The sequence below is a fragment of the Ylistrum balloti genome, unplaced genomic scaffold (genome assembly GCF_031769215.1).
Source record: "Ylistrum balloti isolate Yb309-2 unplaced genomic scaffold, AGI_CSIRO_Ybal_v1 Utg369772, whole genome shotgun sequence".
Classification (NCBI taxonomy): domain Eukaryota; kingdom Metazoa; phylum Mollusca; class Bivalvia; order Pectinida; family Pectinidae; genus Ylistrum; species Ylistrum balloti.
In genome coordinates, this window is record NW_026781965.1 from 3,229,788 (window position 1) to 3,346,035 (window position 116,248).

A 116,248-nucleotide genomic window follows, 5' to 3' on the forward strand; every position below is an offset into this window, starting at 1 on the left:
AAACTGATAACCTTAAATATGTTGTTCCTCAGAAATAAATATACCCAAAATAACATATTAAGTTGAATATTCAAGACGAAAAGGGTATTAAAAACAGGAGCTGAAATTAAAGATATCTTGATAAAAAGGTTGCGAATTATATCTTTGAGATGTGCTGATGATGGGTAGTCTACCCAGCCGAAACGACCTACAATAAAACCACGGAATCCAGATGGTGATGCTCCATTTTCTTTATCAATTGTATCTTTGAGATTGTTAATAGAAATTCTTATACCACAACCATTAAGAAAACGACATGTGATGCTTCAAGGGCTAATAGGATCTTTCCCTCGCTTGAGGGTAGGACAGAGAAATCTCTACCCGAGGAAAACTGTCTAACCGATACTTTGACGATGATTAGACTGCTCGGAATCTCCTGGTAGGGTAGAGATTTCTTTGTCCTACCCTCAAATCAGGGAATTATTGTTTTTCTACCCCTTGATCTTTTCCTACCCTGATCTCCAACATGCTAGAAATAAATGAATAATGAGACAAATATAGGCAGGGAAATATGGGGAAAAATTAGACAGTGTCATCTACATTATCAACTGTACAATGACAATTATAACTCAATGTCATTATGCATTTAATACTGATTAGAATAAACAAAGATGATCAGATTGTATCTTACAATAATATCAAACTTTTCTTCAACTGTCAATATCAATCAGTCATGTTTCTCATGTCTCAAATTTACAACTTGCGGTTTAACATGTGTTTATGTTCTGTGCCTGCAGGCAGTCTTACCCTGGCAGGAATGAGGTATCTTCCCCTTACCCTGGCAGGAATGAGGTATCTTCCCCTTACCCTGGCAGGAATGAGGTATCTTCCCCTTACCCTGGCAGGAAAGAGGTATCTTCCCCTTACCCTGGCAGGAATGAGGTATCTTCCCCTTACCCTGGCAGGAATGAGGTATCTTCCCCTTACCCTGGCAGGAAAGAGGTATCTTCCCCTTACCCTGGCAGGAAAGAGGTATCTTCCCCTTACCCTGGCAGGAATGAGGTATCTTCCCCTTACCCTAGCAGGAATGAGGTATCTTCCCCTTACCAGAAGTGTGGATATTTCTGTCCGATGGGGTAGAATACACCAATGTAAGATGAACTAAGGCGACAGTGTAGTCATCACAATGTTACACTTCTCACTGGATGTGATTTAATAACTTGTAGAGTGTTATTAACGACATATAACAAAGCAATATAGAAGATATCTCATTAGTAACAGCATAAATTCTAAAACAATTGTTTGATCTTTTTTAATCAAACTTTTCTCCAGAAATAGCTTTAACAAACTACATGTATTATTCTGAAAATCCAAGATGGCTAATCAAACCTTTTCTCCAGAAATAGCAATAAAAACTACATGTATTATTCTGAAAATCCAAGATGGCTGTCAATCGGATAATCAAACCTTTTCTCCAGAAATAGCATTGAAACACTACATGTATTATTCTGAAAATTCAAGATGGCTGTCAATCGATCAATCAAACCTTTTCTCCAGAAATAGCATTAACAAACTACATGTATTACTCTGAAAATCCAAGATGGCTGTCAATCGGCCAATTTAGCTTTTCGGATCAGTCCCAAAATGAGATAATGCACAACTAGGGACCAAGGTATCTCTATATATGAAATTTGAAAAGGATCCATCCTGTACTTCTCCAGAAATAGAGACAAGAAACTATTACTTTCTAAATCCAAGATGGCCACCTGTCAGCAATGTTCTTAGGATCAGTTCCAAGATAGGATAGTTCATGAGTATGGACCATGGGGAACCTAACTATGTAATATGTAAAAGTTCAATCAAATACTTCTTAACAACGAGCATTAACAATAATTGTTTAAAGGCAGACAGAAAACCATGGATGGAGGTGAATAAACTATCAATCTACAGGTGTGGTAGGGTTGAAACACAGGACACAAAAATGGACAATAAAACATGTTTCTATAAAAAGCAAGGAGGGGAAATACAAATAAGTATGAAGTGTAAGACTAAACATTGGTTATATACACCTACATTGCATACTGGAACTTTTACTGGAGATTTTCAACATATTATTGCTATATAGAAGGCACGTTAAGCTGATACAAAGAATAAAACAATGTCACCTGGACTTCATACCAATATACAAACTACCTGGAGAAGAAACACAAAATGACCCAATGAAACTTCACAGTGAACAAAAATACATAACCCATTTTCAATACACATTACAAAAACAAGTAAGTGATCACAATAAACCATTAAGTATGAACATGTTTGTACCTCAAAAGTAATGAACAAAGAAGATTGGGCCTATTCTTCAGTGGGTGCTACTCAATGCCAGCCTTGGTCTGATCAGTGGAACATATTAATCAGACTACAGTACACAGATTAATTGGTACAATATTTATCCTGAACTTGAATTAATGTGGGCTTCAGTGCTCCAGATAGCCTGCATGAATGCGTTTTCACGCACAATATTTCTAATTTCACGCTAGGAAAAAAATAAGATTTGCGTCATTACCCCGTGCGAAATCCGGACTCTGGGTCAATGTCCGGCTCCAATATTACGTAGTTAGAAAACTCAATAATCTAAGTCAAACAGACACTTATTAAGTAAACGAAACTCGTAACAAGCGCTTTCTTGATCGTGATTATAAACCAGTCGCATAGCAAATATGGCGCTGTCAAAAATGTTTACAAATTCAGTGTTACCCTAATATGGAAAAACCCATACACTTGTTGAAGGCAGGGGTGAAAAAACCCCTCAATTTATAAAGGTAGGAGTGAAAACCCCACATGTCCAAAAGTTATCTGGAGCACTGGGCTTGTACAACAGGAGCCATCACTCTAAACACTAATGCCATTTCTTATTGCTATTTTGGAAGAACTTGTTCAACTTGTATATTCTCTTTACATTTTGAACGTTATTGCTATTCAAAAGGCATGAAGACTATTAATCAGTGATAGACCCATGCTTATTGTAACAATGTCAGATCAGACTTCATTTACTGACTAACATTTACTAACAGTTAGTGTTATTGCCCAACACTAGAATATTTAACATGGATTCTTAAGTGTCAATGTAAATATCTGAATATTTCAAACCAGGAAACATACATTTCAAGTATTCAAATCATTTACACTCCCAAGTATCCTATGTCTAGCATCAACTAAGGTGATCAACTTCTGATCAATGATAAATGCCCCATCCCCTTGTAACATCTTTTTAGGAAGCTAACTTATATGCATTCCACATTGGATTACCAAAATTCTTGTTAATGTGCCATGTTATGTTATTAAGAACCAAGTAGCAATGCTGAATAAAACTTGCCAAGCAATACAAACTAACCACACAGTATCCTACAGTGTAGAAAAAAATCAAGAGACCCTAGAAGGATCTTGGCACTCCAATTGTTTTATCTTTATTTGTTCCTTGGATTTTTTCCCTTCTTTCCTCTTCAGATTACAACCAAAACTGAATGGGTATAACAAGAGACCAAGGAGTCCCTACATATAAAATTTGAGAGAGATCTACTAAGTTCAACAAATAGCGAAATCAAACTTTCTTTGTCAAAACCCAAGATGGCTATAAATGAAATTTAATAACGATCCATCTAGGACTTCTCACAAAAAGTGACAAGTTTTCACTGTTTAAATCAACAATGGCAGCAATCTTTTTTCTTTAGATCAGTCCTAAACTCAAACAGGCACAACAAGGAAGAAAGGGGAACCCCCAGATGAAATTTGAGAAAGGTCCATCCAGTAATATTCAATAAATAGCAATAACAAACTTTCAATATTGGAATACAAGATGGCTGCCAGTTGACTATTTTTCTTTTTCTTTTTTTTTAAGGAACAAGGGGAACTTATGAATGAAATTTGAAAAAGATCGATTCAACAAATGACGAAAAAAAAACTGTCTTTGTCAACACCTACGAAGGCTGCCTGTCAGCCATTTTCTCTTTATGATCAGTCTTAAAATCATTAGACATAAATAGGGACCAAGGAAAAGCTACGTATGAAATTTGAGAGAGCTCCATCCAGTTCTTCTCAAGAAATAGTAAGAACAAAAATTGTTTACTGACAAACTGCGAACCACCGACACAGGGTAATTGAAAAAAACTGACAAATCAATCATATTGTAAAATCAAGAAAATTTATATATCGATACCAACAACAACTTGGTAGTGACCTGCCTTACATGATATAAATGCTAATCTCGTTCAACAGGAAGTTTGTTATCAAATAGAAAATGAATCTAATGCTCTGGTGCTGAAAGTCAACTCAAAGGTTCTCCTTTGATGCAGCAATTTTGAGTAGTCTATGTAATGGTGACCTTGAGCTTGTATCTTGGCGAAGAAATGAGTTTGGACTGGCAAATGATGATGTCACCACTGTAAAGTTAAATGAAGAGAATGTTATCACGACACAGTAAGCAAGCATGACTAGCAGTTACAGCTGTCCAGAGATGAATCATACATGGAATATTAATATCTAAGGCTTATACAATATTACTGGTCTCTGATATTATGAATACAAAATTATCAATCTAGATGTTCATTTGAAATTATCAATCTAAAAAGTTTGGAAATGTGTCACCCATGACTTTTTTCTGAATACACGAATGGGTGGCAACATATCATAAGTATTAAAACCTGAAACCATTTTCAATGGCATGGAATTTTAAAAAATATCAATAATTGCTTCATAAAATGATACTTTTAACATCCCATGCATTTTAAATCAAATCATTATATAGAAGGATATCTTGGTATGACTTGTAAAATTGTAGGAACTCTGATGCAAGAGTGAAATTAAATCAATCTCTGAACAGCTGTGTTATGTTAAACAAGGTCAGAAAAGTGCCCAGCAGACAAAAAGTGCACAAAGCATGTGATGATGTGATTAATATGAATGGCTTATATATAGAAAAATGTGCACAAAGCATGCGATGATAAGATTAATATGTATGGCTTATATATGAAGTGCACAAGTGCTATGACATCATTCATTTTGCGGTTTTGAATATTTAATATTCATCTGAAGAAATTCATATTCATAAGTAATATGCATGAGAAATATTTCATCTTTGGCTGCTGCCTAATCTATTTCACATTAAAAACAAAACAAGAGTATAAGTGACACTGATGAATACTCCCAGAAAACAACTTTATCAAACACAAAGTTGTACTAAAGGGCAATAATTCTGTAAAGAGGTTAAAGGCCCACAAATTTGGTATACAGCACATTCTGTTAGTATGACCAACATATACACCACGATTCATGCTCCTAGTTTGAATGCATCATGACACAAAATTTTAACAATTAAGCAATAACTCAGTACGGAGGGGTCATGGGCCCTGACATTGCTACACTGCACCTTGCTTTGGTATGTCTGATGTATATATTACGTTTCAATATCCTAGTTTAAATGCAGGCAAGGTAATGCTCCAGACAAAAAAATTTAACAATGCAATTAAGAGGCTACAGGCCCTAACACTAGTACAGTGCACATTGTCTTCGTATGATCAATGTATACACCAAGTTTCATTATCCTACCGTAAATACAAACAAACGAATGCTCTGGACAAGCTATTTGTAACAATGACTGTCTCATTGTCTTAGTATGATCAATATACCCCATAAAGTTTCATTATTCTAGTTTAAATGCCAGCAATTTAAAGTTTTGCTCTAGCATTAAAATTTTCAACGAAGAGCAATAACTCTGTAATTAAGGGGTTGCAGGCCCTAATTTCACTGCATATCGTCTTTGTCTGAATCATGTATACACCAAGTTTCGTCATCCTAGTGTTTACACAAGAAATGTTATACTCCGGACATGAAATTTTAACAAAGGGCAGTAACCTGTAATTAAGGGTTAAGGGCCCAGAATTTGGTACAATGCACATCTCCTTAGTATGACCTATGTATACACCCAAGTTTCATGATCCTTGCTTAATTGTGGGAAAAGTTCTGCTCCGGATATGAAAGGAGGGGCAGACAAGGTGGCCACTTTATGCTTTGAAAATTTTTCGGGGAGCATAATAATGGAAAAAAAATACTAATTTAAATGAATGATTTCATAACAAAATAAGATTCAATACATCTACGTATTATTGTGTTAGCTACATGATTATATATTGATATGTCCAGAAAGTCGATAATAAAAAGAAGTCTCTCTCACATCACAAATATTACTTCTGTACACTTAGCCAAAAATATCAGCATCCACATCATCTTGTGCAACCCATACATACTGTCAAAACTAAAAATAGAACTACACTGTCTGTATTATCTAAATCATAAACAAAATAATAATCACAGATTTTACTGACATTCTAGATCACTGAGTGAGCTGTTTTTTTCAGTACTGGGTGGAGACTCGGACACTGACGGTTTCTGGTCTTGGATCTCCTTATCCTCTATTGCAGTTTGTGTCACCACACAACTGGTCTCATTGCTCTCGGCTTGTTTGTCTTCAACTTGCTCATTGTCTATTACACAAACTTCACTACCACTATCTGTGGTTGCCAGATCACTGGTGTTGTCCTCGACACCCTCTCCACTTGCTACACTAGACAGAGGACCACCGCCGAGTCCTGTATTACCACCCAGGCCAGACAAATCTGTCTGACAAGCTGGCATACTTATGCTTGCTAAATCCCTAGCCAGCTGGTCCACACCAGAAGTGTTCTCAGGTATCAGTTCTAAAACCTGTTCAGTGGAAATGTCTGAATTACTGATGGCTGTCATATTGTTGAAGTCAAATACCCCAATGTTGGACATGGTGTCCTCCACAAGCTGATGTTGTCCTGAACTGTTGAACTCAGCTTCAGAGCCACCTACCAGTACTGATGACTCTACAGTAGGCATATTGTCCATGCTCTCATTCAATATTTGTTCTTCGTTTTCACATACAGCCTCTGACCTACAAATAGCATTTCATCAATTTTATTTCATTCCACAAACAATGTATGCTCTTTCCAGAATTTTTTTTTTCTGAAAATCGTGTTTTCACACAATATTAATTTCCTCAACTTCACAACAATAGTTGTTTCACTTTGTGATTAATCTATAATAGCGCCTTATTATTAATGAAAGTGGAAATTTTACCTGGGAGCAACATCTGGTGTTTGTAGAATCACTTGGGTGAGGTATCGTGATTTGAGTATTTGTTTAACCGGAAGTCTCTTGTCACAGACTGGAAATAGTTGACTGTACAACAACTCCATCACAGTGGGGTCCTATAAAATTAAACCTCATCAATTATTCTTTCCTAACAATTAAGATCTATCCATCTTTTATAAACAAAAGGTCCTAGCAGTCTTGACGGTCACCAGAGAAAAGCAATATTGAATATAATGGTAAAAAGGTAATTAGCTTTCAAGTGGCATGAGAAAGAAATGGTGACATTAATGACAGTAAGTCAGTGTCGACACATGCATAACATCAAAACTGTCACCCTATACTAATAATTCTTACAAAGTTATTTCCAAAGGGAAATAAACAACTTTATGCTCAAAAATGGTAATTTTCTATGAAAAATATAGTTAAGTTAACCTCCTCCCCTGGGAGAAATGTAAGACACATTTTGGTAAAGCACGTTAAGATGCTTCCATCCATGAAAAGTATTTGATTCTACCACCTTTTGGCCATGCACCTCAGGCCCCTGTGGGGCAGGGACCAAATAATTCACTATTCTGGTTCATCTTGGGCCAGGAAAGGTTACTGCAATATTTGATTGAAATAGTTTCAGGGATTTTGAGAAGAAAATGTTGAAAAGTTTTACAGATGCAAAGGTGGTATTACTATTGGTCACCATGACACCTAAAATATGCATCAAAATCTGAAGTTTTCATATTCTTACATTTGTTCATAAAAAGTTTCAGATGCAAAACTGCATTATGTGTGTGTATTACATAAGAAGTCCCACACAGTGATTCTGATAGGTGTCGGTCATTGACCGATTCAATTAAAAAATGACCAAATTTTTTTCTATCTCATATGACAATTGACCAACCCCGTTTCATCTTAAAGTGTCCAACTCGTTTTGGGACAAAATTGAAAGTACATTGTTTTGGAATGATTTGTTTGGAATACTTCTAGACTTTTCTATAGAGTAATCACCAAAACCGATCTACAGCTTTAGTGCGCTTGTAATGTTGGCGACCCGAAACGTAAATTAAGCGTTTTCGTGCATTGGCTACAATTAACTGTAGCGAAAGCATGGCGGCTGAAAGAAAAAGAAATGATCAGTCGTTGTTGTCCAACTTTTTCTCGAATGGTGCGAACAATCATAACAGTGACAACAAAGAAAAATCAGCCACTATAAGTAGCAGAACCTTCCAAGAAAAATGGCGGAGATTATATCCTTGGCTTTTAGCACGAGTTGTGACTCAAATGTATCCACGAGACAACATGAATCAACCGTGGAACCTGATTTCAAAATATCACAGGGACGAATGTCCAAATCTGACGCTTTAACTTGACCAGCTCATACTTCCGATTGTGAACCAGGATTTAGCATTCAGAACATCAAAGCTACTGCTTCCCGAGACACAAGACATGCTCCTCAGGGTGTGCACTGAGGGGAAGGACAAGGATAGCTTTAATTTCAAGTCTGCGTTCGAAAATTTTAAGAAAGTAAAGAAAAGAGTGATCTTTTCAGACTCAAAATAAACATTCTGAAACTGAATACAACTGGTTTTGTTTAGTCCACTGTAGCAAGTAGAGACATATCGTCAATGCTCTAAAGAAAAAGTTATCATTAAAAGAATGAATTGAAACTCCTCTTGCATTTTTGAATTTGCCACAAACTAAGATTTTTCTTTAATGTGAACAGTGAAGTCGTTTTAATCTCCCTAATTTTACAGACAAAATTTGTTTGAAACCCATCCAGGCATTAATCAGGAGTAGATTTTTAAAGGAAAAGTCTGCAGGTGGACGACAATGGATGATACATGGTAGCAATTGATCATCTTTGCTGAACAACGGAGGATGGATGCTGTGCCTTGGCATAAGCTCACTTGGCCTTTTGGGCCAGGTGAACAAACAATGAAAGACTGCATAACATTTTAGACTTTATGACTATCTTATTCTCTGAGAAACAAGGGAAATCTAGAAACGATCCATCCTGGACTTTTCAAGAGACCGAGATAACAAAATTTCACTGTCAAAACCAAATTTGGATTACAGACAAGAGATGCAGGGCATTTGAAAAGCTCACCAAAAGTAGTTATTACTTACCAGCCTCATGCTCATGAGTTTGGGAGATCCATCATGCTGAAGTTCGACAGATCCCTGAGGATTGTGCAACTGGTAATAGAAAACATACGATAATCATTCACCGTTAATATGCAAACAAAATTTTCTTTACATTAACTAGAGTTCTATATAAGTGAACAGATATTTTTTCTCTTTAGGAATTGTGTTCACTGGACTAGCTTGTATTTGATGAGGACATGTCCTTAATGCTACAGGCTACTACCAGTGGAACCCACTTAATGTCACATTTGTCAATGTCACTTTCTGCGGGGTGTTCAATTCTGAAAATCTTCCATTAGCCAAAGGGCCAATGAACCACTTTTCCTCAATAGCCCTGATCAAAACTACTAGTCCCACTTTTGGAATTTTTCAATTAACGCTAAATGCTGTCCTTCATTTACTTTAATTTACCATTTCCTCAATAGAATTAATCCCATCTGTGTTATTCAATAAAGAATTAAAATGTATAAATGATATGGTTTGTCTAGTTTCTGTGCAATGAGTTGACAATTAACATGAAGGAAATCAATTGATATACATTGTTTATGTATACCACAGGTTTAGCAAGTCACACTGACTTCTACTTTTTAGATGTGTGTAATTTATTCTCCCATATCATTTCCAGTGGGAAATCGTTCAGGCAACAAAGAATACATTGGATCTGAACTATTGGTGCTAAAATATCAATGAAATTGTTACTCCTATATTTCTCATAGGGAAATGTGTAACATTGACGGTTTTTATTTATAGATTTGCAATATTTGAAATATAAAGCCAACAAAATTACTGCGAAATGTATATTTCAGAAGATGATGTTGCAAACATCTGTCAAATATACAAATCTTCATGTAACTAAAATATTTCCTTATATTATCTGGAAAGCCAACAGTGGCTTATTTTGACGAGAACACGTTTTGTGTGATGTAACACCTATCAGAGCAGCAGCACTAAGCATGAACGATCTTGTTTTAATTTCAACAGCATCAGGATTTGCTTAATTGATAATTAAGAACCCTATTAAACCATCATTGACATGTTCACTTACTGTCTCTTTATATTACAATTCTTATCTAAATCATTCCTGCAATTCTTAAGCTAGTTTACATGTCAGTAAATTCACATTTACATCTGGGTTGCTACTAGGCTTGAATTCTTAAATCCATCTATGACATAACCAAGTGTTTAATACACCTTGACGATGGTTTTCTTTATATTTGAAAATCTTGATGGACCGATGGAAACCACCTAGGGTTGTAAAATTTTACTACTCTGACCAATGTGTACAGATTTTTAATGCAGACTAAGAACAGAAAAAATTCACTAGCCCGTGGGCTAGTTAGTGTCTTGGAACAGCTAGCCCTGACCTGAAAATCACTAACCCCAGGTGTCTGGCTAGGGGAATTGAACACCCCTGTTTCCAGTTAATATCATGTTTTCTTGAAACACATATAGCGCTTCAAGCATGAATCCATAACACAAGTCCTCATTTAAAATATTTACCTGTGTTTTTTGTGATGTCATCAAAATAAAGGGATATTAAGCGTTGCCCACATGAAAATAAGTGACATTATCAGATGTTGGATTACATAGAATATATAAGGAAAAAACTGGTTCCATATCAAAGACTGTTTGTATACAATACTGTAAAGGTGATCAAATAATTAAAACATATTTCCATATTTAATGTCGTTGAGTTTCATTTCAATTAATTATGAAACATCGAAAACAAGGCAACCAAGTATCTGGAACACTGCAGATATTCACATAAACATAAGCAACGTTTCTTTTGTAGAATTATAGCAATGTAGTCCGTAAATTCATGTCAATTTTGAACAAGCACTGAAATAATAATTGAGATCTCCTAAACCTCCTGATAAAGCCAAGTACTCACAATTTGCAATGGCACTTACTGTTTTTGGAAACACTGAACATATGTCAAAGTAGGTTTACGGCATTATTGCCTGATCAGTCCAATACATATGGAGTTGTGAAGCAACAGAATTACACACCATTGATATCTTGGGTGTTGAAAAATGTTGCTTGATGTTTTCAACCAAAGTAGTGACATTGTTATTGTATAAACATGTCAAATTGTCCTCCGTTTTGTTTTTAGGGCAGGTTCATTGTCTGGGGTAAAACTATTAAGTTGTTTTACATAATGTCTTCTAGCAAATATGAACAAGATATGAAGGATCCATAACTCTACAAGGTACATCAAATCAGCCCCTGTTCTTATTTACGTAAGTCTGCATACCAAAATTTATCAAAATAGCTTCATATTGACTGAAGTTATCATGTTCATAAAGTCTGATGATAATACAATAAAAAGGGCCATAACTCTTTAAATTATTATTGAATAAGTCCCATAATCAAACTCCTGCAAGATCTTACAAATATAAGGCTGCATACCAAAGTTCATCAAAATCGCTTCCCAGCAAACAAGGATCTCGTATAGGTTACCATGACTAATGGTCAGGTGACCTAAAAAGCTTGACTTTGTGGACGAATTATGCCCAATAATCTACTAGTACCTATTTTTACATTTTCACAGACTTATGAATTTGTGGATCAAGTGTACTCACAAAATCTATGAAACTGAATCCGGCTTGAAAATTTATGGTTTTACAGGAAGCCTTAAGTTAGTGGTAAAAGATATGTCTTAAATCCATAATTTTTTATTGACCACTTTCAGAAAGTAAGAATTTGTAGTTTGGACATTCTTACTTTGGTCTCAACTCAATTATAGTCACAACAAGCTGAAGGGGAATGACTTAAAACTTACCCACAGCAGGAGGAGACCATGGTTGTACAGGTCACAGCTAGTGGACACTTGAGGGGTCAAACCTTGCTGGGCAAAAGTAACCATTTCTATTGGCATGAATGTCAACCCATTCTCTGTGACATATCTCTTCCTCACACGATCCAACTGAAACAAAAATCAATATGTAACGATGATAGAGAATATCCCTCACAGAACCCAACTGTTACAAAGGTCAATATGTAACTACAATGGAGATTATCCCTCACACAAGCCACCCCTCACCCCCTCCCCTTCCAAATCCTGATTTCTAGGGGGCATAATAACAGGAGGCATAGTGGCTTTGACTGTCATCTGAGATAAGCAATATTGAATATACAGGTAAAGGGTAAGTAGCTTTCAAGTGTCATGAAAAAGAAACATTGATGACAGTAAGCCATTGTCAATATATGCATACCATCAAAATTGTCATCCTATACTTATTTCCAACTGAAATTAAGCAAATTATACCAAAAAAAAGAGAATATTTTTCTTATATAAACTATAACAAACTTTACCCACTCACCCCTTCCCAAAGAAAAATGTGAGACCCTGGGGCCATGAAATTCACAATTTTGGTAAAGCATCTATGATGCTTCCATCTGTGAATAGCATTTGATTCTACCATATCTGGGTGTTGAGAAGAAGATTTTTGAAATTTGAAATTGTTCAGAAGACAATTTTTGAAAATTTCAGTCAATTTGACACTTTTGCATCCCCCTCCCCTCATTATTGGGTGGGGACTGTATAATTAATTATTTCAGTTGACCTTAGTCTAAGGATGCTAACCAACGCACAATGCAGACAAAGGTTATAGCAGTAGGTCACCCTAAGAATGGAAAATATCAGCTATTGTCACAAATCTCCTAAATCTTACCAAAGATCTTGAAAAGTCTGGAGGCAGTAAGATAGCAGAGCCGTCTGGTTTGACACCTATGTTAGATGGATTTATCTCCCCATGGACGAAGCCCTTGCTGTGTAAATGCATCAAGCCTTCGGTTACTCCTTCATACACTCTCTGCTTGGCCTTCAATAGAACACATTATAATGCACATTAATGAGAGTGAAGTCAAATGGAAGATAACTTTATTATATTTTTCACTTCAGATCAAATTAAACACAAAAAACTGGTTTTCCATCATGATAATTAACTTTAACAAGAGATAAGAAGAATTTCATAAAATTAGATAGTTTCTTAATGTTTGCAAGCAGTAAAATGCAACTTTGCATCAACTCACTATTATTATGGCTTCATCTCTGTATTAAATATTCATAGAATACATTCTCCCTCCCTTGCTTTATTTCACAGCATGACTAATGTCAATTCAGTAAACTCTTAAACTCAACAGAATCCCGAGACCTTTAAGCTCATGCATGCATGTATACTTAGAAAACAAAAGAACTCTGAGATATATCAGCAAACAGTGTTCAATTAAGGCCAGGCTATTGGACAAATGTCCCCTTGGTTATTAGGTGCAATTTAACATACTGCTGGGTCAATCTGGCACATAAGGATTGTGGTTAAACCTTAAATGCTTATATCAATAATGCAAAATCTGACCATCACTCTCACTGCTCTTCATATCAATTGACAATTCACATACTTCAGAACAGGTTTTTTTTTCTATACACAGATACCAACAGAGGACTGAACAACATTCCCACAATGCAATTTGGCTTGATTTGAGTTGTTTCATTTCAATGGGACTTACACATCACTGACATCATGAAAACATTTTGAAACAAATAAAAACACTGAACCTATTAACATTCTCAAAATGTTTTCTTAAATTCCTGGTTGATGAAAGTTAAGCTGACTGAAACATTCAATTGACCCATTTACTGACTGCTGCACAAATTATCTTATTATTTGTGTTTGATAAAAGAAGAAAAAAACAAAAATTGGCAATGCCTTTTCTTTCCAAGTGGCCCCAAATTTCTACACATTTGGACTGACAAGTTGAGAATCACCACTATCAGTAGCATACAATAAGATCCGTATGGGCAGGATTTACTGTATGCTTTAGTCAAAGTGTTGAAAGGAGTATATCTACATACAAGAGCTCATATTATTGCTTGACAAAAGCAAAAACTCTAAAAACTCCTCAGAGATCCCAGAGATCTTGGCACCCATCATTGTTTGGTCTTTGTTTCATCTTTAAAACTTTGATGTTTCTCTTCTTTCCTCTGTCCTTGCTATTAACTATGTGAAATTTGAAAATTCCTCTATGAAATAGCAAAATAGTCTTCAATTGCCAAATCCAAAATGGTCAGATGTAGGCAACTTTGATTTTCTTATCAGTTTGATCAGGGAAAAAGGGAACCTACATACAACATTTTAGAAACATCAATCCAATACCAATCAAGAAATAAGATAACAAATTTTCATCAGCAAAATCCAAGATGGCCACATGTTGGCCATTTTGTTCCTCTGAGTAGTTTCAAAATCAATAAGGGACACAAGTAGGGACCAAGGAGAACCAATACAGACCAGAAAATGTTAGGAGTCCAATATGATAATTCAGTTTAATTCCTGTAGGTATCTTTTGTCAATAAGGATCCTGGTTACATTAATATGAACTGTACTTTTTCTTACCTGGTCTGTCATTGTTTCTTTCTTCATCAGATCATGTAGAAGTTGTAAGTCATTCCATTCCATCTGGATGTATGCTGAACGTTCATTCTACAGAGAGAAAAGGTCAGCTAAAGCTTTTCTATAGCATCACAGAATTATATCAATTCTATGTCATAGATCTTAATAAATCATTTATGTTATTTTCAGCATTTCCCATCTACAGTATTAGATTAAAACAAGTGTTGGAAATGCTACTTCTACCTACCTTTGAAAAGAATATCCCATCTAACTTCATCAAGAAATCACAGTTGCTCGCCACATCAGCATAGGCTATAATGTGTTGTACAAACTCTTCCTTGTTTACATGATCATCATCATTGATGTGAAGCTCCTATAACATAAAACAAACCTTTCACATACAATTAAAACAAATTTAATGATCAGACTTTGTGACCAACATAATCTGTTGGTTATACGCCACTTAAACATCAAAATTTTAATTGATTTAAGCAATGTAGTACTTGTAAAATACACATCCTAAATTAACAATATTTGGAGAAAACTAGTTGTCTAATGTTATGCCAAGAAAGCATAGAAGAGATTCCAGAAGGATTCCAAACCCACCATAGTTTGACCTTATTTCTTTAAAAATTGGATCTTTTCCCTTCTTTTCCTTAAGAGTTAGCAATAATAACCTTAACTGCAAAATCCAAGATGAATGCTTTTTGGCATTCTATTCTAAATCAAAATAGCACAACATGTGGAAAATAATTTGAGAAAGATATTTCTAGAACTGCTCGAGAAATAGCAATAACAAACTTTTATTGCCAAAATCCAAGATGGATATCCGTCTGCCATCTAATCAATCCCAAAATTTAACAGGAAAACTGAAGATCAGTGTCAAAATCAAATAGGCACAATAAGAGATCAAGGGGAACCTACACAGGAAATTTGAGAAAGCTCCATGGAGTACTTCTCAAAGAGATAGTGGCAACAAGGATTGTTTAAGGGCGATTGACAGAACAGACAGCTGGTGATGGGTTAAAAATGTGTAACTAGAAAAATGTAGGTCATGTCCCACCTCTGAAACCTTTCATGTGTTAAAAATCAAAATGGATCATTCTCCTAACCATATGCAAACGTAAAGGTCATGGTGTAGTTATAGAATGACTGAGGCATCACAGTATTTAATCAGAATCATAACCTTATGGTTCATTAAAATCTATATTAACCTTGGCCAATGTTGATATCTGTAAAGTTTTACTTCTATTATAGATGTTTTACCTGAATGTAGACTGGTTTGTTCACAAATACACTAGAATACATGCCAGTCCTTGATGTCTGCTTCAAAGTGTAGTGTTCAATGTCACGACCAAGTTTTACAAGGCCGCCATATCCCTAAAAAATATGAAGAGAACACAAAAGTTTAGTATACCTATTATACTCTCTTGTATTCAATGTACACTAAATGCCATTATTGAAATGGAAAATGACTAAACTTTTATTCTGAATGTTTTCACCTGCTTTCACTAGTTTTTGGTTTGCCTAACTTTATCAACTAAATTTAGACTCATTCACACAAGGATGTTATAGACCAGTTTTTGGTCAAAACTGAAACAGAGTTGTAGACTTCTACATAATACCAGTCATTTTTCTTTTCATATATCCAAAATCCTGAAAATAGATGTCAGTATTTTGTATGAATAATTGACATTCAATTTAGCTGTTCGTGTCCAAAATTCAATGTCTCATTCCATTCAAATAATTTTCTTAATGTGATTTCGGGCAAAGTAATTATATAGGTTTATTATTTATATAAGTGAACCAATAAAACCAACCAATCATAATTACATCATAGTTTATTCATGCAAACACTTAACTCATTTTGCTCCCTCACACTCAATCATACAATTGCAGCTAAAACAAAACCTGGATGCAGTTACCAGAAATGTTTGTAGGATTTTCAAACAAGTATCACCATTTTTAAAATTTTACATCTCATAAAGCAGGGGTTTGGAAAATTATTTTAAACCACTAGGCACAGGACTGGTGGGATGAAAAGTTTACTTGTTCAGATTGGAAATTTACTTGGCCAAATTCAGCAAAGAAATTGCGACTTAATCAGCGAGGATGAAACGTGACTTTTTTTTTCTATTTTTATTTGAAGTTTTAGTGGAAAAACTATGCAGTGATGGCTGCTTTGCGTCAGACATTGTGCTCGACTTAGGCCTAGTCGTAGTGTTTGTTTACATCCGACTGACTAGGTGCTGACATCAGTATGACCGCAGGAAAATGACTAAGGTATTCCGAATGCCATATTTGACGTCATGGGAGTTCCGGTGTAATCGAAAGTTAGAGAGCAGACTGGAATATTTTGTTTTTAAAGTACCGTAAACACGTTTCTTGGTTTTAAATTTTCTTTACATTTTTATTGAAATTTAAGTTGTAACATTAATATCATTGGAAAGAAGTACTCGGCCTGATGAACGACTCATAAAGATAAATCTGGTTGTCCGAGACAATTTCGGACCCCTGTTAAGGTAATGTGGTTTCTAAAAATTTGAAGGAGTCCAACAGGAAAATCAAATATCTGAGTTCCAAATATCTGACAAACAGGAACATTGTCCATAAAGATGTATTGCTAGAATACTTCAGTCACCATTAAATCGTCTGATGTCTAGTTTCAACCTTTTTAATAAGTTTTTAAAAAAAAAATAAGTACCAGTATTATATTATGTTCATAATGATTAAAAGGAGCTAAGTCAAATTTCTACGAAAACATTTAAAGACTGTGTTTCACACATTTTATTGTTTATATTGGCAAAATCACTGCATTGATCACATAATCATGAGCATTAATATCAATTTCTCATCAATTCTCTCAATGAATCTAAATTGTGTAAGTCAATTTGTATCGGTCTTCAATTTCAGCTATTAAGCCAACTGCAGTAAGTTCAATACCTACCAATAGTACAAACTCAGATAAAGATATCTACAGAGGCCACAGCTGGCTTAAATCCAGTCCTGATTTACATAAAACATTTAACAGACGCGGGACTCTCGAAATTTAACCATCTTCTTTTTACTGATATATGACAGGGTACCTAACAATCTCAAAATAATCTCCAAGTCTTGGGCAACTTTATCTCTGTTCAATCCTGACAAACAATTAGGTTACCTATCTGACCAAAACATGTTTTTTATTTTCTAGTTTCCTCTTAACCAAGAACTGATACATCTCCAATACAGACAAGTACCACAAGTTATTTAATCAATTTGCTATCAAATGTATATGATTACTTTCAAGGAAGTGAATATTGAATAAGTTAAATTTTTTGTATACAAGTGTCAACAAGCTCTATATATATATAGTTATTCCTTGATCATGTATCCCTAAAACTGGTTATAGCAGACTATTTATAATCTCAAACACTGTGGAAGTAATAAAAAAGAATTATGTCTTTCGTAAGGCAAATTACATCACTTTACGTAAATAGCTAGGTGAAAGGATTGTTAAAAATTTCAACTGAATTTTGTTGATGGTGAGGCATTAAGTCAACAGGGCATTTCACCAGTGATTTAAGTGACAACATTTCAGCATCTAAGGCACATTACATTAAGCTGTCAAATATAATAGAAATTCAAGAGAAATCTTAAAGAGCGAAAATTATCTGAAAAAAGTTTCCAGTTTTGCCAATGATATGCCCTGTAAAATAACTGTTAAAAGTCAATAAACCAGCATGAAAATCAATATATAAAGCGAAACACAGTTGCAACATAACATCTCAAAACAATAAAAGGCATTTTAATAAAAGAGGCACAGAGGACCTGCATCGCTCACTCAATTATTTTTCAGCAATCTTGGCAAAACATTCTCATTCAGAGGAAGGTTTCAAATCTGCATTAGCAAAACTAATAGTGTCTTCTTTATCCATTAATACACCAGTTTGTATCTGGTCAAAATTCAAGCAAGATTTTGGCATTAAATAGCATTAAAAATAATTGAAAGATCGATGCTGCACCATGGAATAAACGGATTACTACTAAGGACTGCATGAGCATTAACTTTCATTAATTTTCATTAACACACACCAGTTGAATGTCAATGCCAATGTCTTGGTGTTGCAGGCTCAACTCTGGGAAGTGCTCATCTGCATTGACAGCTAAGCTGGCCTGACAATGTAAGAAACACAATATCACACTTATCAAACCAGAAAAAGAAAGTATGTATCTCTGATGAAGTCACTTTTTATGAACTAACTGGAAAGGCAAATAAATACCTGTACTTTAAGATGAAATTTCCAATAACTCAATTGCAAATTTGCAATGTAAATTTGTAACTTTATAAAAGGATTATTACTGAGGAAGTGACCAGAAGGAGATTCATTATGTTTTATATCCCCTAAAACATCACTTGCTTTTAGGGCTAATACTAATATGAAAAACATCAAACAGTCAAAATAATTCAGTTTTCATTCACAAACTCTAAACATCCAAAACCAATCCTCAAAAACATCAATACAAGAGGTCTTTCCAATGTGCGAAAAATTGACTGGACAAATGAAGTCTTTCCAAAGGGTCAAAGACTGACAAAACAAATATAACCTCAGCCAAATTTATGGCAGGGACATAAAAAAAAGGAACTAGCGTCATGATTAGTTACTGATAAGGATGATAAGGAAATTCTACTAGTACACTCCAAAGTTTGAGAATTACAAACCAATAGGTCATCCATAGAAAGCAGTTCTTTGTGTAGCTTAGATTTCAATTCAGACACTTCCAACTGTATCTCTGCCATCTCTTCTTCAGTGCCATCACCACTCTATAAAGTCAGGTGGGAAAGACATCAGGTATCAAGCATACAAGCTAAAATTTGAGTCTGTTACATTTAAACACATTTTACTTGACTTTTTTTATACCATACCACTGAAATTTCACAATATATCCTATAAATATCCCATAATGTTGAGATTTCTTATTAAAAATGGACCCAGTAGCTTTTTTCTCCAAATACATTTCACATCTGTAAACCTTCAAATAAACTGAAAGTCAATTTACATATAGGAAACAAGCAGAAACTTTTCTCTCAAATTTTTTTTATTAGAAAACATTAACATGTTTAATTCACCAAAAACAGAAATTATCCAAAGTTGTATCCTATCAAGCTGTATATTCAATGTTATAATTAGTTCTTATTGATCTTTCAGAAAACTTTACTAATTAACATAACTCCTTAACCTTGAAAAGTTGTTTCTGCAGGAAACTTGGTAGAAATCAATACGTAAATCAAAAGGTTTTACTGTTTCAGGTAACGTTCCAAAAAAAAAAGTTTCCAATCAAATATCATTTTACTATTAAATTCTTCATTAGTTGCAAGAAAGTATTTAAAAGATGGTCTGTGACCTTCAATAAAGACCAAGTTTTTTCCTTTTCATATAAAAGGAGTTCTCCATGCCAGCCCAAATGTATCACTTCAGGATGTTTGTTTCTGAACAGTTTAAAAATTGAAACCTTAAATATTATCCTGGTTATTTCTTCTGATCTTAAAAGTATCCTCCTCCACTAAAAAGACTTGCAACTCTTGTATTGAAGTCTCCATGTTCTTACCTCCTCTAGATCTTGTCGGTCAGCCTCCTTGTGTCGCAGTTTAGACTTGAGGCTGCGGATTGCCTTCCTTCTCTCTGTGATGCTTTCTAAGTTTGGCCTTGCTTCAAGCCATGGTTCAATGGAAGACTTCAAACTTGTGAAGTCAGAGGCAACTCCTTTCAAATTTTCTAGCGTCTTCATTTCCCCTCTTAATTCTTTTAATATAGCAGCTATTATCGTGGCAACCATGTTGGCATCTGAGCTGTGTTCCTACAAAGGCAAAACAAGACACCTGTAGTCAAATTGCCATCTTTGTATACTGTAGTGTCTAACATTTACAGCCCAAACACAACACTGGTGAAAGTCTGGTCTTTATGACCTTTTGTTAAAAATAAAAAGTTTGTTAAAAGCAACGACTTTCTGCAGTAACAACATTTTCAGATAGCCTATGATGGCCCTCTTTACTGTAGCACAGGTCTAAACTTAAGTTAGGACCACCTTCAGTCATATCTAACTTGTCCAGATATTACAATATATACCGAAATATTCTCAAAATTTTGCAATCCTTAAATACATCAACAGATGTCTAGAAATCTTGAACAAGAGGCCCAATGGGCCTAAAGCGCTCACCTGGTGTATATATATATATATATATATATACCAATCAAATATAATGTCTGTAGGGCTGAAGTTGTATAAAGGTTTTAACAAATTTGACCCCAGTGACCTTGAACATAATTCTAGGTCATTTATTTTCACTAACTTTGTTGGGCTCTATCTTAGGAACAAACCATCCAAATATCATGCCTCTAGGCCTATGAGTTCATGAGGAGGATTTGTTTAAAAGTTTAAACAAATTTGACTCCTGTGACCTTGAATATAAGTCAAAGTCATTTCCTTTCGCAAATTTTGTTGGTTTATTGGTCATTGAGAAGTTGTTTAAAAGAAAAAGTTAATGGCGGAAGATGGACAGACAGATGAACCCGGCATATGCTCACTTTGCCCTTCGAGCCAGGAGAGCTAACAATTAACATCTCATGAATGAACCTTACCATATCAGTGATAACAAGCTCCTGTTGTAAAGCCTGACTGTAGGACCTCAGAAGACTGTCCAAATCCACTACAGAGTTGGTATCCTCTGTCAGTATATCCAGTGACATCAGCTGTAGAAAATGATAATAACAGATAGAAGAATACACAGCAATGCCCAGTACAAGACTAGTTAATGGTATATGTCCAACCAGGAAAACATTTTGTGAAATATAATTGCTTTCAGTGTATGGCAAAATCCTTTCAGTTCCTATTAAAGTCTATTTAAGGTCATCTCTACAACATCCTTTGATAACAGCATACCTGTTACACTTCCATTACTAATGTCACCAGATCAGAGTTATACTCAATATACATATGGTACGATATCTGAACCTAAAACATCTGGTGATTTAAAGTTGGTCTCTTAATGTGACCTTATTGAATTAGCAAAAGTCTTACTGTTACAATAGATATATATTTATCAGTAGTCAAAAATTTTCAGGGTTTGAAACTAATACTTCAAAGAATGTCAAATTTCGAAAATATCAAAGAACCATCAACCCTAAAAAGTTGTCAGGCACTGTAGCGAGATACCAGAGGTATCAAGGCACCCACGATTCTTTTGATCTTTCTTCATAAGTTGACTCTACTCCACTTTTTTTCTCAGCTTTCCTGTATTTGTTCTTAATTACATGAAATTTCAAAATTTCTCTAAGAAATAGTCATAATAATTTCTGTCATATCTGCCATTTTGTTTTCCCTTATCAGTGCCAAAATCTAAAGGGCGCAGTTGCAGAGGAAGAGTGACCTACATATAAAATTTGAGAAAGATACATCCAATATTTCTCACAAAATAGCAATGACAAGAATTGTTAGACAACTCATGATGAATGGATGCAGGATGATTTCAACAGCCTACCATCTGTTAATAGTGGGTTAAGTGGGCTAAATACATGCCAAAAATACTTCTGTTGATAGGTTATTTCCAAAAAGTGCCCATGGTTATTTATGTACACTTTTATCGCAACAGGACTGAAATTACATATAGCAATCTTATTTCCTGATTCATACTAAAGATGTTACATTCTGCAGTCAACCCTCAATCATCTACTAGATATTCAACTAGTCTTCCAGATGATTCAATACAGAGAAAACACAGGAAACTGTTATAAACACCCCAATATTTCTTTGAGGGTAGAACTAGGACACTTACTCCTAATAAGCGATGCAAGAATGCTGTCATGTTATTCTGACAGGTGTCACAGTTCTCCCGCACTAAACGAAATTCCTCTTCCTTTCGACTCTTAAGAAAAGAACATGCAACAAACATTAAGGAAAAGATCACCAGATTTTGCAATATTCATTTATATTCAGCCAATGTACACAAGGAATTTGTTTCAATCAACAAAAGGATCCATCCAAAATATAACTAATGATTGACATCATTTACCTGTAGTGGATGTGACAACTGAATTATATCTGTTACAATCACTGATTATATGGAAATGGTTCAATCAGGAAGGTTAGATTAATTTTAGCAATTTTCCCTATGAAATGTTGATGCATTAATTACCGTAGCTGTGCCATATCCAACGAGTCACTAATGACAAAATGATGTGAAAAACATTGAAAGATGACACTGGAAATTGTAAATATTATCGTAAATCATGTCAGACAAACTATATTACCTTCGTGGATCTAAATATATACTACCATATCTAACACCTTCTAAAGCAACTTGAGAAGCTCTGTTTGCATTCTATACACCCACCTTCCAATCCTTGAAACCAAATGCAAGATCTTCCAGCAGAGGGCATCCATGCACATTGTAGCCTACAAACATTTTGTAGTCTTTTATCACTTTCTCCTCTGTATCCTGTGAAAAGTATAAATGTATCATTCTTTATAAAAAAAAAAAAATCATAAAATATATCATAAACCAGGAATTCATGGAATCAATTATGTTCTGTGGATAAGATAGTCCTATGCTTTTCATCACATTCAAAAGCAACTACCATAAAGACCTGACCTTCCCTAGAGAGAATCTGTAGGCTGCATCATGTACGCTTTGGAAATGGATATCTCTAGTGAGCATCAATCAAAATTTGAAATGAAATTAAAGTCACAAGCAGGGCTCTACTGATATTCCATTTTTTAAAATTTAATCATGTTGATATGTGACATGAATAAAGTCAAACCTTAAGAGCTTTGTATCTGGTATCAAGTGGCATCCTTGCCAGCTCATCAATACACTCCTGTAATTTGCCATGTAAGTCTCGTCTAGCATTGTCTCTCTCCAAGATCAGGTTTGTTAATTCCTCCTATATAGAAAGATTGCATGTTTGCAGAAATAAAGTCTAAAACTGAACCTTCGATTAGCTTTCCTACTCCTCTAGACACCACTAACAGTGACTCATAATTACAATATCCTAAAGAATTTCATTTGTTTGTAAGAGAATCCTTGAAGAAGAAAACAAAATTCATTCCATTAGATAGATGATATATCTATATTGAATAAGATGCTGTAAAATTGGCAAAATATATTCATTAAGAAAGGAAAGATTTCACAATATCTTTCATATGTATTCTTATTCTCTAAAACAGTAGAATAACCAGTTTTATATTATTTCTGTTTCTTTATGTTAAATGTACTAACGTGATTGCTGGAGCAGATGATTTCCTTCTGGGCAGCCTTATAGGTAGACATAGTGGACATGACAGCCTGGAGGGAGTGGACCGATGAATTTTGAACTTTCTCACTTGAAAGTGCTAGTGCCATGGCCTCTTCAAGGCCACTGGAGCGTCCTGTTGGAAACTGCACACTGAAAAAGAAGAAACATGAAACTCAAGGAGGAAAATTGTAAGAGCTCTGAACAATTAGAAGACTGGGCAGATATTAACATGTCCAGTGACAATTGTATCATCTTGAAATAAGCCTGACAGGGCAACACATTATTTCTCACTCAAAATTAAAGTTGAAAGTTTATTACAGATCATTGAAATACCTACCGTCGGTAAATCTTCGGAATGGTAATGAACATGAGAGGGCTGATTATGAGGCATGGGCAAACCAGATAAATACATTAAAGTCAGGAATTTTGTGACACATTTTAGATTCCTATAGCTGTATTTACAGCAACAGGAAAAAAAAATTGAAAAAAAATTTCTGTGTCTAATGATCAAATGTTTAAAAAGAAGCCCACTATATAAAGTGTCTTGTACAACAGGATGTAATATAGGGAATTCATTATAAACAAGGCAAAATAAGACTCCAATTCTCAAAACTTGAAATCGTTGGAACATTGGTGACAATACCAACAATAGACCCCACTTCCTTTTTGTTTAATCTAATTGTTTACCACCTTTTGTTGTTATATTCAGGAAGACAGTTGTAATATTATCTACATATTACACGTCAATGCCTTAAACCCTAGACAAAAAGTAGTATATACAATACTTGTCGATGAAAACAACTTCCAAATAAGACATCTGCAAGAAAGTTGCATGCTTAGAACCGCTTTCCTGATTTTTTTTTTTTTTTTTTCGGATGGGGAAAGGGGGAGGCTCAGTATAGGTTCTTTGATAACATGCATAATCATTTCTTCAATACTCTCAACATGGAAATGGGAATAATATTTCACAACCAAATATTTTATCTGGACTGAAATGGTCACCTTCTGACCAATAACAACAGACTGTGACAAACTTTTTAGCTCTAAAAACCTTATCCTTGCTTCTACCCTTTTTTGCACTTGGCTTTGGATCACAAGCATTCTTATGTTTAAAGGCAGCCATTCATTTTGTTTTAATAATTCAGGGGTGAAATGTAGAACATTGAACAGACACAAAATAATATAATGATTATTGATATTTTTTCCTAAATACATGGAATTCAAAAAGATATGTAAAAGAATTGAATTGAAATTCGTATCTAAAATCAGAATTTCAATACAAGATAGAATTTCATCATTACATTAGGTCAACATATTACTTACCGGAGTCTTTTCACTTTATCAGCTAGATCAACTACACTCTGCAGCTACAAAAAATCAATTGAAGAATTGTTACAAATAGAACTGATTCTTAAAGAATTACAACACAAAAAAGTAAAACAACTTGTCATGACATCTATGTTTATTAACAAGAGATCCCAGAGGGATCTTGCTGCCCACCATTTGAGGATCTATTTTCAGTTCTTGAAGATTTGTTTATTTAGGTGTTGTAAATGTTTATGAACTGGTCTTTATTGAATACACTCAATGATGGCACAAGATATTTTTATTAAGCACTTATTACCAAATATCATTTGAAAAAGATCCCAAAGTATTATTAGATAGCAGTCAGTTACAGGTGGATAATGGACAATATGTTTGCCTGTGGGCCACCTTGATTTCAAATCAGTCCAAAAAAGGTACAATGCACAACTAGGGACCAAGGGAAACCAATATCTATGAAATATCAGAAGGATCCATCCAGTACTTCCTCAGATATAGCAGTAACAAGATTTTACTCTCAAAATCCAAGATGGCTGCCTGTCAGCCATCTTGATTTCGGATCAGTCCAAAAAGGTACAATGCACAACTTGGAACCAAAGGGAACCTGTATATGAAATTTGAGAAAGATCCATCCAGTTTTTTCCAAGAAATAGCAGTAACAAACTTTTACATCCAAAATCCAAGATGGCCACCTGTCGGCCATCTTGAATTTGAATCAGTCCAAAAAAGGTACAATGCACAACTAGGGACCAAGGTGAAACTGCATATGAAATTTGAGAAAGATCCATCCAGTACTTTCTCAGAAATAGTGGTAACAAACTTTTACATCCAAAATCCAAGATGGCCACCTGTCGGCCATCTTGAATTCGAATCAATCCAAAAAAAGGTACAATGCACAACTAGGGACTAAGGGGAACCTGCATATGAAATTTGAGAAAGATCCATCCGGGACTTTTCCAGAAATAGCTGTAACAAGAATTGTTTACGGACGGACGGACGCAAGCTACAGATACAAATATGAAAATGGTATAAATCTTACAAAAAAAAACTGAAAAATCGCCCCTTCATGCACATCTACCCATTGTAGTAGTGACATTGAACAAGTTTCATGAAAATCTGATGATTAGTTTAGGAGGAGTTGCATTCTCCAGAAATGGACATATGGACGGACGTACAGACTGACAGACCGAGAAGATGACACCAATATACGACCGGCTCTGGCGGCGTATAAAAACCAAAAAGAAATATGTATGAATTATAATTATCATTCTTGATCTGGATTAGACACTTTCATACATCAGTGTCTGTATTTTGCTTGCTGTTTACTTTGTGAACTATTCATTTTTGTTTTTTGTGTTTTGATTTTTGTTCCAGTCACACCTTTCATATACAGTAGTCTCCTGGTATATTGGCCCTCCTTCCTTCATTTTATCACCTACCACACATATCTTCATGATTTCACTCAGAATGTTTTTCCCTACTCTTTAGCTCTCTGTTAACACCTCAATTCTAAGTTTGTATATCCCCATCTGCCTACCATTTTCAAATACAAAAGTGTTGAATCCCTAAATAATATTGTCAAATTTTATGTTTCTTTTGTGTAAGAGTTATGCTTTTGTGCACAAGATGGAAAAAGAAAAACAATCATTTATACTTTTATGAAATCAGACACATTAATATTGAGTTCTGTTCAGGCATGGATATTCACCTCCTACAATATACAACCTGAAGTGAAGTTCCAGTATGATCAGGTTACAAGAGCTGTACAGACGAGAATACAACAATTACAGCCCTAAGTACAATATCAACAAGTTGACTGATACATCTTGTATACAGTATTCAATGAATAACAAATGTCAGAAACGTTGCACTTACTTGCACCTTGTTTGCTGTCAATTGTTGGAGCTGAAGATCTCTTTTTGCTACTTCTCCACGCAATTTATCAACCTCTCTTTTTTTCTTGTTTAGATCATTTTTCAATAGCTCCTCATTTCCATCATTGCTGTGAAGTACAAATAAAAAGCATATTACTCAACATGAATTGATAAGTAGGTAAGTCTTGGAACTGTAACAAGTGATGGGTGAATAGATTTATTTATAATTGTACACTATAAACAAGACAATTTGTCTAATTTCATATACAACAGACAACCTCACTAAGGTGAAACCATACCCAATGAATGAAGATCAAGTGATCAGTAGGGAAGAGCCCAGACAAACTTTTATTTTCAATGTAGGTCAAATGTAAAAATGTAGGTCAGTGACCTTCTTTTGATACAAAACACAACACTTTTCAAGGGGGACCTATACCCTAAATATAGCGTTCCAGTAACACATAGTGAAGGAAATAGAGCCTAGAAAAGACAAGGGAAAAATGGACCGACAACGCAAATCTATAGAACTATCAATGAACATGTTTCTAAATGACAAAGTGAACCAGTTATCTACATGTATATTTTGTGAGGCTGAAAAAAAGGATTTGTGAGTATTTACTTCCATGATTTGAACCATGTTTACCATTTTGTTGGTATGAACTTTTATACCTATATCATGGAGATTGAAATGAAACGTTCCTGTTAAGCAATATACAAGAAAGCCAATAAACTTTAAGGATTTGGTTACAGATCAAGGTAGATAACTTCAATACATAATGGTTCTTTCCATTTCTACCTGCATAGTGACAGGTACTTTAAAGTGTAACAACAGCATGGCGCAAATGCTTAAAAAAATGCTAATTATTGCTTAACTCCCGTCTACCAAATATATAGAGAAAACTTCATAGATATTGGGCAAGCAATCTTTAGCACTGCAAAATTTTAAATGGATATAGATGATAAATGCAAAACCAAAAAAAAACTGATTATTCTTATTGCTTGTGCATGTTTCCATTTCCCCAAAAAAATATAAGGAGTGTTGATCAACAGCAAGAGATTTTCCCTACATAATAATTAGATAACATCTGTATGTGCATATTTCTATGAAAAACAACTGGCATTGTTCATCAGGTGATACACTTGATACATACATGCAATAATAATAATAAACAAGAGATCTCAGAGGGATCTTGGCACCACCAATGTTTGATCTTTATATGCTCTTTGAAAGTTGGATCTTTTCCCTTCTTTTCTCTTCTCTTCCCCGATTTTGCTCTTAATGCTGAGAAATTTGAACATCGTCGACAATTTTATTTTCTTTGATCAGTCCCAAAATCAGACAGGCATAACTAGGGACCAAGAAGAACCTATACATGAAATTTGATAAAGATAAATGCAGTATTTCTCAAGAAAATGTGCTAACAAACTTTCAAAGTCAAAATTCAAGATGACCCTTGTTGGCCTTTTTCTTCCTCGATCAGTACCATAATCAACCAGGCACAACTAGGGATCAAGGGAAACAAACATATGAAATTTGTGAAAGATCTATGTTGTGGTTCTCAAGGAATAGTGATAACAAACTTGCAAAGTCAAAATCAAAGATGGCTTCCAATCCGCCATTTTTTTTTTTTTTTATCAGACGATAAATCGAATAGGCATAACTACAGACTAAGGGGGAACAAAGTTATGAAATTTACGAGAGTTCCATCCTGTATTTCTCAAGAAATAGCATTAACAACAATTGTTTACGGACGAATGGACCAATGACCATGGATGTAGGGTGATTTTGAAAGCCAATCATCTGATGATGGTTGGCTAAACAATTTTTTTTTAACTCTGATGTCACTTTAAATTCCTTCATTTTCTTTCACAAGCAGTTTATTTTCATTAATTTCGCCATTATAACAAATTCAAACAGATATAGTTATCATCATCATCAATTATTGTATTTAATAACTGTAAATACATAATTCCTTTTGCCAATGTTAAATGCTTCCAACTTGCTGTGATGGGGTAATCATGAAAATTAGTAATTGTGGAAACATACACCAACACATGTTACCTAAATTACCTTTGAGCCATTCTTCTACTCTGAGGGAAGCAGCCACCTACACTACCTCCTGCTGCATCTCCAGATCCAGCATAGCCTCCACCTAAGGCAAATGGTCCAGCATCACCACTACCAAATCTGTTATACCTTAGAGATGATGTACCTGCTAGAGGGTCTCCACTTCCAAATAGCTGGTTACCTCCTGAAATTTAGTATCTTATTATCATTTTCACACATAATTCGATATAAACAAGAGACTAATGGGTCTAAACAGCAACATGATATATCTCAAATTAACTTAATTGCAATGAGCCATAACTCTATATTAACATCATTGTTGCACTCATCCAAGATCACGTTGTTAAAAATGTATACAAAGTTTCATCAAAATCAGTTTATATTTACTCAAATTATTGTGTTCACAAGATCCAACAAGAGATCCCAGAGGGATCTTGGCGCCCACCATTTGAGGATCTGTTTTCAGTTCTTGAAGATTTGTTTATTTTTGTTTGTTTGTTACAGGTGTTGTAAATATTCATGAACTGGTCTTCATTGAATGTACTCAATGATGGCACAAGATATTTTTATTAAGCACTTATTAGCAAATATCATTTGAAAAAGATCCCAAAGTATTATTAGATAGCAGTCAGTTACAGGTGGATAATGGACAATATGCTTGTGCTGTATTACTGTCGACATCCAAGATGGCTGCCTGTGGGCCACCTTGATTTCAAATCAGTCCAAAAAAGGTACAATGCACAACTAGGGACCAAGGGAAACCAATATCTATGAAATATCAGAAGGATCCATCCAGTACTTCCTCAGATATAGCAGTAACAAGATTTTACTCTCAAAATCTTGATTTCGGATCAGTCCAAAAAGGTATAATGCACAACTTGGAACCAAAGGGAACCTGCATATGAAATTTGAGAAAGATCCATTCAGTACTTTCCAAGAAATAGCAGTAACAAACTTTTACATTCAAAATCCAAGATGGCCACCTGTCTGCCATCTTGAATTCGAATCAGTCCAAAAAAGGTACAATGCACAACTAGGGACCAAGGGGAAAATGCATATGAAATTTGAGAAAGATCCATCCAGTACTTTCCAAGAAATAGCAGTAACAAACTTTTACATCCAAAATCCAAGATGGCCACCTGTCGACCATCTTGAATTCGAATCAGTCCAAAAAAGGTACAATACACAACTAGGGACCAAGGGGAAAATGCATATGAAATTTGAGAAAGATCCATCCAGTACTTTCCAAGAAATAGCAGTAACAAACTTTCACATCCAAAATCCGAGATGGCCACCTGTCTGCCATCTTGAATTTGAATCAGTCCAAAAAAGGTACAATGCACAATAAGGGACCAAGGGGAAACTGCATATGAAATTTGAGGAAGATCCATCCAGTACTTTCTCAGAAATAGCGGTAACAAACTTTTACATCCAAAATCCAAGATGGCCACCTGTCGGCCATCTTGAATTCGAATCAGTCCCAAAAAGGTACAATGCACAACTAGGGACCAAGAGGAAAATGCATATGGAATTTGAGAAAGATCCATTCAGTACTTTCCAAGAAATAGCAGTAACAAACTTTCACATCCAAAATCCAAGATGGCCACCTGTCGGCCATCTTAAATTCGAATCAGTCCAAAAAAGGTACAATGCACAACTAGGGACTAAGGGGAAACTGCATATGAAATTTGAGAAAGATCCATCCAGTACTTTCCAAGAAATAGCACTAACAAACTTTTACTTCCAAAATCCAAGATGGCTGCCTGTCGGCCATCTTGAATTCGAATCAGTCCAAATAAGGTACAATGCACAATAAGGGACCAAGGGGAAACTGCATATGAAATTTGAGGAAGATCCATCCAGTACTTTCTCAGAAATAGCGGTAACAAACTTTTTCTTCCAAAATCCAAGATGGCCACCTGTCGGCCATCTTGAATTCGAATCAGTCCAAAAAAGGTTCAATGCACAACTAGGGACCAAGGGGAAACTGCATATGAAATTTGAGAAAGATCCATTAATTGCTTTTCCAGAAACAGCGGTAACAAGAATTGTTTACGGACGGACGGACCACGGAGGCAGGGCGATTTGAATAACCCACCATCTATTAGATGGTGGGCTAAAAATTATAAAACTGCAAACAGCATTTATTTGCAAATTATTATCGAATTGGTAACATTGCAGACATTCAGTAAAATCAATCACCATAACCTATAGTCAGATGACCCTAAAAACAATGAAGATAAGAAGAAATGAATCAATCATCTTTACTGATCTCTAATACTTTAATAAATACCATCATATATAACTTGAAGTTACCTGAAATAATTACATTAGTCCACTAAACAAATGTCCCATATGCAAATCTTTAAAAAGTTTGAACAATGCATGATATAAACCTAATTGTTCTGAAGACTCTGTCATCATTCGAGTATTGGTTGGGGGTCGTTTAGTAGCATAACCTTCTTCTATCATCATGTCATTGATGCTCTGGCCATCCACATAAATCAAAGCATAATGTCCATTCCCATCTCCTAGCTTCCTTGTGCGTACAGCTTCTATCACCTTTCCTTCAGTTAACCTCCTTAGAAGCGAGATTCCCTGCAAGGCAAGTGGTAGGTATATCAGTGCTAAGTATTAATTATTTAAAGGGTCTTCATTGCCTGATCAAATGTATGCTTATGTAAACACTGTCAACCACAGTAAAATTCATTTTCATTACAGCCATAAAAATTATTTCAGGAAATGGAAGTTTTGAATAATATCCATAGAACAGTGCCAATATAATACTTACATTCACATCATTGAACTTGTTGGCTCTGGTATTGTGCAGCATGAACTTGGTTGCCAAAGGCTTGTTGGCAGCTAAAGTCTGGGGGATTTCTACTAAACTGTTGACAGAGATTTCCTCGCTGTTCCCGTAATCAATATACTGAACTCTTACCTGAAAATATCAAAATGACACCTTCAACACCACAGTACAATCACTGATTGGTATACCATATTACTATTCGAAAAAATGTTTCAACAAAAGAACCCAGGGGATCATGTTGCCCATCATCTCTCATCTTTACTTGTTTTTCGAAATCTAGATCTTTCCCTTCTCTTCTTTTTATTCTGCCATTTTTGCTCTTAATTATATGAATTTCTGAAAAAAATAAGATAATGCAGTAACAATCATTTACTGCCAGATCAATGATGACTGCCTGTCGGCCATTTTTTTCCTGATCAGTACCAAAATAATAAATGCACAACTAGGGACCAAAGGGAACCTACAAATTGAATTTGAGAAAGATCCATATAGGATATCTGAAAAAAGAGCGATAACAAGAATAACAAAGATGGACAGATGGATTACAAATCACAAACATATGGCAATTTGAATACCCAAACATCTGACGGCGGTAGGCTTACCACATTTCAATTGAACATTTTAAGGATACTGTTCTATCTATAAGCATTTACAGCCCTGAAGACAGCCGCCTACAGACCAAATAACATTATCAGGGATTGTGAAAATCGGAAAGTCCTTAAACTTGACTACTTCACTAAATTTGAAATGGCCATTATATCATCAACACTTATTATCAAGCTCATTAATTTGAACAAATTTGAATCCTTTACCCCAGTAAGATACATGTCCAATATTACATGTTGGTCTGTACCAAGTATTGAAGATATACACATTATTATGGTAAATACACTACCTTTTCAGTTCCTGCAAATTGCTTGACTGCACATCTGTACCACATATTATCTTCTGAAAATTGAGCAGCATACACCTAAAAAATACATCACCATTTTTAATACTGCATTTTAGCCTTCAGCTAGCGCATGTACACAGAAACTAAGGGTACCAAGCTTACTGAGCTTTATCTCTGGTCCCTTTGGTGATTTATGATAAAAGCAGTAGCAATGTGTACATGTAATGTCAAGATATACCTCTAGATGGCATAAAAGTGGAGTTTTCCCATTTGTTTTCAAGTAAAAGCAAGTAAATTTGATTGCTAATGATCCTTCATGTATTAAAGGGGTATTCCGCTCAAGTTGAAAAATTTCTAGCTGTTCTGTACCCGTTAAGAACTCATTCTAATGACTTTTAAAACTATTGTTAGCATTAAAAAATCTCTCCTGTGGTCAGTTTAGACAGGCAAAACTGGAGGTAAATGTATGAATATGTATGCTGTTCACTTAAGTTTCCGCTAGGGTTACAATTTTCTGTTGATTTTGTTATGACACAATCAGAGCTGCATGAACGTCTGTAAATCGATCCAGCTAGATCTATAAATAACTTCTGGAAATTAGATATACCGTATTCGATCCAATAAGCGCCCAGGGCACTTAAAAAATTGCAATTAATGGGGGCGATTATTAGAGACCATCTTATATGTAAAAGAAACACATTTAATTCTAAAAAATCTACTGTAGAGTTCATGTATTTATAAAACCACTAGTTATTTTACATTCAATAAAACCATCTTAGACCATCTTAAATATAAATTTTTTTTTACGTTTTTCTGGAGTACATCTCCTTATAAACCGACTTAAAATAATTCCTGATCGTGACTAAAAGGTAAGTAAATCTAGACTTTTAGGTATCTGACGGGGGGAGGGGGCATTTATAGGGACATGGACGCTTATTGGGTCGAATACGTTACATTTGTTTAAATGGTAAATAGGAAGTAAATTTTTTTGTAGTTTTCTTCAAAAGTATCCCATCAAATCCTAACTTGTGCAGAATATCCCTTTAAATGATGACTGTCTGGAGGCTGTTTCACTTTTCGAATAATTTCAAATCAAGTTAAAAACATTGTCATTTTGGCAAAACAAAAGAAAACAGAAAATATCAGAATATTGTTATAACATCAATATTAGACCTTTAATGATTGCTTATTGATTCAAAAACTTGTCCCAAACACAGCATTAGTTCAGTTATCCATTACCTGTGAGCTAATAAAGGGTTGGTTATCATCTTTAAAGATAATACTAAATTGAGAAGATTTGTCTAAATGAAACTTTGGTTAAGAAAGATCAATGTAAAGAAATATATGGTTTAACAATGCCATTATAACATATGAAGCATATGTATGTTGGAAATCAATAACTTAAAAAGAAATATCAATGAATGACCTTGGCCTGTTGTGGTGGATCGTTGACCTTGGAAGCAGCTGGACACAATGAAGCCAACTGGTCAGTAATCTTCATCAGTTTACTTGTATTTTCTTCATTGACAACTTGGACCCAGACAGTTACACAACTCTCCACAAATGTAACCATTACAGATTCCTTCTGTAAAGTATAAATGAAAAAACAACTGACTCTCTCCTAAAGATACAGTATTTATAATCAACTCCAACACATTTAAAACTCTTCTATCATAATTTAATGCATCTTTAACAGTATGACACCTGAAATTATTTTTTTAAGAGAGAGAGAAATTCATTACTGATGATTATTTTGTTTATCAGAAGTTAATGTGCTCCTTCACCATACCACTTACAAGTTGATAGCAAGGCTTTTACTGTCATGAAAAATAATCAGAGCTCGCTTGTTGAAAAAATCTGTAACTATGGCGATTACATGTGTTATAAGGGCAAAGCAAGAAATATACCTCATTAATGTTGCTGCCAGTACTCCCAGCATTGGATATGTTGTCGGAATCAGCCCCTTCTGGAACTGTAGAATTAAATGTATCAAATGAAAGATTAAAGCAAATCAACACTCATCTTTCTGATCTTAAAATACTGAACAGCTGTTATATCACAAATGACAATTCAATTTTCCATTACTGATTTATGTATAGTTTTCATTTCACATGAGATTTCGTGAAGTAAGCCTGAGAAGTCTTAATTTTAGCGAGCCTTGGCAAGCAAAGTCATAACTTAAAGATTAGTTTCATAAAACTTCGTATCAAATGAAAACAAATGAGAGATACTTTTTATCACACGACTCTAAAAAGTTACAGATTTACAGGTTTTAAAATAAATGTAGAAGACAAAATAAAATGAAGGGAGCCATTTTCAATTCAGGACACAACATCAATGTCCATATCATGACATTCCATTAATTTCTGACTGGCGCAGCTGATAAAAAATGTTCCTTAGTATATTACAGTGATGTATCCGCAAAATTATTATATGGGCAAATTCACTATGCTTGTTATATGTGTTAAGGGACACAAGGGCTGCATACAGAACTCTTAGAATTACAAGAATTACCAATATCAGGTTGTGAAGTCTTGGCAATACGACTTCCTGGAGGGCGCTGTTGAAGACTACTGGGTTCCTTTCCCTGTCCCATCTGTTTACTGAAAAACAAATGTTCAAACACATTTATAGCACCTTGAATGATGGGAAAAAGGCTTTAAACTTAAATTTTGAGGTTATTAACTTGTTGCAAACATTTTTTATTTTTTTCTAGACTAGTCTAGTAAAATTTTCAACTGGATTACAAACAACATGCTTTCCAACATTTCTACTATCTACAACACAGTAACATTAATTGGAATACTTCAGGCATCACAAGCATCTGGTACATGGTAAAACTAAACTGTTAGATAATATCTTTGGTGTAGGAATCCAATCTGAAAGAATGGTCCCACTCCCAACATCTATCACTAGTAAACAGGACAGAAAAATACAAAAAGTCAGAAGTCTCAAAATGTTGGACAAATGGTTATATCGGTCATATCAGGTTTTGGAAGTTTTAAAAGTTTGAATTATCAAGCCAATCTGTACCTGTATCATTTATATTTCCAAAGGATAAAACTATCTTCAAGATATTTTTATTGTAGCCATTTTACTTGCCCTTGTGAAGTTCACAAAAGTCATCATATAATGTAATAAGATGCATTCTTTAAAGTTAAAAAATGTCTTTGAGAAGACACAATTGTATGCATTCATCTGTCAAATTTCCGGTAGCATGAATTTGACACAAACATGTTGTTGACTCCCTTCCAATCGTCAAAATATTAAAGTTATAACACAGACTCCTTCAAGCTAATATCTACTATTCCAGGTCAAGCTTTTTTTCTCTTTCTGTAGCATGATAAAATATAACTTTGTTCTGTTCTCCTAAAAAAGAATTACTTACCAGAATTTCAATAATAAAAACCAACCAAACTAATAGCTGGTCTGTTTTTTAGTGTATTTAGTAGATTTTTTATGCTACACTGGTGTGGAAGTTATTTTATACTTCATTCATTAGTACAAGATAAATATATATATATATTTGTACCTTATATCATACAATTATTCTTTTTGATATTTCACATAAATTCATATATCTATCCTAATACACAGTATCAGAATTCAGGAGTTTTGTTTTCTTTGCCAATTTGGCAGATAGCTTATTTTTCTATTGAGTCAATTCATTTCCTCTCATCAAGTTGATTTGTCACCATAATCTTCATTATACATATGTCTCTTCTTTGGTTACAAAAGTGCTTCCCCCATCCTTCTAGAAATAAAATAACAAACTTTTGTTTTAAACATCTAACTAAGACGAGAAGGCCTAGTCCTCAGAAATCAGCTTGTCTCATTAAATGTGCAAGTACTTTTCAAGAAAAAGAAACGTATGCAATTATTGATTCTGATCCAATCATTTGTGAAAAAAGTTGGCTTAAAAAGATAGAGGCAGTCAATGTTTTACTATTAAAAGCACATTATCTTACATACATAATACTTGGCTAGGCTAAATGCTTTCTAACCCCAATAACACCAGGCCATAAGTACTAAATAAGGTGATGCAAATACCTATCGCAATGTACATTCCTACTTGCCATAAATTTGTGCTTGTGTCAATTAATTTTAACCTCGTTAAGTTTGTCATCACAATCCTAGTTAAACATATGTCCACTTTTGGTTATAGATATGACACAATGACTGTCATTTGGTGAATCTGAAATCCCTATGTGGATTCTGTAAAAGGTTTCAAGAACATAGGAATCTTCTTTAAAAGCTTCTTTTGTACCAATATTATAATGGTGAATTTAAAGTAAGATACCACTGCCTGAAGTATATGTAAATGTTATAAATATGAATTCTTTAAAGCCATATTTGTAATTTCCATCAATATATGTCTAACATGCAGGAAAGTGACGACAATGAAAATTGACCATCGAAGGCCATATAGTAGGTACACTACTCATATTATTTTTCAGGGTAGATATTTCACTACTGATCCTTTACCCTTTTCTTTGTTCCTGACGTCGAACTGACACCTTCTTCCCTTGCACTTCTTGTCCATTTAGCTCTGAACAAGCTTTGTCAGCATCAGGTTCACACAGATATTTCACAAAGCTAGAATAGAGAAAAAATAACAAAACTTGTTACATTCCATATTAACCTGATCTAAATATGTTTCCAGATAAAACTAATGAGCAAATGATGACAAGGGAAATAGCATTAATACAGCAAAAATTATACCATGAACAGAGCCTTTCTAGGAGTGTTTCTCTGAAGGATATTCTTTAAAGGACTATCCATCCTAAGAAATGCAGTATACATGAATAAATTTCAGAAAATAATGACTGAACTTTGTACAAAATTTTGCAGTGAACAGCCTGGATGTTTCAGCAAGAATCTATCATCAAGATTTCAATATATATCTACATACAGTAAAATTCATGACTTGATTTGGAATAGCAACATGAAACTCAGTGGATCTACTTTGTTGCAGCTCTGTTGAGATTTTCAAAATTACAGCAAAATATTCTTGCTTATATTACAATATATGGATTATGATACAAAATTGAAGTAGTCTGCAAGACATGCTATAATACACATTTGACCTCATCATAACATTAATGATGTCATGGTATTGCTTGCTGATTTTCTATAAACAGAACAGTGATCTCTAACACCCTGAAATGCAATCTCACATGAAGCAATGAAATAGTCTATTACATCAAGTTTGATACAAAAAAATCCCCAAGAAATAAAACAGCTGTAGTGACAACATTGTTACAAGGTAGAACATAATAGCAATGGATAAAAAGCATATGCCCCCCCCCCCTCATTTAGAAATTTTTGTTTTCATCATGTAACTATGGCAAGAAGACTTGTCTTCAGAAATCAACTTGCCTTAAAAAATGCAATTCTTTACCAAGACGTGAGGTTCTGGAAAATAATTATTCTGATCATATATGTGAAGAAAGTTGGGTCATTTAGAGTCTATCAAGTTTTCTATTTATCTAAAAAAGAACATTATCTTACATATGCAATTTTAGGCTGTGGTACATTCTTCCCTATTCCAATAACACAAGGCCAGAAGTAGGTGATGCAAATACTTGTTGTAATGTACAACCCTACTTGTCATCATTCTGTACTCTGCCTCTTGTTGTCCTGAAATCATTGGCTTTACTTACGCATATCTGATTAGTGGGTTGTTACTTGGTTCTTTGACAATGATTCCTTGAATTTCTCCATACTTTGAAAATATTTTGCCGACATTGCGCTGAAAATCAATCATGACAATATATCAAATTATGAATCATACAGTTTCAGATGCCTTGCAGTATGTATATTTTGTCCTGAAAAATTACTTTGCACTCATACCTAAATACCTTAATTCATTTCCTCCTAATTGAAAGAACCTCAATGTCAATGGCACATGCAACACCACATGATCAACTCATGTGAATATGTGTAACACATTTTAGAATTATACTGCTTAGAACTTTGAAAATTCAGAGATAATCATAAACCAAATAACAGCCACAATAACATATATATAAGCAGTACAATTCACTGAAACAAAATTGATTTTTAAATATAGAACAGAAATGTAGTTCTCGGTGAAGGAAAATTGACAGATTGACATATCGTATTTAAAACTAATTATCAAGATTTTAATATATAATAGCATACCAGTCTAAATAGTGTCCAGATTACTTATGACAATACTAACCACAGTTTTTTTTTCAGAGTATTTCAATGCAATTATAAGTGTTAAATGACTAATGTTCTGTCAAAATAAAGGTTACTTTAACTTATCAAATTAACAGAAAAGATGGAATCAATATTTCCATGTGTAATAGAATGAATTGCTTTATATTCTCCATGATGATATTTCAATCACAAACTGTTACCTTTCAGCTGATAATAAACCAATGGCAAGAAACACAAATATATGAAATTAATAAAAAAAAATCTCTGATATTTGTCAAAGTACATTTGTGAAGGAATTCTGACATTTGTTAAAATCAAGCATTACTTAGTAATCAATAACTTAAAGCATATGAAGGAAGTTTTTTTTTTATTTTAAACCTTTAAGAATAGTCTAAACACTGAATAACCAATGCCCTACTACCGGGGCAGGTAAGACTTCGTGTCCGGCAGGTTAGTTACAATTGGCATGGTATCAGTTACAGGTGGTTGTTAAATTGTATGTGATTTGAAATTTAATTATATGATCATTAAGATCAAAATAACTGATCTTATTAATCAGGTTTAAGTGTTTGCATCAACCTCACATTTCAATGTGTAAATCAATCTCTATGAAATCATGAGTTAATAAAAATCTGAGTTTAGATGATGTTTATACTCCGTAATGAGAGGGTGTGTTGGAGTTTGACAGCATCCTCCCATTACCAAGGATGCTCCCAACATAACTCGTACGAAAGTCTGAAGTCAACAGAGCCAGTACTACCATTACGAACAAAAATATTTCCCGAGTAGATGAAATTCATCACTACTTACATGCATTAAACACTACAGCCATTCAAAGTACTAATGCAACTCGAACTGCTTGTATTCCCAAAATTTTCCGGGAAAATGTGTCAAAAATAAAAGTATTGTTTCTTGTTTCAATTTTCGATGGAAATATTTTTTCATAGAATTGATAAAAATGATTAATGGGTAAGTTTCATTAAGTATTTCACACTAATAAAGCTTACTTCATTTGCATCGGTGGGTAGGTTTCCTACAAACACATCGAAAGTGGTCGCCCGTTTCGCCATGTTTGTTTTCTGACCCACGTGGTTTAAAAATACCGCGAAGGAGCGCCCCCTGTCAAATAATTTTGAAAAATTCTTAGAAGAACCGCAACTCGTGCAGGTGGGAGGCAGGTTGTGATTTTTTATCGTTGTCTATAAAATTGTTACACGACCATTTACTTAGAAGCAATTAAAAAACTCATATATACCAACAAAGTGAGTAATTCTTAATATCATACTACCTTTTCATTTCATTTCACTGCCAACTTTTATACAGCAGTTTCCGACCACTTTTTTCGAGAAGGATTGTTTGATCACGTGGTTTGATACAAGGCATTCACAACCTCTGTCGGCCTTTATTATTACTTAAATAACACCAATATTGGATATTTACGAAAGGATCGTGAAAAACAGAAGATAGCTGTGCATTCATCCTACCATTAAAACCCTAGTACAATCGAGTGTAAAAGAAAACCAAACAAATTAATGTGAATACTACACCAAGTTGTCAAATTTTTATTTACTTCTGTCGAACCAATAGGAACGCGAAACTGCTGTAGCATTATATCACGTGTAGTGACGTCACTTCTGAAGAAAGATATCGAAGTCAGATTTCAATAGGTAGGTAGGATATCCCCCCCCCCAGTAAACCAGTATATAAAGTAAGAAAATAAATTGTTGATTTTGGACTCGCATTCATTGGCTCAAAATTGGCTCACAACGCCGGTTAGATACACAATGCACTAGGCTCAAAACCGACTCCGTGGAACAGAACTTGTAAAAAGATTCGTATCGTCATAGAATTTAAACAAAAACACAAAGCAAAACAAAAACGACTCACTACAGAAATTATTTTCACCTCATTTCATTGAAACTAAAGCTCTATTGAACATCCAGCTAAAAAACATGAATTCATTCAACGAATTATTGATATCACCAATTTGATCAATACTGAATTCTGGACATAATTCAGGACATTTCGTAATATCAATTATTCCAATAATTGATATCAATAATTCATTTAATAATATCAATAGATAAATTAATGATGACAATAATTTGAATTATTGATATAATTATATGTAAAATAGATATAATTATTCGAATTTTTGATATCGTCAAATCCTCCTAAATATTGATATTATCAATTCCATTTAGTGACGTCCATAATTTGAATTATTGATCTCGAATTACTGATATCATTCATTCATTTAGTGAAATCACTAGTTCGAATCATTGATATCATTAAATGAATAACTGATATCACCTATTGGGATTAATGATGTTAGTTATTATGGACATTTATTGATATCACCAATTCGAATAATTGATATCAATAATTCATTTAATGATATCAATAAATTATTTAGTTCATTTTGAAGACAAATACTACACGACACCACATACAAGTATGTGTTATTTTTATATTCGAAATGACAATTGACATTTTTTATGTCATTTTAATAGCAGCACACAGGAAACAAATAAGTTGGTGATTTTACGAGGGTACAAACTGAGACGTGTAAGATGTTGATTTTACGAGGGTACAATCTGAGACGTGTAAGATGGTGATTTTACGAGGGTACAGTCTGAGACGTGTAAGATGGTGATTTTACGAGGGTACAGTCTGAGACGTGTAAGATGGTGATTTTACGAGGGTACAATCTGAGACGTGTAAGATGGTGATTTTACGAGGGTACAATCTGAAACGTGTAAGATGGTGATTTTACGACGGTACAATATGAGACGTATAAGTTGTAATTTGTGATCTATTTTCTGAAAACAGTGTTATTGATCATGGGGTATATTTATGAGTTTATGAATTTTACAAAGATAGCCGGAGAGATTTGTATGTAATCAAACTGGTTTATTGGTATAACCTGACGTCAATTGTTGGACTAAATTCATTTTTATAATTATCAACAAATCGCATGATATTTGAATATTCAAATTTAATCAAATTTTAATGAATTATTTCTACTTTAGTCGTAATTAAATCAGCTTTTCAATATATTTATACCAATTGAATATATAAAAGTGGTTTTATTTAATAACGAATTACTTTGGAAGAACGTAAACATTTGACGCGTACGTGACTCCTACACGTAGCGTTAGCGTGATTGGCCGTTCAAGCTAATAATAGACCATACAACAGCGATGGGCGGGTTACCCGTCAATCAATACCGTGACCCACTTTATGTTGACTAAGCACTAGCTCGCATGTAGTCCGTCGCTATATTTAGTCGCAGCAAGCCAGAGCTATGGTCCGGTAAAACCTTGGGATTTTAAGCGTTTAAGACGTCTAACTTCCGATATTACATCGGTAAGTATTTATGCATGTAAGTTTTTAGCTGCTTATGGACAAGTCTTCAGCTATTATTCTAGCATTTGTGGGATATGATGCAAATAAAACTAAACTTCAACAACCATAATGGCGGCAACTTCCCATGTTCTCCATCGCGCATTCACGACGAGGCATGTAGGCGTGGCTTGATTTTCGCCATGATTTCTAACGATATCAATGCGCTTTGCCGGTGTGCAGACGATGCCGATGTATAATTCGACGTCTTGTAACTCCGTTGACAGTTCGGAAAAGTGTCCATGTTATTGCAGTATTGGAATTAGAGAGGAATTTGACACAGATTCAGTAGTTTGTGCTCTATACCAAAAATGATTGACTTCTTTCCACGAATTCCTTTGGTTAACTTTGTCGTAAAAAGGCAGTGGTACGCACACCTTTTGAAATACCCCAATATCTTCATATGGCGTTGCCAGCCTGCATTTTTTTCGAGTATCTTTTCCAAACGTTGGACCTATCTCCTCAAACTAGGAAGGCTTTACTGTTTTTATAGCAAGGGTTAGTTGACTGTATTTGATAGAGTTATTGCCCCTTTTGGATGCTTTATGGTAGATGGTCGGTTCGGTCATAGTGAGAAATCTAGTTGTACTTTCATTGTGTCGTTTTTATAATAATTATTACGTTTCTTTCGTTTTATATAAGCGCTTCATTTTACAGTGGCATGTTACGGAAATATTTTTCTTCGCCGGTGTTATTTTTAGCTTGTCTACAATCCACCATCACTCGAATGAAAGCTAAATTAATTATTATATTACTGCTCTCTGACATGTTTGATCAAGACAAGTTCGTTGGTTACGCTTTTAAATTTATCTGTTACTTAGGTTGGTTGTATGTTAAAATTTAGTACATGTACGTTTTGACGAGTTTTCAAGCGATATACTTGTTATACAGCTCCTTTGATATATTTATTTGTCTGCTTTTGCCATTGTTTGATTTCCTGTAATTGTCCATGCTTTTTTTGAGCGTTGTCTTATATAACCTAAAAGAATCGTACGTGTGTCGAAATGTTGTATCACTTATATCTACATGGTGTGTATCTATGAGGTACTCTGGTCGATCTCGACTTTATATAATAGTAAACTACGACAGTTCGATAACTTGCTGTTTATAAAATATTCAGACGTCAAAAAATAAATGACGTCATATCATTGTCTAAATTGGCAGGGAACATTGTCCGTGAGGACTGGAAATTATACTGTTTTAATGCGAGTTTTCGCTTGTTTAATAACTATATATTATCTGAAAAATACAATCCTCATCATTTTGAATTATTAAACGTTCAGTTATTTGATATAACACTTGCTTCAACTTCGTTTTCATTATGACAAGTCCACTCGTATTACAAGATCGTATATATGATCGTAAGTCTTTGATTTGATGGGATGGTGTGATTATATAGGTTTTGGCAAGTGTTGGAACGGAAAATACATCCAACACCGATTTTATGTAGTGTAAAATTGAAAAGCATATATATTTATCAATCATTATAATTCAAAATTTTGTATTAACCGACCGCAAGGAAACCATAGCGGAAACGTGAATTTTCGCGTTCAAGTGTTTCATCCTTTTTTTTTCGATGTGTGATGATCTGATTGAAATGATGACTGTGCCAAACTGGAACATTAAAGCGTGCCAAACTGGAAAATTAAAGCGTACACGTGTGTGTGAAAAAATATCGTTTTTTAGAAAACGAAGATTTTGTAGTTGTATCATATGCTACAAATCGGTAAAAGAGGGCAAAATATACACAAAGAAATATTTACACGGATGCTTTTGAGAAAGTACAATGAGAAGTATAAGCATGAGATAGATCTCGGTTGCGTTCTCAAATGAGAACAAGACGAACAACAATGCAACAAACGGGCATCGAATGAGATCAAAAAGCAATATTTCCCCAACCTGATCACATAGTTTATGTTTATCGAAGAGCTTATAAAACAGGCTACAAAGATATTGCAAAGTCTCTCATTTCCAATATTTGATAAATTGATGATATGTTGTCTTGAAAGTCATTTTCGTCATATACCTCCCCCCACCACAGCAAGCGCCTCGCGCGAGTGGTTGATATAGGTGAACAACTTGTTTGCAATTGCTATGAAGTGTATAGTTTTTATGGTATATGCAACCCACAAAATTTGAACTCTGCATCAGCCGCTGAACTTGATAGTTTTCATACAACGAAACTAAAAGAGACAGATTTCCACCGAGCTGTATGATAAGTGTGACGATTTCAATTTACCTATTGTAAACCTTCCAGTTTTAGATAATAACATTCCAGCTACCCAAACCAATGGTGTTGACATGTCGCAGTTGATTTGATTTAGAAATTGTTTACTGTTTATGAATGGTCAGCTTTTCTACGTTTCTATATTCATGTTGAATATGTGAATAACTGATGACTTACATCTACATACACTGATGATAATTATGACATTTTCTAATCTAAGTATTGCATACTTAACTATATGTACTATTTTGTTTATTTTCAGAACTGTTAGGCATCATGGCTTTAAGTTCAAACACGGACAGGGACAAATCTTTTATAGCTGCTAAGCTGTGGGCTGCTGCGAGAAACACGATGGATATGCTGACAAAAGATGCATGTGACGCGCCATGTGACACATCATTTAATCCAATTGAGCACATGCTTAACCAGTCATCTTGTGATGAAAAGGATGATATTAATACGGAAGAGGAAATCATGGACATGGGATTAAAGATTGATTCCGTATTCACATTGCCATTGGATACGTATTTAGAAGAAAAATCAGAAGAGCATATTTCTCGACCAATAGAGCAGATCATTCAAAAAGATAGACTTACTAAAGCTCTTGAAGCCCAGTGCAAGCCGTTTTCTGTTGTGTTACAAAACATCGATCATGACCTTGCTGGAAGACACCGCGTTTTTTACCGTCAATGGAAGCGGCGTTTCGATAAGTGTGGAAAATCTTGTAGATACAAATACATTGATGGTGTACTGAGACCCCGACCAAAAGTCCCCAAAAAGACACGGAAACCATATATGTACAAAAAAGACACGAGAAACACAAGCAACATGTCTCGGTCTTGCTTGGAAAATGTGTCGCGACAAATGGATGTTGACGAAGACGCTTCGTTAAAAGCAAATGTAGATAACAAGCAATCCTCGAACAAAAAATCGGTACAGCTTCGGGATTTAATGCATAAAAAATCACTCTCTGATCAGGTCACTCGTTTGGCGGAAGACCATGTGCTACAAACAAAAGCGACCACGGAAAAAATCACACTCAGTAAACAGTGTGCTTCCGAAACACTCCGAAAAGTGAAAGTGAAAATAGAACCAGGGATTGAAGAAGAAAAGATGACACCTGAAGATGAATCATCAACGTATGAAAATGTTAAAGTGAAAACCGAGCCTTCGAATGAAAATAGCATTGATGCAGATATCGATGTGAAGCCTGGATTGGTGTCACTTTTGAAGAAGAGAAAAGACTTCCACGTTTTGGAAGAAATGGTTAAGTATTCTACGCTGAAAGGAATTCTTGGCACAGATATGATGTCTGAAGGAAATACATCTGTGACACAGAAGAAAACGGTTGAATTCAAAGACAAACCCGTCACAACTCAATCAGCTATAGAGGTTTTAAAGTCAAAATCCAAGTTCTCTGTGCCAGGTGAATTACCCAACGTTCCACATAGGATATCCACGCCCTTTCCTCCGTATAAGTGTAAGAAACCGAATATGAATGTTGACGATAATAGCAAATGTTTAAATGCTTCTTCAAATGCGCAGGGAAACCAGGATCTCAAAACACTAACCAACACAGTGCCTTTAATGCAAAATTCTTCAGTTTTCTTAACAACTGGTAACCATGTATCATCACCCCAGGTACCACTCCAATTACTTCTGGCAGGTATAAACTCAACAGGTACTCAGAACACACCCCAAATGATTCTTACAAGTTCAAACTCGCCACAGTTAGTTTTGACTGGTTTGAACGCACAGCCAAGGACTCAAAACCAAACCCAGATCGTTTTGACAGGGACAAATGCAACAAACATCCAGAATCCTGGCCAACTGATTCTAACAAATTCGAATCAGTTTACCAATACAAATCAGCCACAGATTATTCTGACAACTACAAACAGACCACCTACTACGCAATGCCCTCAAATTTTAATCACAAATAATGATTCAAGCGGAACACCACAGTTACTTTTGGCAAACACAAATTCAAAACTTTCAGTCTCGCAAAACGCCCCAAATCTTCCAATATTTTCCAACAGCTCACAGTCAGTTGCCAGTAATGGCCAGCAACAAATTGTTTATGCTAATGTCTTCAATCCAAACCAGGCGAATGTTTTACAAACGGGACAGCTTGTAATAAATCAACCTATTCAACAACTTCAACAACAACCAAATTTGTTGAATATACCAGCTACGCCACATGCTCAGTCGCAGATTATAAACGGAACAATTGTTTCACCTGTGCAAAGGCCAGGTGTTGGGGCACCGACATTCCCTGGAGCTCAACAACCTATTCCTGTGATACAAACCTCCAGCATCTTGCCCAACAAAACACCATTTCCGCCAGGTACAATAGTTTTTAAACGAAATTCTCTCCCAGAAGCTCGCTCGCAACCAGGACAGCAGGCTATGATTAAACTAATGGCAGAAAAACAAGCTAAAAAGACCGCCGCTGACAATGAAAGAATCGTAGAAAATAAAATCACTCAATCCAATTTATCAATGGAAGGAAAAACAGTTACAATTGGAAATCAGAAATACTTGCTCGTCCCAGCGGAACCAACTAGTTCTGCCCAAGCTGTGGCTAATGCAGTTGATAAAAATACCGAAAGTCGCGATCAAGAAAATGATGGATTTTCTAAGCCATCTGTTGCGAAAAAAATGAAATTATTACTTGAAAGAAATGAAGCCATTAAAAGTCAAAGTGACGCATCGACTAACCAGCATAATAAAGCGATATCCAATGAAAGAATCCTGCATGATCCAGTACCTTCGAATGTTCGGCAGGATAAGCTTCCGACAGTAAAATCGGCTTCTTGCATGAAAGGGACTGCACAAAATACTTCAAATGATCCAGAAAAGAGTGTAACATTTGTAAGCAATAATACGATGGATGGTGATGATATCATTTGCATCGACGATACCGAAATTTCTGGAAGCGCCGAGAATAAATGTTTTGCAAGTTTACGGAAACGGGATCGAAGAAAATCGAAACCGAAACCTCGTTTAGATTATGACGAGGTTTTAAATGTACAACAGAAGTCTCAGCACATTCATTCAAGCAGCGATGACCATGATACCGACAGTGAAGTTGATATCGAAACTCTCGATATTGTTGGGAAAGGTATGCTGATTCCGAAAACACCAACTATGCCATCAGGAGTGCGAGAATGGCCGAAAGGCGCTACTATTAGCGAGAAGAGTATTACACTTCCGGCAAATATGTTGGAAAACATGGAAGAGTCGTCTTTTTCTGGATGAATTTAACGAGAAAGGATTTGACATTGGAGCAGGAGTTTGCTCGTGTTAAAACTAAATTAGATTTCTTATGTTGCAAGTATTCGAGAAGTTTGCTCACTATTCTAGATAGTTTTCGATAAAATGACTTGCCATGAGTAACGGATTAAAAGAATTGTAGTATGTCAGTTATTTTGGGTCGTCGACATTAGCTATTGTCGTTCAGTTTTATTTTAAGCAAGATACTAGTGAAATCCCAGTGTGATGCAGCGTCCGTCCGCCAACATTTAGAAACGGCGAATTCGGTACCTTGGTCAGTATGACCTTTTATAATCTCCAATCGATAACGATCAGGGGTCGTGCTTTCTTTTTGTCCCTCTGATAGAATCCGATAAATGTACTTTTGAGGATAAAGTATAACTGGAACAATGGTGGGTACCAAGGTATCTCTGGTTACTCATCTGACTGTGATGAAACGTTAGTATTGGTGTCTGTAGATCGGAGGTTCCCGATTTGCCCACTTTTTATAAGAACAAGAAGACTTTATGAAGAATGGAACACCAATTCCATACTAATTATATATTTCACCCAAGTTCATTTACCTGTGTTTTTACCTGTTTGATCTGTTCCCTTAAATGCTATACTCGATATTATAGACAGGGAGATGGAGGTATAATTCTGTATTATACGTTACTGCTATAAATCATTTTTTATTATAACATTTAAGTTTTTGAAATACTATGGTATAGAGGCATACAAAATATTGTCTGATTTAAAATACATACAATGAAATTACATTTCATAATACACGTACACAAGAATGGCAGTTCTTAAAACACGACCAATAAATTGGTTGTGTTGGTAAGAACTGACAGGGAATTAAAATAACAATTCCTGGTACAGATTACGTGTAATATTACATTTGTTGGCATGAAAAACGTGCATTAAATTACATTTCTTAATACGTATGGTATTATATTTATTTGTTGCGGGGACGTATAATGCAGAGTAATATTATGTGTCCTTGGTTTTTCGATACACATTACATTTAATAATACAACGTAGGAGGAGCGAAGAAAATGTGATAATGCGTTTACGTACTCCATGATGTCGATCATCTTAGTGTGAAGGCTCTCCTTTAGATAGGTCAGTCGGTTGCTGATGTTAAGTATCGTTTTTCAATTGGTCTTGTTATTTTTGCATCGTGTTGTATCCTGTTGATTTCGTTGGCGGCCTAAATATCCTAGATCATCCTGATGATGGTCAAACACATGTAAACTCATCTGAAATAGACTATAATCCTTCGCCTGCCAATGTTATTTTTAAAAAGTGGGCAAATCGGGATACAGACTTGTTGGTATGCAGAATCTGCGTAGGTAGATATTTCTGTGATTAGTTATGTCAAATAATTAGTAACATTTGATAGTTAATATCATAATTGGTAAAACACAGAATATACTTTATTCCAGATAGCATAGACGAGATGTTACATAGTTTCCTCACATGAATTACCTTGATCTACCTTGTGAGGGCGACAGATTTTGAAACATCAAAATTCTCCGAAGAGGAAGAAAGTCTAGTGTGTTATGTAGATAAATAATGCAAAATTTTAGCCCACCATCATCAGATGGTGGGGTATTCAAATCGCCCTGCGTCCGTGGTCCGTCTGGCCGTCCGTCTATCTGTCCGTCCGTCCGTAAACAATTCTTGTTACCGCTATTTCTGGGAAAGAACTGGATGGATCTTTCTCAAATTTCATATGCAGTTTCCCCTTGGTCCCTAGTTGTGCATTGTACCTTTTTTGGACTGATTTGAATTCAAAATGGCCGACAGACAGCCATCTTGGATTTTGGAAGTAAAAGTTTGTTACCGCTATTTCTTGGAAAGTACTGGATGGATCTTTCTTAAATTTCATATGCAAGTTCCCCTTGGTCCCTAATTGTGCATTGTACCTTTTTAGGACTGATTCAAATTCAAGATGGCTGACAGGCGGCCATCTTGGAGTTTGAAAGTAAAAGATTGTTACCGCTATTTCTTGGAAAGTACTGGGTGGATCTTTCTCAAATTTCATATGCAGGTTCCCCTTAGTCCCTAGTTTTGCATTGTACCTTTTTGGACTGATCTAAAATCAAGATGGCTAACAGGCAGCCATCTTGGATTTTGAGAGTAAAATCTTGTTACCGCTATTTCTGAGGAAGTACTGGATGGATACTTCTGATATTTCATAGGTATTGGTTTCCCTTGGTCCCTAGTTGTGCATTGTACTTTTTTGGGACTGATTTGAAATCAAGTTGGCCCACAGGCAGCCATCTTGGATGTCGACAGTAATAAGCACAAGCATATTGTCCACTATCAACCTGTAACTGACTGCTATCTAATAATACTTTGGGATCTTTTTCAAATGATATTTGCTAATAGGTGCTTAATAAAAATATCTTGTGCCATCATTGAGAGCATTCAATGAAGACCAGTTCATGAACATTTACAAAACCTGTGACACAAAAAAAAAAATAAACATCTTCAAGAACTGAAAACAGATCCTCAAATGGTGGGCGCCAAGACCCCCCTGGGATCTCTTGTTTAAATGGTAAGATGAAGAGAGAGCCAACGCCAGTAAAGTTGAAGTAGACTTTTATTATTTTATCAAATGTCACAATGATCAAAATGCCAACTATTAACCGAAGTCGAACAATTATTTTGCTTGCAATTTAAAATCCTATTTTTCTCAATGCTTTACTGCATATGGGTGTTTTATTTAATTTATTCAATATATCCTGTAAATATGCATGGATATCGTGTCCATTCTGAGATATGTCACCATGAATTCCTTTTTTTTTTTATTTTGTTCTGATATATCATGTGAACGATACAGGCCAATTGGTTTGTGTTAATATCCGAAATCAACGATTTTGACCGTTTTATATTGTATTTCACGTGAATAATATTAGATGTTTTAATATTAACAACATGTCCATCCAACTGATTACGACGATATTTTCATTATCCAACTTACCTATCTATATTAACCAGTACATAAAAATACAGTGTTTTTTTCAAACTCCCGTTTAGCAAAGCCTTCTTTATATTAGCAAAGTTATCCGAATGACTGATCTGTATGGTTTGGAAATTATCACATACACAAAATCATGCACATTTCATAAAAGTTTTATCATTTCTTTTTTGTTTTAAACATTAATAACGGATGTAATTTACTTAACCCTACCTTTGACAATAAACGAAATATCACTGTTTAACAATCCAGCAGTTATTTCAATATTTCAAAAGATGTACCCTGTTTATACATTAACGAGTGGTATATTATCTTTACAGAAGTGAAATCAAATGCAATATAATTTATAGCCTCTTTGAAAAAAACTTAGAAGTAATTTTGTCTTTGATAAATATTGTTACAGAAAAACTACTGATGGCATGATGGGATACTTATGATTACAAATCACCACATGTTCGGGTTCATTTCAATTATTAAACAAACACCATGAAGATGATAATATAAATGACGTCATTATTATTATTATTACGTTAGACGATGCATGTATCTTTTCTCTTTTAAAAGCATCCTTCTTAAACATTATCACAAAGTCGTTCCTTGATGATAGGATAATTAAGATTTTGTTTGGTTGGTCCCACAGGTAACCAAGACCGATCACAGTAAAGTTATACTTAACATTCGTTAACCGTGTATTTCTTATTATTTTCCTGTAACAAGTCTTTGATATACGATTTTCCGCCTTTAACAACTTCTATTAGAATGCCGTCTTCACTCGGAACTCCTCGCCATGTGTATTCGTTAGAGACACTGGGGAGGGGAAATCCAGCTTTTGATTTTGATTTTGGCCAAATTTGGATTGAAGTATTATTGGACGAGAAAAAAATTTATTTGCTTTGCTAGTATGACACTCCTTTCCCTGACCAGCGTGATAGGGCACGCAATTAGGGAACATAATATGAAACCTTTAAATCTTTCTTAGTATGAAGTGGGTTTTTTTTTATATAATTTGGTAAGAAACGTCCTTTGTGAAAGCGTAATCAATTTTGTATTGATGGTGGGTATAGTCCATCAGGGCTAGAGGGAAGAGGCCCGATATAGAGATTCAGCAATTTTTTTATACTCGTCTGCGTATGAGTGCCATGATTACGTGTAACTATGATTAGTGGTATTCCTGAATAAAGCAAGACTCAAAATAATCCCCACCTAAACCTCTTGGAGTTTGAGGGGCGGATCCAAATAGGGAATATGAATTTAGATACTTATGTTATTATGAAAGTAATTTGATTAGATTGGGTCAGAGGCATCAAAGAAGAAGAGGAACTGATTTTGTTTATAATGGCGGGGAGAGCAGATCCTTTGTTTTCTAAACTTTGTCTTAAAAATTGATTGAAAGAAACGATAGGTTTAACCCCAAGAAGGCAGTTGGTCGGGGCTTACTAGATGAAATTAAACAAATTCTGTGAAATCTTGCAAGTATTACATTATTTGGTCCATGATTGGTCTGAAGCATCGATGTGTTAAGAAAACTCATTTTGGTATAAACAGTAGGTCTAATACAGCCGCATCGAGCAAAGTAGGGAATCTGGAGACAAATCTTTATTTTTTTTTCATCAAGAACTTATGTTATGTAAATTAGAATTTCTGAGTCATTCAAGAGATGGCAAACAATTTTCCAGTGTTGTAGGTGTCAAAGCTTCAGACAAAACCTTGTGATGGACTTAAGTAAATTAAGTAAATTGTCAACACTGGACAATACAGCCACTGGCGAGAACAATTATATATGGTTGATTTAAGGTGACATTCTAGGTGTCAAACTTGTCGTTAATTTACTAGTTTAAGATTGAAGTTCCAACAATTTCGTTCCTATTTCGTTTATGTCAAAACATCAGTATCATTTACTTAAACATTCCGACAGATGTCATGTTTTGGTGTTGGTATGAACCTTCCCTTGGTGCACGTAACAGCGTTAATTGTGTAAAGCTTAATGTGATTTTTAAAAATTAAAATTACTTTGCTTAAATGAAGGTCAATCACTTACCCCAAAACACGGCATCTGTAAACGATGTCAGTTAATCATAGCTCTACATATTCCACAGCAGTGCTTCTCCAACACAAACAATGTACTAAATAAAAGTTACTATACAATTGTACACACATTCCGTACAAGTACTTCTACACAAACAATGTACTAAATAAAAGTTACTCTACAATTGTACACACATTCCGTACAAGTACTTCTACACAAACAATGTACTAAATAAAAGTTACTCTACAATTGTACACACATTCCGTACAAGTACTTCTACACAAACAATGTACTAAATAAAAGTTACTCTACAATTGTACACACATTCCGTACAAGTACTTCTACACAAACAATGTACTAAATAAAAGTTACTCTACAATTGTACACACATTCCGTACAAGTACTTCTACACAAACAATGTACTAAATAAAAGTTACTCTACAATTGTACACACATTCCGTACAAGTACTTCTACACAAACAATGTACTAAATAAAAGTTACTATACAATTGTACACACATTCCGTACAAGTACTTCTACACAAACAATGTACTAAATAAAAGTTACTCTACAATTGTACACACATTCCGTACAAGTACTTCTACACATACAATGTACTAAATAAAAGTTACTATACAATTGTACACACATTCCGTACAAGTACTTCTACACAAACAATGTACTAAATAAAAGTTACTACACAATTGTACACACATTCCGTACAAGTACTTCTACACAAACAATGTACTAAATAAAAGTTACTACACAATTGTACACACATTCCGTACAAGTACTTCTACACAAACAATGTACTAAATAAAAGTTACTACACAATTGTACACACATTCCGTACAAGTACTTCTACACAAACAATGTACTAAATAAAAGTTACTACACAATTGTACACACATTCCGTACAAGTACTTCTACACAAACAATGTACTAAATAAAAGTTACTACACAATTGTACACACATTCCGTACAAGTACTTCTACACAAACAATGTACTAAATAAAAGTTACTACACAATTGTACACACATTCCGTACAAGTACTTCTACACAAACAAGTACTTAATAAAAGTTACTATACAATTGTACACACATTCCGTACAAGTACTTCTACACAAACAATGTACTAAATAAAAGTTACTATACAATTGTACACACATTCCGTACAAGTACTTCTACACAAACAATGTACTAAATAAAAGTTACTACACAATTGTACACACATTCCGTACAAGTACTTCTACACAAACAATGTACTAAATAAAAGTTACTCTACAATTGTACACACATGCCGTACACGTACTTCTACACAAACAATGTATTAAATAAAAGTTACTCTACAATTGTACACACATGCCGTACACGTACTTCTACACAAACAATGTATTAAATAAAAAGTACTATACAATTGTACACACATTCCGTACAAGTACTTCTACACAAACAATGTATTAAATAAAAAGTACTATACAATTGTATACACATTCCGTACAAGTACTTCTACACAAACAATGTACTAAATAAAAGTTACTCTACAATTGTACACACATTCCGTACAAGTACTTCTACACAAACAATGTATTAAATAAAAGTTACTCTACAATTGTACACACATTCCGTACAAGTACTTCTACACAAACAATGTATTAAATAAAAAGTACTATACAATTGTACACACATTCCGTACAAGTACTTCTACACAAACAATGTATTAAATAAAAAGTTACTATACAATTGTACACATATTTCACACCAATGCTGCTACAAAATATAAGTAAGTTGCTGTAAAATGCACACGTATTTTCAAGACAGAAAACAATGTATTTGCTAACTCTCCAAACGTCAAACAAGTGAGGTCTGTAATATCTGGTAACTTGTACCATTTTCAGTCATCTATCAGTGTTTGCAGACAAAGAGTAACAGTATTGTTCTTTAAAATATGTTGATGAAAAACGTTTTAAGAAACGGCATTAAAATTATCCGTAACAATCCACATCTCCGATATATACACTCGCCATATTTCTGCAGTCTAAAGAGTTTTGCTGAGCACAAACGTCAGTGTCATATTCCGAAGTCGGGCGTATAGAGCAATATACAAATGTTTGCCATCTTTGATCACAGATCTTAAATATCTGACATAACCCATTGAAGACACTAGGGGTTGAAAGGTTTCTTGTCATAGCTTCATTTAAATAAAGATATACACGATAATCTAGTTCCATTTTGTTAAAGGCAGATGACGTTTTACTAGTGTTTCTTAAGTAGACAAGATCATACCCCCAGTAGCAGTCTTTGTCCGGTAAAATGAAATCGGCAATAAATTTAATGAGTTTGAACATGCTGTCAAATATGTCTCCTTTCATCTGACGTAGGATTCTACAAGGAGCCACTGTTTTGTTCACATTGGCAAGAATATCTCTCTCGTCATCTTCCAGCTCTGGGGACTGACACAGCGGACCGGAAGTGTCCATGTCCACTTCGCCACTTCTAATTCGATCCATAGAAATTCCCCAGTAACAGTATCCTACGCTGGTGAAGTTAACAGCTAAATATCGCAGTAAATTGAAAGTAGACTTAAATTCTGTGGGCAAACTGGTACTGTTGTAGATCATATGAATTGTAGTAATAATTTGTGTTGGGGTCATTTTCTTTGCAATGCCTTTATTTATTTCTTCCAAAGCATTCTGGTAAAGATTCCTGCTATTTATTGTTTCATTCGTGTTCATTTTGATGTCATTTATAGTGTTATTCAAGTGAACATTCATATGATATGTAAACCTATGGTTAATGTTTTTGATGTTGTTTAGCTTCTTCAAGTATACACGAAAAGATTTAAATTGATTTGGAAAGTAGTTATCAAGAAGTGACTGCAGTGGTTTTACTATTTCATCTCTGTATTTCGATTTGAAGTTTTCAATTTGTCTTATATCCCGCTCCATGATATCTATGGTCTTTGTTACATCAGATTTTTGCTGCTTTAGTTTATCTAGAGTCTCCTTTTCCTGTTGTACCTGATCATATATATCATACGCAGATAATGCTATACCTAGTCCGAAAGTTACAGTACTGAACACAAGCATAGCAGGTTTAGTAACCACTTTATAAAATAACAAAAACTCCATTCCGGATCCGAAAAGATTAATAATGTAGCGTATCGAGTTACTATTATGCCAATCTCTGTAACTCGTAAGCTCAGGCGAAACGTTGTAACCCATTTCAGATAATGAAGTGTTCTTTAAAGGATCCATCATGGGTTTAATCCACTTCGCTAAATCTATATAATGTTCTTTTGTTTCTTCCAGTTGTGAAGACATCTGTTCGAAGTCATTAAGCTGCTTTCTTAGTTCAGACCGAAGCGTGTTTGCTCTTGGTTTTAAACTTGTTTCGAATTCCTTCCTAAAAAGATTACATGGAAGAGGACATTGAATATCACATTATATTACCCTACATATCTCAAAACAGACACAATGACATTTCGTGGAGCAAAACAGATACAACGTTATGTAGACGGCTAAAACAGATACAACGTTATGAAGACGGCTAAAACAGATACAACGTTGTGTAGACGGCTAAAACAGATACAACGTTGTGTAGACGGCTAAAACATATACAACGTTGTGTAGACGGCTAAAACAGATACAACGTTGTGTAGACGGCTAAAACATATACAACGTTGTGTAGACGGCTAAAACAGATACAACGTTGTGTAGACGGCTAAAACAGATACAACGTTGTGTAGACGGCTAAAACAGATACAACGTTGTGTAGACGGCTAAAACAGATACAACGTTGTGTAGACGGCTAAAACAGATACAACGTTGTGTAGACGGCTAAAACAGATACAACGTTGTGTAGACGGCTAAAACAGATACAACGTTGTGTAGACGGCTAAAACAGATACAACGTTATGTAGACGGCTAAAACAGATACAATGTTATATGGTGGATCAATACATACATTTGATGTAGCGGATCAAACCAGATGCAGTGTTATGTGGTGGGGCAACACAGATACAATGTTATGTGGTGGGGCAACACAGATACACAGATACAAAGTTATGTGGTGGGGCAACACAGATACACAGATACAATGTTATGTGGTGGGGCTACACAGATACAAAGTTATGTGGCGGGGCAACACAGATACACAGATACAATGTTATGTGGTGGGGCAACACAGATACACAGATACAAAGTTATGTGGTGGGGCAACACAGATATACAGATACAATGTTATGTGGTGGGGCAACATAGATACACAGATACAATGTTATGTGTTGGGGTAAAACGGATACACAGATACAAAGTTATGTGGTGGGGCAACACAAATACACGGATACAATGTTGTGTGTTGGGGCAAAACGGTTACACAGATACAATGTTGTGTGTTGGGGCAAAACGGATACACAGATACAATGTTGTGTGTTGGGGCAAAACGGTTACACAGATACAAAGTTGTGTGTTGGGGCAAAACGGATACACAGATACAATGTTGTGTGTTGGGGCAAAACGGTTACACAGATACAATGTTGTGTGTTGGGGCAAAACGGTTACACAGATACAAAGTTGTGTGTTGGGGCAAAACGGATACACAGATACAATGTTGTGTGTTGGGGCAAAACGGATACACAGATACAAAGTTGTGTGTTGGGGCAAAACGGTTACACAGATACAATGTTATGTGGTGGGGCAAAACAGATGTATTATTATATCAAAAGTAAACGAGATAAATTGTCAACATGTATGATATCACACTTTATACTAGATTTAAAACAAAATATTTAAAAATCATTACAGCGAATGGGTCAAACTTACTTTATTTTGCAGACTTCAGGAAAAAACAAGCAACCTCTCTGCATAGCAACTCCGCGGAAAACAGTGGTTGTGATTGTGGCAACAAGCGATGTTATACCAAGAATAATGAGACTGCAACACATTCACATTAAACGTCCATAGCTGGGGTTGCCCATTTATATGTTTAGCTTAACTACACGATTATATTCCTGAAAATTTACATGTATGCAGGATCTAAAATGATCCGATAATTTAAAAAAAATATATAGATTTCATTGAAAATTCAGCTCAATAGATCTGTAATTTGAAGATACATTGGATACAGAAAGATAAATCCAACTGGTATATGATCTTATGTACGAAACAAGAACAACAAGTATACTTACAAAACAGAGCGCTTGTTTCTTGATGTGTTTCTACCTAAAGAAGAAAACAAACAGAGCTCCGATGAATCCTATCTCATCTTTCATCATTCGTCGTGACATCCTAGCTTAGGTGACAACAATTAGTTAAACGACACTGTCAGTTCTGTTCCTACCATTTTTATCTTTTTTTCTCCAGACATTTGTCATATATGATATAAACTTCATTTATTTTACAACAATTGCGAAACAAGTTATTTCAACGTATACTAATTATTCTTGTTGGCCCGGATGTAAGTGCGCGCAGGGAGGAAACGGGGTTAACCGGGGAAAAACCCAAGTGGTCATGCAGTCTTTCACCTTCCATTCCAGGAATCGAACCCCGGGCGGCTAGGTGAAAGGCGAGTGATTTACGACTGCGCCACCCTTCAGGGTTAGAAATGTTAGCAGACAATTTTGTCATGAAATTATTTAATCCTAACCGAGGAGTATTTATTGTACCAAACACATTCGCTTGTCCGAAGGGTTCTGGCTATCCCCGAGGTTATTTTTGTTTTAGATACAATTGTCAGATACCCATAAAGGTCTCAAGAGGCTTCACGGAAACGGACAATGTTTTGTAATCTATGTCATTCAGGGGTCTCGGTATAAACCTTCATCATTCACAAGTTAGTATTCTCTGGTGATTTTATTGTTTATGTGTGTAACCTGTTTAAGAAAGTATACCCGCAGGAATGTTCCCAGACCTTATAAAAACACTAACGTTCCATTTTCAGTGACTTTTACACAGAAATCAGTAGTTGAGAGAAGTTGATATTTAAAAGTGATGATATATTTTATTACAAACATGAAATAGAGTCGAAGAAATTTCCGGTCGCTTGTAGGGTAAACTTATGAAAAAAAAAATAACATCACCTCCGTATTCCTGGTGGAGGTAGATCTTGGAACAGTTGAAAAGTTAAACGTGTAAGTTATAAGGTGTGATTTCACCAAAGTTGTGCAAAATGTGTTACCTGTTTCACATCGCAAGTAAATATCTGGCTTCCATTCCCACTGGAGGCTGGACTTTATACTGGAATTCTTGAGGATATAAATTCCACTGGTACTCTGCTGTGGATCATGGGTATCACTCTGAAGGTGTATGGATACTTGTAGTATGCTTTCACCACTTCTTCCTGACGGCGAGTAATGGTTAGGTTACACTAACGTTATGTCTACCTAGTAAACTTTTTAAGTACTAGTACGTTACACGACGAGACTTTTCGCTATTCACTATTCGCTTTCCAAATATGGAAAGAAACATCATTTACGTTGCTTAAGCATGATGTATTTCAATATCAGAACTTTTAAATTTTCAAATATTTCAAATATACAGCGACTTATAAACAAAGTTAATGAATTTAAACACATTTCATAGGCTGATCAAACCACCCATACTACAACACACATATAATAGGTTTACACATCACCACCCATACTACAACACACATATAATAGGTTTACACATCACCACCCATACTACAACACACATATAATAGGTTTACACATCACCACCCATACTACAACACACATATAATAGGTTTACCCATCACCACCCATACTACAACACACATATAATAGGTTTACACATCACCAACAATACTACAACACACATATAATAGGTTTACACATCACCACCCATACTACAACACACATATAATAGGTTAACCCATCTCTACCCATACTACAACACATATAATAGGTCTACAAATCACCACCCATACTACAACACGCGTATAACAGGTTTACCCGTCACCACCCATACTACAACACACAAATAATAGGTGTACCCGTCACCACCCATACTACAACCCACATATAATAGGTTTACCCGTCACCACCCATACTACAACACACAAATAATAGGTTGCTACACAACACTTTTTTTCTAGCATACTACACAGCCCTTCTTTCTAATATACTACTCAACCTTCCTGTCTAATATACTACTCAACCACCCTGTCTAATATACTACTCAACCACCCTGTCTAATATACTACTCAACCATCTTGTCTAGTATACTACTCAACCCTCCTGTCTAATATACTACTCAACCACCCTGTATAATATACTACTCAACCACCCTGTCTAATATACTACTCAACCACCCTGTCTAATATACTACTCAACCATCTTGTCTAGTATACTACTCAACCCTCCTGTCTAATATACTACTCAACCACCCTAATATACTACTCAACAATCTTGTCTAGTATACTACTCAACCCTCCTGTCTAATATACTACTCAACCACCCTGTATAATATACTACTCAACCACCCTGTCTAATATACTACTCAACCTTCCTGTCTAATATACTACTCAACTTTCCTGTCTAATATACTACTCAACCACCCTGTCTAATATACTACTCAACCTTCCTGTCTAATATACTACTCAACTTTCCTGTCTAATATACTACTCAACCACCCTGTATAATATACTACTCAACCACCCTGTCTAATATACTACTCAACCATCCTGTCTAATATACTACTCAACCTTCCTGTATAATATACTACTCAACCACCCTGTCTAATATACTACTCAACCACCCTGTCTAATATACTACTCAACCTTCCTGTATAATATACTACTCAACCACCCTGTCTGATATACTACTTAACCACCCTGTCTAATATACTACTCAACCACCCTGTCTAATATACTACTCAACCCTCCTGTATAATATACTACTACCTACTCAACCACCCTGTCTGATATACTACTTAACCACCCTGTCTAATATACTACTCAACCATCTTGTCTAATATACTACTTAACCACCCTGTCTAATGTACTACTCAACCACCCTGTCTAATATACTACTCAACCCTCCTGTATAATATACTACTCAACCACCCTGTCTGATATACTACTCAACCACCCTGTCTAATATACTACTCAACCATCTTGTCTAATATACTACTTAACCACCCTGTCTAATGTACTACTCAACCACCCTGTCTAATATACTACTCAACCACCCTGTATAATATACTACTCAACCACCCTGTCTAATATACTACTCAACCACCCTGTATAATATACTACTCAACCACCCTGTCTAATATACTACTCAACCTTCCTGTCTGATATACTACTCAACCCTCCTGTGAAATATACTACTCAACCACACTGTCTAATATACTACTTAACCCTCCTGTATAATATACTACTCAACCCTCCTGTATAATATACTACTTAACCACCCTGTCTAATATACTACTCAACCCTCCTGTATAATATACTGCTCAAAACTCCAGTATAATATACTACTTAACCCTCCTGTATAATATACTTCTTAACCACCCTGTATAATATACTACTTAACCACCCTGTCTAATATACTACTCAACCACCCTGTATAATATACTACTCAACCACCCTGTCTAATATACTACTCAACTTCCTGTATAATATACTACTCAACCACCCTGTCTGATATACTACTCAACCACCCTGTATAATATACTACTTAACCACCCTGTCTAATATACTACTCAACCCTCCTGTATAATATACTACTCAACCACCCTGTATAATATACGACTTAACCACCCTGTCTAATGTACTACTCAACCACCCTGTCTGATATACTACTTAACCATCCTGTCTAATATACTACTCAACCACCCTGTCTAATATACTACTCAACCTTCCTGTATAATATACTACTCAACCACCCTGTCTGATATACTACTTAACCACCCTGTCTAATATACTACTCAACCACCCTGTCTAATATACTACTCAACCCTCCTGTATAATATACTACTCAACCACCCTGTCTGATATACTACTTAACCACCCTGTCTAATATACTACTCAACCATCTTGTCTAATATACTACTTAACCACCCTGTCTAATGTACTACTCAACCACCCTGTCTAATATACTACTCAACCACCCTGTATAATATACTACTCAACCACCCTGTCTAATATACTACTCAACCTTCCTGTCTGATATACTACTCAACCCTCCTGTCTGATATACTACTCAACCACCCTGTCTGATATACTACTCAACCTTCCTGTCTAATATACAACTCAACCTTCCCGTATAATATACTACTCAACCACCCTGTCTAATATACTACTTAACCACCCTGTATAATATACTACTCAACCACCCTGTCTAATATACTACTCAACCATCTTGTCTAGTATACTACTCAACCCTCCTGTTTAATATACTACTCAACCACCCTGTATAATATACTACTCAACAATCGTGTCTAGTATAATACTCAACCCTCCTGTATAATATACTACTCAACCACCCTGTCTAATATACTACTCAACCACCCTGTCTAATATACTACTCAACCATCTTGTCTAGTATACTACTCAACCCTCCTGTCTAATATACTACTCAACCACCCTGTCTAATATACTACTCAACCATCTTGTCTAGTATACTACTCAACCCTCCTGTCTAATATACTACTCAACCACCCCTCCTGTCTAATATACTACTCAACCCTCCTGTCTAATATAACCACTTCCTGTCTAATATACTACTCAACCTTCCTGTCTAATATACTACTTAACCCTCCTGTATAATATACTACTCAACCCTCCTGTATAATATACTACTCAACCACCCTGTCTAATATACTACTCAACCACCCTGTCTGATATACTACTCAACCACCCTGTCTGATATACTACTCAACCCTCCTGCCTAATATACTACTCAACCCTCCTGTATAATATACTACTTAACCACCCTGTCTAATATACTACTCAACCCTCCTGTATAATATACTACTCAACCACCCTGTCTAATATACTACTCAACCCTCCTGTCAAATATACTACTCAACCCTCCTGTATAATATACTACTCAACCACCCTGTCTAATATACTACTCAACCCTCCTGTGAAATATACTACTCAACCACCCTGTCTAATATACTACTCAACCACCCTGTCTAATATAATACTCAACCACCCTGTCTAATATACTACTCACCACCCTGTATAATATACTACTCAACCACCCTGTATAATATACTACTCAACCACCCTGTCTAATATAATACTCAACCACCCTGTCTAATATACTACTCAACCCTCCTGTGAAATATACTACTCAACCACCCTGTATAATATACTACTCAACCACCCTGTCTAATATACTACTCAACCTTCCTGTATAATATACTACTCAACCACCCTGTCTAATATACTACTCAACCCTCCTGTATAATATACTACTCAACCACCCTGTATAATATACTACTCAACCACCCTGTCTAATATACTACTCAACCACCCTGTCTAATATACTACTTAACCCTCCTGTATAATATACTACTCAACCCTCCTGTATAATATACTACTTAACCACCCTGTCTAATATACTACTCAACCCTCCTGTATAATATACTGCTCAAAACTCCAGTATAATATACTACTTAACCCTCCTGTATAATATACTACTTAACCACCCTGTATAATATACTACTTAACCATTCTGTCTAATATACTACTCAACCCTCCTGTATAATATACTACTCAACCACCCTGTCTAATATACTACTCAACTTCCTGTATAATATACTACTCAACCACCCTGTCTGATATACTACTCAACCACCCTGTATAATATACTACTTAACCACCCTGTCTAATATACTACTCAACCCTCCTGTATAATATACTACTCAACCACCCTGTATAATATACTACTTAACCATTCTGTCTAATATACTACTCAACCCTCCTGTCAAATATACTACTCAACCCTCCGCTTTAATATACTACTCAACCTTCCTGTCTAATATACTACTCAACCCTCCTGTATAATATACTACTCAACCCTCCTGTATAATATACTACTCATCCCTCCTATATAATACACTACACGCCCTTCCTTTCTAGTATACCACATACTTTTCCTTTCTGGTATACTACACACCCTTCCCGTCTAGTATACTACACACTTTTCCTTTCTAGTATACTACACACCCTTCCCGTCTAGTATACTACACAATCCTCCTCCCTCAGAAACATTATTACATGCCCTTGTGTACAATCTTATACTTACCCATTACCCACGACCTCAGCTCATTCACATAGAAAAGTTCCATGGAAAGTGATCCATTCTGGTGATAAGCCTGGTAAAGTGCAGTCTTACCGACTCCTCTCGTGCGCACAAACTCGTCAATTACTTCATGCATATTGGTTCGATTACTACTCAGCAAAAACAGGGTGTCACATGTGCCTACATAAATTAGAATCATCTATATGTAATTTTAACAATAATTATTTTCATTAACAAGAATGAAAGTTAACTGTAAACATATATCTTATCCATAACAAATCTCTGATGGACCTTACTGTACATAAGAACTAAATATGTAGATGGATACCAACCGTGGTGAGTGTGAACCCCACGAGGATGGTGTGTTTTCTTTTCTCGTCCCAGGTGACTAGGAATTCCGCTGGACCATGACCGATATATTTTTCGTTCTCGCTGCAAATGACTGTGGACACGGCTTAAGTGCAATTGGTGTCGTATATGTCTTTCTCTCTCAATAAATGCTGAAAGACATAATTTTGTATATAATTGTGATTCTAGATTTGCATCACAAGTCTTGTTTTCTGCAAGTGAAGCATCGCCAAATTTCAAATGAACTAATTGAGTGTCAGTATTGACACAAAGGTATCGTAACTATACTACTATATAGTAGTATAATTACTGTTGTCGAGGTATTTAGATTACCCTATCTAATAAGAATAAATAGGCCTAATGTTATTATACATATAACGTACATGTTTGAAGTATTTTATCTTCAGTTTGATTACCAGCAGTTAACGCAATGTGTATACCCTACGCACCTGTGACGTCACCGTAGAAGAGAGCCACACAGACGATGAGCCACCAATATGTGGCTATTCTCTGTCTTGCTATGGTGGTTGTCTCCATTACAAGTGTGTATGTATAATAAAATGCCGTTTGTTCTTGTCTTATTTATTCAACACGTCTGTCTGGTATTTATAAGGTTTTTTTTCTGTGTATTTCAAACCGTTTCGATATCACACACATCTGATGTAATTAGTTATTTTTAAAGAAACTGTCTACTCTGGATTTTAAATAGAAAATATTTCATTTCCTCAAGGAAGTGATTAGATATTATTTTTTTAATCAACAACTTGAAGAATCATATACACTGATTAACTTTGTAAAATAGTGAAGATGTATCATTTCCAAGAAGAATTAGGAAATATCTACCAATATAGACTCCAATATGACGCATACGATGACAATCATTTTATAACAGTAAGCAGGAATGTTACCGCTTTAGTGCATTGCTCAATATATGACTAAATAAAACCTCTCGCGAAATGACAATCTGGTGACCACTTCATTATGCTTTCAGTTACAAACTTGTACCTGCATTAATTATGTCATTCTATGACATCAGTAAATAACTTCCCTACACACACGTGGTTCAATGACAAAAACAAAAACAAAAACAAAAAGCTGCGTATTTGTACAGGAACACATAATGACTGTATAATTCAATAAATTGTATAAGTACATAATGAACACTGATACATTTGTTGATAATGACACAGACTTGAATATAGATTCTATATCTATATGACCGCCTCAACTGTACCGACATATCCAGTCATACCAGGAAGATCTTGTACGAATAGAAAATGACTAATATAAATATATTACCTATAGGATGTGAAGAACATTTACCATAAAAACACAAGGAACGTCCCTGGAAACACATATTAAATGAATTACAACGATACCTCGAATAGAATTTCAATCCTATTTATAATAATAATCAATATCCCAGTCTAATCCTAACGGTTCTGATTATCTGTCCGTGGTTTTATTTTTTACTTGGTCGCGGCCAGAAGAGTCAGAATTATTTGGAGTAATATATTGTGATAGATTCATACATTAAATGTGCACTTACTGTTGCATGTAACAGTCTGTTTAGTTTATATACCAGGAATTTATAACAAACTACATCCTAATGGCTGATATTCTAGAGATCGTATCGATATTGGTGTCAATGCTCTTACAAAAACACAGTGATACATGTGTTACTGTATCTAAATTATCTAAAGTATCTAGATTAATACAAGGCAGATTGTATAAAGCTGTATCATTCAATTATACTTTCATTATCTTTATCTATTATGATAAACACTGTAGATTCTATAGTGTTACATAGAGTACATAGAGTACCTTAAAGAACGATAACTCTGTTAGAGCGGCGTGTGCTGTCTACTTTCACTTTGAAAAAAGGGTGTTAATATAAAACTATATTAGCGGAACGTCAAAATTATATCTACTATGAAATATTTTCTTTTTAGATTTCTTTTTTTGTTGAGAATTTAAAACAAGCGTTTAAAGAAACACCTTTTTGTCGACGTATAGCTAAGTTTTCAATATCGATACGTTCCATGAAAAACAAAGATGGCGGGCCCCTTGGGTGACGAAACCCTCAGTCGACATTTACTTCGTGCTTTCGCTTCATCTCGATCCTTTCTTAAATCCAATCTTTCTGGAAATTGTTTATCAGCCACAAATGTTGCCATGGAAGAAAATGGAGAACTATTGTCCAAGGTTGGAAAGCAAGAGCTGACAGCCAAACTATTGTCAACGCTCATAGGATTGGCCGCATCATTTGGGATAACATATTTTGCTCTAAAATGGTTGTCAAACGTAATGGATCCAACGCACAAAGAAAGAAAATCCGCAACAGCAAGGGTAAATAGTGATCTTTTACATAACATTGATTATTTTGTGGAAGTAAAATTACACACGAATCCCAGCACAGGAGGACGTCTGACATCTGGTATAGTACGGCTGCATTAGGTCTACCTAATCAGTTTGGGCACAACCCCTCATATGATAATAGTCCTGTATTTGAGGGATATTTGCCGCTTTGGTTAATCAGTTAGTTGACCAAATGCAGGGTCATTCTGAAATAGAATCACATCATGTTTGTTTAAAAAGTTGCAACAAAAAAGGTGTCATCCCAGGGTGTGACCCAATAACCAATGTGACATTGTATAAAATGAGATAAGTTTATTCATTTCTTCCTTTCTTCATAAACTTTCTCCTGGGCTCATTAGTTTGGAACCACTTAAGAACATTTTCAAGCTAGCTACACTATGTCAACAAATTGCCACCAAACAAATACGTAAATTAATTCAATTTGTTTCTATTATAAGGTTTATTTTACAAACCAGTATTTTTCTATAAGATATCCACAGATCACCTGAAATGATTGACCTGTGTATCGGACATGTGACTGCGCTGGTATTTCTGATGACATCACAAAACATCAGAGATGCTTAAGATGGCTTACAGTGACCCAGAAGTACACATGTAATACATAAAATCATCATTTGAATGGAAATGACATTCGGATGACAGAAAGTAATCAAAATAAGCTAATGGTGCAAAAATGGTCGATATCTGTGTTGATGTGTGCATATTTAATAAGTTAGATTCAAGTTTTTATTTTTTGGTTGTTTTTTCTCAAACAAACCATATTTCTTGGCAAATTTTTTCTTTACAGCACAAACTATCTAAATAAAGTTAATTTTTCATCGGGCAGTCTACAATTCACTTGTTGATTAAAATCAGAACTCCATTATCAAAAGTGATAATTTAAAAAACACCACTTTTCCGATATTATAAGATGTGCATGTTTGGACTTTTGTAGCCTAAAATATGAAAAACGGCATGGCCTATTATTCATGGTCGAATTTTATTCAACAAACACTGGCATCTGAGGATGGATTGCATGGTTATTTCATCATATCTCCAAATATGTTTGACATGTGAAAATGTGTATAAAGGAAAAATACACAGATTTGCCATAAAATATAAACACACAATATTTTATGGTGAATGATTAAAATCACTATTTTTTATTCTTTCTGGAAGCGTGACATGTTACAGCAACCAAAATTATCTTGGTACAAGCTCATGCAGGTCAATAGTACATGTTCCTTGAAAAAATGGCCTTTCTGAAATACCTAATGATCCAAAACGGATGTCCACACAATTATGTAATTGTATAGGAAATGTTTATTTCTGTTATCTTACTCTGTGTTAAAATGACAATTTATGTCACTAACTTTGTTCTCCATTGACTACAGTGTATAGCATGAATTTTTCTGTGTTCTATTTTTAGTCACATTATAAGCCATCGATAATCAATGGAGGTGATGAAGTTTGTGATTTTTACAAAAAGGAGACAACTTAATTCACAACTTTTTGTGTAAAAATGTACAAGGTTGCATTGGTTATTGAGCCATGGCAAAAATATGATGCTCTTGTTGGTTGCAAATTGTTAAAAGAACTTTATGTGTTTCTATCTTATATGACGCTGCATTTGGGTAACTTATTATATATAATTGATTACTCAAAGCGCCAACAATCCCTAAAATGTAGGACAATTTCTCTATCATTTTGAAGTTAATATTTTTCCTTGACCATATTCATGTTTTTTTTTTAACAGTAATTCGCTTCTTTGTGTTGTTTACACAATTTTTACTATGTTTACTTATGTTGTATCTTCCTACAAGATCTATTGTTCTGCCAGTGATGTAGGTAACATATTATCTACGTCCCTGGTTCTGCTATAGGCAGCTCAGAAAAGATCTTACTCTATACTAAAGTCATTGGATGATTTTGCCATAGTTTGTCCAGTGTGTTTTCCAGTTGATGGATGTTTGTAGTTGTCGTTGGTCTGAAGTAAGCCAGTCCTTATCATTTTGCCTCTTGTGGTACTTCTCACACAAGATCTTGAACACCTCTGTCATGTCCCCTCTTATACGTCTGAACTTCAAAGATTATAGATTCAACATTTGTAATCTTTCTTTATTGTCAACATTTTCCATGTCTGTTAACGTTCTGGTTTCCGAAACCCTGAATAGTAAACTAAACATTTTGTGATCCATGTATAGAAAGGATCTCCTCATAATTCCACCTATTGGTTTACCTGTCATTGTATCAGGTATATGGTTTTGGAACGTTAAGTTTTTGTCTATTGTTACTCCAATGTCATCTCTTTCTTCATTTTCCAGTGTTGTTACCCCTCCATCATATAAGAACGTCTTATAATCATACATGACTTAAGGAAATAGTTTGGTGTTTAATGTTATTTTTCACCATTTATATTTAAAATCTTGTCATAGCTGCTAGCCACTCTTAAATTAGAAACAGGTGTATAATACTTACTAATATGAAATGGTGTTTCGTTGGACTTATTTACATATTTAAATCCTGCTATATGTATTATGTTTTAGCTTGAATATCATTGATAATATTGTATGATTTGTTGCAGGCTCAGAAAATGCTTCAACTTTTAGGTGTGAAGGATGTGAAGGTGAGTGAATTGTTTTGTTCTACAGTTACTGTTATTTCCTATATTTATTCTGAAAGCTATACAATTAATTCTTTTGACAATTCATTAGTTGGTGGACTGTTCAAATTGCGTGCTCTTCATCCATCTGTCCATCCATTCTTATTACCACTATGTCTAAAGAAGTTGATGTATTGTTCTCATATTTCATATGTAGGTTCCCCTTAGTCTTTAAAAGTGGGAAAACAGATAGTTACTTCATAATGAAAATTAACATTGACCAGGAAGTCAAACCAATCATTCCATTTATAATTATGTATCATGAATGTAACCCCCCCATCATCAAACACCAAGGTGACAGAGCACACTGACTAATCCTTCTCTGGAGTGAAACCAGTTAAATAAATAACCATCAGCAGAGTATGTCAGGTTGTGTTGTGATTGTTTCTCTATGTTCATATGTCTAAGTTATATGAAGTCAACCTGCATACTTTAGAGTATCCAAACTTAAATGACAAGTCTGATCATCAAGCAACATTCAGAGTGTCATTCATCAACCATATTTAGAGGGTTGTTTGAATATAGAAGCTTTCATATGAATTTCTTTTTTTTTTGAGGTTTATGAAATAAATTTTCATCAGAAAAGTTATGTCAGTAGATTTTATCTAGAATCTCATATGAAAAGCAAGCAAGTGTTAGATTCTGTTCCTCACATTATTAAGGTTAATTTTTCCCTTCTTCTTAAGCCATTGTTCTTACAACAGTTATGTAAACATATATTGAGACAATTGTAATCAACAATAGGATGAAATTATGGGATAGTTTACTGATTGAATATAAAATAATACTGGTTTATCTTGTCACACATTCTAAATGATTTTTTGCTATGATATGGTTTGGTATTTGTTTACCATCATCTCAGCTGTCTGATCATGAGCTATGTATTGCTGCTAACTTGGTGGATCCTCTGAGTGTGTCTGTGGACTGGAAAGACATTGGGGGTCTTGAGGAGGTGGTAGAACAAATTAAAGAGACAGTTATATTTCCCTTCAGGAGAAGGGATCTCTTCATGAACTCTTCACTTCTTCAATCTCCAAAAGGTAACCTGTAACGTGTCTTGTTCCCAATATGTACTATATTTTCTTTTTGTTTTTTTTGCTTGTGTTTAATGTTGAAGTTGATGTGTATATCTTGTAGGTTAAGGTAATCTTTGGAAGGAGAAAAATGCTCTGATATGTAATATGTATATTATTGTCTGTATTGTACAATAGTAAACGTCTACATATTGTTGTTGGTTATACACCATCATTAAATACAAGGTATATATTCCAGGTGTGCTCTTCTATGGTCCTCCTGGTTGTGGTAAAACCATGCTAGCCAAAGCTACAGCAAAATCTGCAGGTATGTCATGTAGGAGACAGTTCATGATTTCAGCAAAATCTGCAGGTATGTCATGTAGGAGACAATTCATGATTTCAGCAAAGTCTACAGGTATGTCATGTAGGAGACGATTTGTGATTTCAGTAGATTCTGCAGGTATGTCATGTAGGAGACGATTTGTGATTTCAGTAGATTCTGCAGGTATGTCATGTAGGAGACAGTTCATGATTTCAGCAAAATCTGCAGGTATGTCATGTAGGAGACAATTCATGATTTCAGCAAAGTCTACAGGTATGTCATGTAGGAGACGATTTGTGATTTCAGTAGATTCTGCAGGTATGTCATGTAGGAGACGATTTGTGATTTCAGCAGATTCTGCAGGTATGTCATGTAGGAGACAATTAATGATTTCTGCAAAGTTTGCAGGTATGTCATGTAGGAGACGATTTGTGATTTCAGTAGATTCTGCAGGTATGTCATGTAGGAGACAATTTGTGATTTCAGTAGATTCTGCAGGTATGACATGTAGGAGACAATTTGTGATTTCAGTAGATTCTGCAGGTATGTCATGTGGGAGACAATTTGTGATTTCAGTAGATTCTGCAGGTATGTCATGTAGGAGACAATTTGTGATTTCAGTAGATTCTGCAGGCATGTCATGTGGGAGACAATTTGTGATTTCAGTAGATTCTGCAGGTATGTCATGTAGGAGACGATTTGTGATTTCAGTAGATTCTGCAGGTATGTCATTGCAGAAAACACCTTATGATTGGATATTGATAATGATTGGTCAAACTCAAGGGGTCATGAAGAATTATTTAAAAACTTATCAAAGTTAAGCTTAAATAATGAATGGTTAATGCTAGCTTATTACCTAATAACACATAAAACATAATTTAATTTGAGTTATTTTTGTTGCAGGTGCTCGATTTATTAACTTACAAATATCTTCACTGGTTGACAAATGGTATGGAGAATCACAAAAGCGTGCTGAAGCTGTATTCTCATTGGTAAGGTTGTTCTACTGTTAACAACAGTGACTGAAAATTTATATCATACAATTATATATTGTGGTAATTGTGCGAAAAGTCAGGTAAATGATTTCAGATATACATGTATTTAGAATTGATGGTGTATTTTGTTACTTAATCATTCATTCAGTTGATACATGTAGTGTAGATTAACTCACCCACTCTTTGTCTATCATGACAAACACAATTTTATTTAAAGAGAAATCTTGTGTCATTATCTGAGCATCACGTACAGATATACACACTCGATGCCAGTCAAAGGACCATAATTCTTTTATCTGGAATACATCATAGCAATCCATTTGTTCGTCAATAGGTACATCTTTCCCTTAGAATAATGTCTGCGGCATCTCGTTTGACGGGCTGAAGTCTTATGAAAAATAACAGATATGTTGATTCTGATTACCTGCTGGGTAGTGTGACAGAAAGTCCTAGAACAGCAAACAGTTCTTGTCCAAACCATTTATTTCTCAAAGAGGAGGCATATTGATAGTGAATAACTGACTCACTTTTCACCAAAATGGCAAGGGGTTAGTTTCATGGTCAGGTGTTAAAAGGGGACGGTTTCATTATCTAGTGTTTATCTTTTCTCAGTTGACATTGAAATATTTAGCTAATCTTTCAGACATATTTCAGTTCTTCAATTTTTGTGAAATGAGATTTTTAATTTTCTTTTTCAAATTTTTTTTTTCACAGGCCATTAAACTACAACCAAGCATCATATTTATTGATGAAATAGGTAAGCAGCAGGAGTGAAATAGAACAAGAAGAATGAAATGTGTGCGTATTTCTCTGTCATTATTTGAGAATTTTTGTCACATGTGACATATGTTTATTTGTGCAATGTTAAGGTTAAGTTTTATCAATAGAAATAAAATTGACTTTGAAATACATTAATTTCACTAAATACATTGTTTTTGGTCAGGTCATATTGACATATAGCCATTATGTTTTGTCCGTCAGTGTGCTGTCATGCATGACCTCCGTCTTCAAAAACTTCTTCTTAAATTCCATTGGTGCCATTGAGCTGAAAATTCATGGAAAGGATACAAACAAATTATTGTAATTTTACAGGTCAAAGTTTAATTTAGGTCTTCCATTTGTAGCATGATTTTGCAATCATGGTTTCCCCGAACAACACCTAATTTAAACATCTTCTCAAGTTCCAGCAACAGAATTTTGCTGAAACTTGCCTGAAATGATCCTTAGGTAGTCCTGACAATGTGTCACTATTTTGCGTATCAAGCCAAAATCCAGTATGATTGCCACGACCGCCATCATGAAAAACACATTTTAAACTTATAAAGTTTCACTGGTTCAATGGAACTGAAATTTTGTGGGATGGTGGAGAAACTGAAATGAGGAGAAGTTTCAACCTTCACTGCTAAAACAATCCAAACTATTTTTAAATTATTTAATAATTGTTCCTTAATATCCTTATATCATATATAGGCATTTATACTCTGACGACTGTCAAGACCCATGGGTCTTTAACATTGTTAAAGTTTTGTTTTTCATACGATAATTTTGCATACCACCAGTTGAAATGTATGATAGTCACAAATATGTTGTCCCACTTTTCCAGATTCTTTTCTCCGTGCACGTCAGTCACATGATCATGAAGCCACAGCCATGATGAAAACTCAGTTTATGAGTTTGTGGGATGGAATCATCACAGACCCCAACTCTCAGATTATGGTGATCGGTGCCACTAACAGGCCACAGGATGTTGATGCCGCCATACTCCGAAGGATGCCGTGTATGATTCAGATCAACAAACCAGTATGTTTATCTGATTTAGCAGCATTTATTTGTTGTAGGATGTTGAATGCAGGTTCAACTTTAACTTACTCCTCAGTATTTATAAGCAACTTGTTTAGTTCCAAAAATAATACATAAGTGAAATATCATAATAAAGATGACATATATATTGGTAGGCATCTGCTGAACATATAGGTATACTTTAATTTATGTTACACATCTATATATAAAATAAAGATATATGTGTCAGACATAGGAGTTATATATAGAGTTACTATAGATTTTCATTCACACAAAAATGTGATTTGAATCAATGAATCATTGACTTCATATTCTGATTCCTACATGAAATATCTTTAAAAAGGCCAAAGGTCATGGGTCACTGTTGCTCATGTTATAAAGCTATTTACAGACAGTAACTTGAGTTCCTTTGTGCAGTTGAAATTCAATTATGGCCTGAGTTGCCTTTAATATGGGAAAAGTTGCTTGTAGTTGTTTACGAAAATGTACAGAAATTTAAAAAGGTATAAAAAAATAGATAAAAAAAACTTTCCATACCATTACACATGTTTTGTTGTGTTAATATTACCATACCATTACACATGTTTTGTTGTGTCAATATTACCATACCATTACACATGTTTTGTTGTGTCAATATTACCATACCATTACACATGTTTTGTTGTGTCAATATTACCATACCATTACACATGTTTTGTTGTGTTAATATTATCATACCATTACACATGGATTTGTTGTGTCAATATTATCATACCATTACACATGTTTTATTGTGTCAATATTACCATACCATTACACATGTTTTGTTGTGTCAATATTACCATACCATTACACATGATTTGTTGTGTCAATATTACCATACCATTACACATGTTTTGTTATGTCAATATTATCATACCATTACACATGGATATGTTGTGTCAATATTACCATACCATTACACATGGATTTGTTGTGTCAATATTATCATACCATTACACATGTTTTGTTGTGTCAATATTACCATACCATTACACATGGATATGTTGTGTTAATATTATCATACCATTACACATGTTTTGTTGTGTCAATATTACCATACCATTACACATGTTTTGTTGTGTCAATATTACCATACCATTACACATGGATATGTTGTGTTAATATTATCATACCATTACACATGTTTTGTTGTGTCAATATTACCATACCATTACACATGTTTTGTTGTGTCAATATCACCATACCATTACACATGTTTTGTTGTGTTAATATTATCATACCAATACACATGTTTTGTTGTGTCAATATTACCATACCATTACACATGTTTTGTTGTGTCAATATCACCATACCATTACACATGTTTTGTTGTGTTAATATTATCATACCAATACACATGTTTTGTTGTGTCAATATTACCATACCATTACACATGTTTTATTGTGTCAATATCACCATACCATTACACATGTTTTGTTGTGTTAATATTATCATACCATTACACATGTTTTGTTGTGTTAATATTATCATACCATTACACATGTTTTATTGTGTCAATATTACCAGACCATTACACGTGGATATGTTGTGTTAATATTATCATACCATTACACATGTTTTGTTGTGTCAATATTACCATACCATAACATGTGGATATGTTTGTTAATATTTTCATACCATTACACATGTTTTGTTGTGTTAATATGCTTTAGATTAATGTTAGAATAAAACATATCTGGCCATGCAGGTTACATGTCTTTGTCAGGTGTACTGGTTCTATAATGGAATATTATGCTAACTCTACTCATAGCTATAGCATAAGATCATTGAATAATTTCAAATGAATGAGTTGATGAAGTTTTGTTTCATGCTTTCAACTCCTTAATTCTGAGGAATTACAATGAAATATCAATTTTGATAAGATTAATTTTGAAATGATTTCATTCCTGATAGCCCTTGCATATTGCAATACAAACACAAAAGGTCCATCACTTCTTGTGATTTTGAAGTTTATATCAATGAAACTTGTCCATATTTTAGCCACTGAAAATTGAGCTAGGTCACATTTCTACTTCACATATCACTAGTCAACATATTCTGTGATGAAATTGACTTGTATTTACATCATGATATTCATCAGTCAATGTTTTTACTTTCACTATCTAGGAAAAAATTCAAAGAAGTAATATTTTGAAGATTATCCTGGAAAAAGAACAAGTAAGTTTTATATTGATGCATCAAAAATGATGTTATAAATGAAAAGTACTTTGAATACACTGGAACAAGCCAACTGCTAGCTAGTCTCATCACCAGATGGAGCTTCCTTCCTCCGACGTTTTGGCACTTTCCACAATGTGTGCGAGCTGGATAGATCTAACCCGATCAGGGATTTGTTGGCTCTGGCCACTGCATGTTGTTATTGCAGCCTAGTGCTCAAGTTGTTTTTGAATCCCATTCACTAAACCTGCTGCATTGCTATGGGCAGTGATACCTACATTTCTTCCATCACCTTGTGCCTAACACTTTGTCTGGTGACTACTCCACCATTATTCCATCTTTCAACATATCCACTTTGAAGCAACCTCTGTCTGTCTGCTTACAGACCCTACCAGTTTCTTCTCTCTGCTCCTCTGGCCCCTGGCAGTCTTAAGGCTCTTCAAAATGACTGGCCTGGAACCTCTGCTGGTAACTTTGACCAGCAGAAAGTTCTCCATCTCTGCTGTTAACTTTGACCAGCAGAAAGTTCTCCATCTCTGCTGGTAACTTTGACCAGCAGAAAGTTCTCCATCTCTGCTGGTAACTTTGACCAGCAGAAAGTTCTCCATCTCTGCTCCTCTGGCCCCTGGCAGTCTTAAGGCTCTTCAAAATGACTGGCCTGGAACCTCTGCTGGTAACTTTGACCAGCAGAAAGTTCTCCATCTCTGCTGTTAACTTTGACCAGCAGAAAGTTCTCCATCTCTGCTGGTAACTTTGACCAGCAGAAAGTACTCCATCTCTGCTCCTCTGGCCCCTGGCAGTCTTAAGGCTCTTCAAAATGACTGGCCAGGAACCTCTGCTGGTAACTTTGACCAGCAGAAAGTTCTCCATCTCTGCTGGTAACTTTGACCAGCAGAAAGTTCTCCATCTCTGCTGGTAACTTTGACCAGCAGAAAGTTCTCCATCTCTGCTTTTGTTAACAGCCAACTCCTGGTACTTCTTCCATCCTGTCTTCCCACAGTATAGTTACCCTCTCCCTGTCCTGTCAGAACCCCTGCCAGTTCACTCTGTCTATCTCAACACTCAGCACTACTCCCTCTGATAATAGGAGCCCGTGATTATTGTGGTTGTCTCCCTGAATCTCCTCCGTCTCACCAGATTGCTCTGTGCGTTGTACCTTGTTGAAAATTGGAGCACAACCCATGTTCCTGTGGTCAATATTGTCCTTTCTCATACTTTAAGGTCTTTCCACAACTGTATTTTCCCCTTGATTTTCGTTACATGTTCTTGTATATATACATAGCATGGGTATATACAAAGTTGTCCTTATCACTATTTCATTTGATCTCTCAAAGATAAAACTGTTGTCTTATCTTCATTCTATCATGAAATACTGTCAATAAGAGACAATGTCAGTGTCAGACTGAGAATCATCTGTGTCTCCCAGTTATATCAGCGGTGGGCAATTTATGATTGTGTGTGGATATTTAAAGTGACTGACAAGTTATCTTTTTAAGATATAGAATTGTACTTAGTAGTTAAAATAAATTTAACAAGTATATACATTTATGATTTGATTTGCACTGTGGCAAAAACTTGTTGAAAAAATACTATTTGATTTAGCAAGTTAAGAGCGCATCTGGTTTCCTGTTTTTCTGATTTTCAGTTTAAGGATGGAAACTTTGTCACTTTTCATCAGCGAGAAATGCATCGTGTCTTACATGGAATGTGACAAAGGGTCGGTATTTGGCATAAAACTTGCATTACAACTGCATTCTTTGGATTAACTTGTTAGAGTTGTTGGATTATTTGAATTTAATTACATTTGAATGTTTATGAAATAAGAGTTTCTTTAAAGTGATGTATAAATCACTTCACTGAAGGAAGGAAACAGGCAGTTAAAACTGGTTTATTTCAATTCATATCCAGATGTCAGTCTTGTTGGTTGTACTCACTTGTATCAGTGAGTTTTATATGATGTGTCAACTACTGCAATTAGGGTTTTCTTTAATTATCTGGTTCAATTTTGAAGATATTAGAGAAAGTACACAAATCCTTAAAACAAGCACTACAAAAGATGAAAACGAATTAGAAATAGAACACTTTGTTTACACTATAGAATCACTACAAAATTTTTCTGATCATCTTTGAAGGCTGATGGGTCAAAGGTCACACGTAATGGCTTTACATATACCATTTTGTGATAGTAGGTAATATGCTAATGTGAGCCCACAGTTCACTTCATTATTATTTATCACATAGTAAAACATTGGTAATGAAGCATTCTTGAAACACATGTAATTAGACTAGGTTTCTGAAGTTCTGAAATCATCGGAATATTTCACATCTATGAATAATATGATTTTCAGAAAACAGCTGGTTTCCAAATGTTCCAAATAATGATATAGTTTGAATGAAATCATTGTTAAGGGGTTAATTTGATATCACAATAGTAGTTAATTCATTAGTTTATTTTCTAATTACTTTAAAATGAACATGTATTTGAATTTATATTCATGGAGTCATTCTATTCCAGGTCAAAGGTCATTTGAGATATTGCTTTGATATTGTAGGTGGAGGATCTAGACTTTAAGAAACTCGGAGAAATCACTGAAAATTTTTGTGGAAGTGATCTAAAGGAGGCCTGTAGACTTGGTGCTCTCAACAGAGTTCATGAGGTCTTGCAGACAGCCAAGGACAACATGGATGAAAATTTCTAGTGAGTGAAAGATTACATGGAATATCTTGTGTTTTATGTCATTTCAAGAGAGATTAGATTCTTTAACACAAGTGTTTTTCTAGGATCAGGAATAAGATATTTAACTAATGTAGTACTGTTTTTATGCTAGTGGCTTACCATGAAATGTAAGTTTTAAAAGTTTGGAAATGTAATGCTTTTTAGAGATAAGACCTATTGTAGTTTTTCTTCATTTTGAATGTAGCTTTCATTTCATTACTTTTATTTCAGTGACGCTCAGTTGCCACAATTGAGAAAAATAAGCATGGCTGACCTTGAGTATGCTGTGGCCAAAGTGAAAGAGTCCAAACATCTAACCTCTTGGCCAGTGTTACCTCCCCTTGATTGATGACAGTATACCCATAGACATTATGATTTGTATCAAAATTCTGCAAGTGATGATTACTGGAAAATACAATCGGATTCTGTTAATTGTAATGAGAACATCATCCTACTTTGGATTCACTGTGTTGCTGTGATGGTGTTTGTTTTTAATAATTTTTGACACTGGAGTATTTTTGCAGCAACAAATTGTCTCTATGAAATGAGGCCAATAATTGTTCTCAGAACCAATGCTAATTATTGTGTTTTGTATATTACTAAATAGTTTATTGCAAATCTATCAAATCTATCATAATATTTGGGTAATTATGCTATGTTAGCCTCTTCCTACCATGTTTTATCCACACAAGTCTGTAGTATCCTGCATTCCCAGTGGGAATCCACACAAGTCTGTAGTATCCTGCATTCCCAGTGGGGATCCACACAAGTCTGTAGTATCCTGCATTCCCAGTGGGAATCCACACAAGTCTGTAGAAGTTGGTATCCACATCATTGTATGGGACATTGTTTTCTGACTAGATGGTGGCACTTTTTATCTGTCCCAATCAGTGGTACGTAAGTCCTTTCTTGTTTATGGTACATTGTTTCCACCAAGACTGTGCTATCATGTATCAAGGATGATTGTAGTAATTTTATCCACCACAATCTGTGGTACATTGTATCCACATCTGTCTTTTGTACATTGTATCAACAGGAGTCTACAATACATTTTATCTATCCCAGTCTTTGGTATATTGTATCCATATCAGTCTGTGGTATATTGTATGAACATCAGTCTGTGGTACATTGTATGAACATCAGTCTGTGGTATATTGTATGCACATCAGTCTGTGGTATATTGTATGAACATCAGTCTGTGGTACATTGTATGAACATCAATCTGTGGTACATTGTATGAACATCAATCTGTGGTACATTGTATGAACATCAATCTGTGGTATATTGTATGAACATCAGTCTGTGGTACATTGTATGAACATCAGTCTGTGGTACATTGTATGAACATCAGTCTGTGGTACATTGTATGAACATCAGTCTGTGGTATATTGCATGAACATCAGTCTGTGGTACATTGTATGAACATCAATCTGTGGTATATTGTATGAACATCAGTCTGTGGTACATTGTATGAACATCAGTCTGGTATATTGTATGAACATCAATCTGTGGTACATTGTATGAACATCAGTCTGTGGTACATTGTATGAACATCAGTCTGTGGTATATTGTATGAACATCAGTCTGGTATATTGTATGAACATCAATCTGTGGTACATTGTATGAACATCAGTCTGTGGTACATTGTATGAACATCAGTCTGTGGTATATTGTATGAACATCAGTCTGTGGTACATTGTATGAACATCAGTCTGTGGTATATTGTATGCACATCAGTCTGTGGTATATTGTATGAACATCAGTCTGTGGTATATTGTACCCTCATCAGTCAGTGGTTTATTGTATGCACATCAGTCTGTGGTATATTGTACCCTCATCAGTCAGTGGTTTATTGTACCCTCGTCAGTCTATGGTACATTGTACCCTCATCAGTCAGTGGTATATTGTACCCTCATCAGTCAGTGGTACATCCTACCCATATGTCTACTGAAGTGTTTGATACCATTGATCTATAAAGAGTGAAGATCTTCAATACATCATATACCGGTAAGCTTTCATCAGTGTAATTCAGTTTGTTATGGATGAAAAGAGGAAATTGAGAAATGAACAAAAGTATTAATAGAACTAATATCCTTTGTTTTGATGTTTATAATCTTTGATGCATGGGTGAAGATTTCTTGGGCTGATGTCATCATGTTTTGATGACCCCCCCCTCCCCCCGCCCACCCTCCACAAAAAACAAAAAAAAAAAATATTGAAGATGTGCCAATACTCAATACTGAATGAACATGTTTGTGAAGGTATTGTTACAGAGACAGATATTATGGGTCATCATTATGAGATAATGTCAAACAGGACCTGTATTTTAAGATTGTGTGATGTTTTGTTTACATTTGCTATCATTTTTGTTGTACATATGTATTTGTTTTTTTTCTTCCTTGAATAAATCAGGAGATCAGACAACCTAGAGTAAGGATGTAAATCAGAGTACCCAAGAATTTGAACAGAACTATTTACCGTCAGTTCCACGTTTACAGCTAGGACTGCTGATGGAGAAAGTGTTTAAATGTGGGGAATGATATTATCACAAATTTTAATACAGTATATGAACTGCTGATTAAGAAAATGTGCAGATGGGGGGGGGGGGGGTAATCTCACACAAGTTAAATAAAGTATGACGGCAGCAAACCCAGGAAGTGTGTAAGTACAGAACGAAGACTGGTGTTTGAGGAAATATGTAGTCTGTTGACCTCACACGAGTCAACTACAGTATGAGTAAAGAAATTAAGGAAGTGTATGGGGTATGGTGTTATCACACAAATCAAACTCTGTATGAGAAAATCATGTAGTTGTGAGAAGTGATGTTATCACATGTGTCATATACAGTTTAATGTGTATTGCTGATTAAGGAAATGTAGTTGTTGGGATAGTTGTTATCACACAAGTGAAATACAGTGTGGACAGCTTATTGAGGAATGATGGAGTTGTGGGGAAGAGATTAATGATACAAGTGAAATACAGTGTGGACAGCTTATTGAGGAATGATGGAGTTCTGGGGAAAAGATTAATGATACAAGTGAAATACAGTGTGGACAGCTTATTGAGGAATGATGGAGTTGTCGGGTAGAGTTTTATCACTCATACTAGTCAAACAGTCTGCAGTCAAATGATTGAGAAAGTGTGTATTGTTGAAAATGTGGAAAGCATATGAAGAAAAACCTTTCCTTTGTACTTAAATGTTTTAAGTTATTGACCTATTGTTTGTTTGTTAAATTTATTTGCCCCAACAATACCCAGGGTCATTTTTAGGTGGGACTTCCTTGTAGAAGGTTGTGACTTCCTCACTTAATATGCTCTCCAAAGCATCGGGAAAGTATATGGGGTGAAGGATCTTGTCCAAGGAAACAACCACAACACAGGATGATCTGTGATCTGTCTACTTCGTGTACAGATCAAACATTACACCTCGAACCTGGTACCATTTTAATGGCCCAATTTTGATTACCTGAAGCTGTAAAACTGAATGTTTTCTTAATCTTTGTTGTTGTTTGAATTGGTTAGCCTGTAGAATATGTTACAGCGTCAGAGATTATGGAGGTAGATTTTGTTGTATAACATTGTATATTGTTTTGTTGTTTTGTGTAGAATCAACGCCATCTAAAAGTAAATAATAAAGACAACATCCATAGTAACATGTTAAAGTTCTCTGATTTTTTTTACTAAGTAATGTATATTTAATAAGGTTCAATGATTTCTTGCCAATAAATACTTCACAAGTATTGTTTCGAAACACAAATAGCCATGATGAAATGATAACGCTTATCTGATCGGTGATGGCTGATTGTACAAGGTCTTCCTTCATCTACTGATAAAACACTATAAATATGAATATCACATATTGAAATAGGTATATGCATATATGTTTCTTCATTTTTATTAATTGATATGTAAACAAATAAGCAGATATATTACAAAGAAAACAACCATAGGTTTCCAAGATCTTAAATGGTATTTTGCCGTCTATTTTACAAGGCCTTATTGAGAGGAAAGAAGTTTTTTTTATAATTTAGACAAAACAGTCTTGTTAGAGTCCCTAAGGTGAATACCTCCACTTATGGGAAGAAATATTTTCGTTTTGTGGCATCCCAGGTATGGAACAGCCTGTCCAACGAGCTTATGTTAGCTCAGAATGACGAGTCTGTCCGGCGACTGCTCCGTACCTGGGATACCCAGGTCTGTTCCGGTGTTATCTGCGCGCACCAAATCTGTGTGAGTTATTCCCCTTCGGAAGTCTACGCCTACATACCTGTATTCAACTACTTATGATGTTTATTTTGAATCATCTTCTTGTTTTCAGTTTTTAAATTTCTCCTTACCTCATGGTCTAATTTTGACGCACGCTATATTATGTCATTTTTTATAATTTTGTTATATTAACATATATGTTTGTTACTAAAAACTCCTGTAACTGTAGAAGTACACAGAAAACACTGAGCGTAATCAAATAAAGTGACACATATCACTGTTAACCATATCAATATATGACGGTAAATACAGTAATGTGTAGGTCAATTAACGTTTTGATGAATTTCGAAAAAAACTTTACGAAAGTCTCGTTTTCAGTACGAACTGTCTCTCCATATATAGCTATTTCAATTGAATCCCATTTTTCGGGGTGATTGCCACTGTTTGTAAACAGGATGTGGGCTGTCTGATCACCTTATGATGTTAACGTCGGACTGTCCCTGATAATTACGTACACGGTGCTAAAGCCATACAGCCTTTGTTTCATTAATTAATTCATTACCGAGAGCAGTATATGTGGTTTCGGTGTAACATTGCCGTTGTGCAAGTATGCAGTATGTTACAGTATTGCGGTATGTCTCCGTGTTAGTCTGCACTGTTGCATTACGAAACCGAATGTATATTGACGTAAACAGTAGGATGGTATTATTACCAAATATGCCGTTGTACGTCATATGTGGTATTGAATACAGAGATTACACAAGAAAAGTAGGTAATTGATAAGACACCTGCCACTGATCACACAAACCTTTCTCGATATGGCTCGGATTTTAATCTTCGTCTCCCTTATCCTAGGTATGTAAATTACACCTTCTGTTTTTATGTCTCCGCCATTTTAATGAAAAATGTAGGCATATACATTTACCCATGTCTGTCTCGTATCGTCCTGAATTAATTTCAAATATTGAGAACCTCTTTTCAAAGTTAACAGTCAAAGTTAAAAGGTCATCACATTTGGCAACTTATACAAATTCAACACGCTATTATACAATTTTAACAAACTATGATTCCCTTAGCCACTGTGTCACTTCAAGAAAAACTCAACATTTGTATAAATAAATTGACATGTATTTATTGACAAGTGATAGGTACACGAGGATGAAATTTACATGTATTTATTGACAAGTGATAGGTACACGAGGATGAATGTACATGTATTTATTGACATGTGATAGGTACACGAGGATGAAATGTACATGTATTTATTGACAAGTGATAGGTACACGAGGATGAATGTATATGTATTTATTGACAAGTGATAGGTACACGAGGATGAATGTACATGTATTTATTGACAACAAGTGATAGGTACACGGGGATGAAATGTACATGTATTTATTGACAACAAGTGATAGGCACACGAGGATGAATGTACATGTATTTATTGACAAGTGATAGGTACACGAGGATGAATGTACATGTATTTATTGACAAGTGATAGGTACACGAGGATGAAATTTACATGTAGTTATTGACAACAAGTGATAGGTACACGAGGATGAAATGTACATGTATTTATTGACAAGTGATAGGTACACGAGGATGAATGTACATGTATTTATTGACAAGTGATAGGTACACGACAATTAATGTACATGTATTTATTGACAACAAGTGATAGGTACACGAGGATGAATGTACATGTATTTATTGACAACAAGTGATAGGTACACGAGGATGAATTTACACGTATTTATTGACAACAAGTGATAGGTACACGGGGATGAAATGTACATGTGTTTATTGACAACAAGTGATAGGCACACGAGGATGAATGTACATGTATTTATTGACAAGTGATAGATACACGAGGATGAATGTACATGTATTTATTTACAAGTGATAGGTACACGAGGATGAAATTCACATGTAGTTTTTGACAACAAGTGATAGGTACACGAGGATGAAATGTACATGTATTTATTGACAACAAGTGATAGGTACACGAGGATGAAATGTACATGTATTTATTGACAACAAGTGATAGGTACACGAGGATGAATGTACATGTATTTATTGACAAGTGATAGGTACACGAGGATGAAATGTACATGTATTTATTGACAACAAGTGATAGGTACACGAGGATGAATGTACATGTATTTATTGACAAGTGATAGGTACACGAGGATGAAATGTACATGTATTTATTGACAACAAGTGATAGGTACAATTCGTACTTTTCCAAAAAACCAAACCCTCATTCTCACAAGCAACTGCTCCCTGAATAACAACATCATCCTACAAACCTAATTTCCCTCGCTGCGAAATTCCTTATTTCCTTGATAAACCTGTTAGGGCGCCGAAGACTCTCGGTCAGTTCGGTTGGGCACACCATCACATTGGTTAACATGTCAGAAGTTCATTGGTTAACTTGACATGATTCTCCGGTGCCTTGAATAACATTTTATCCAGTGACTTGGATAACTCGTCTACCTTCCAAATCACATTGGTCAATTTCTATGGAATCTTTATGCGTCCTTCAACCCCTTGGTCAATTTGTCAACTACACGTGTGAGCCATCCACGTTGTCATTGCCGCCTTATTGAGTTACAAATACCACGTGTCTTTTGAGTCAACCGATAAAGCTGACATTATGTATTTACTCATTTGAAGTGGTACAGAGTACGAGCCAGTACGCCTTCAGTGTGTTTGAGGAAGCTCCAGTAGGAACATATATTGGCAACGTAAGTGGAATCGCTAAGAGCCAGTTTCATAAGAACTTGAATGGAGAGTTATGGGTAATGTCAGAGTTAGGAGTGGTGACATGGGTGATGAGTTGTGGGTAATGTCAGAGTTAGGAGTGGTGACATGGGTGATGAGTTGTGGGTAATGTCAGAGTTAGGAGTGGTGACATGGGTGATGAGTTGTGGGTAATGTCAGAGTTAGGGGTGGTGACATGGGTGATGAGTTGTGGGTAATGTCAGAGTTAGGAGTGGTGTGGGTAATGTCAGAGTTAGGAGTGGTGACATGGGTGATGAGTTGTGGGTAATGTCAGAGTTAGGAGTGGTGACATGGGTGATGTCAGAGTTAGGAGTGGTGACATGGGTGATGAGTTGTGGGTAATGTCAGAGTTAGGAGTGGTGACATGGGTGATGAGTTGTGGGTAATGTCAGAGTTAGGAGTGGTGACATGGGTGATGAGTTGTGGGTAATGTCAGAGTTAGGAGTGGTGACATGGGTGATGAGTTGTGGGTAATGTCAGAGTTAGGGGTGGTGACATGGGTGATGAGTTGTGGGTAATGTCAGAGTTAGGAGTGGTGACATGGGTGATGAGTTGTGGGTAATGACAGGAAAGGTATGGGAAGTAATGAGTGGGTAGTGACAGGTGGGAATGGGTAGTGACGTGTGAGATGTGGGGAGTGCCAGGATAGCATTGGGTAGTGACAAGTGGGGTGTGGGAAGTGACGGGTGATGTATGGGTAGGGACACGTGGGGTGTTGGTAGTGACAGAAAAGATATAGATAGTGACGGGTGATGTATGGGTAGTGACAGGTGGGGTGTGGGTAGAGACAGGTGGGATGTGGGTAGTGACAGGATAGTTATAGGTAGTGACAGGTGGGATGTGGGTAGTGACAGGATAGTTATAGGTAGTGACAGGTGGGGTGTGGGTAGAGACAAATGGGATGTGGGTAGTGACAGGATAGTTATAGGTAGTGACAGGTGGGGTGTGGGTAGTGACAGGTGGGATGTGGGTAGTGACAGGATGATTATAGGTAGTGACAGGTGGGATGTGGGTAGTGACAGGATGGTTATAGGTAGTGACAGGTGGGATGTGGGTAGTGACAGGATAATTATAGGTAGTGACAGGTGGGATGTGGGTAGTGACAGGTGGGATGTGGGTAGTGACAGGATAGTTATAGGTAGTGACAGTTGGGGTGTGGGTAGTGACAGGTGGGATGTGGGTAGTGGCAGGATAGTTATAGGTAATGACAGGTGGGATGTGGGTAGTGACAGGATAGTTATAGGTAGTGACATGTGGGGTGTGGGTAGAGACAGGTGGGATGTCGGTAGTGACAGGATGGTTATAGGTAGTGACAGGTGGGATGTGGGTAGTGACAGGATGGTTATAGGTAGTGACAGGTGGGATGTGGGTAGTGACAGGATGGTTATAGGTAGTGACAGGTGGAATGTGGGTAGTGACAGGATAGTTATAGGTAGTGACAGGTGGGATGTGGGTAGTGACAGGTGGGGTGTGGGTAGAGACAGGTGGGATGTGGGTAGTGACAGGATAGTTATAGGTAGTGACAGGTGGGTAGTGAGTAGTGACAGGTGGGGTGTGAGTAGTGACAAGTGGGGTGTGAGTAGTGACAGGTGGGGCGCTAGCATAAGATAGGTACATTTAAGTTTTTCTGTATTCTTACAGGTAACACTCTCGGGAGCCCTGGCTAATTGTACTAATAGTATATATGGATCCCAAGATTTTAGTATAGACAGCAGTGGATGTATCTATACTTCAGCCATGCTGGATAGAGAAGCGCGGTCTCAGTATACATTACGAGTAGCTTGTAACGACAGCGCTATCCCTGTTGCAGACATTAGAGTTGCAGTTATCGACATCAATGACAATGATCCAGTATTTAGTCAGTCTGTGTATACAATATATATGCGCGACGATATTGTACCGGGAACAGAAATTGGACACGTTTCCGCCACGGATGGAGATTTTGGGCTAAATGGTGATATTACATACAGATTGCAGTCAGGAAGACATTTTGTCATAAACAAAAGAACCGGATATATCTCTCTTCTTGAACGTCCTAAAGAATCTCTGTATGTCCTACATGTCGTGGCACAAGGTAACATTTAACTTCTTGCCTTGAAAGAAAGATCAACGTTCTCAGACATTGATGGAAAAGACTTTAAAACAAAGTGACGCCCATGTTTCAATTGCCAGAAGAACAATATGTAAAAAAGAGATGATCGATTTGAGGCATAGTAACTCTTATATCTCGAGAAACGGTATGATTCGAAATAGGACGATTTTTACCAAGCTCAGCTTCTTATTTTCACATTGCTTTAACACTGCATTATCTGTACATTGTCAGACCTTACCTTTCTGTCCGTATTCCGTGTTTACACTGTACTATCTGTACATTGTAAGGACGTTACCTTTCTGTCCTTATTCCGTGTTAACACTGTACTATCTGTACATTGTCAGACCTTACCTTTATGTCCGTATTCCGTGTTAACACTACTATCTGTACATTGTCAGACCTTACCTTTCTGTCCGTATTCCGTGTATAACTATTATCTGTACATTGTAAGGACGTTACCTTTCTGTCCGTATTCCGTGTTAACACTGCATTATCTGTACATTGTAAGGACGTTACCTTTCTGTCCGTATTCCGTGTTAACATTGTACTATCTGTACATTGTAAGGACGTTACCTTTCTGTCCGTATTCCGTGTTAACACTGTATTATCTGTACATTGTAAGGACGTTACCTTTCTGTCCGTATTCCATGTTAACATTGTACTATCTGTACATTGTAAGGACGTTACCTTTCTGTCCGTATTCCGTGTTAACATTGTACTATATGTACATTGTAAGGACGTTACCTTTCTGTCCGTATTCCGTGTTAACATTGTACTATCTGTACATTGTAAGGACGTTACCTTTCTGTCCGTATTCCGTGTTAACATTGTACTATCTGTACATTGTCAGACCTTCCCTTTCTGTCCGTATTCCGTGTTAACACTGTACTGTCTGTATATTGTCAGACCTTACCTTTCTGTCCGTATTCCGTGTTAACACTGTACTGTCTGTATATTGTCAGACCTTACCTTTCTGTCCGTATTCCGTGTTAACATTGTACTATCTGTACATTGTCAGACCTTACCTTTCTGTCCGTATTCCGTGTTAACACTACTATCTGTACATTGTCAGACCTTACCTTTCTGTTGACATTCCGTGTTTACACTGTACTATCTGTACATTGTCAGACCTAACCTTTCTGTCCGTGTTCCGTGTTAACATTGTACTATATGTACATTGTCAGACCTTACCTTTCTGTCCGTATTCCGTGTTAACATTGTACTATATGTACATTGAAAGGACCTTATCTTTCTGTCCGTATTCCGTGTTAACATTGTACTATCTGTACATTGTCAGACCTTACCTTTCTGTCCGTATTCCGTGTTAACACTGTACTATCTGTACATTGTAAGGACGTTACCTTTCTGTCCGTATTCCATGTTAACATTGTACTATCTGTACATTGTAAGGACGTTACCTTTCTGTCCGTATTCCATGTTAACATTGTACTAACTGTACATTGTCAGACCTTCCCTTTCTGTCCGTATTCCGTGTTAACATTGTACTATATGTACATTGTAAGGACCTTACCTTTCTGTCCGTATTCCGTGTTAACACTGTACTGTCTGTATATTGTCAGACCTTACCTTTCTGTCCGTATTCCGTGTTAACACTGTACTATCTGTACATTGTCAGACCTTACCTTTCTGTTCGTATTCCGTGTTAACACTGTACTGTCTGTATATTGTCAGATGCTGGTCAGCCTTACCGGAGTACATTCTGTAACGTGTACATCATCGTACCCCGATCCTACAAATTCAAAATACTGGAATCAGCTCCAGTACACTCCAGCTTAGGGTCTGTAAGTAGGAACCACATCAACTCAATACGCAACAACTAGAGATGGTTTGTTAACTCAACAACATGTCAGAATGATGTAAGCTCAACAACAGGTCAGAATGATGTAAGCTCAACAACAGGTCAGATAGTATGATGTAAGCTCAACAACAGGTCTGATAGTATGATGTAAGCTCAACAACAGGTCTGATAGTATGATGTAATCTCAACAACAGGTCAGATAGTATGATGTAAGCTCAACAACAGGTCAGAATGATGTAAGCTCAACAACAGGTTTGATAGTATGATGTAAGCTCAACAACAGGTCAGATAGAATGATGTAAGCTCAACAACAGGTCTGATAGAATGATGTAAGCTCAACAACAGGTCAGATAGTATGATGTAAGCTCAACAACAGGTCAGATAGTATGATGTCAACTCAACAACAGGTCAGATATGATGTAAGCTCAACAACAGGTCTGATAGTATGATGTAAGCTCAACAACAGGTCTGATAGTATGATGTAAGCTCAACAACAGGTCAGATAGTATGATGTAAGCTCAACAACAGGTCAGAATGATGTAAGCTCAACAACAGGTTTGATAGTATGATGTAAGCTCAACAACAGGTCAGATAGTATGATGTCAGCTCAACAACAGGTCAGATATGATGTAAGCTCAACAACAGGTCAGATAGTATGATGTAAGCTCAACAACAGGTCAGATATGATGTAAGCTGAACAACAGGTCAGATAGTATGATGTCAGCTCAACAACAGGTCAGATAGTATGATGTCAGCTCAACAACAGGTCAGATATGATGTAAGCTCAACAACAGGTCTGATAGTATGATGTAAGCTCAACAACAGGTCTGATAGTATGATGTAAGCTCAACAACAGGTCAGATAGTATGATGTAAGCTCAACAGGTCAGAATGATGTAAGCTCAACAACAGGTCTGATAGAATGATGTAAGCTCAACAACAGGTCAGATAGAATGATGTAAGCTCAACAACAGGTTAGATAGTATGATGTCAGCTCAACAACAGGTCAGATATGATGTAAGCTCAACAACAGGTCAGATAGTATGATGTCAGCTCAACAACAGGTCAGATATGATGTAAGCTGAACAACAGGTCAGATAGTATGATGTCAGCTCAACAACAGGTCAGATATGATGTAAGCTGAACAACAGGTCAGATAGTATGATGTCAGCTCAACAACAGGTCAGATATGATGTAAGCTCAACAACAGGTCTGATAGTATGATGTAAGCTCAACAACAGGTCAGATAGTATGATGTAAGCTCAACAACAGGTCAGATAGTATGATGTAAGCTCAACAACAGGTCAGAATGATGTAAGCTCAACAACAGGTCTGATAGTATGATGTAAGCTCAACAACAGGTCAGATAAAATGATGTAAGCTCAACAACAGGTCAGATATGATGTCAGCTCAACAACAGGTCTGATAGTATGATATAAGCTCAACAACAGGTCTGATAGTATGATGTAAGCTCAACAACAGGTCAGATAGTATGATGTAAGCTCAACAACAGGTCAGATAGTATGATGTCAGCTCAACAACAGGTCAGATATGATGTAAGCTCAACAGCAGGTCAGATATGATGTAAGCTCAACAACAGGTCTGATAGTATGATGTAAGCTCAACAACAGGTCAGATAGTATGATGTCAGCTCAATAACAGGTCAGATAGTATGATGTCAGCTCAATAATAGGTCAGATATGATGTAAGCTCAACAACAGGTAAGATAGTATGATGTAAGCTCAACAACAAGTCTGATAGTATGATGTCAGCTCAACAACAGGTCTGAAAGTATGATGTAAGCTCAACAGGTCAGAATGATGTAAGCTCAACAACAGGTCTGATAGTATGTTGTAAGCTCAACAACAGGTCAGATATGATGTTCTACATAAGGTAAGTAGGTATGATGTTCTACATAAGGTATGTAGGTATGATGTTCTACATAAGGTCAGTTCTTATGTTCAACAAATCTTCAACATCAAATAAGTATGAAGTTCAACATGGGGTCAGTTGGTATCAAGATCAACATGGGGTCAGTTGGTACGAAGTCCAACATGGGGGTCAGTTGGTATCAAGTTCACCATGGGGTCGGTTGGTATCGAGTTCAACATGGGGTCAGCTGGTATCAAGATCAACATGGGGTCATTTAGTATCAAGTTCAACATGGGGTCGGTTGGTATTGAGTTCAACATGGGGTCAGTTGGTATCAAATTCAACATGGGGTCATTTAGTATCAAGTTCAACATGGGGTCGGTTGGTATCGAGTTCAACATGGGGTCAGTTGGTATCAAGATCAACATGGGGTCATTTAGTATCAAGTTCAACATGGGGTCGGTTGGTATCGAGTTCAACATGGGGTCAGTTGGTATCAAGATCAACATGGAGTCATTTAGTATCAAGTTCACCATGGGGTCGGTTGGTATCGAGTTCAACATGGGGTCAGTTGGTATCAAGATCAACATGGGGGTCAGTTGGTACGAAGTTCAACATGGGGTCGGTTGGTATGAAGTTCAACATGGGGTCAGTTGGTATCAAGATCAACATGGGGTCAGTTGGTACGAAGTCCAACATGGGGGTCAGTTGGTATCAAGATCAACATGGGGGTCAGTTGGTATCAAGATCAACATGGGGTCAGTTGGTACAAAGTCCAACATGGGGTCAGTTGGTACGAAGTTCAACATGGGGTCGGTTGGTATGAAGTTCAACATGGGGTCAGTTGGTATCAAGTTCAGGATAGGGTTGATGATATATATGCACAGGCACAAGCAAGTATGATTTTCAGCATAGGGTCATATTGATGTGCGATATATCATTTAAAATGATGTTCAGCATAAGTCCGTAAGTAAAATGTATAGCAATGTAGCAGCATTTAATACAATCTTCAATATAGGGACAGTAAGTCAACATAGTGTCACAACCTCCAACATTGTGTAAGTATGGTGTTCAAGATTGGGTGGTAAGACTGGGGGGTCAACATAGTGTCACGACGTCCAACAAATTGTAAGTATGGTGTTCAAGATTGGGTGGTAAGACTGGGGGGTCAACATAGTGTCACGACGTCCAACAAATTGTAAGTATGGTGTTCAAGATTGGGTGGTAAGACTGGGGGGTCAACATAGTGTCACGACGTCCAACAAATTGTAAGTATGGTGTTCAAGATAGGGCTGTAATATTTATCAATTTAACTATGGGTAAACGGAAGATTTAACATGCAGCTGTTACTCTGGAATGACAAGATAATGCTAGCTGAACAGATTTTAATTCTTACCATTTAATATCTTTCATCAGGTCTTTAAGTTACCATCTGGGACAGCTGCTACATTACCAGAAATACAGATACGGCCGCATGTACCTTTTACTCTGGACTTAACCAACAACAACGGGTCACTTTATACTGGAACGTTACTAGACAGGGAAGTCATTTCTGTCTATTTCTTTCAGGTTCTGATGTCTACTCATGCTGTAGATAGTTTATTGGCAAATGTCACAATTGATGTATTAGACGTAAATGACAATTCGCCAGTTTTTTCACAAAACATGTACCATGTTACTGTCAATGCTGAATCTCTAGGATTATCTCCATTTCTGACAGTACAGGCAATTGATGCTGATAGTGGAAGCAAACTAACTTACAGCATAGCAACCAAATCTGATCCACAGCTCTCGCCTTTCACCATCGATAACAGAACGGGTACTCTGTCGGCTATACGGACCCTACACCATTCAAATTACACTGTTCAAGTTCAAGTCAGTGATGGTATGTTGAAATTCAGTTATCTGGATCTAGAACAAGCCAAATCATATATCTATTGATCATGTCTTTATATCGCCTCCTTACCATCAGCTCTTCGTTATGGTGTGTTTTTATATAAGATGTTTATGTATGCGTGCACCTTGAGTTTTGAATCCAGATAATCTTCCAACCAGCATCCCTATTTGTGGAATGACTGTAGTTTGCATCCTCATCTTACCTTCCAGGTGTGTTTGTGGATAATGCTAGGCCCAGGTTACGTTTGTAGACTGCCATTTGAGTTGGTTTGAAGTCTGCGGAATAACCTCTTAATTTTTTCTGATAAAGTTAGCAGATCAAGCCTGGTATCATTTCATCAGGGTAACTTTCATTATTGTAGTAACTTTCAGATCCATTATTGAATATAGCCCATTTTGTTCATGGTCCAGGCTTAGGGTAAATCATCCTCATAATTTAGTGAATCTACCTGAAATTTAAATCACCCCTGTATCTTTCAGGTCTGTTTGTATGTCAAACCATGGTTTATTTCACCTAGCTAGTAGTGTTTGTATGTCAAACCATGGTTTATTTCACCTAGCTAGTAGTGTTTGTATGTCAAACCATGGTTTATTTCACCTAGCTAGTAGTGTTTGTATGTCAAACCATGGTTTATTTCACCTAGCTAGTAGTGTTTGTATGTCAAACCATGGTTTATTTCACCTAGCTAGTAGTGTTTGTATGTCAAACCATGGTTTATTTCATCTAGCTAGTAGTACCTTTCAGATTTGTGTGTGGATCAAGTCTGGGTTAATTTTACCTGTGTTTTTTTCAGGTCTGTTTACAAGTCAAGCCTGGGTTTACATCACTGCCATCTTCATTGAAGAAGTTGTAGGATGATGCTTTGAGATTAGTTTGAAAATCAACTGATTGTCATAATATGCTTATTAAAAAAAATGATTCTGAAGGAAAATTTATGCTGTTTAGTGTATAAACTATTTCCAATTTCCTTCAATTTTCCTCTTTGTTTTTCTGTTTTTAAACACTTAATTGACAGCTAACATATCTGTAAATGCAGTTTTGTACACTGATGTCAGAACATTGTCTACATTACTCTGGTCAGTCACAAAATTACATTTACCAAACAAAAGACATCCCTCCAGTTCTTTAAAAGAACAAATGTTAAAAAGCTAGAAAGCTACACATGGTTGTCCTTCCTCGAAATTCTAGGGGCTACCATAATCCCTGGAATTATGAAAATGTCATTTGTCAGAATTTCAATCTGTATCAAATGGGAATGGAGATTTAAGTAGTCTACTAATGAGAATAGACTATGATCCATTATTCTGAGAAAATGCAGCTAAATACTTTGCTTAATATGCAAGATTGATTATTGCTATTGGAGTTTCTTATAATCTAAAAATTACGCATGAATATTTTGTGGTATATTGGCCCAGAAGTATGTAATATGAAAAAAAAGAGAACTTCATTGTTTCTGGGAAATGGCTGATAGAAACTTCACTGCAAAAAGATTCTAAGATCAACCTTCTGATAAATGAGATCCCAGAAGGATCTTGGTGCCCACCATTGTTTGATCTTTATTTGCTCTTTGAAAGTTGGATTTTTTCTTTTCTCTTCTCTGTTTTTGCTCTTAATGATAAAAAAATTGAACATTCCTTTGCAAAAATAGCAATGATGATCTTTATCTTTACCTGCCAAATCTAAGATGGTTGCTTGAAAGCCATTTGGTGTTTTTTTATCAGTCCCAAAATCAAATAGGCACAAGTAGAGACCAAAGAGATCCATTCAGAAGTGCTTAAAGAAAAGTGATAACAATTTTTAATAGGCGAAGTCCAAGATGGCTGCCTGTAGGCCATTTTTTTATCAGTCCCAAAATCAGACAGGCACAACTAGGGATCAAGAGGAACCTATACATAAAATTTCAGAAAGATTTATGCAGCATCTCTCAAGAAAAAGCAAAAACAAACTTTCAAAATGAAAATCTAAGTGTCGGCCATTTTGTTTTTCTGATCAGTCCTGAAATCAAACGGTACAACTAGGGACCAAGGGGAACTTACATATGAATTTGAGAAAGATCCATCCAGTACTTCTGAAGAAAAAGCGATAACAAAAATTCTTGGCTAAAAAAAACCAACCACTAGGGACCAAGAAGTTCATGTCATTTGAGAAATTGTGATGGTAAAGGAAGGACAATCAATGCCTTTTGATCAGGTTGATCTGCAATGTAATAACACACACAAAAAAATGCTTTTGTTTTTAATTGCTTTGTTTATTCTTCATGTGTACCTGTTATAGATAATGAGAGCTTAAAATACCAATTTGTCTATAAATAATCTACAAAGTTACTGGTGTTAAAACAATTTCCAAAATCATCTACATGGACGTGACATTGTGTACACAATATTGGACGTAAGAATTGATTGGCAAGTACTGAAGTTGAAGCATATTACTTACAGATTATCTGATAACAAACTATATATATATATATTTAACATCTGATTTTATCACTAAGCTTACCAATCAACAGGGAGTCTGGTCTATGGAGTTGTTTGGAAATGTAAAACAATGTAAAACAAAGTCCATTCATTTCTGAAATTATTCCTTTTTATGAGGCAACATGTAGAAAATTATCTTCTAAACATTCAGGATACTTAATCCTTTTTGATGTATCAAGCTTTCATTTTTATTCAATATTCATTTCAAAATAAAACTATACAATAGGAAGGACTAACTATCACACAGACAAAAGATATTGCCTATTTATTAAGTGTTTGGTTAAGTCCCTGAGCATTTCTACAACCCCTGACAGAACCCCTGGGGTGCCAATTTGGGTGATTCTGATGCTATTCAGCAATAAGCTTATTTTTTTAAGAAGATACTTTGAGTGGTCAGCTTCAGATAGTAAGATATTCAAAACATTATATTTGTTGTGGGCTCTTACATAATTTACGGATCAAAATCTTGGGGTGTGAAATTTAGATTTTGATGTTTCTTACACATTCCATGTTTAAAACAGTTGCGCTTTGTGTTTCTGCTAAATAATTATTGGTTTTTAAGAATTGTCATAAACTGATGTAAGTAGGTCACAGTTTCAGTTCAACAAGCTTTGATGAATCAGAAATAACTTAACAAATTTCCTACTCTACATGATCTCTGAGAGCCTGATTACTTCCCCTTTGTGATATCTCAGACCATATGTTGCTGAAATTCACTCAGACACTTAAGGCAGAGAGTATGATTTAAATTTGGTTAAAATACATTCACGTCTCCCCACTTCCCCCACCCCATCCACCCACATTATGACCTAACATTGTCTTTTCCCCAGTATCAACATTTTACAGATATCACTATCTAGTAACAAAGTATCTGGCCTTGGTATAATGTATCTTTGTACTAAATATAACCCATCACATTATATATTATAAGGGTGGTTTGTTGAAGTGCTCTCACTGATCAATTGAGCATTTGTATAACCTGTCGAGCTCTTGTCGTTTTTTCTTGTCCATCGTCACCTGCAAGATAAGAACATAGCTACAGTAAATGAAAGACACTTACAATAATGGCTAATTAATGTTGACACAAAAATGTATCAATATGCTAAATTGTTGCTTGACAGTATACACATCTGAGAGATGTTTTATGCTAAAGGCTTGACATGATTTCTGATAACTCAAGTGTTTCATTGTTTTTATCTGAATAACTCAAGAAAATCTCTATATCCTTATATAGAGCTATGATATACCTATATACCTAAACCAACTGTACCAAAGTACAATTCTAGATACCAAGTCTAACGATGAATAACATATTGTGATCTTTTATTAGTCATTTACAACATAAATGTGTGGAGACATTAGAAACACTTAACATAATTAACAAGTCTATAGAGTTAGCAAGTCGACAGATAACTATACTGTACGCCCCCCTTAACGTAACAGTTCAGCATTAAAGATTGGGGAGGGCTTATTTGTGAACTACTTTTAGCTTACATTTTAAGATTGATAATTCTACAAAAATGAAGACTGGGGTTTATTTGTGTATAAAGACAGTATGTAATGACTCTACATGGTCTTTGTCTGTTTGTAACAAGACTGAAGTCCAATCCAGTGAATGGATATCAGATGATATGGAAATGATAACAAACAATAGAAATGTTACCAACAAGATCTCCAAACTACTTCAAAGTCACAAACAGTTCTAATCGTGTTTAAGTCTATCTTACTTACTTTCATCACAACTACTGTCTTCAGCTTCAATAATTTTTGAGGCTTTAGCAAGTGTTTCTTCTTTTGCTTTCCCCTTCAAATTTTCCAAGTAGAGCAGTAATCTCTCAAAGTCTGCACTGGGTATCTGCAACAGGTCATTCAGTATATTACATAATTGAACTCAATAAACTCTACAACACATTTTCCTATGCCACACGCCCATTGAACTTACATCAGTGTCTCTATTCTGTGTGCTCTTTCTAGCACTTAATCTATCCATACACTTTTTGTATGTTTCCCACAACTTGTTTGCTAATTAACTCCCACCTACATCATTGTCAATCAAGGTATGTTCTCGCTTGGACACACAAATGACAAACCTAGGCTCTTCCATGATCAGACTATCTGGTAAACTGTGTTATGATCACTGGAACAATGCCATCTGCTGTAAAATAATAATATCTCACCTAGCATCTCTAATGAGCAGTGTGATTCGTGTTTTATGAGCATACATCCATGAAAAACAATTTCTGTCTGATTAAGAAATTTTGCTGACAAATTTAGTATGTTACAGCAATGGAGAATGAAGCAAGAGATTAAAACATCAACATGTTTAATTCCTAATGGAAACAATTCAAACTTGATTGGAATTAAGATTATGGAGTGGCAGTTTGATGGTATGCATATAGTGACCCTGACTGATGTTCAGGAGCTCATGGGCAGGGCCAAAAAGGGTCAAATTGACCTAAATTTAGGATCCAGATATGGTAGAATCAAATAATCTTAGTGAATGGAAGGGCTTTAAAGTGAATAACTGAAATTTCATGATTCCAGAGTCTCACATTTCACTGTAGTGAGGGGGTAGAGTTTATTTTAGTTTATATTGGACAATTACACTTAAATAATTTTTTTGCATTCTGTGAAAGGACAGGCAGTCATCCTTTACATCAAAGGTCTGCTAGTAAGAGGATTTACCATGGTCATGGCATTGCAACATCCAAGAAAGACTCTCTGAAATGTCATGGATATAACATCCAGAGAGGACATCACAAAAAGAGTATACCAAATTAGTTGTTAGAACTTTCACATTTCCTATATCGAGGAACGAGCAGAAGATCTGGGGTCCAAGTGAATGAACATCAGAAAGACATAGAATCAGGAACGAAAAGGCAAAAAAATCACCAGATCAGAGCATAAGCATTCTCAGTCCCAAATCAATAAATCAGCAAATGTAGCTAAGTCATATCATTGATAAAATTCCAAAATAGTTGAGAGAAAAAGCCACCTGGATATGTCAGTACTAAACAAGGGAGTCACAGACTCCACACATCTATGACAAAGTGTTAAACAAAGCGTAGCCAAATCAACTGCAGTACATTGTTATCATCTTGTGTACTTTTTACTGTAATCTGCTTACCATTTTGTCACATTATTTTCAACCTTAGTATACACAGGCTTATAGTTGATTCCTAACCATCTCGTATATCAAGTATGTTAGCACTAGTAGGATCAGAATGGTAATTTGTCTGATGACGGTGACCATGAAGTCAATGAAATGTCATGCTCAAATCTATCCAGTACTTTCCAGGAAATAGTGAATACAAACTTACACAGTCAAAATACAGCCATTATGTTCTTCTAATCAGTCCCAAACATAAAAGAGCATAAACAATGACCAAGAGAAACCGATATACAAAATTTGAGAAAAATACATCCATTCCTTCTCAAGAAACAGTGATAACAAACAATCACTGTGAAAATCCAAGATGGCCACCTGTCAGCTATTTTATTTTTCTAATCAGTTCTAAAATCAAAATGACACAACAATGAACCAAAGGGAGCTTATACATGAAATTTAGAAAGCTCCGTCCAATGCTTCTCCAGCAATAACAATAAGTTATGACTTACAAAAACCATGATGGCTGTCTGTTTTTCTGATCAATATCAAAATAAGACAATGTATAGCAAGGGACCAAGGGGAACAGACATACAAAATTTGAAAATAATCCATCAAGTACTTCTCAAGAAATAGTAATAACAAGAAAATTAATTAAGGACAGACAGAAGCTAGATGGACACCAGACACTCGACCACAGATGGAGAGGGATTTGATTAGCATCCAACTAAAATTTAGTCGCTCTCAAATGTATTTTTGGCAAAACAAAAACACTCTCTTCAGGTGACATTCAAGGTCCTCCGACTTCTGTTTTTTTCATTAGAAGACTTAAATAAATCAATACAAACCTTAGAATCATCATACATATGCTGCAGTAACCACACTTGTCGAACTTTTTGAAACTTCCAGTTGTCTTTGTCATCTGACCAAGTTTTCAGATAATTAACTGCAGCAGCCTGGGCTGACATGCTTGCATCTTCAGATTCTTCTGTATTATCATCTTCATCCTTTTTCCTCTTTTTCTTTTTATCCTTTTTTTTCTTTATCAGTACAGTGCCTGAATCTTTACTGCTATCTAGCTCGCCTTCTGCCAATTGAGCAAAAAAAACCTCATTTACGTTCTTTGTAAATTTTGATTATCTCCCCCTCGACCAAAATAAATATGACAATATAATGGTTCCTCCTTTGATTATAGCCATGGTTATAGCCAGAGTTTTCCATCAAAATACTCATCATATAAAATCATGGAGTCAATGCCATGTATTGAAACCAACATTTGATACATATATTCTATAATATATTCTAAAGAGTGTTATTCCCCCCTCCTCCCCTACACATACACCATCCCTATTTTCAGTTGTGTAACCAGGCCTTTGTGGCTGTGCATGCGTTATTGTATATTTATCTTTACTTTTAAAACCGCCATAGACCGAAGGTCGGATTGTGACCCCTGAACCTGTTAGAGGGTCGGAAGGCATGTTCCCTAAGAATTAAAACTGCAATACATGTATTTGATTCTTTTTGGCGCAATTTCACATATTTTGACAATTTGTTTTTGCTATTTAAACTGGTGCATTTATGGTCACTTAATCCACTTAACTTTCCTGAAAATGCCTGGTACAGGTAAAACATTTTCATTTTTCTTTTGTAATTACCATGCCAGATGTTTCTCTTTTTACTAAAGCGGATTTACACTGTGATTTTTAGCATAATGTTATCATATTTGTTTATGACAGATCTTTAATATATCTAATTAATTACTATTATACGTATAGTTCAATATATATGCTTGAAATCAACAGGTACATGCAGAATATTATGGATATAAAAGATAATCTTTGGATATGGTTAACTGACTTAGGAAAAATGTAGATGTTCAAGGGCCATGATGTACTATATCTCTTTAATTTTACCAAATTACAAATTTCTAACCAACTACCAGTAATGTACAGAATCAATATATACTTTTGACATTTTTTATAACATTTTGATTTTTGTTATTTTATTGAATCATTCAATAATTAAAAAAAAAAAAAAAAAAGAAAGGTTTGAAATTCAATTTTAATCAAATAGAATACAACCACAGATTTATATTTAAATCTAGGAGAAAGGAAATGTGGGAAATATGTCACTTGCCATGCTGGTAGTCATGACACCGTTCTCGTTGGACACATTATCCCATGGACGATAGCTAAGTGATACAACTCAATTACATATTCCAAAACAATTCTTACTCTTATTTCTTAACTACATGTGTATGTCATTTTATTAATTGATCACAGGCTATGAGAGTATCAATACTTCTTAAGTCACAAGTACATTTGTACATTTAATTTACTTCAATCATTAAGATGCCTGGTGTCCCATTTCCCAGTTTTGCGGTTTATTACTATTTCTTCGGTCCTAGCACAAGAAGTTCACCAGTTGATAGTGTTAGGTCATTCAGGACAATCACATACAATAACCAGTAGGAGGTTCAAGGTTTAAGTCTATTAACCAATGTTGGGTCCTTAAGACTTGTTTTGTCTCATTACAGTTAATTATTTTGGAATCAACTGAAGAAGAACTATGATATTTACTGTGTTAATAACTAACAGATTTTATTAATAGAGGAACCTTCATTATAGTTAAATGATCTTATCCAACTTCCATTTGATTATAATTACCATTAAAAAACATTAAAACAGAAACATTATGTTGATCACAGGAATATACCTGGTTACACCACTGCATATTTTCTAAATCAAACCATTAACTATATTAATATTTAATGAAAAAATTTCATGCATGTTATGCTGAAGTCAAGATCAAAGTACATGCATTATCTTTTTTGACTAATTCCAGTTTTAGGAGTCCTAACACTAGCGAAGCTACAAGTGTTTTAACAATACTATAGCAATAATGATCTGTCACATACCTGGAATGTGCTGTTTATCCTTTCTTCTCTTTCTTTTCCGTTCCTGTGAGCTATCATTATCATCCTCACTAACATCTGAAGGAAGGCTTTCGCGTGAAACTGCAGATAAATGTTGGTGTGATATTTCCTCCAATACATGCTCCTTCTTCTTTTTCTTCCCTTTCTTTAAATGTGTATCAATTCTCGCCTTATCATTGACATTCAACAGAAGGCTTTCATTAGCAGGGACAGATAAATTTTTAGGTGATCTTTCCTCTGAAACTAAGCCACTGTTTTTCTTTTTTCGTTTTTTTTCCTGTGAGCTGTCAATATACTTCTCACTGACATCTGAAAGTTTGTGTGATTTCTCTTCTGAAACATGTCCACACAGAGTTTCTGAATGATCAAACAACTCTTCTGAACTTTTTTTTCTTTTCTTCTTTGGGGGTTGTTCTCTCACATCTGTATTGAGGTAGTTGCTACTTTCAGTAATTTCTGGAGACATTTTTCTTTTCTTTTTCTTGACTTTGTCTGGTTTTAAAGACTTATCTGAAATCTTTGATTTCAGTTTTTTCTTTGGTTTGACAAAATGACTACAGTCCTCAGACTCATTAGACACACCATTTAATCCTTTTGTTTTCTGTTTCGGTTTCTTAATTCCAACAGTTTTCAAAAGATTCCCAGAAAGTTTATTTTCTAACTTTGACTTCTTTTCCTTCATTGATTCTTTGGATTCTGTGTTCTGTTTGTCTTTCATTTTGCTTTTGGAATTTTCAGATTCCTTTTTACAGTTCTTCTTCAGTTTGAAGCAGCTTCAAGCTACAACTTCACATATGTTTCTGCTTTTGTTTGTCCACATGTAATGCACCTCCAAGCAATTCCAAGGTTCTATAATACAAGAAAGTAATTTTAACTGCAGTCCAAATCTATATGTTGTGCATTTCATTCCTGAATACTTGCATATTTTCTTTTAATGTGACTTGCAACAAAAATGTGTACTTCATTCTTCATGATATTTACATAAAGTGGATTTTTTTGTTGATTATATGCCTGGGAAATGATTGACAGACATGTTGCTCTGTCACACTTGTATTTGTCCATGGACCTGGAATAGAACAGAATATTCTAAGGCAGAGGTTTGTCTCATCTTTCACATATAGCTTTTCCCTAAGAAAATAGCCATACTGTGTATAGCTGATGTCCCCCGGTTGCCCTTACAAGATAGTACACTGTAATGATGTTTACAGGTGGTGCTGTTTGGTGTCAATTAGGAAAAAAATATAATTAATTTGTATCTGATTTTAATTCAACAATGCAATAAATAACTTTGACAATCTGACAACACAGGTTCATTACCAATGTGTGAGGTTATTTGTAAGTATGTTTAATCAAATTCATGTAGGGAATTATGTTGCAAGAGTACGGGGTAGTAACAAAGATTTGGATTGGACACAGACCGAGAACAGTATGAATAACAGACTTCACAGCTTAATGAAAAAAACACAACAGCGACGAACAGAGAAGTCACTACTGGGCCTAGTTTCTTATCCTTCAATATTATACGTCCCTACTGACCCTAGTTTTGACTTTGAGCTCTGCCACCTTGCAATTTGCGATATCAACAACTCTAACAAAGATGAGTTAGTCTTATCATCTAAACCGAAATACGATCATTGGACATCACGACATAAAGGTAAAATACCTGTTTTAAAAGTTCCTTAACACCGAAATCACCATCAAATTCTGCTCTCTTCCACACGTGTTTGTTGTAGCGGAAGTTTACCTCACTGACAAGGGACGTAACTCTAAACGTCGTTACGACCGTAACTTAGCCGGCAACTAAGCTTTTACGAACCTAAACGGTGTGCCATTTAGTTACTTTTTCATAAGTTCTTTCGTGAAAACTTTGCCTTTTGTTTTCTTTTCTTTTCGTGACTTATAATGTTATTTCATTATCTAATTTCCATTTTTCACAAATCAAGAAAATAACGCAAATAACTTCATTCAAATGTATGGCATCCCATTCCCCTCGTCATAACAGTCTAAAATGTCAACAAATGTTTACATTCGTGAATATATGTATATTACTGTCAGTTAACAGCATTTATCCTGCAACTGGCACCGCCGTTGTCGGAATATACCTGCCACATATATTTTGCTGTACTCGACAGTGCCAGAAAACAGCACGTGCGGTGATTCGACAGAAATACTCTCTGAATCTCAGCGATTTTCCATGTTGTAATGAACAAGCTGATTTACGAAAATCGCTGTTTTATCCGATAAAGTTTGGAACTATGTTTCCGCGCGCAGCTATTATTTTGGCGTCCGTCATCAGGCAAAATTCAGCTAACGTTGTTATCGGGTAAACATACATGGAAACAATACTTCTACTTTAAAATTTATATCCGGGGGTGTACCACAAGGATCTGTTCTTGGTCCTTTATTGTTTTTATTTTACATTAATGATAAAGTGATCCTATGAAAACATTTACCATGCTCTTTGCCAATGATTCTTCTCGCCAAGATTCTTCTGCAGATTTGAATATACTACAAAAACCGAAACCAACGTTAACAGGACTGATCTGATCAGAGACTGCTACATTTCAATCCCGCTAAGATGGAAGTAATTCTTTTCTCGTCTACTCCAGTTGATATAAAACCCATCCTTATTTGTAACAATGAACCGCTTCCGTTTACGAACTCTCATTGTCACCTTGGAGTGTTTTTTAGTGGTGACTGCAAGTGGCATGACCATGTTCAACAAATTATTAAAACAGCTTCTTCTAAAGTCTCTGTGTTAAAACGATTGAAATATAAAGTTAGTAAGGACCAACTCTCGAATATGCCTGGACTATCCTCTGTTGCCTCCTGTGAGGCACTTTACTTTGAAATTGGTTGGGTTCCTTTAAAATTCTTTTCACAAGATGCATACTCGATTAGTACCAAAGTATCTTTATAATTTGTTTCCTTTTAAAAGGAATTACTTTCGTATTCCCAATCAGTATTAGTTACCGACCTGAAGATTAAATATTCTTAAAATCATTTATCCCTTCTTCAACAAATTTATTGAATAGTCTTGATGATTCTATGAAAAGTACATCAATTTCTACATTCAATGCCAAAATACCAGCAGTACCACGTGTTCTACCGAATGATCTTAACGTTGGTAACAGATACATCTTTAAGCACGGATTAGACAAAAATGAGGTGGTCTTAAAAGTGACTTATTCCGTGTAGGTATTTGTGTTTCACCCGAATGTCGGTGTGGTGATGATAATGAAGATGCGTACCGTTATTTTTTGTCTGATAAAGTTTCTAATCCTCGAATAAGACTGTTTGATGCTCTGTCAAACATTGGTATCTATCCAGTCCCCCAACAGGATATTCTCATATAGTGAGACGCTGATTTTCCCTTTGAAACAAGCAGTAACATAGTACAATCAGGTGAACAATGATTTTAACATCAAGTGGAAGGGTCAATACTAACTAGTTAGACAATCAGAACTTCCACCCACCAACATCACCCTGTCTCCTCTTTTCACTTCCATCCACACTCTTTCTTTCTCTCCTTATTTTTTCATGTTATTTAGTAGTTTGTATGTATGTTGTTTAGTTATGTCTTGTGTTATCAGGAGAGGGCCTAGTAAGTTGTCAGAACTTGTGCTCAGTCCCATTATTCCGGGTTTTCAATCAATTATGTTTGAACCATATATAGACGGCATTGTGTGTGTATGGTGGTGAGTGGGAACGCATCTGACGATGAATGCGAGTGTGGAGTTAAGAGTTGGTTGGTACGAGTATGTACCATGTATGCATTATATAAAAGGTTACATACTATGTGCTGATGAAATCAGTGTTAAGTGTATTTTATGTCACATTTGAATGTGATCGTACAATCAAGTGTTTTCATTCATGTATATATGTCGGGACTCAAGTGGATGACTGTGTCCACTCATCATACTATATGTACTTTTGTTAGTTTTGTTTTCAATGTGATGACACTTGGTCTCTGAACTGAGGGTCCCCTAACTTAGGTGGCAAGGTTATCAGACTTACACGAAGGTAGCTTGCTCATCCCAGTACTCTTGTTTTAATAATGGCTTGTCCTACTTCCGAGTCTCTTTTTTTGTTCCTTTTTTTACAACTAAAACGCATTATGTATATTTATGCAATGGTATTTGTCGACACGCGCCACCAGGATAAGGTGTAAACCCATGCTTTTTGTGGGTTTTGCATTCTGTCCAGGCATTGGCCTTTATGTAAAGTTATATCAAAATTTTATTTAAATTATGGGCAAATCTTAACAGTGATCTAATTTGATGCACGAATTATAGATGATTTATTGATACTTATACATGTAAAAGTATTTTTCTTACTTGTGTTAAATATACAGTCACCACACGACACAAACCCTGAAAGTGTTTCAATGTACCGATGTCCTTCGTGTTGATCCTTATTTTGATGTTAAATTGTAACAACAATTGTATATTTGTATTGTCAGTATTGAAATGTCATTTAAAACGCATATTGAGAGAAGGCGTTGATAAGTTGCAATAACTTGTGCTAATCTCCTGTCTCTCTTTTGGCAATAAGCAACCGGTTCCACAAGTACAAGTATTGGGTATGAAAGAACACATAGTAAGACTAAGGCGATAGTGAGAAATAGCATATTCTTCTCTATTTCTTCAACTATGTGCAGACATATTAGACACCATTACCAGCAATCTTTCCTGTAGCGTGCTGCGCATGCGCCAGCCTGAGTCGATTATATAGAGAGAAAATCTTTAAACTTGAATAAAGCATTTTTTCGTTCAAATGACAGTATTTTTCCCGTATACATTTGTATGATAATTTTATAAGCTTTAATATGATCTTTGAAAATTAAAAATAAGTTGTGAGGAATCGGTGCCTTTTTTGAGTTAAAGTTCAGAAGTTTATTTACTATGAATAAAGAAGGATTTCCACTAGAAATTCGCTATATCACCGAATTCAAAGTTAGATAACAAATATTTCACAAACTTTGTGAATATTTTTCTCGTACAGGTTAGTTTCTAAATTTATCCAGGATTCCGACACTATATTTTTTTTAAAAATAAGTGTTTAGGAATCGGTGCCTTTTTTAAGATATATGTACATGGGTGTAGATTCAGAAGCCTCATTTTACGCTGGCTTTGCGGGAAGAAGAGACGTAAGATAGCTTGGCGAATATTATAAAAAAGACTGAGTTTTCTATAGGTATCTATCCTAATGAACAAAAACGAGATGTGAAAATATATAGATGATTCTTAAAAGTGTCTCCAGTAATAAATATACATATATTTCACAAGTGTGTTTAATATTTTCATAATGCGCACAAGTGAAAGGCACAAAAATATCAGACACATGAATAAAATATATTCGTTATTACTTGAAACACTATTGAATATTCTTTTTATATCATATATATCTATTTATTACAATTTCACTGGCAAAACAACCAAATTACTGGCATATTAAGTACAGATATAGAAGGACGAAACTGACTATCCTTTTCACTAATTTTAACTTCGCAGTACGCGACAAAATATAGTCCGTTATTAAAACATTAATTAAAATTATATCAACACAAAGGAATAAGTTTTAATGTAAATTCATTTTTATGTTAACATAAAAGCATGCTACTTACACGTATCACTACAAGCCAAAATTTGCTGTAAATTGTTCAGAGGGAGTTTACCTATGACAAGTTACTACGCGGCTGAAAATACGATGGCAACCTAGCCATCACTGTCGATGACACGAACCCTTCTGAAATGTCTTTATCCACATTCAAGACGTTAGGTTGGGGATTAGGGTTGATCCCTGATAAGGTCATTTGAATTGCAATGCCTGCTGACTTCATGGAAATGAAGGTCGTATTAGCGATAGTATACAACCCCATAAACTTAAATCTACTCCTATTCGGTGACACTTTTCTGTCTGAACAAGAAAACCAAAAAATATTTTGCATACTTAGTAATATATCCACGAAACGAACAGATTATAGCAAGCACATTTTTAATTGATATACTGATATATTAACTGATATACCAGCAATCGTCGGAGTGACAAGGAGGGAGTATGCATGGACAGTGTATCACCTATTTCGCTTGCATGGAGAGGGAGTAGACGTAGGATCTACATTCTACGCAACTGCCACCTCCCTCTCTCTCACCCTCTCCCCCACCCCCCCCCTCTCTTTCTCTCAACTTGTTCATGATATAATTGTTTCATTAATATAATGTGTGTGTTTTAATGTTTGAAAGGGGCTTTATATAAGTTGTAAAACGTGTGCCCAATCCTATTGCTACTTCTGGTTGTCGTGGGTCTTTTTTGTACCGGGCTTTATATGATTTGTCAGTTTTATGGTGATATGTGTCCTCTCTTTCCATTGGTGTATGTCTACAAAAGTGTTATTTTTTCACTGGTGGAAAAGTAAGAAAAATGTGGTCTTTTCAAAACAACAATTTTATCAATGTGATATTTCTCTATATTTCAGTAGCAAATATGTTATCATGAAATGTATATCATTAAATCTAGAGATAGTCATCAATATTAGCAAGTATATCGACATCAGTGAACTCCATCGATAATGAGAAGTAATATACAAATGTATTATCAGACCAACAGTTCATAACCAATTTAATTTAGTTTGATATTTAAAACTTGAATACTAATATTTGTCGTGATAAGCGTTTTCAACACATTGCACACTTGATTTCCGCCTACGTGTTTACGGTGCAAGTGCATTAAGACTGCAAAAGTTTTAATCGCTAGGATCAGCCTTACTGATTTAGTGGTAAATGAAAAATTCATTAATGTTCGAAAATATGGATTTAAACGAGCGTTCTGACATATCCATGGCTATATGTACTAGCATTATAAAGAGTAACCGAATAGCGACAGGAGGGCACCAGTGACGCCACAAGTTCACCGGCCTCGCTACCATCCACAGACTACGCATACAGTAAAACTCACTTGTGTCGAACACGCATGAGTCGAATACATCGGATGAGTCGAACGTTTCGTTAGGTCCCGATTTTTTCTCCTCTATATCTTAGTAAATTAAACACGGATGAATCAAACACTGTTGAATCAAATACTGTGGTTGTGTGGAATATATTTTGTAGTCCGTCCCTTCTAAATCGTACAAAAAATTCCATGTTTGTGTCGAACATTCAGCCGCCACGTTGTCTCATGTAAAAATTCCTGGTCGGTAACGAGTGTGATCGGTCAGCCGTAACGGTATGCACAATGTAATGTCAGGGTACCCATCCACCTAAACTTTTGTTTATACAGGTGCACAGGTAAATATCTCATTTTACCAAGAACTATGCGATCAAACAACCATTGAAATAAAATATCTCATGTTTACTTTTTGCCCGTGAGTTGTTATTTTATTTGAGTGAAAATGTCAACATTTGAGTGGAAGTGTCGAAAGGGGCTATAAATTAGGGTGAAAATTCGGGATTTGTCATTCATTCCACACTCTCAATCATGAGCTCAAATGAGCAATCTAGTGAAGGACCCAAGTCATCTGGGGGGATTACTGGATCTACTTTTAGACTTCGATGGAGAATATTTGTCTCAACGATACAAATGCTATAAATGTGAGCAGAATATGTGTACATGTATTTTTTTTTAAGTATTGTTTGCACGAAGTACCCAGTGTAACGTGTGTCTTTTGTTCAATCTTGTACGCATAATCCACGTGTTTGTGACAATGATGATTACAGTAAGTGTCATTAACCTACGATTTATTTGTATTTTTAATAAAAGATAATTGTTATTATAAAATAGAGATGTTGTCTTGTTCTTTTCATTAACACCTTGCTATCAGACATGATCGGCGAAAATAGGGTCAGTTTAAATATACTATGTCTCGATTACAAACGATAGACAAAAACACTGTTGAGTCGAACCATCGGATAAGTCGAATATTTTACTTGATCCCATCGACTTCGACTTATTCGAGGTTTATTATAGTTTACATCTCGTAGGTCAGTCACGTTTGCATTGGAAGGAGTGGCATCATTTTAATGAACAATATATAATTGTGAAAAATCTTGTACCACGTCCTTTTAGTTCATTTAACAGAGATAAACATAACAGATAATTGTGAGACGATACTAGAAATGTAGAAATGTAGGCAATATCCCCGTAACAAACCAGTAAACAAAAGCAACTTCAGAATTACATCAACACGATATGCTCCTACCTTTGTTTGCTTTGCTTATGCCTTGTTTCAGGCTCGGTCGGTTTCAGTAATTTTCTCTTGTCATATCATGCGATCGACGTGCAGTTTACCGCGCAGTCATGCATATACCGGTGTAAGTATTACAGATTGGGAAGGGATCAAAAATACCACCTGAACTTATCCACATACTACTATTCTGAGAACTGACTTTCTTTCTCAACAGTGAACAAGGCAGTGGTCGCTTTCTGTTTAAATTCTTGGAAGGCAGGCACAGGTTAGATGCACATTCATATTTTCGAATATGTTGTAACGTTCAGTACAGGTTAAAATATCATATGGTATTATTGATTCATTGTTTTATGTTTGTCAATAAATTACGAAACTGAGTGTTGTGAACTTTACAAAAAAACATTTGTTAATCGTGGAATAATTCCGTGCCGCCTGGACTGTTTCAGCCGGGTTACGCGAAAGCAACAATGTTTTATACAGTCACTTGTACAGAAACAACACAGAAAATACCGACATGATAACAGAACCTTAATTCAAACACAAATACGATAAAACTGTAGCAGAAAGATTTACACGGAGATTCTTGAAAATGTACAGGGAGAAAAAGACCAGATGATCCGAAAGGGTGAGCGTAAACATGCTTCAACGACGACACCTGCCATGTAAATCTTGGTCAAGTAAGTAATGTCACGTTCCCAAATGAGAGCAAGTTAAAACAATAACGGAACCACCTTACCCTAGCGAGCATCCAACACGTCAAGCTTCATAGCGTACATAGAAATAGAATATTTCTTGAGATTATTTCTAAGACCGTCTAACTTCTCGTAGTCTTCGTCAACCTGCATCTCTATAAACCAGTTGCAGACATCCTGCATGATAAATCTTCAAATACAAAAAAAAGTTGATGATGCAGGAATGTACTATCCAGAAGTGGAAAATTCACAAGAGGACAATTGAAATCTGTCTAAACCAGTTGCCAACAACCTGCATGATTTACCCACAAATACAAAAAAGTTGATAATGTAGGAATGTACTATCCAGAAAAGGAAAATTCACAAGAGGAATATTGAAATCATCAGGCTTTTGATGCAGTTTGTGGGGAAACTGTCCATGGTGGTTTTGTTGTAGGAAGTGATCGAGGTAAGCTGCTAATGTAATGTCGCGTCATTGGTTTCAAGAAACTCTAAGAAGATATTGTCAACCAGGAATTGGACCATTTCCATGACTTCGTCATCTGTATTATGTTTTCGTATAGTACACAACCATATCTTTGAAGGTCGAGGATTTGTAGACGCCCCCCCCCCCCCCCAATCGTCGAGGTCGGTATCCGAGTCTGTTAAAAATTCTTACAGTTTTTATTGTTATATGATGCAACGCAGTAAAATAACTTCCTGCTATAATCACGACTACGTGATAATCGCTGTTCATTTATAGGAAAGTCCTTTTCATGGATGGATGGGCACGGGTATTTTAATACGGGATTCATACCCCCGGCTAACATATAACTCTACTGTAGTCAGACCTGTACATAATCCGGCCAGCTAATGCAAATGCAGTTTATCCAGCTAAGGAATACACAAATAAGATGTAATCCTAAGTTTACTTCACGTGGAGGAAATCACATCTATGGTTATCTACTACCGTAGGCATAGCAGGTAGACTTTAATAGCTTTACACAGTGGACGCAATACATTAGCAAAGCTTCTCACGCATGGAGCTAGACATTGAGGGAGGAACAGACACACTTATCTACTAACAGAGGGAACAGCAGCTAGGCCTAGCTGCTAACAGCGGGAACAACAGTTAAAATTAACTGTTAACACACGGAAACAACAACGGACTTATTTACCATCGGAGGAAATACCAGCTAAGCTTTGATAGCTACACACCCGGATACCCAGTGGTAGCAACAGGTAAGTAAAGCTAAACGAGGACACAGTCCAATAGCATCACGCAACCACTGATAATCCATCGTGGGAACAGCAAATTATGTTAGTATAAATGGACGGAAGGACATCATGATGTCCGACACGTTGCAGAAATAAACATCTACAGCAGAAAGGAAACAAACAAAGCATGACACGTGACAACAACAGAACATCATAGCTGTCTAACAGTCCAGTGAGTTTTAACTATTCCACATAGCTAATACTACACATACAGATATAATAAAACTGTTTTTAAACACCTACTAATATAAATCTTGACATATAATTACAAGTGTACCGTAAATCATTTACATAAAAGGATTACTCCAATGTCTGCATAACAAACCATCGAAAAAGTGGACTCCAAAATATCTGCCAAATTTAGGGTTTGAGCTACGTTTTTGAGTGACGGACAGAATTGTTATCAATCTATCAGATTCATAATTGGGACTAATGAAGACTACTTACCTGGGATAAGTGTTCTATGATAAGGTAGGTATAAAAATATATTCGCTCGGTTCTGTTTTACTCTGACTATATATATAGTCTACAAAAAAAGAAAGGTTAACATGTTTCCTTGGCGAATACCTGTAAATGAGTGAAAACAAAATGACGTTTGTGCAATATTATAAAAAATGGTAATGTTTTACATTACAAAATACAAGGGGGTTACCAAAATCATTCAAGCGTGAAAGCCTGTATTAGCGAAAGAGCTGCACGAGATTTTCTGCGACTAACTTGTATCTTCGCTTGAATTTCATAAACATTCAAACTGACAACTGTTCCTTAGATCCTTAGGACTTAAAAATCACTGAATCTTGCCATCTAGCAACTTTATCATTATGCCCCGGCTGTCACAAGTACAGAGAGAAAGGGCTGTAGGCATGATCCAGGCTGGGGAGTCTCGCCGCCGAGTTGCACGGCATTTTGGTTGCAGTGTTAAGACAATTTGCCAGTTGGTAAGTCGTTTAAACCAAATAGGGTCAACATCCGATCGTCCCCGAAGCGGCCGACCCCGTAAAACGACCGCCAGGGATGACCGTCGTATACGATTGATACACTTGCGCAATCGATTCGTAACCGCAGTAGAGACTACATGGACATTGTTTGGGCGTCGTGTGTCTCCCCAAACAGTCCGCAACAGGTTGAGGGCACACCAATTGAAAGCGCGGCGTCCCTACACTGGACCCAATTTGTTGCGACGTCACCGTAATAATCGGCGTAACTGGACCCGTGTTCACCGTCGTTTGGCCTTACGACAATGGAACAATGTTCTGTTTTCAAATGAGTCCAGGTTTTGTCTGCAACACGGTGACGGAAGGCGCAGAGTGCGGAGGCGACGAGGGGAGCGTTTTGCGAACTGCTGCGTCGCAGAACGGGACCGCCTTGGCGGCGGAAGAGTAATGGTTTGGGGTGGTATTTAAGGGGGGACTCGTATCAGGCTTGTTGTGTTAAATGGCAATTTAACCGGCATTCGATATCGGGACGAAATTTAAAGACCAGTGGTTCTGCCATTCTTAAGACGCGTTGGCGCCATTTTTCAACAGGATAACGCACCAGCGCACACCAGTAGCGTCAGCAGAACTTTCTTGCCGCAGAATAACGTACAGGTGTTAGATTGGCCATCTAAATCACCTGATTTGTCACCGATTGAGCATGTTTGGGACGTTCTTGCGCGACGCGTGAGAGAACGTCAAAATCAGCCGTCAAACTTGCAGGAGCTGGCCCAAGCCTTGATCGCTGAATGGAACAACAACTCTCCTCGAATTATCCGCCGGTTTACGAGTTCCGTGCGACGACGCTGCAATGCTGTTTACTTCGCAAACGGTGACCATACCCGTTACTAATGCTGTTACCTTTGAAATTGACCCCAACGTCCTTTACAGTCGAATAAAATCAACTGAACGCCAAGTTTTATAATGAACCATGACTGCAGTTTTATCAGAATTGATCAATTACTTTATTCGTACATGATTGGTAAGGATTTATGAAGGGGTTAATTAATTAGTCACGGAATAAAGTAGTGTTACCTTTCTTTTTTGTTTAGTATATATATGTTGTGATCAATACTACAATTTTGATGCCATTTTTTAAGATTTCTTCATGCATTCTTTAGGTGATGTTTTTGCAATACGGGTTAATGCATCTAAATTCCCTGTTAATTTGCTTCATAAGTTTTTTGATAATGTACATGCTTATATGTAAATAGGAAGTTAACCATGTTTATTGGTTTGTGTGCTTTTGGTAGGAACGTTAAGTATCAAATGTGGCAACTGAAGAAAATCAAACTTGGTCGAAATAAAGAGGTATACTAAGTAATTCAATCCTTTTTGATATATAAGATTAAGGTATCATACGTATAAGCGTTCGGTGACTGGATTTTTGACTACTTCTAACGTATTAATGATTCATAGTTCGAAAGTACGAAAGTGGTAAGTGATGTTTCCTGTGTTTATGTTGTACAAATAAAAACTCAGTCTAACATAAGACAACATGGTATGATATCTGATCAGCTGCACTGTCATAGGGGCCTACAGAGCATTGAAGTAAAGCTGTAACTCAATAACCGTCTAGCATCTTAGAAATTTAAGTGTTTTCCACTCGATATCCATATCTTTTCGCCGCTCTTGTGAATACGTCCTTGCAAATTTGAATTTAAAAAATCAAAAATCTAAACTGATATTGTGTTCTTTAGATTACAAAGATATCCAAACAAAGCCTGTCAATTTTACCATGATCTGATACGCCGATCTTTCTATCACATTTTCTCATCGTCCTTCAAAAGAAAGTTTCTGGACTGATTAACTAGTAATATCCGATAGGAGGACGCTTACGAAGCCTTCGCATTCTGGTATTATATATTTCTGAAGTTGAAAAAAGAACCGCTTATCAAGAGATGGATCCCTCCGGTTCGAAATTAACCATCATATTATGGCTTTTATATGGTGTTCGCTAAAAAATGAAATAAAAAAATCAGTCATTTTAGGAGATATAGCCGACCGATATGTTAGCACCATAACCACAATCGAACAAAATGCCATTTTGTAATGATTAAGACCACGTGACTAAATGCTTCATTCGCATAAAATATCAACACAGCACCGTCCAACACCACCTTTTACCTTTCTGGATAGGAAAAAACTCTCAGACTATTGTGACAGAATTCACACGTAATTTTAGAATGAATTTCCATAAATCAGAAGAACTGGGAAGTTTCACGTAACAAGGCTAGTCTAACTACATCTTCTTCCTCTTTATGGTAATGTATTAAGCTAATGTCAAATAAATACTTCCGATAGAAATGGATAACATGGTTTAACATTACAATGCAAATGAGTTATGGTTTGCTATGACAATGACAAAACACATTCAGTGAAACCAAATGTATGCTCAACAAGTTACCGTATACCGTACACATAATTTTTCCTGTTACCTGAGAGCATGTTTAGATTTGTTTATCAAGTTATTTCCTTTTTTATTGTTACGTTTCTCAGGAGAAATGCGAACATTGAGTTTCCTTCAATTTTCATCCCTTTAACGCTCGAGTGGAGGAAGTTGGATTATGATTATGTTGACATGTTGGTATTTTTTTTAAAATTCATAAACCAGTTGGTATATAGATAGAGGAGATTTTGTACAAGTCCTCCCTCTATACATAAGATAATAGCCTATATCAACTTGAAAACTACCATCCATTCCAAGCAAGGAATACGAAGTGAGACTCTGAAACGATATCGATACGGACTGTACTGAACTAGGTGAAGTTTCCTGAATAATGAAATAATGAACAAATATTGTGAAACATCCACAAGAGCCTAATAACACAGAACAACATAGCAACATTCACAGTTACTAGTTAAAACAGCCATCAAAATTAAAGACATTCTTGCCATCATCTCCAATCTTGAAAAAAAAGGCAAATGTTTGTCCTATCTTCGAAAGGGGCCCAGGGAAAAATCAGGGGAATGATCGGCCTATCAGTTTATCATATGTACCATGCAAGATTAACGAATAATCACAGACAAAATTGTTTAACATGAATATAGTCTCAGTTCGGCCGCTCTGTTGCCACTCTTCTGGATTTAAAATTTCTTAACAGGTATGGAACGGAAAGTTATTACAAACGGTAATATGTGATGTCCAATAAAGAAGCATCATACGGCTGGTACTTTTCCCTATCTAGATGAATACCAGGAACAGAAACCTGCTCACTAAAACTCTCTGCAAATGACACTTATAACTACTCGAGACCTCCCATTCCTGCAAACAAGAA

General features: G+C 35.6%; 5 protein-coding genes across 5 annotated transcripts; 2 read left to right on the forward strand and 3 right to left on the reverse strand.

Moving 5' to 3' along the window:
* Positions 1-4,222: 4,222 nt before the first annotated feature.
* Positions 4,223-40,169, reverse strand: LOC132543941 (serine/threonine-protein kinase 31-like). The gene is made up of 29 exons (XM_060207494.1): positions 40,107-40,169; positions 38,577-38,665; positions 37,399-37,509; positions 35,428-35,516; positions 34,821-34,885; positions 34,340-34,498; positions 32,917-32,991; positions 32,004-32,153; positions 31,609-31,810; positions 29,216-29,396; positions 27,146-27,272; positions 25,271-25,314; positions 23,932-24,097; positions 23,474-23,596; positions 23,047-23,151; positions 22,489-22,578; positions 21,296-21,406; positions 20,265-20,513; positions 19,378-19,479; positions 18,750-18,830; positions 15,942-16,055; positions 14,923-15,048; positions 14,679-14,765; positions 12,960-13,109; positions 12,068-12,211; positions 9,268-9,336; positions 7,135-7,265; positions 6,357-6,949; positions 4,223-4,415 (listed from the first exon to the last, which is right to left on the reverse strand). Exons 1-29 carry the CDS (start codon positions 40,167-40,169, stop codon positions 4,306-4,308), a joined length of 3,906 nt encoding a protein of 1,301 aa, XP_060063477.1. The 3' UTR covers positions 4,223-4,305.
* Positions 40,170-42,402: 2,233 nt separating this feature from the next.
* On the forward strand, positions 42,403-48,934 carry LOC132543885 (uncharacterized). Its single transcript, XM_060207422.1, has 2 exons — positions 42,403-42,468; positions 44,994-48,934. Exon 2 carries the CDS (start codon positions 45,008-45,010, stop codon positions 47,990-47,992), a length of 2,985 nt encoding a protein of 994 aa, XP_060063405.1. The 5' UTR covers positions 42,403-42,468; positions 44,994-45,007; the 3' UTR covers positions 47,993-48,934.
* A 6,056-nt stretch (positions 48,935-54,990) lies between these two features.
* On the reverse strand, positions 54,991-65,147 carry LOC132543996 (uncharacterized). Its single transcript, XM_060207554.1, has 4 exons — positions 65,060-65,147; positions 64,266-64,442; positions 58,194-58,227; positions 54,991-56,410 (listed from the first exon to the last, which is right to left on the reverse strand). Exons 1-4 carry the CDS (start codon positions 65,145-65,147, stop codon positions 54,991-54,993), a joined length of 1,719 nt encoding a protein of 572 aa, XP_060063537.1.
* A 1,518-nt stretch (positions 65,148-66,665) lies between these two features.
* Positions 66,666-82,340, forward strand: LOC132543895 (outer mitochondrial transmembrane helix translocase-like). The gene is made up of 10 exons (XM_060207438.1): positions 66,666-66,959; positions 69,553-69,594; positions 70,493-70,670; positions 70,903-70,971; positions 71,872-71,960; positions 72,678-72,720; positions 73,567-73,763; positions 75,912-75,962; positions 78,515-78,660; positions 78,910-82,340. Exons 1-10 carry the CDS (start codon positions 66,666-66,668, stop codon positions 79,025-79,027), a joined length of 1,227 nt encoding a protein of 408 aa, XP_060063421.1. The 3' UTR covers positions 79,028-82,340.
* A 14,277-nt stretch (positions 82,341-96,617) lies between these two features.
* On the reverse strand, positions 96,618-103,605 carry LOC132543915 (nucleolar protein 58-like). Its single transcript, XM_060207467.1, has 5 exons — positions 103,526-103,605; positions 101,845-102,711; positions 99,776-100,014; positions 97,553-97,676; positions 96,618-96,838 (listed from the first exon to the last, which is right to left on the reverse strand). Exons 2-5 carry the CDS (start codon positions 102,578-102,580, stop codon positions 96,780-96,782), a joined length of 1,158 nt encoding a protein of 385 aa, XP_060063450.1. The 5' UTR covers positions 102,581-102,711; positions 103,526-103,605; the 3' UTR covers positions 96,618-96,779.
* Positions 103,606-116,248: the final 12,643 nt, after the last annotated feature.

Coding starts and splice junctions, on each gene's coding strand:
- LOC132543941 (XM_060207494.1), bottom strand. CDS start 40,169: ATGGCGAAACGGGCGACCACTTTCGATGTGTTTGTAGGAAACCTACCC. Junction 14,766..14,922: donor ATGGGATATTCTTTTCAAAG/GTAGGTAGAAGT, acceptor TTCTCTCTGTAG/AATGAACGTTCAGCATACAT. Junction 12,212..12,959: donor CAGACTTTTCAAGATCTTTG/GTAAGATTTAGG, acceptor TTTTTGTTTCAG/TTGGATCGTGTGAGGAAGAG.
- LOC132543885 (XM_060207422.1), top strand. CDS start 45,008: ATGGCTTTAAGTTCAAACACGGACAGGGACAAATCTTTTATAGCTGCT.
- LOC132543996 (XM_060207554.1), bottom strand. CDS start 65,147: ATGGAGACAACCACCATAGCAAGACAGAGAATAGCCACATATTGGTGG. Junction 64,443..65,059: donor CTTCTACGGTGACGTCACAG/GTGCGTAGGGTA, acceptor TAATTTATGTAG/GCACATGTGACACCCTGTTT. Junction 58,228..64,265: donor GCTGAGGTCGTGGGTAATGG/GTAAGTATAAGA, acceptor TTTCTTCTTTAG/GTAGAAACACATCAAGAAAC.
- LOC132543895 (XM_060207438.1), top strand. CDS start 66,666: ATGGCGGGCCCCTTGGGTGACGAAACCCTCAGTCGACATTTACTTCGT. Junction 71,961..72,677: donor CTGAAGCTGTATTCTCATTG/GTAAGGTTGTTC, acceptor TTTTTTTCACAG/GCCATTAAACTACAACCAAG. Junction 72,721..73,566: donor CATATTTATTGATGAAATAG/GTAAGCAGCAGG, acceptor CCACTTTTCCAG/ATTCTTTTCTCCGTGCACGT.
- LOC132543915 (XM_060207467.1), bottom strand. CDS start 102,580: ATGAAAGACAAACAGAACACAGAATCCAAAGAATCAATGAAGGAAAAG. Junction 100,015..101,844: donor GGATAAACAGCACATTCCAG/GTATGTGACAGA, acceptor CTCAATTGGCAG/AAGGCGAGCTAGATAGCAGT. Junction 96,839..97,552: donor AGACAGTAGTTGTGATGAAA/GTAAGTAAGATA, acceptor CTTATCTTGCAG/GTGACGATGGACAAGAAAAA.